Source organism: Loxodonta africana, chromosome 22 (genome assembly GCF_030014295.1).
Source record: "Loxodonta africana isolate mLoxAfr1 chromosome 22, mLoxAfr1.hap2, whole genome shotgun sequence".
Lineage (NCBI taxonomy): Eukaryota > Metazoa > Chordata > Mammalia > Proboscidea > Elephantidae > Loxodonta > Loxodonta africana.
Window position 1 is genome coordinate 29,377,355 of NC_087363.1, and position 144,179 is coordinate 29,521,533.

At 42.1% G+C, this 144,179-nt stretch overlaps 1 protein-coding gene across 7 annotated transcripts; it reads right to left on the bottom strand.

Annotated features, from left to right (window-relative positions):
* Positions 1-4,140: 4,140 nt before the first annotated feature.
* On the bottom strand, positions 4,141-71,756 carry SNRK (SNF related kinase). 7 transcript variants are annotated; one of them, XM_064274710.1, is made up of 9 exons: positions 71,636-71,747; positions 67,302-67,351; positions 55,477-55,538; positions 54,813-54,892; positions 51,722-52,416; positions 20,495-20,636; positions 16,254-16,466; positions 13,257-13,391; positions 4,141-7,948 (listed from the first exon to the last, which is right to left on the bottom strand). In XM_064274710.1, exons 5-9 carry the CDS (start codon positions 52,308-52,310, stop codon positions 6,730-6,732), a joined length of 2,298 nt encoding a protein of 765 aa, XP_064130780.1. In that variant the 5' UTR covers positions 52,311-52,416; positions 54,813-54,892; positions 55,477-55,538; positions 67,302-67,351; positions 71,636-71,747; the 3' UTR covers positions 4,141-6,729. The 7 variants fall into 7 exon arrangements, with proteins under 7 accessions (XP_064130780.1, XP_064130783.1, XP_064130784.1 ...); XM_064274713.1 differs by lacking the exon at positions 67,302-67,351 and having other exon boundaries at positions 71,636-71,756; XM_064274714.1 differs by lacking the exon at positions 54,813-54,892 and having other exon boundaries at positions 51,722-52,373.
* Between the last annotated feature and the right edge of the window lie 72,423 nt (positions 71,757-144,179).

The window sequence follows — 144,179 nt, forward strand, 5'->3', positions numbered from 1 at the left end:
TTAAGATGTTTGATTACAGGGTTCCACTTTACATTGCACTGGAGCTATTATGTAACAAGTGTACATGCATCTTATTGTCTTCCTTATATCTGGAAAATTTCAAATTCCGTAACGTCTGGCCCTAAGAGTTTCAGATAAGGGACAGTGGATCTGTAGAGGTAGCCAGGTGGAGTCGGTTGCCAGAACAACACAGGAGGGGGCACCCCACACAGAATCTGATGTTTTGCTGAGTTGAACAGAGAGTTTCAAGTTCAGAGAAACCAAAGTGGGTAAAGTTTGCAGAGTACGCAGAGAAGAGGGAGCAGCACAGAGACCGAGTGAGCTAGAGAGATGTGCAGAGTCTTTGGTTGAGTATTCATCAGCACATTGTGAGAAAACTACCTGAGGCCAGGGAAAGAACCACTGGAAAGCTGCAGACAATCGTCGGAACTTACACAGGGCTGGGAATAGTTCATGGTCCCACTAGCCAAAGTGAAAAGACTTTGGTAGAGTCTTAGAGAGGTATTGCCTCAGTTGTGGGCCAAATTATCCCTAAAGACTCCTCTGGATCTGCCCTGATACACTTTAAAAGCCAGACCCAAAGGGTTCCAACTAATTCCAAGTAGCTGTATGCCAAAACAAAACCAACATTTTTTAAATGAATACAACAAAACCAGCACCCCAACAATGTAAAATTCAGTGTTCAGCATTACAATAAAAAAAAAAAACTGTCAACCTAGAATTCTATACCCAGCGAAAATATCCTTCAAAACTGAAATTGAAGACAAGACATTTTCAGACAAACAAATGCTGGCAGAACGTATTTCCAGCAGACCTGCATTGTAAGAAATATTACAGGCAGAAGAAAAATGATACCATGTCAAAATGCGGATCTACACAAAGAAATGAAGAGCATTGGAAATGATATATAGGTAAAATAAAAGGCTTTTTTCTCATATTTTAATTTCTTTAAAAGATAATTGACTGTTTAAAACAGAAATAATGACAATGTAGTGAGATTTATACATATGCAAAAGTAAAATGTATGACAACAAAGAACAGGAAGAAGAAAATGGAAGTATACAGATGTAAGGTTCTCACACTACACATAAAATGATATATGGAGGTAGACTGTGATACATTAAAAGATACATATTGTAAACTCTACAGTAACCACTGAAAGTTAAAATGAAGAGGTACAGCCAATAAGCCAATAGTAGAGACAAAATGGAATCATAAAAAGTGCTCAGTTAAACCAAAAAAAAAAAAGAAGGTAGCAAAAGAGGGAAAACAAAAAACAGATGAGACAAACAGGAAGCAACCAGAAGACTGTATTTTTAAACCCAATCATACTGATACCGTATTTTTATGCAAATAATGCACGCTCTCTGCGTGTGTTTGCCAGCCCCGTCCTTCCCCCAGGAGGCACCCTCACAAGCGCCACCATGCCAATCCTCTTCCACACGTTGGTGTAAAAAAAAAAAAAAACTAGCATAGCCCACTTAGGAAAATACCTCACTGGGAGGGAAGCCTGACCAGCAAACAAATGCAGAAGACACGTTATTTGCATAAAATATAGTACTTACACCAAATATAATTAGTCTAAACACTCCAATTAAAAGGTAAAGACTCTCAGATTAGATAAAAAAGCAAGACCCAACTCTATGCTGTTAAAAAGAAACTCACTATAAAGACACAGGTAGGCTAAATGGATAGAAAAAGATACACTCTCACCAGTCAAAAGAAAGCTGGAGTGGTTTCATCAGTATCACAGATTTCAGAACAGAGAACATCACCAGGGATAAACAGGAGCATTTCATAATGATAAAGGGGTTAATTCACCAAGAGGACATAAGTCTTAAATGTGTACGTGCCTAACAACAGAGCTTCAAATTCCATGAACCAAAACTAATAGAGCTAAAAGGAGAACGAGATAAATCTGCAATTATAGCTGAGGATTTCAATTACTCCTCTCAATAACCGATATAGTGAGATAGAGAAATCAGTACCTATATAGAAGATTTGAACATTATCAACCAACCTGAACTAATTGATGTTATAGAACACCTACTAACAACAGCACTTTATAAGTGCTTACAGAATATTCGCCAAATAGGCCACATGGTAGGCTACAAGTTTCAACATGTTTAAAAAGATTCCAATTATACAAAGCACATTCTCCTACCAAAATGGAATTAAACTAGAAATTAGTAACAGAAATGTAGGTAGAAAATCATCAAATATTTGGAAATTAAACCTTTCAAAACATGATTTGACTTAGATTCAAAAGGACGATTCATACTGCTACATGGAAAACAGATGGGAGAAAGGAAAGGGCAAAAGCAGGAAGACCCTTTAAGAGGCTCTTAACAGTTGTTTGGGTGAGTACTAATGGTGGCATGGACCGGAGTGGGAGTGGCCAGTGGCCAGTAAGTTTGCTGATGGATTGTGTGTTGGGGTGACAGAGCAAAAGAATAACACCAAGATTTGTGGCTTGTGTACAACTAAGCTTGAAGTTGCCATTTATTGAGATGGGGACCACAAGGAAGGTATGATTTGAGGGGGATGATTAGGAGTGTGGGGATTGAAAAAACTGAGATGCCTATTAGACACATCCAAGTAGAGAAGTCAAGTGTGTAGTAGGAGTCTGATGTTTCCAGGACAGTTGTGGCCTAAATTTATTTTTGGGGGTTCCTTAGCATATAGATGTTAGACTGAATGAGATCATCGAGAGACTGCATGCAGGGTCCAAAACCTAACCTTGGGGCACTCCGAGTTTAGTGGTCCAGAGAGGAGGAACCAGTAGACTGAAGAGCAGCAAGGTAGGACAAGTGGGATCCTGAAAGGTGGGAAGTTTACAAGGAAGAATGATCAACTCATTAAACATGGGGACTGATCACTGGATTAGTGGCTGCCTAGAGCTGGGGGCAGAAACCCTGGTGGTGTAGTGGTTAAGTGCTTATGGCTGCTAACCAAAGGGTCAGCAGTGTGAATCCCCCAGGCGCTCCTTGGAAACTCTATGGGGCAGTTCTACTCTGTCCTATAGGGTCGCTATGAGTTGGAATCGACTCGATGGCACTGGGTTTGGCTTTTTGGTTTAGAGCTGGGGGCAGGAAAGGAGCCTTGGTGTCACAGTGGTTAGGAGCTCAGCTGCTAACCAAAAGGTTGACAGTTCGAATCCACCAGCCACTCCTTGGAAACCCTATGGGACAGTTCTACTCGGTCCTATAGGGTCACTATGCGTCAGAATGAACTCGAAGTCAACAGGTTTGGTTTGTTTTGTTTTGTTTTAGAGCTGAGGGTGGAGCAGGCGGATGAGGAAAGGGAAATGTCTGCTCATGAGAATGAGGTTTCTTTTTTGGGTGACGAAAATATTCTAAAATTGATTGTGGTAATGGTTGCACAACTCTGTGAATGTACTAAATAGCACTGAATTGTACAATTTAGTGAACTGTATGGCCCCGTGAATTGTTATCTCAATAACACTGTTTTTAAAAACCGTCCACAGGCTTTAGTGCATGGAGGTCATGACTGACCTTGAGAAAAGCAGTTTTGGTGGGGTGACAGTAGCAAAAGCTGATCGGAAGGGTTCCAGAGAGTGAAGGAGAGGGACAGAGAAATGTGGCAACAGCTAGAGAGGGAAGTGGGGACAAAAACATTTTTTTTCTTAAGATGGGGGACTAAAACCCTGTGTTTTGTTTGCTGTTGGGAAGCAAAGACGGATGATGAAGAGCGGCAGAGAATGACTGCAGCCAAGTCCTTGTGGCTGTCAGAGGGATGGGAACTGGGGTGTAAGTGGAGAAGCTGACCCTGGATCACCCTAACAGGAGGAAAGCAGAGCAGGTGGACACACGTGAAGGCAGGAAGCAGAGGTGGGAGCTGGTGGCAGTTCTAATTGCTTCAATTTAGTCAAGTGTTAGGGATTGTGGTGACCACTCGAGTGAGGAAAGCAGGTGAACTGGGGAAATTAAGTATGGTTAATGGGCAGCCCTGAGGCCCACCTGACATTTGTGGTCATGAGTTTAAAGCAAGAACAGTCTCGACTGAATTTTTTTCAGCCACCTACAGCTGCAGGTGCAAAGCATGTGGAAAGCTGGGTCTAACCCTGGCTGGGGTTCTACAAAGCTGCTTTCACGGGAAGAAATACAACAGGCGACACAGTTTATATTGCTGAACACCAATATGCCACTTTATTATTTGGATTTTTTTTTTCTCATTTGTCACATACCTGTCAATGTTTACACAATGAGGAAAATCAACCGGCATTGGAAGCAACTGACCAAATCGGCTGATAATTCTGTACCCTCTTAACACACGTCAATTCTTACTTGGTAGGGATACCTTTAATTCATTTCAGTCTCACCACTATTCTTAAAATCGGTGTCAAGATTGTCACATCTTTAAATACAGATAGAATTGCCAGAAGTACATAATTATATATACACACATACAGAAAAATACAAGACTAACTGCTTTTCCACAATACTTAATTTATACACTACTGTAACTATATGCAACTTTTGAAGACAGGTAAAGGGGTACAAGAAACTGTTTAGAGCAAGTAAGTAGTTTGGTCCAATATTATCTTACTGTAATGGTTATTCGCTCCTTCCCGTTTACGTGACAACATACTATGACATACAACACATGCACAACCATTCACTTATGAACAAATGAATAAGACATCACTCGGACTAACATTTGTGTACCCAGAGGGTCAACCAACCACACACAACTAATAAGGCTATAATACAGCTATGCAGCATAAATGGTCAACACTGCTGAGCCTAAAGTGAGCACCATATATACATCTGAATATAAAAAACCATTGAAAACCAAACACGTAAGGGTTAGTTAAAAGGTGCCATTCCAAGGCTATACATAATCACAGGAAAAGTATTTACATTACTTGGAGAACAGCTGCAACAAAGAATTTATTGCCAATGCCCTTTATAAACTTCTCTCCTACGTTTAATACAGATGTTACGCTCACTATCTGTGTGAACCACACATCTTATTTCTGGCCCTTTGTAAGTTCCCTGCTCAAGAATTTCAAGCAAATATGTTCTATGGCTTCACCCACACATCTGTTCTTAGATAAATATCACAATGAACTAGAGCTGTAGCTTAAAACATATCTAGCCTAGGTCTAGAAAGTAAAGGAAGTGTTTTTAAGTATCATTTTTACTTAGTTTAGTCAGTATACTGTGAAATTCAGAGTTCTGAATAAAATATATTCCTCCTAAAGTTAGCAGAGTCAGCGTGTACTTGAAGGGACCACGGCCGACGTAATGCAGTTCTTTGGTGCTCTGCCCACTCCACAAATCACGTGACCAGGTGCAACTCAGTCTATCACTTCAGAGCCATGACAGGTGAGGGGTGGGAAGGCCCCAGGTCCCAGCCACTGGTGGGGCCTTTGCCCTAGCACCGATGTCACTAAGCATTAAGACCCCCAGGGCACAGCACGAAAAAGTAGCATCTGGCCCCTTGCACAATTAGCAATCTGCAATATAGTGTGTCCTAAGAAGATAAAATGCCACAAAAGATGACTATCTGGTCAAAAGCAGTCTTTGTACAGGAAGAGTTTAAAGAGGTCTTTATTATTTTGGCAGGAAGGCAACATGAAAAACAGCAAAAAAAGAAAAGAAGGACAAAAAAGCAACCTTTGTGTTTTTTTCTTAATGTGTGAATTTTACCCTTTTATGTGTTTTTTTGATTAGCCAACTTCATAGCTGAGTCAAAGGATGTAAAAGAATGGAGATAAAAAACAGACAACTAATTACCAGGCTCATAGATCCCAACAAGTTTTTGTTGTTTTTCATTTATGGGATTTAGACTTTGCCCACGTCTGTGTGCGCCTCTGTGCCCATACCAGGCCCTGTTGTCTCTTCTGTCTACATGGTGTCACAGGCACCCCTGAGTGCACCCACAGGAAGGGCTGACACAGAGCACTGTGCTGTTCTGTGCGACAGACACACACTCTACCAGTAGAGTTAAGACATCAATTCACTTCATCACATTACAAAGTAAGATTGTCTGCTTGTAACTGATGCAACACTACGGGGGAAGCTGCCTTATAAATCTAGGTACTTCATCTCACCTATTACAAAAACAAGAAAATCTTTTTCTCGTTAAATTTTCAGAGCCCAAACTTGTTTCCACGCTAGAGCTTAAGACAAACAGGTGTGGGCCGGCTCGAATCCTGTGCTAAGGTCCCAGTGCAGACACCGGCTGCTCTCAGAGGGCTCCGCACAGGCCGGCGCTGAGCCGCCCTCCCGTGGTGCCCGGGCCGAGCCCATCACAACACTGCTGCCTTGGTTCTGCCGGCCGCGGACACCCCACAGCGTGCCTCAGGGCACGGAGTCTCTGCGTCACAGACGGTCAGGACAGGAACTGAGATTGCTCACAAGCAAACCAAACAAAAGCATTTTCTCTCTCTCTCTAGGGTAAGTGCAGAACATCAGATTCCTAAGTGCTCCACTTATATCAGGTTCCAAATATACATTTTAATTGAATCCGGATCATCCACATTAAAATTATAAAAGTAAAAATTACACAATAGACTTTTCAGCTGGAAAAGAAGTGTCTAGCAGCATGCACGAAGACCATGCATTGTCACATCGTCAGGCGAACAAATGACAATGTAATAAATAACTGCTCCGGGCGCCCACCGCCAAAGGGTACAACAGAAAGGGAACAGTGACATGAGCGGGCTTCACAGCTCTGAGTGGGACGGAGCGCGGGCCCCCCTCAGATGACGTGGCAGCAGCTGGCCTGGCTGGAGGCGCAGAGCAGCCCCTCCTTGGGGCCCCGCTGGATGTTCACAGAGATGGTCTTTTCACACAGAGGTAGCTGTAGCACGTTGTTTTTCAGGTTCTTGCTCTTGATCCGCTCCAGCTCGGCGCCGGGGGCCGACATGTGGTCAGAGAAGAACCTGATGCCGCCCACGGCCGGGGCCTGGCCCGCGCCGCCCGCGGAGCTGATGCACATCTTCCAGGTGGACTTCTCCTGGACCTTCACGCTGGAGAACGACAGGCCGCTCTGGGGGTCGATAATGTACTTGGCGCCGCCGTGGAGCTGCGAGCCGAGGCAGAGGCCCATGAGTTTGAGGCTCTCGACCAGCTCGCCGGCGCCGCGGGAGGCCAGCTGCACGGAGCCCACCGGGCCGGCGCAGCGGCGGGTGCTGCCCGCCGTGCTGCCGGGGGCGCCGCCCGAGCCGCCCGAGGGGCCGCCCCCGCCCGCGCTGCTCTCGCTGGGGCTGGCCCTGTCCGCCCCTCCGCTGCCGTTGCTGGGCTTGCTCTGGCCCCCGCCGTCCCCCTCGCTGCCGGGGGGCCCCTCGCTGCTGTCCCGCCGGTGCCAGGAGTAGGTGAAGCCACTATCTTTGTCCAGCCGCCGGCGGCTTTCGGAATCGTCGTCGCTGGTCTCGGAGCTGCTGCAGCTGGAGCCGCGGCCCTGGCTTTTCCTCCGGTGGTAGCGTTTGTGAACTGTGCCCGGGGAAGCGATGTTCATTTTTAACCGGCTCAGCTTGGGAGGCAGGTTCTCATCCATGTCGAACTCGTCATCAGACTCCCCTTCCTCGAAGATCTGGTTAAGGACGGGAGCACTCTTCCTGGAGGTCAAGCGGTTGGTCACAGACGGCTTCCGGCGCAAAACCACCTGTGTTGAGAGGGACATGGGTTTCTTGTCCTCCTCATCTTCCTCTTCATCTTCTTCCACCCTGAACAGACACTTGCGCCCACTGGCTGTGGGTTTCAAGCTTGCCGGTGGCCCCGCGGAGAGCGCTGCTCCAGTCAGCTCAGGGATGTCCTCTTTCTTAGCCGAGTCACACAGGCCTTTGCTCCGGTGGCCATTGAGGACACTGTCAGTAGCACGAGCGGGAGACTGAGGGACAGTCGCATGGGACAGAGGGGTGGCCGTGAGGTCATCCTCCAGGTCCTGGGGTACATCGATTTTGGTTGGCCATGACTGCCTACGTAAGAGATTGGAAAGAGAAAAACCATGTAATAATATGCACACACTAGTGGATTATGTTAAACTGACTGAGGCAAAATCCACAGACTTTAAAAAAAAAAGGCAGCAGCAGCCACCCTGCAAACCTATTCAACATCCTGTGAACAGCAGCAAGGACACCAGACGGGCAAACGTGGTTTGGAAACTGGTAGAGCCTGGAGCTTACTGGTCAAATGAAAATTTCATCAGAGCTGTCAGAAAAGAAAAAGCGGCAAAGACGTCCTCCACCCTGCCCAGACAAAGGCTTTACACTACAAAGAAAACCATTTCTGAGGGCATACAGGGGTTACCACCACTGCAAAAGCTGACCATCAGGTTCTCGGATCACAATCTTTAAAGGTATATTATTGCTAATAAAATTCACCTGAAATTTGTTCCTCCTGCTTTTACAAGATGGTTTAAGTGCTCTGTGCTTGCAAAAATACATGGACATGCTTTAATGGATGTAAATATGAGAATATGGATAGACAGGTCAATGTATACGGACAGACATAAATCTCTTCTTTCCTAATTAAGAAACGTACTCACTAAGCTAAATATAAACAGATATATGTTTGAAATAGCAAACATCACTATTATTTAAACTGACTGTATTCCTCAGTCTGGAGCCACTCAAGTGATAAGAACATAGCTTGGAAGCCAAGGAAGACTTTTGATAATGAGGTCTCCACCTCTGCTTTGAATAAACACCTTGGAATTCTCAACTGTCCTCTCTGCCCCAGGGGGATAGTCTGCTCCAGGGGAAGAGCACAAACCACAGGCTGCTTTGATGCCAAACCAAAAAAACCAAACCCACTGCCGTCGAGATGATCCTGACTCATAGCGACCCTATAGGACGGAGGAGAACTGCCCGATAGAGTTTCCAAGGAGCGCCTGGCGGATACAAACCGCTGACCATTTGTGTAGCAGCCATAGCACTTAACCACTATGCCACCAGGGTAGAGACATTCAAAACAGCCACTTTTACATTGTGGGCATTTTTACACACACCAATTTTGTCAGCCTGAAAGTAAAATCCAATTAAATCGTTAGCTTTACAAAACTTCAGGACATTTTATCCATGTACCTTTCCCTCAACATGGAGTCTTACGCTCTCTCTCAACGATGGAGTGGGTGCATTTGCTATAGTCATTGCTGGGTTATCTAATAAATATTTTTGAGGTCAATAAGTGTCTCTGGACAAGTAACCTGTCCTCCACCAACAAAATCGCACACACCTGCCATGAGCCTGGTGGCCCCTGGAAAGCTGCACATGACAGGCCTGCACCCAGAGAAAGAATTGTGTGCGTGCGCAGCCACCAAAAGCCCACCCAGCAAACAGAGGAAACCCCCCGTGGAGAGAGGCGAGGTGCTGACGGCTTCTGTGACCTCAATCGGTGTGCGAAGGATAAGGAGGGGCCAGACGTGAGGGAGGCTCCTGTCACCCTCCCCCACTTAAAAGAAAGCCAAAAAAACTCTCAGACCCATCCCCAGAAGCAAAATCCAGGAGCACTGCAGCTGTGGTGGTCACCGTATGGGCAGGCACCCCTGAACCAATGGCTTTTCTTCACAAACAGACCAAATCGTTACAGTTCACGTTTATTGAGCATATATCTGCCGCAACACTGTGTTAGATGAAATACGTCATCCTTGTAGCCACAATGTTGTAAGAAAATCATGTCTTATCTCAACAAAAGAGAAAACTGGTGAAAAGAATTATAAATGCGTCAACAGCACAGTTCACACTGCCTGCTCACTACAGCCAGCCAACTGCTGTGAGAGGCTTACAGGGCTGAGTTCATTTAACCCCACAGCCATTCTGTGAGGCAGGTGCTATTATCATGCCCCTTTAACAGAGGAAGAAATCAAGAGGCAGAAAGGGTAAGTAATCTCCCACGGTCACAGAAGCTTGAGGACAGTGACATCTGATGCAGGCTGGGTACTGTGGTTGCTAAATCCCAAAGGCAGTGTAGCTTCACTCTGTGACCTGATGAAGCCCCCTGAACAATTTCCTGTTGAATCCACGGAGCTGATGTGGCCAGGCCTCAGTGGTAGTTCTCACGGCCTGGTCCCTCTCTGAGACGGTGCTGGGTGCCATGTGACCCATGCTGAGGCCAGCCCCCCTGAGGACTTCACAAGGCCTCGTCTAACAGCAGCCTAACCACGCCATGTTTCCATCTCACACCGGCAGGACCCAAGAGCTCCCAAGGGCCTGCAGTCCCAAAAAACTGGAAAATCACATAGTTTTCATAGTCAATAAAGCAAGAACGAAAGTTTATCAGCAACCACTGTATGGTACTATCTATTACAACTGTTACAAACAAGTTTTCTTAAAATGTTCTGCACAGGTATAAACCTGTTAGAACAAAAATTCATAGCTGAAGCTAAGAAGCGGTACTCCCTGAAGTGGTCCCAACTGACAACTGCTGGCACTGTGTGGCACATCACATTTACGGTAAGGACATCAGCATTTTCATTCCAGAGTTACCTGGCTCCATGTGCCAGATGTCCCAGCCCCCCCACCCCCAGGGTTCCCACGGTGTGTCCTCAGCTCTCCTGGGCAGACTGGAAGATTCTCTGCAGTGTGCAGACAAGCCCCAAAGACGGTTCCCAGAGTTCTAGATCAGGAATAAATCTAAACACCTGTACCATTCTCTCAGATGTCATATCCTGTCACAGAAGGTGTGAGGCAGTGCCACACTGACATTTTTGATCACTGAAGTAAAATTCTAGCATATTCGGAACAGCATCAGTCCCAGAATTTAAGAAACCTTAGGCTACTGAATTTGACACCTCCCAACACCATAGCCCCTCACCAATGCAGGACCCTGCCTGGACAACCACTTTTCCTTTCACCTGAGTCATTTCTAACCCCAACATTCCTCAAGTGAGCATCCGCCACTGCATTCCCCAAGGCAGTTCCCATGTTCCAATGAATTCCAGGCCTAAAACTCTGGCCCGAACCCCAGAACTCACAGGCCAAGTCCCCACATCTCTCTGCCCACTCGCCTGTGTACACAGACAGCAGCAGCCAGGCAGGAGATGTCCGCTTCCTGTAACCACCCTTTCCCAACTGTGCTGTCACCGATTTCCCTGGGCCGTCACCTCCTAACAAGTACCGGTCTGCTCTGGCTGGCACTCCCTGACTTGACCTCCCGCACAACTAACTGCTGGTTGAAACACTAGCCTCCTGACTCAGTCCAGGCCTCCACATCCCAAGCTACTCGGACCCCAAGGCTTATCTAACAATGGAGCCAAGTTAGGTCCAGGGTTTTGTCAACGAAGTAACAGTGACAATAAAGAAAAAGCAAGGAAGCAGACCTCTGCCACCTGCAAGCGGGCCCTGTGTCCCAGGGGAGAAGGGGCTCTCACAGCATCTGCCTTCAGAATCCTCATGAGGGCAAAAGGAGAACTGCCTGGAAGGCTGTTATTTCTTTATGGTGACAGTTTTTTTTTTTTTTTTAATTTCTGTAATAGAGTAAGGTGATCTAATTTATTTACCTATTTGATCAACTTCACATTGAATCCCGACCTGTTTCACTGACCAAAATCAGTTCAAACCCAAATATTCTCTTCTCCAAAAGCCTGGTGGTGGCTCCAGAGCTGACGTAGCTAACACGCGGGGCTGTCTGGTCTTAGGTTGCTCCTTCCTGCTAGAGGAGTGAGGTCAGGACCAGGGGCATCCTTGCCTCCCAGCACCAGTCTCCTGGTTTGTCTGATTCCCAAGAGTCCCCTCACTCTGGGGCCCTGTCCTCTAAAGCTGACACTACACACTGTGCTCAGTTCCCATTGCAGAAGAGCCCACCTGGGGAGGAATGAAGTTACTGACTTCACTAAAGCCCTGGGGTTCCGACTCTTTGGCAACCCAGGACTGTTTTCCTCCATCTTCTCTGCCGCTGGACCCAGGCGACAGGCTACACGCGACAAGTCATTTAAAATCCAGATGGTTTTCTCCTTTCCCCAAATAATAATAATACACACATATTTGTATGTATTTGGATGCACAAATAGAGATTTATTCAGAATCAGGAGTATTCTTCTATTTTTGAATGACTACAATTCCACAGATAACTTTATCCAAATGGACAAAGATAAATAACTTTTTAAATAAATTTCATAGTGATGACCTAAAAAATTAAAACTTTTCCACGCTTTGTGTTTCAGTGGAAGGCTAGTATGGCAGAAGAAAAGTGGGGGAGAGGAGGGGGTGGGGGGGAGATGAAGGAAGAGGGTGAGAAGGGAAGCTATGGGGAAGGAAGGGGGAAGGGAAGGAGGAAGAAGAGGGTGAGAAGGAAGCTACGGGGAAGGAAGTGGGGGGAAATGAAGGAAGAGGGTGAGAAGGAAGCTATGGGGAAGGAAGGGGGAAGGGAAGGAGGAAGAAGAGGGTGAGAAGGAAGCTACGGGGAAGGAAGTGGGGGGAGATGAAGGAAGAGGGTGAGAAGGAAGCTATGGGGAAGGAAGGGGGAAGGGAAGGAGGAAGAAGAGGGTGAGAAGGAAGCTGTGGGGAAGGGAGGGGGAAGGGAAGGAGGAAGAAGAGGGTGAGAAGGAAGCTACGGGGAAGGAAGTGGGGGGAGATGAAGGAAGAGGGTGAGAAGGCAGCTATGGGGAAGGAGGCAGGCGTGGGGGCACACTGACTACTGGAGAAGAGAATGGTGGTGAGACACTGGTAACACTGGCAGCAAACACAAGGGGTCCCGCTCTAAGCACCTCACAGTTTTAATTCATTTATGCCTCACCACAACCCTGTAAGGTAGACAGTGTCATCGCACCCATTTTAGAGATCAGGAAACGGAGTCACGGAGAAGATAAGTGACCCGCCCAAAGTTAAGCAGTTAATAAGTCAACTCGTTCACCTGTCTAATCCCTGAAACCCTGAGATAGCATCATGCTGCGATGGCACAGAAATGCCATATTTTTAAAAATTATTTCAAATAACTAAGGGAAAACTTCAGCCTCATTCCTGAGATGAAAAAATTAGAAAATGGCAGATTACTACACGTCAGATCTGAGAGGGTTTAACGAAAACGGTTAGCAAACTCCAGTTTGAGACCGCTTTTCCTAACATGCTTTCTCAGCCAGGCCACCAGCTGAAGCCCCTCTTTCCACATGGTGACAGAGGACCAACACCCTCCTATGCACACAGGAGACCCATGTGTGAGACTTCTCTCCCATGAGGCCATGATCACTGAACTGTCTCACCCCACAGTTAGGAAGCATTTAAAAAAAAAAAAAAAGTCCACTATTTCAAAACGTTAACTTACTAAAATCAGTGAAGATTTTTTTCTCACCTAAACTGGGCCTTGATATTGCTAGGGCTTGCAGATCTGGTTTGTATTTCTTTCTCTTGCTTTTCTCTCAGAATCCTCTCGGCGAGCAAGAAGTAAGTAGCTGTGATGTGGTTATACCTGTTCATTTCCAGGGCCCTGAGGGAAACAAAGTGACAATGAACACAAGCCACACTGGTAGGATTTGCTTTTTACGAGAAGCAGAGCAGATTTAAAAAAAAAAAAAAAAGCACAAGCAAATGAAATTGAATGACTTGTGATCTTTAAAATTATGCAAAAAAACAAACTGGAAAAAAAAAAAACCTAGTAGTTATTTAGGTCACTCTTGAAATTCTGAAAAACAACTGTATAAAAACATCTGTACTAGATAAGCCCACAATGCTGATGTCAGTTTTTGATATCTAAAAAAAGGTAGGGAAGCTTCCAAGAGTGCACAGGTTATCTGAAATTGCACTTGTACGTCAGTGTTTGTTTCTGTTAAACTCACTGGCCTGCTCCCACTACAAGTACAAAGACAAGGTTGTGTTACGGGAATGTGTGCTGAAACGCCTGTATCAATTGACAAATTAGGAAGTTATTTTTAGACTCTGCATTTACTGACATTTTAGGCACTAAAGAGTTATTAATATAGTTGAGGGCATGTCGTTATTAACCTTTTCTTTGAATAAAATCAAGTATTCGTTCGCCCACTTAACAAGTTATGCTCGCAGAGTCCCTAGTCTGGTCAGGCACTGAGCTAGCAGGGAGTTGGGGCCTGATGCCCACAGGGCACACGCCCCGCCCACTCTCCTGCCATGGGATACACCGGAGAGTGCCACGAGAGAGCTACTGAGGACCCCACATGGCCCAGGAACAAGCTGTTGTTCTTCTGTAGTTAGTGAAAACACTCACACAGAGTACTTCGAAAAGAAACAACAGCGGAGCTCACTTTTTACAAAATATATAGTGGGGGAGGACAGGCCCAGGTTTGAGTCTCCAAAGTAAGAGCCCAAGATGAAGTGGAGGGGTCAGAATTCTCCAGAGTGGTTTCTAGCTGAGTGCCAGATAAAGCAGCTGGCTTGTGTTTGGGGGATGTGTCAAGGGTCTTTAAACACAGGAACCACCCTGAGAACGAGGAGCTGCTCACACCTGTGCGGCAGGCCAGACCTGAGACCACCTGGGGACAGCAAGCTCATCTCTCCCATCTCCTGCTTTGTCTGGGGCACGTGCTCACTAGTGGAGCAGCAGTCACCTGAACCATTTAAAGTGTCCCCCCTTTTGGATTTTAATGGAATGTGCACTAATTAAATAGTTCTAGATGACTCCACTATGCTAAAACATTAAGACAAACAACCCGAGTGTCCATCAACGGATGAACCGGTAAACAAAACGTGGTATGTATATACATACGACAGAGTATTATTCAGTTATGAAGAGAGGTGAGCTCGGATACACAGGGCTGAACCTTGAAAATATTATACTGAGTGAAATATATTGGACACAAAAGAAGAAATACTGTGTGATCCCACTTATGTAAAACCTCAAGAACAGGCAAATGCGCAGACACAGAAAAATCAGCGGTTGGTTACCAGGGGCTGAGGGAGAGGAGAAAGGGAGTTACTGCTTAACGGGTGCAGAGTTTCTGTGCGGGCGATGAAAAACTTCTGGAAATGCTGTGGCTGTGCAGCATGGTGCTTGTGACTGATTTCTGTGAACTGTGCACGTAAGGGTAGTAAACATGGCAAAATCTTTGTCACGTGTTTTACCACCAAAAAACAAACAAGCAGAAAACAACAACAAAAACCATTAAGCCAACTCAGGGAGATACAAACTGCTTTTTATTCTCTCAAAAACGCAAAGCCCTCTCCTCCACACTCCTAGACTGAGTATCCCCGGCAGGGTAGTGTGCCTCCTGCTCCCGTCTACTCACTGGGCCATTTCAGGAGCTGTGAAGGCTCATCATGAAGCACTCAGAAACTTGCAGACGTCTGTCCTTAGACCAAAGTTAATGAGTGGGTTTATGTTTGTAAATCTGCCTTCCCAGTGTATTAAAGGCTCCCTGAAGACACATGTCCGCTCTCAGGGACCAGCCCTTCCCACGAGCTGTCACATGTGACAGCCCCACACGAAGCAGGGTCTACCCTGCAGCCTCCTCACCCCCGGGGGTCAGGAACTGAGTCAGGCCACCCAGCTAGGCCAGAGAAACCCTCCCAAGGGGAGCCCCTCTTTTGCTGCCCAGAGTCCACCCTCTTTCCATCACACTTTTTCATTCAACATGTTAAAGAACTTTGATTTTTTCACTTGTAGAAATCTTTCATCTTTTTCATAGATAGGACCTCTTACAGAAATTAATCAACATTAAAACAAAGCAACTGCATCTTTATGCTCTACTATCCTTGATTTCAAAGTCCTTAGATCATTAAAACCTGGCCTGGGTGTTTAGGATATAATTACTAACTTGTGTAACTTGTGGGTTCCAGACTGTGGCAGCAGGGGCTTTATAGGACCTGACAGCAACTATATGAGGCTTCGTGCCGCCACAGCGCAATGCAGCCCTGGACAACACAGAAACGAAGGGGCATAACTGTAGTCCAATAACTTTACTTACAAAACCATGAGATTGGCCCCATCTGCCAACCCTGATTTAGAGAACTCTAAGCCCGTGCGCTACTGCCCCATTTTCCCCACAGGAACCAGCAGAAGACAGCAATGAGGAGGACACCACTACAGACAAGGCATGTACTGGGATAGAGAACAGGGTATCCCAATCTAGCCCTACAGGAATGGAGAAAGGCCATGGCATTCCCTGACACCACCCAGCCACGGCTCACTTGTCCACTAGTACAAGAAAACCTACCTCCATGCCAGGCACTGGGCCAGGAGCTTTAGAGATAAATAAGACATAACTCCTGCCAAATTGGGACCTCTACCCACTGCACAGTGTACAAAGGCCCTGACAAGTAAAGAGGCCACTCTAAGACCCTAAACCCATGACCCCTGTACTGAGGAGTGTTGACGTACTCTACGATGGCATCGCGATCCGCTATGTCCCCAAGCACCATGCGCTGAATGATGCTGTTGTGCTCCTCTTCCGAGAGGTTTTTGTATGACACGAGGGGGATGTTATACTTTGTGGCCGGTGAAGGGTCCACTCCCTGGAGCCAAGGATGGTTCTCAATCTCTTCTAGAGAGGCCCTGCGCTTGGGATCTCTCTGTAGCATCCGTGTGATCAGGCTAGGAAGGAAAGGAAGCCCATTGTTAAAGCAGGCTGTTGGCAGCATTAGTAACAGTGAATTATTTTATTAATTATTTCCTACACTTACACCATCAATTTAATTAGGTTTACTAATTAGGTATGGGGGCAGATAGAAATAATGAAAATTTAGTGCCATCAGATTCGTAAAATAAAAATCACAATCTCTAGATATACTGATAAGCTTAGCAGACAAACATACTATATTTTTAAGGAAATAACACGTGCCTTCTGCATTTGTTTGCCTGCTGTGCCCTCCCGCCACGAGGCACCCTCACCATGCCAATCCTCTTCCACATATTGTTGTAAAAAAAAAAAATGAGCATAGCATGCTTACATAAATACCTCATGGGAGGAGGATGGGGCCAGCTAACAAACGCAGAAGGTGCGTGTTATCTGCATAAAACTATGGTAGGTTCCTGTAATTAACTCTAATATCAAATTAACATCTGTCTTTGAATTAATTGCTGGCTTAGTGACATTCCAGGACCAGACACAATGATTAGCAATGACATACAGAATAGACCACATAGGCCAAATTCTGTTCGAGGAATGAATGACCCTTCTAATAAAGACAACTAAAATGTTATATATTTTTAGAAACGTATTTTATTTAAAGACATTGTTATGTTGGCAAAAAAAAAAGAAATACTCAGCAGCTAAAAATGGACAAAAGCAGGAACCCTGGGAAATGATCAACAAAGCTGGCCTGATGGTTTCTGCTTCAGTTTTGCAAGTGACATTGGGTGAACGTAACAGAATATGACGTGTAGAGTCTACTGAAGGCGGGAGTTCAACTGGAGTCCTCGAAAGAGCTGGGATCTTAGCTGCAGTGTGAGGGTGAATGACAAAGGAGAACTTAATCCACTGCTCAGAAGAAGCCAAGAGGGAACGGTCTTCACGCAAGTTTTTGGTCCAAATTAATGATATCTGTGTCGCTCACACAGTAAAGAAGTTAATTTAAAGTGCTTACAGGCTGACAGTGCTCCTAGGCAACTTGTAGAAAAGTAAACACAATTTTTTTTGTAGGACTATAACTGAAAACCAGACCTCAAAGAATTTCTCAAATAATATTATAAGGAATACAACCTCACATTCAAAAAACACAAAGGAAACAAGGCACCACTAGCAAGAATTAAAACATAAAAACATATGACAGCAGAATTAGAATGCAAAGCCTTCAGATACTGAAATTTTCAGACATAGAATATAACCTTGTTGATTATGTTTAAGACATGAAGGAGAAACCCAAAAATATGACCGAGGAACAAAACGCTATACTAAATTACTATGTAGTGTTGGTGGAGGGGGCGGGGGGGAGGACTAAATAGGTTTTCTAAAGTGAAAATAATAATTGTGATTAAAAAGAAAAAAAACAATGGACAAATTAAACAACACAGAATTAATGAACTGAAAGAACCAAGGAAATACCCTGCATGAGTAGACTAAGACATAGAAAATATGAGAGGTTAAAAAACAAGAGCAGAGTGAAAACATCTAACATACAACTGACCAGAGTTCCAAGAAGGAATGGAAAATAGGAAGAAGCTTTCTTTGAAAAGACAATGGCTGGGAATTTTCCAAATTCACTGAGGAACACAAATCTTGACCTAACATATCCTGAGCACAATAAATAGAAGCTCTTAAAGCAGCCCGAGAGAAAAGACATCACCTACACAGGCACGACAGGAAGACAAACAGCTGACTCTCAACAGCAACAACGGCTATCAGCAGATAGTGGAGCAGTATTTTCAATGAGCTGAGACAAAATAATTGTCAACCTAGAATTCAATACCCAATGAAACTTTCAAGACCATATGTAAAATAAAGTCATTTTCAAATAAAAACTGGGAGTTATCACCAAAAGATGCTCACCTAAAGAAATTCTAAATGATGTTATTTGCAGAAGAATGGGATCCCAATTGGAAGGTCTGATATGCAAGAAGTGTGGATAAAGATAATTCTTGGCAAGTATCTGGGAAAATCTGAACAATTTTTGACTGTATGAAATAATAAAACTGTCTAATTTGTGGAGTAAAAAAATTACTAAAATACTGACTGGTAATGAAAGCTTTGTAAAGATGACAGGTTATTTAGGAAGAGGATAAAGTTACACAGTAACCACAGAGTTTGTTAAATTAAGTATAAAATATGTATGTGTATGTTAAAATAGACAAGAAGATCACTAAAATAATATAGAATAATAATAACTTCCCAGCTAGCTGAGGGAAAAGAGGTCAATAAGGCAAAAGGTAGTTCTTTGGAAAAAAAAAAACCAAAAACCCACTGTCGTCGAGTTGATTCCAACTTACAGCAACCCTACAGGACAGAGTAGAGTTGCCCCATAGGGTTTCCAAGGAGCACCTGGTGAATTGGAATTGCCGACCTTTTGGTAAGCAGCCATAGTTCCTAACCACTACACCACCAAGCTTAATGAAATTAACAAACTTTTGGCAACACTAATCAAGACCAAAAAAAAGGCAAAGGCACAAGCTGTCATTATTGGAATGAAAAAGAGCAACATTCCCACAGATCCCATGGACCTTAAAAAGATAGTAAGAGGATGTTGTAAATACTTGAGGCCAATAAATTTGAAAATTTTGATGAAATGGGCAGGTTCCTTAAACAATGTAATTCAGCAAAGCTGGCATGGGAAAAAATAGAAAAACTGAACGGTACCGTAATTATTAAAGCTAATCCCTCCGAAGAGGCACCAAGAAAGCTTCTAAGATGATGGTAATTCTTCTTATTTCTTTAGCTGGATGATAAGTACGTAAGGTGCTCATTTTATTATGTATATATATATTTTTACATATTCTTTTAAATGATATATGTCAAAATAAAAATAAGTCAATCTGTTTCAGTTTTTTCGGTATCTGTGGAGATACTCCTTGGATTACAAATATCTAACATGCACACAATCTATACGCACAGACAGTAGCCCTGTTTCCTGAGGTAGAGAATAATAATATTAATGGCATAAAAATCGCCATCATCATCACTGATATTCATATTGAGTGCTTCCTATGTGCAAAAGGACTGAGCTAAGAGCTTTACGTGTATTAAGTCATTTAATTTTCACAATAACCCCATAAGGTAGGTTCTACCACTTTTACATCATTAATAATGAAGAAGCCAGTATTTGAATCCAGACAATCTGACTACCGAAGTTCTTAACCATCTACCACATGGCCTAAGATGGGGCTCCATTTGGAGAAAAGATTCCCCCAGCTATCAGAAATTGGGAGAAATAGATCTTTAATATCCTGATCTGAAACTCAAAACTCTGTTAATACAGCAAAATCCTTAAGTAGTGGCTATAATCTCAGCTGAGCTCATTAAAAAATGCCACTCATAATACATCAATTAAATACTGAACTTCCAACATTCTTCTAATCCATTGTTGTATTTCTTGCTACATATATAACATACTATCAAAGTACTATGAAGGACACTAAATTCCAAATGATCGACTTGAGTAAACACTTAGTTGTTGGTTTCCCATAGTCACATAAGCCAAAACAGGGTTCTTTAGTCAACTGAGGGGGAGGGAAGCGAATAAAACCATGACACATGCTCTGTAAATCCTAAAATGGGGTGTTGGCAGTCTAGTTCAGGGAAGAAAATGCCCTAACTCTTCTCTGGAACTTAAAATAATTCCAGGTGGTCTTGCTTTTCTGCTGATGTGGAGAAAGGCAGTTCCCATGGTAATGTCCTCACTTCACGTGAAGTAGGCGCCGATGAAGCACATGAAGGTCTCTTGAAACGGAGTGATTTAAGAAACAGATGAATTCATTCTGTGCTCTGATACTGAATTTCAAATCATATCCTGGGGTTATCCCCCCAAAATACTCAACAACAGTCGAATCTTAAATTCAAAAATTAAAATGAATTCAGATGCAAGCTTGGATATTAAAATCGCCTCAGATTTTCTTGGCTGATAATGAAATAAAATGTCTGGCTTTAGTATGAGTGCTTAAGGTCTCCACATACTTTGTTTTTTACTTACTCTTTACACTCTTTAGACACGTGGGATGGTACTGTGTATTTGCAATCCATGATCATTGTCAATGTTTCACTGTCATTGGCTTCTTGAAAGGGTGGCTGCCCACACACCAACATGAAAAGGATCACTCCCAGACTCCATATATCTACAAAGCAAAGACATACTGTTAAATAGCGGACCACTTAGAAAACTAAAAACACCAAGGGGAGTAAAAGCAGACTAATGATGTTTATTATTTTATTTTGACTAATCAAAAGCATTTATCCCTCAAAGTAAACATCTAGGAAAGAAAACTTAACCCCCAACAGGACAAAAAATCTATCTGTCTTGTTCACTGTTACTCATATTCACTTAAGGCCTGAGGAAGTACCAGACACATAGTGGCACGTAGTGAATGGTCAATAAATGGTTAATAAAGAGATGAGTTCATTTGTTCATTCCTTAACAGCAAGAACATCAACTGGAAATCACCTATCAAAGCTTCCAAGCCAACGGACAACGCACTGCTGTTTTCCCCATTACAATACGCACCACAAGAGATAAAATTAAGATATTACTCTGAGACTGGAAAGTATTTTGCCTAAGGTCGCAATTATCTCAGTTATCCCCCTCAATCCTAGTGAGTTAATCAGGTTATATAACTCAGATCATTTTTATAGATAAGAAAATTAACGCTCAGAGAAGAGAAAAATACGCCTGTTATGAGAAAAGACTGTTTATCTAATACTTCAGAGGACAGAACGAAGAGCGAAGGTGTTAGTAACCAAGAGGCACCCTGTGGCTTAAAAAAGGAGGAGCTCCCCAGTAGATCCACTGAAGCACCGGAACCAACTGTCTATAAAGATAGTAAGTTTCCCATCACTAAAAGTATTCCAGCAAGGGCTGGACAACCATCTGTCTAATATTCTGCACACAACACTCCTGTACCGATTGTAAGGCTGGACTGGTTGACACCTGAGGACCCTCCTGTTGTTAGGTGCTGTCGAGTTGGTTCGCACTCATGGCAACCCTATGTACAACAGAACGAAATGCTACCCAGTCCTGCGCCATCCTCACAATTATTACTATATTTGAGCCCACGGTTGCAGCCACTGTGTCAATCCACCCTCATTAAGGGTCTTCCTCTTTTTTTGCTGATCTTCTACTAACTCCCAAAATATACACAACCTCCTACTCCTTGCCACTAAATAAGAAACAAACCCATCAATCAGATGCAAAAATGATGCTTTTTCAAATGAAGAAAGAATCTATCTATTTAGGAAGAAATCACAAATTCACTCATTCCAGAAACTAAAGCACAGACGCGATAGTATAAACTAGATACAGGAGATCAATTCAAAAAGCTTTCTAGACCCCAAAAGGCTTACAGACTACACTCAGAAGAGAAGGGAGGGGCAGGCCACGTGGCCACATGACATGTACATCTGTCAGCAGGACACACTCAACTGCTGTTTCCATTTAAGCTTAAAACCAAAATAATGTAAGTTCCATGTTATGTTCCAAGAGAATTAAAACTTAATGACATAGCTTTTCCTTGGTCTGAACCAAACAAAGAGTTCAATGAAAGCAGAAATGCCAGTTACATGCACTGTGATTTCTTATCTGTACGATAAATTTTACTAAGGATGCTCCAGTGAAAATTAGGGAAACAGCTGGGAATACCTACTAAAATTAAAAAGTTTATATAAAAGAACCTAAGGATCATTCGACAGTGCCCTGGTTAAAAAGTGATTAAGAGCTCAGCTACTAACCTAAAGGAAGGCAGTTCAATTCTAACAGCTGTTCCCTGGAAACCCTATGGGCAGTTCTACTCTGTCCTATAGGGTTGCTATGGTTGGAACTGACTCAACAGCAATGGGTTTTTGGTTTGGGTTAAGGATTGTTCCGTTCAAGCCTTTGACTCTGCAGTGTCCCCAAGAGGTCTGCCTGGCACTGCTTGCTGGATGCGTGCATTACCTGACCCACCGCCAAAGGACAGCGAGCTGGCTCAGGAGTTCACTCTGCTCACTGACCCTCATTTCACTGCCTTGATCTTGGAATCCAGAGAGCCATCCCTTTTCAATGCCAAACAATCCTGAGTAGTGGCAGCTGGGCACATCTGTTCTTTAAATACCCAGTAAGAAGAATTTACAGCGCCCATCTTAGTACCTTGCCAAAATTTTTAAAGGAAATTTATATAGTTGACATTTAACTTAAACCCTCTTTGTACAACTTAAGCCTACTAATTCTGATCACTTGCCCCAACTCCTAAGCTGCCACTGTGAACAAGTGGCAAGTGCAATTAAAACCAGTTGCCACTGAGTAGACTTGACTCGTGGTGACCCCATGGGTGTCCGAGTAGAACTGTGCTCCATAAGGCTTTCAATGGCTGCTTTTTTGGAAGTATATCACCAGGCTTTTTTTCCGAGGTGCCTCTGGGTGGACTCAAACCTCCAACCTTTCAGTTAGCAGCCTAACACATTAACCATTCACATCACTCAGGGACTCCAGCAATTGCAATTACCCTCTATGTGTCCCTCATTTTACAAGACATTTATGTTCTAGAAATTAACTGTAAAATAAATCCCACGTTTCTACTGATGTCTATTATACAAACGGGGGGAAATACAGTTTTTGTTTATAATATATACTTGACTATCTCCCTCCAACTCAAAAAAGGGGGAATTTGAAATGACATAATAAAAGTGCATAAACATAAAAATTAGGGTAATTAAAATAAAAACTCTTCCTTCTTCTGATGTTCAAATACTGCCCATGTCTAATGCTACTTCTCTAATCACACCTAACCACTAATGCATATGGATTTGATATGATAAATCCATATCCTTCCACTTAAGTTCTATATAAAGTATTTTATAAAATGAGTTTAGCTACATTATTTCTTCTAACATTTCATACTATAAACATGGATAATCTGTTTTGTTTTTGTTTGTTTTTTTTTTTAACCTTTACACTAACCTAAGAAGCCCTAGCAGCACAATGATTAAGTGTTCGGCTGCTAACCCAAAGGTTGCCAGTTTAAACTTACCGGGAGCTCCACAGGAGAGAAGACCTGGCAATCTGCTCACATACACAGCCTAGGACACCCTGTGGGGCAGTTCTCTGCTGCCCTACAGGTCACTGTGAGTCAGAATTGACACAACAGCACATAGCAACTGCGCTAAACTAGAGATTACATACAGCAGTGCAACTATACAAAGCTTATGTTTTTAAAATGTGAATAACATATACATATATCTCAAAAATAATTACCCAAAATTCTCACTTGGCTAAAGAAAACTTTTTTTCTGTTAAATATTAACTTTGATAACAACAAGGAAGCCCAATTATTTGAAAATGTTCTTTTCAGGATCATTTGCCTGAAACAAACTAACACTCTCTGCTTGCGAGCAGTGATGTGTGGTTAGAAGAGTAAAAACAGAACAGAGAACGCAATACAAACAAGTACTCTGTGTCCACTGTTTCCAGTTAGGCCTGAAATAGTTTCTGGAATATGAAAATGCTTAAAAGTTGAGAAACTTAGAAATCCAATCATATGCCAAGTAGTGTGCGAAGTTAATGACATAATTTAAGGCATTCAAGCCAGAGAAAAACAGCAAAGAACTAAGAATAAGAACTAAGGGGGCAAATTGATAGAAAGACCAAATGACCTTCTCACCAAGACAGTGATTGTTCAACGGGTCATTTATCCCACTTATTTATTCTCTAGGCATTTTAATTTCTCTTTTTACTCTACTTTTTATCTTTGAATGGTTTCACTTTTCCATTCGAAGGGCCAAAGGGAAGAGATAAAAGCTGGTCACTAAGCGAACACAAATGGTGTGACTTTAACCAAATTATTTCAAAAAGTATTCCTCATCTTTAAAGTGAGAATGCTAACAGTAATCTACCTCCTCTTAAAACTGCTGTGGGCATTAAAAGGATTAAGACAGCATTCAGCACAGAGCCCAGCACAGAGAACACTTTCAAAGGCGACTGCTGCTGCCTTGCCCCTGTTCATCTGACCCAGGCACAGCTCCAGGCACAGTAAACAAGATAAACGAGAAGCCCTTGTCCTTAACAGGTTCCCAATTCACTGTGAGAAACAGGCAGGGGGCAACAGAAACAGAGAGCAGGTAAGCTCAAGAGGCACAGAGCCAAGAGGGAGAAGAGAAACTAGGTGATGGAAGGGGGAGGAACAGGAAAGTTCTTACTCAGGGGAAAAAGATGATGATCCAGGAGCTTGGGTCCCCACGACTGGACACAGGAATTACAGGAGTAACAATGCCATCCAGAAGAATTATCTATTACATTCTCCCACAAATGGGAGCTGGAGAGAGGTGGTAATAGTCTTAATAAAAATTCACTTCAGTAGCTATTTCTTATTCTTTTTCCATTAAAAAAAAAACAACTTGCTAATAAAACTACAGACTCTCAAAGAGGATCACAGTTTCCACCTGAGATCACAGAACTGCAAGGGATTCACGAAGACTGTAATTCAGAGAATGGGGACTTGAGTTATTTTCATTTTTTTACAAACGGTCCTGGAATTGTTCAAACACACTTAAAAGGTACACAGGTTGGCATCGACCACCTGAACAATCAAATTCAATGCTAATGCTACCATCTGATGCATATGCTTTTACTCCAGACCCAGCTGTGCGTCCTTGGTTAATAAAAATGGAAAAAGAAATATCACTTCATAAATGGAGTTTGCTTGGTGAAAAAAAACAACTTCTAAGTTGTGCAGCTGTGAGAAGAGGTAGAAAGATAAGGAAGTACAGTATAAAGGATGGAGCCAGCAGTCTCCCTGACTAGCTGGGAATAAGATCAGAAGCTTGAAGACTGAAGTTTCATCTGCTAATACTCACTAAATCAATCTACCATAACTGAATTGTGCTATTTCTAGGATTGGGGTGGAGTTTATATGACAAAGTTCATTTCAGGCAGGCTATGAAAAGATCAAAATGAAAACAGAATAAAAGAATATGCTAAACATTAATCCAAGGAAAAGCAAATGCCGAGGGGGGGAGAGGTTTTCTAAATAATCACGTCTGAAATGATTTATCTAGACAGCAAAAGAAAGAATAAGAATTGGAAAGTAATAAAAATGGGAAGACCAGAAGAAAGGTTTTAGGTAGAAACCTCTATTTTCCCCGGTTCTCTTTTACCAAGATGGCCATGAGTCATGAAAGATGCAACGGGACTAGAATGTTCTAAAACCACTACAGACAGAGTAGGGACCAACACCTTTTATGACACTACTTACAGCTGCCAGACTTTATGCAATCACTTCTCAGTTCCAACTGTGGTCACCAGCAACTGACATTTGACCCAATACTAATGTGCAAGCAACACTTTCTTAGACTACCAAGTACTGTTCCAGAAGTGTTTAGATCCCAGGAGCTTCAAAATAAAACCTAGAACCTGTGTTTCCTTGTACAATATTCAGAAACCTAAGCACCCATGGTCTGAATTCCTGTTTACACAGTAAGGACTAATCATCCGCTTTAAAGTTATCTACAATTCTTGATTACTAAAGATTCTTCCTCGCTCCAAGCCAGACCAGTAGTTGGTTCTAAGGAGCAAGACTAGTAGACACTGTTCTGAAAGCAGAAAACTCTCAGGTCATTTGAACTGACAGTTAAGAGGGAGGCAGAAAAGGAATGAACAGTTTGGACATGTTCATGCTATCGATGCGCTCGTTAGAAGCAAGGCCTTACTATTTAACAGGGAACGATTTCTTCCCTACTTACTTTAAAAAATCTCCCTCTCTTAAATACTAGGCCTGAATTCACTGGAATGCCCCTTGGGGCTTCAAAAATCAATGCAGCCCAGATTTAGCCTCCCATCTTCTCCCCAAACTGCTTCATCCCTGTCTGTGCTCTAGCCTGTTCAACGGCGCCTCTACCCACCCAATCAAAACTTCCAGGCTCCCCACGATTCAGGTGCTCTGACTTCCAGGTCAGAGAGCTCCTGCAAATTCTATCATTTGCTTAAAATCCTCAAAAGCTCCCCATTGCTGACCTTCATCTTCCCCAACCTTCATCACCCTCCAAGCTGGTGACCTAGGCCAGCGGTGATTTTAGAATCATCACAATGGGTTGTGATGACAGATTTCCTCCTGTTTTCATCCGCTACCTGTACCTCCTTGAACACATATGTCCCCTGCACCCAGCTAGTGCCTGCTCAACAGTAGTTTGTTGAATGGAGTGAACCTGTAACTAAAATCATTATTGCCAGCTGCCAATCGAGTTGGCCCCCAACTCATGGCAGCCTCACGCACACCGGGACTCAGTCCCGCACCGTCCCCATGATTGGTTGCAGACCGGACCACTGTGATCCATTAGGTTTCCGCTGGCTGATTTTCAAAGGTAGATCACCAGGCCTCTCTTCCTAGCCTGTCTTAGTCTGGAAGCTCCGCTGAAACCTGGTCAGCATCGTAGCGACCTGCAAGCCTCCCCTGATAGACAGGTGGTGGCCGCGCACGAGGTGCACTGGCCGGGCGTCACAGCTAGCAATCGAGCCCGTGTGTCGCGCACGGAAGGAGAGACCTCTACCACTGAACCACCACCACCTCCACTGTAACTTCAGACAAAGGAGTTATTCTGCGAACTCTCCGGGTGGGGCGCTCACAGAGGGGGCTGCGGCAGAGGCTTTAGAGCACAGGGCAGCACAGTGGTTATTCGTGTCCTTCAAACACAAGATTAGGGAAAGAAGACTAGAAGTGCTCCAAGCAGGGTGTGTGTGGGGGGGGGAGGGGAGATCAATGACAAGCTGCAGTTTGTTTTAGTTAGCTGTTTAAGGCCTTTTGCAAACTTGTTTTTTTCAAGTCAAAAGAAAACAAGAAAAAGTTCAAGAAGTCAAAGGGTTATCAACCACACGCTGTAGGATTGCACCCACTGCCGTCGAGTCGATTCTGACTCATAGCGACCCTACAGGACAGAGTAGAACATGTTCACACAAATACCAGACAGACAAGCAGCAGACACCTTTCTGACTCAGCATTCCTTCACAAATCACTCTACAAACCCAGTTTCCCTACATGTCAGGAAGTGAATTTTACAAATGAAGAGGGAAAGATAAGCCAAGCTAAAATCTCGAGTTGGCTGATTTCTTTCAGCATGATCTAATGAATACAGCCTGCCTGGCTAAAGTTCCAAAGTCCCGAGTTCAAATTCTACCATTAATTCGCTGTGTGATCTTCGTCAAGTGACTCAGTTTCTATGACTCTTCGTTCTCTCTTCTGTAGGATGTGAACACCACTGCCTATCTGGTAATGTCTAAGTGGGTGTGTGGACAAACAGTGCTACATGTATCACTTCAGAGCCTGCAAGGACTGATAACAACCGTTAACTCTGGGTAAAGAAGTCCCGGTGGCACAACGGTTAAGTGCTCAGCTGCTAACCAGAAGGTGAGCTGTTTGAACCATCAGCTGCTCCACAGAAAAAAAGACCTGCCAATCTGCTCCCCTAAAGATTACAGCCAAGAAAACCCTATAGGACAGTTCTACTCTCTTATATAAGGTCACTATGATTTGGAGTCAAGTCAACGGGACACAACAACATCACAGGAATGGAGCTAGGAGGGGAAAGCAAAGTGGGCTTTATGCTTTTTTATTTAATATATTTCTGTATTATTTGAAGTATTTTACAAAAGCATCGTTTATTACTTTTATAAAAAAGTAACAATCTGCTGTGCTTAACAGAATATTACGATCTATACTTAAACTAAATAAGCATAAACCTCTTTAACGGAATGTAAAGGTAACTCTAAAGGCCTAGACATGCTTTCTACTCGCCGAGGACAGTGACTCCCCTCCTGTGGTCTGGGGACCCGGGGTGCTCTGCAAGGTCCCTTGCCTGAATTCAGCAACAGTAAGAATTATTTTAACTTTTACCACAAATAATTTGCTTCAATGTTAAGAAAACTGATATTAGATTTGCTGTTTCATAAAAACCTGTAATAGTCTTACAAAAAGGGATGAAAGGAAAAAGAAAAACAAAAGGCAGGGTTATGGGGCACAGAGAGTCTCTGGATAAATCTCAGTAACTGACAAACTTTTTTATTCCTGGTGGTATCTCAATATGACGGTGTCCAGGGAGTGCATCTTGGTCTCCAAAACTGGGGAAGGGGTCAGGGTAGTGCTGCTGGCAGTATAGTCTGCTAGTTCTCTCTTTCTGCTTCAGGCTGGACCGGAGAATTCTCGAGGCAAAGGTCACACTAGAGCCAGAGCCACCACACAATCACCCACCAAGGGAACATTCCCAGATGAAGTCAGTCTGAAGGCTCTGGCTGTCTCAAAATTTCCACCCAGCCAGAACAGCCCCTGAAGTATTTCTAAATACCCTGGTGACAAAAAACTTAGTTCAAATTCATACCTTTCCAAAATTATTTTTATAAGGCTACCTTGTAAACCCTAAGTACATCCTTTCACAAGCTTAAGGGGAAAATCTCTAGCTTTTGCCCAATTTTCTTATACTAGTAGTCACAAAGTCTAAAATGTTTATATTAGAAATATTTGTAGACCCAAGAGACCATCACCCATGGCAATGTGCATAAGCACACACTCTCCTATTTACGACTTTCAACGAAGATACTCTTCAAAGGTTGGACCTATTGGAGAGCTCCTTTACCATGGATACACAGCGACTTCAAATTTAGTTTTAAGCAGTGATTTCATTTTTCAAATTTCCCACAGGGTTATAACAAATACAAAGGGATTTCACAAGCCTAACTTTGAACTAGGAAGCAGAAATGTTTAGACTTGGTATCAAATCCAAAAATGTCTAATTTTGTTTGTCTGGCCAGAGTCAAGGGCAACCAGACTAGAACACTGTATGTCTAACATTTTATAAAGGTGAAGTCTGTACTAACTTGATGCTTTAGTGCATAGCATAGCTAGTGGAACGTTCTGAGGTTTCATTAATTTAATTTTAAAAGCACTGAGCCTCCTGCGTAAGGTTGAAGTACGTAATGCTAACATAAGACCAATATGTTGTTATTGTTAAGATGCCATCGGAGCAATTCCGACTCACAGTGACCCCATGTGACAGAGATGAACTTCCACATAAGGTTTTCTTGGCTGCACTCTTTTCGGAAGCAGACTGCTGGGTCTTTCCCCCGCAGAGCCACTGGGTGCGTTCAAACTGCCAGCCTTTCAGTTGGCAGCCAAGCACTTTACCACTGCACCACCAGGGCTCCTTAAGACAAATTACAAGCCATTCAAACATCAGGTAATAAAAATTACCTGCATACATGCCAACTCTTGGCTAAGTCTTAAATGGGTTCTCTTTCAAAAGGCACAAAATGTTTAATGCAATAAAGAGCACTGGGGATACAAAGTCAAATGAGGTATATCCTTTCACAGCCTTCATAAACACTCCCAGCAATGTTTAAGCTTATCAAACTTTAACCTCCTCTCCCGAGGATAAAGAGAAATAAATTTTAAAATGGAAAATTTAATATAATCAGATTCAAAATTCAAAATACCAGTTTTTTAAATGTTTGGTTTGTCAGGTCTCCATGCATAACACCTAAACTGGGCATGTGGTTTAAAAAACAGATACAACTTATCTTACACTGAAAACAAACAAACAAAAAGCCACAAAACAACAACATAGTTTATCTTTCAAGGGACTTCAATAAATATACAAGGTTCCAGGTAGAATTATAACTTTAAATTATTCCTTAATATTAAAATATAGCTAGAAAATTCTCACAAACATAACCACATTGATTTCCTGATTTTAAAGTAACACTCTTTTCAGACTATGAAAGTAATACAAGTTTAATTTCACTAAGATTCTATCCATTAGCAACCTCTGGGAAGGCTCCACATACTCACCAACGCCACAGACAATCTTTAATACTTGCCTACTAGATAGGTAAAGATATATCAGATTGGTTTTAATCTGGTTAGATCCCCCCAATTTCTTTTATTAAGGTACAATTTACATACAATAAATTCACCATTTCTAGTGTGTTTCTGCCCATTCTGACAAACTCATATTCTTGTAACCACCACCACAACTGAGATACAGAATAGCTGTATCAATGCTGTATCAACTCCCCCGCCCCAACCACCAAAAAAAAAGTTCCCTTGGGTCACTTTGTAGTCAGCCCCTTCCCCTAGGCCAGCTCCTGGCAACAACAGGTCTGCTTTATTTCCCTACAGTTTCATCTATAAATGGAATCACATAGTATGCAGCCTTTGTAGTCTGGCTTTTTTCACAGCGCATTTGAGGTCCACCGTGTTGTTGCATTCGCCAATAGTTCATTCTTTGCCAAGGAATACTCCATTGCACTGATGGTCCACAGTTCAGGGCAATTATGAATGAAGCCACCATAAACATTTGCATACACATTTTTATATAAACATAAGTTTTGATTTCTCTTGTGTCCTAGTTGGACTGCTGGGTCATCTAGTAAACTGATGTTTAGCTTAATAAGAACCTAATGGTTGTACCATTTTACATTCCCACCAGCAATGTAGGAGAGTTTCAGTTGCTCCACATACTTGTTGGGTCTTGGTACTGTCAGTTTTTTTAATTTTAGTCATTCTAATAGGTGCAGTTTTAAATTTGCATTTCCATAATGAAAAAGGGTGCTGAGCATCTTTTCACCTTCTTATTTGCCATGTGAATATCTTCTTTGGTGAACTGTTTGTTCAAACATCTTGCTCATTTTTAAACTGGGATCACTTTTTCAATTATTATTGAGTTTTGAGAGTTCTTTATATATTCTGGGAAACCCTGGTGGCGTAGTGGTTATGTGCTACGGCTGCTAACCAAAGGGTCGGCAGTTCGAATCTGCCACACGCTCCTTGGAAACTCTACAGGGCAGTTCTACTCTGTCCTATAGGGTCACTAGAAGTCAGAATCAACTTGACGGCACTGGGTTTGGTTTTGGTTTTATATATTCTGAGAACACAGTTTTTATCAACTATGATTTTTAAGTACTTTCTCCTACTCTGTGGCTTAATAGTATCTTTCAAGAAATACGAGTTACTAATTTCGATAAATTTTATCAATTTTGTCTCTTATGGGTCATGCTTTTAGTGTTGTATCTAAAATATCTTTGCTAAGGCAAGCGAAAAAGAGGAAGACCCTCAAGGAGATGGACGCGATTGTGACGATGATGCAGAATCAGGCAGTGTTCCGTTCTGTTATACACAGGGTTGCCATGAGTCAGGACTAACTCAACAGCACCTAACAACAACAAGCCAAGGTTACAAAAATCTCCTGTGTTTTCTTCCAGAAGCTTTACGTTTTACGTTTAGGCCTACGTGACATGTTTTGTTAACTCTGAGCAAGATTCACTTTTTTTGGCATACGGATATCCACTTGTTTCAGCACCATTACTGAAAAGACTGGCCTTTATCCACTGACTTGCTTCAGCACCCTTGCTGAATATTAACCATCCCTGTATGTCCTATTTAGGCGTTCTATTCTATTCCGTTGATCTATATGTCCACCCTATTGCCAATACCAGATAGATTTGATTACTGTAACTTTATTCTAAGTCCTGAATACTCTACTTTTAAGGTCAAACTTTTTTCTTCTTTACTGGCTATTTATATAGCTTTTTAAGGAATTACCTTTTCATTTCTCTAGTGGGGAGTCTGTCTTATTGAATTTTAAGGGCTTCTTCTCATTAAGAATAGTAATATTCATTCTATACTACAAGTATTTTAGCAGTTTGTTTCTATTATAACTTTATTTAAAATGTGTGTACCACATCCATAACTAATTAAATCTACCAAACTTTTCCTTATGATTCCTGCTTAGAAAGGCCAAAATCATATGAATATTCACCTTTTGGTTCTTTTTTTAGCTTAATTCTTCATGTTAAAAACAAAAAAACAAACCCGTTGCCGTCAAGTTGATTCCAACTCATTGCAACCCTATAAGACAGAGTAAAACTACCCGCATGGGGTATTCAAGGAGTGGCTGGTGGATTCGAACTGCTGGGCTTTTGGATAGCAGGCTGAGCTCTTAGCCACTGTGCCACCAGTGGTTGTTTTGCTTATTTTGACATATGACATGGGTAGCAACTTATCATTTCTTCTTCCTCAAATACTTAATTATTAAATAATTATTCCTCTGGAGGAAGACAAAATGATTACAGACTTTTTTTCTTCTCTGTCACTTAGAATCACCTGCTGAAGAACATGCTAAGATACAGAGGAGCCCTGGGGGAGCACGAGCCCCTAAAGGACCACAAAGCAGGTATTCAACATGACTATTTGCCAGGCACCCTGCTAGGTGCTGAGATGTAACAGTAGGGAGACCTCTGAGGTTAACAATGAAGGGAGAACCTCCAGGAGAGACAGCACTGCTGCACTGTGTCCTGGGCCTTGCCACGATTCATCTTTGTTCATTCACTCACACCCAAAGTTAACAACCACTTGGTTAAGAAAAGATGAGTCCATCTTATCTTCCAACTAGGGTTCCCCTTTTAGAGTTGCTTCCACAGGGAGCAGGTACCTCGCCCTACATCTAGAAGTGCCCACAGCACTGCTAAATGGCTGGAATCCAGGCAGCAGAAGCCCACATCATGTTTTTAGAGTTTGAGTATGATTTCATGTTTCTTTCTCATCTGTTGTTATCAGCATGCCTGCCTCTGTTGTTGTTGTTAGATGCCGTCGAGTCATTTCTGACTTACAGCAATCCTATGTACAACAAAACCTCTAGGAGGTCCCTATGTTACGTACCAATTTGCTGCAGGCTGGAAATATGGATTTACTGAACTTGCCATAGTTTTAAGCAAAATTAAGTAAGGATCTGAGTGAAACTGTGAATGATGGCTATGAACAAAATACATGAGCTTTGTACATGGGCTCAGCACAGTCCCTTTCAGCCACTCAGGAGTCTTTATTTGCTTGCTTCCTGGTGCTCTGCCAAGTTCAGGACAACTCAAGAACCAACCTAAAGAAAATGATCAATGAGCAGTTCTGTATTTGATAAGAGTAACTGAAACCTAAAGTTCTAAAGTTTATCTTAAATAAACAATCTTGGAAAGCTGCCTTACCAGATGAAAAACTGACCCCTTAGTCTGACAGCAGATGGACCAGTCAAAGGTTGGAAAGCAGGGAACACTCCCATTCTCTACCTAGTCTATTTCCACTGACTAATAAATTCATTTCTATACTGGTTGACACTAGACAGTAAACTAGACATTTTTATCAAGCTATTTACTGATAACTTGATAATACAACTGCCTTTGTACAGGACAGACAGCAAGATGCCCCACCTATAAATGGATGTTGAGAACAAAAGTAGAACCTAAACCCTATGGGAACTCTCTGCTTCCAGAAAGAAGACAAGAGGTTGCGGCAGGCTAACTACCCCCTCTAACAACTAGAAACAAAGTAACTTGAAGAAATCATGTTTTTCAAGTCTTGGAAACAACAGGACCAGACAAACTAAAATTCCAACTGGGGAGGAGCCCTTTCAGAGCAAAGACAGAATCCAAAAAAGAGCCATAAAGTTTGACTTCAAGTTTCAGGGGATCACAAATGTTCCTAAAAAAGGTTAAACCCAGTCAACTTATATTACACTCTTAACTAAAGAAGATCTCTTGTTAAATGTCTTTTTAAAAACCCCAAAAATAGGTGAAATTTGGAAAAAATAGCTACTCTGACACAAGAATGTAAGTTTGCACAGTTGACTGATAATCCAATTATTTTTCATATATTAATCAAGTAGTATTCTAGTGTAGACATTAGTCTCTTAAGAATCTATTATGACAGTTTTGGTCCTCTGGAAACGAACTGCTACTCAGTATAAAACTAAGAACCAAGCCCTGGAACATGATGACCACCCGAGGGGCTTCCTTGCCATCTACTGACACTTCCAACCCATGTTAAATCCCTTTTAAAATGTAATAGGACCTCCAAATGTCAGTGAGGATTCGATACATATAAAAGTTCAGTTAACAATACAAAATGGGCTTTAAAAAAGCCATATTAAATGTACCAAATACCTGTAAGTCAAGCCTATCCTGATTTTAAAAAATAAGAACGCTGTTTCTCCAATGATGATGCTTCTTTGTGAGCAGCCTGGTCTGTAACCAAGCCTCTGACACTCCCCACAACCTACCTACTCAAGTCACAGCTGGGAAATTCAAGACACAGTAAATGTTATGGACTGAACCGTGTTCCCCATAAATGTGTGTCAACTTGGCTAGGCCATGATTCCCAGCATTGTGATTGTCCGCCATTTTGTCATCTGATGTGATTTTCCTATGTGTTGTAAATCCTGTCTCTGTGATGTTAATGAGGCAGGATTAGAGGCACTTATGTTAATGGGGCAGGACTCAATCTACAAGATTAGGCTGTAGTTTGAGTCAATCTCTTTTAGACGGGATCTCGTGCCACCAAGAATGAAGAACCAGGAGGGGAGTTCGTCCTTTGGACCCGGGATCCCTGTACTCCTAGGCCAGGGGAAGACTGATGGCAAGGACCTTCCCCCAGAGCCAACGAGAGAGAAAGCCTTCTCCTGGAGCACTCTGAATTTAGACTTCTAGCCTCCTAGGCTGTGAGAGGATAAGTTTCTCTTTGTTAAAGCCATCCACTGGTGGTATTTCTGCTATAGCAGCACTAGATGACTAAGATAATAAGGAAAATGAGAGATCTAACATATAAAACAGCAACAAGTTAGAGACAGGTGCTCTTTGACACCAGTGTTTTATGCTATAAAGCGTACTTAAAACTGCTTGTTGCTCATCCTTTCTGTCAGACAGCTGTGGGCCCACTTTTTACTCAGTCCCATAAGCTTCCGAGGCCAAATACAAAAACGGGCTTCACAGTGGTCCATAAATGCTTTTGAAATTGAACCAAAATAGACCTCTGTCTTTGCATCTCTCTGAAAAGAGTTCACAGCTTTCACTGGATCCTGTAATGGAAGGATTAGTCTAGGAGTTACTAAATATACATACAGAGAGGAAGGAAAAGGAGTTATGACATGAGCAAGATGATCAGAAAGGGCAACAGAGAGCAACCGCAATCAAACTTTATAAAGTTTAGATGAATGTAAATTTTCATTTCTTTAATTCATCTGTGTAATGTTGATCCATTTAAACAAACATTAAGAGCTTGTCGTATTTACCAAGCACTGAAGACAGGACAGAGGTAAGATATAAACGAACATATGGTCCCTTCTCTCGAAGACCTTACCATTCAGCAAGATGGACAACCAAGCCACTGGGGGTGAGCTCAGCTTGGCAACTTGATGTCCAATTCCAAAGGAAAAGCCATCAAGGCACATGTCTTTCCCATGTCATTGCCCTCTTTTTTTAGCCACCCACAGGCCCCTCCATTATTCTTATCTGTGCCTGGCAGCATCCTGGGCACCAAGGCTTGGATGTACTTATGAAGAGGGTCTTGGACCACAAGGTTGTTTTCCTAGTCACCAGACAGTGCCACAAATGAGGCCCTACAATTTTTTCCTTGGGTCCCAGAGTTTAAAATAATTCTAAATTAAAATTTAAAGACAGTAACTTAGGCACTGTTTTATATTTGCTGAATGTAATTTTTAATATATCCCTAATAAAGCTAATAAATCATTAATAAAAATCAGGTAAGATAGACCAATGCTTTCAAAGGACAAAAAGGGTTATACAGAAAAGTGGGAACAAGAAATGAAAAAGCAACAAAGGGCACATATTTGGAACCACAGCTTCGATGAAGCAACAGAACAGTCTCTGCTAACGAACTTGGTTCTTAGCTCTGTGGCGTCCTGTTGTACGCCTTTCTTTACCTAAGTCAATGTTAACGTATGGGGATCCCATACTGTGGGCTAAAGTGGCTGTAAAAGCATTTCTCAACCAGCCACTCCTGGAGTCATGACAATCTGAGGGCTGTACACGCAACTTCCTGACATGACGGGGCAGGGTTTCCCGGACACCGAGACCTGTCACTAACTGGTCCTGCCAGGCCTATCTCAGAGCAAGCACGAGCACAGTGGCCACATGTAAACAGACAAACATCTTCTTCAGTAGTTCTTAAAACCCTGAAGATCACTTCACTCAAACCTTCTGAGTTCCATGTCTGTCCAGCAATGTGTACTGTGAATAACAGGACTCCAAGTTTATTGTGTTAAAAAGTTTGTTCTTTGCTGATTTCTTGTTCTGCAACTAGTCTTTCTGCAACAGATTTGTTTCTCCCCACCAAAACAGACTTTAAAAGATACCCAAGTAGATTTGATGTTTTCAGCTTTCTGAAGGTTTCCAATGCTACCACCTAATGTGAATATAAGCATATTGTTTTTTTTTTTTAATTAAAATTCTATATGTGTTCTAGACACCTGGTAGTGCAGTGATTAAAGAGCTCAGCTGCTAACCAAAAAGTCAGTGGTTTGAACCCACCAGCCACACCACTGGAGAAAGATTATGGCAGTTTGCTTCCACAGAGATTTACAGGCTTGGAAACACTACAGGACAGTTCTACGCTGTCCTACAGGGTCACTATCAGTCAGAATCGACTCGGCAGCAGTGAGTTGGCGTTTTTTTCGTCTGTTTTTATACATGTTTTGTATTAAAATAGTTACTGTTTGGGGAGGTTTGGAAAGTTCTTCTGAAGTCCCAAGAACCTAATCAGTTATGAAATAAATACTAGGCCTTTCATTTTTTATCTAATGTTAAAAAAGAAAAATCCCTACTTTAGAAATTAACCTATTCCCTAAATACAAATTACCTAACATCCTGAAGGTTAAACACAACTAAAACCATGTATGAGAAAAACACATGAGCAAAGGTCATGGGCCTGCCCTCCCTCCCCATTTTCCCACGACAGCCAACATTTCAGAAATGCCCCTGAGGACAAATGTCCAAAGGAGCCGAGAACACTTCAGATGCTCTTCCTCCCGCACTGCGCAAGAGGCAGGAAGGAAAATGAGGTCACGACTGTTACAGCCCCTGTCGGCCCCCAGGCACAGCACCATAAAAACCTAAGGCCTCCTGTGATCTCTCCAAAGAGGAAGTGCTGGACAGTCACATCTGATTGACTGAAGGTTGGTTTTGCATCTAGCGTTAGGCTGAGTACTTCACATGTACTCTTACATTCAATCCTCTCAACTATCATAAAGGCAGGAAGTAGTATTACCCTCATTTGACAAATGGAGGAAAGAGAACAGAGAAGTGAAGTGGAGAAAGAGAAAAGGAAGCGCCAGGGACCTACACCTTTAGAGCGGAAGAGGAAAACCTCGCCAAGAGGGTGGCATGTGAGCGAGAGTACCTGGGGTATGAGCGGCCCAGGCAGGGGGAGATGGAAGGGCCCCATGGCAGGACTGGGCCTGGCAGTATGGCTGAGCTGAGTGAGTGGAAAAGCAAGGAGTGGAAAAGTCAGGACGAAACGGGGAAGCCACTCCTGACAGCCTGTAGGCTACTATGAGGATTCTGGTTGATTCTGAATGAGACGGGAAGTCATCAGTGTTCTTCTAAGCAGAGGAGTGACATGATCGGGGTTAATTTTTAAAAGGATCGTATAAACATTGTTTTCCTTATAAGTGTCGGTTACCTGAAGCTGCCATCTCTGTCTGTGGACCCAAGGAATCCCCCTTTCCCTTACAGCTGCTCCTCACTGGAATTACTGACTTACCCTTGTCCGAGGGCCCAGGGCCTCTCACCTGGAGCTCTCAGTATCTGAAAATTGGGGCAGCAGGGAAGACAAGAAAGGAAATGTGGTCCTGAGGCCTCTCCTTTCTCTTGTCTGCTTTCTAAGATACACACTTAGCCAGTCAGCTCCTTTTCTGTCTCCGCAGATGAAATTCCCAAAGACTCAGAGCTTGAACTCTACTTTGAAAAGTAGATGAACAGTAACTTCCAGCTTTTATTCAAATAAGACCCACAGTTTTCAACTGTGCACACCTTTGTATTTCCACAACGGATTCTGGAAGGAAATAAGAGGTACACTAAGGACAGGCTAAAAAAAAATTTAATTAATAGTAGTAACAGTCCTTAGAAAACTGCGAAGGTACTATGAACCTTCTAGGTAAAGAAAGTAACTTGGGGTGAGGCAGTGAGGTCATTTTCTAATTTGCAGGAGGCCAGGGAGGGAAGACCCTGATCAAAAAAGGCTTCGGGAGGCAGCAGCAAGAAGGAAGCAGGCAGGACAGGCTCTGGGCTCCTGAGAGGGGAGGCAAGGACAAGCGATCAGTGCATAAGTGTCCAGTTCCAGGCACTGGTTCTGAGGACACAGTGTTAGAAAAAATTTCCCAAGGATGTGAAATTTGGTTTCCACTTAATTCCTAAATGAACACAGAGTGCAATTAAAAACTGGGGGTGGGGTGAGGGGATCAAATCACCAACATCAAAAAAAAGAAGCAAGCAAAAAAGAAGCATTCTCATTCACTTTTTGAACCTAAAGAAGTTTAAACATTTTTTTTCCTAACACAAACCCTTCGAAGAAGATTAAAATTAAAATGCTGGGCATCTGGTTTTCCACTCATGCCTAAAATCCTTTGGTTCTATCGGTGTAAATCAGTGACAGTCAGGGTTGGACAGGCATCAGAATTCCACAGGAGCCTACGAATGCAGGCCTCACCCACGACCATGTGGCTCAGAATCTGCGGGTGGAGCCCAGCAACGTTATTTTTTTTAAAACTCTCCCCCAGGTGACACCGATGGATGGTCGAGTTCAGAGCCACCAATTTAGAGTCTATCACACCACTGTTACAGCACAGTAAATTATACTTTTCAAAATAGTGTCAACATATATTTCATTTGATCTGAGCCTTACAACACAGTGAGAATAATAAACGCCATTGCTGAAAACGCAATAAGGAACACATATCAAAAACTCATAAATTAGTTCTTATCATACCCTTCAGGCCTCTCAAACACTGAAAAACCAACACCCAAGTTAACATGCAAAACTCACCTATGTGGTCGCTAGAGAGTGTGCCACCCGTAAACAGTTCATGCTCAAGAATCCTTATTACATATATTAAATCCAGTAATAGTTCATTTTTTTTTAATAGTTCATTCACGATACCCAAAAGATTTTACTCAAGGTACAGAAGCTCTGCAATCTGCTTTCCAAATACTTAATTGCACAACATTTTCATAATAAAGTCAGTACCCTGTGAATACAGAACACTGAACCAAAGTGCCTTTATTTACAGAGGGTTCACACCAGATTGTGAAACTTCAAAAAGCTTAGGATTTTCTTTTCCTTTTTTTGTTTTTTACTTTTTTGGTTTTATGTGGCAAGAAATGATGACACTATACCTTTTAAAAGGTATTTTTCAGAGAATATGACATTGCACTTGGCAGCTGAGTTACAGAAGGTGTGTGCTACACATGCGGTACGTTTTTCGGTTCTCAACAGTTTAATGCTACACTCACGACTACACCTGAGCTCTAGCAGCAACGCAGTTCACGTGGGGCACACTTACACAGCGACAGGTCTTACGTCTACTTCTTTAATAAAACTTAACCAAGGTGCTACTTTAAAGCAGACCAAACTTCCCTGGCTACCCACAGAACAGGCACAAATCGCCCTTTTGAAAGGAATAATCTCAAACACCACGTAGGTCCAAGCCCAGTGGCATACAGATTGACATGCAAACCTAAACTTCTAATCTGGAAGCTGTTAAGGCCCATGTGTCCAAACAGTAAATAGTATAAGAGTTGTTGCTTTTGCTGTGTGCCATTGAGTTGCTTCCGTCTCACAGCAACCCCACAGGACAGAGAAGAACTACCCCACAGGGTTTTCAAGGCTGTAAATCTTTATAGAAACACATTGCCACATCTTTCTCCTGCGGCACAGCTGGTGGAATCAAATTGCCAAACTTTCTCTTAGCAGTTGAGCACTTAACCACTTTGCCACCGGGGCTCCTCAGTGTAAGAGTAAGTAATATAAAAGTTAACCAGATTCTGATCCTGGGAAGAGAAAGTCCAAGTCTGAAAACACTGAAACGTTACTAAGACATCTGGCTCTAATAAGTGAAGGCTTTCGGATGGGGAAGGAAACTACATGCCCAGATTTAGTGCAGCTTGGGAGGGACTACAAAGCCATTACATTAACAGCTTCTCTGGAGAGAGCACCTAAACCTGAAATAAAAGCAAGGATTTATCAATTCATGATTTAAACTCTAATCGTAGATTTATACACACTAAAGCAAAAAAATTCTGACTAGTTTATCTCCTTTTGGAATATTTCAAAGCTCTATCACAGAAGGATTACAGCTTAAGGTTTATTATCTGTATAGTGTGATCCTTTTACAATTTTCAGAGAAAATATTTAAATATTTTAACAGACACATAATGCTACAATCACGGCATGTTCTTTTGGTGTCCACTCATTCTCTAAAAGAGTATTATATAGGAAAGAGTACGCTAAGGAGATAGTTCCCCAGGGACCAGAGCAGAGCACGAAATGCCTAGTCACCTTAAGTACATTAAATGTGGCTTCTAATTTAACAACTCTTGGCTTGAATGTGCTAAGATTTCCAAAAATTGGCATAACATACAAATTCTAAGTAACATCTAAATTAATAGCCAAGAATGCCTCAACTTATCATGTTTTATTAATCTCAAGACAATTTTCTTTGGAGAGACCAGAGACAGCCATTTTTAAATTCATACCGGATTCTGAGGTAATCTTCACATGCAGTAAGTTAGGTTAAAGAAGGGAGTAACTAAAGACACAATTCTAAGATTTGGCTATACCCTTCATCAGATTGAAAGGCATTATGAGTAAGAAAAAGTTAATCACTGCTCTAAAATAAATACAAGTACGTATCTTTAGCACGGTGAGGGCTAAATGCATCTCAGCGGAGATACGCTACAGTGTAAGACAGACATTTGATAGCATGCATTTGAACACTGCAAAAATGCAGTGTGTTTCTGTAATATCGACCTTCATACCTAGACCACAGTCAAGCATTATTGGTAAAAATTTAAGTAAACACAACCCTGCACATCTCAGGGACATACATATGGGGATGCTTGCCTTCCACACAATGAATACTACATTTATATCTTATTTTGAAATACTTATATGGATCCACAGGAATTGGGGGAAAAAGCACAGGGAAGTCCTGTGCAACCTTCATCTAGTTTCCTCCAATAGTAACATCTTGCTTAACTATAGTACACTATTAAAACCGGGCAACTGACATTGGTACAGTCCACCAAGCTTATTCAGATTTCACTGGCTTTACATGTGTGTACAGTTCTACACAATGTTACCACATGAGCAGGCTTCTATAACCACCACCAGACGCTGAAGTGTTCCACACCACAATGTTCCTTCATGCTATGCCTTTATAGCAGCACTCACCCACCACCGCCTTTAACCCCTGGCAACCACCAATCTGGTCTCCACCTTTATAATTTTATTATTCCAAATTATGTGGTATGCAAGTATTTTCCTCCATTTGTAGCTTTTCTTTTTTATTCTCTTCAGTCTTTAGCAGAGCAAAAATTTTTAATTTTGATGAGGTTCAATTCATGCTTCTGATGTCAAGTCTAAGAATTTTTTGCCTCTTTCTAAATCCTAAAGATTTTCTCCTGTTTTTTTTCCTAAATGTTTTATAATTTTATGTTTTATGTTTAACTTCATGATCCATTTTGAGTTAATTTCTGTATTGGATGTGAGGTTTAGTTGACCTTCATTTCTTTGTCTCTATATATCCACTGCTCCGGGACCATTTGTTCAAAAGGCTATCTGTTCTTCATTAAACTGCTTTTGTACCTTTGTCAAAATCAGTTGGGCCGTCCTGAAATAAACCCATACATCTACGACTAATTCATTTTCAAGAAGAGTGACAAAGGCGCTCAATGGGGAAAGAATAGTCTCTTCAACAAATAGTGCTGGAACAACTGGACAGCCACAAGCAGAAGAATGGATACTTTCCTCATACCACATACAAAATTTAACACAAATTGGATCAATGACCTAAATATAAGAGCTAAAACCATAAAACTCTTATAAGAACACATAGCGGGTAAATCTTCAGGACTCTAGATCTGGCAAGGGATTCTTAGATACAACACTAAAAGCATGAGCAACAAAAGGAAAAACACATAAACTGAACTTTATCAAAATTAAAAATTTTTGTGCATCAAAGGATAGTATCAAAAAAAGTGAAAACACAACCTACAGAATGGGAAAGAATATTTGGAAATAATACACCTGGTAAAAAGAGTCTAATATTAGAATATATATACATATATATGTATCTCCTAAAACTCAACAACAAAAAGGCAACACAATCAAAAAATAGGCAAAGGACTTGAGACATTTCACCAAAGAAGATACGCAAATGATCAATAAGCACATGAAAATATGCTCAACATCATTAGTCATTAGGGAAACATAAATCAAAGTCACGAGATACCACTTGACATCCACTAGGATGGCTATTACCAAAAAAACAGAAAATAACGTGTTGGTGGGAATGTGAGGAAATCGGAACCCTCATCTACTGCTACTGGGAGTGTAAAGTGGTGTAGCCTGTTTGGAAAGCAGTTTGGCAGTTCCTCAAAACGCTAAACACAATTACCGTATGACCCATTACTATTTTGTAATTTTCAGCATACACAGCCTATACATATATTGTAATATGCATACATAGGTAATTTATTTTCTTTGGTGTGACTGTAAACGGTATCGTGTTTTTAATTTTGGTTTCCACATGTTCACTGTCAGTATATAGAAATGCAACTGATTTTTATGTGCTGATTTTGTATCCTGATACCTTGCTGAATTCACTTATTAATTCTAGCTTTTCTATACATTCCTTACGATTTTGTAGACAATAGACAATCATGTCACCTGCAAAAAGACAGTTTTATTTCTTCCTTTCCAACCTATATGTCTTTGAGTACTATGCTGAATAAGAAAAGTGAGAGTGTACGTCCTTGCCTTATTGTCAGTCCTAGGGAAAAGCGTTCAGTCTTTCACCATTAAGTACGATGTTAGTGGCAGGGTTTTTGTAGGTGCAAGGAAGTTCCCCTCTATTCCTAGTTTACTCAAACCAGGTACAAGATGAACATTTTAATGCATGGCAAAATAGATTTATGAAGAATAAAAACTCTAGTTTTTGCATAATAGTATTTCTGAGAACATTGCTTGTAACACTAGATAACCTCCATTAAATGCTAAGCTGCAAATTTGAGAAATATTATTATACAGCGTGTATATAGGTTTTTTGTTTATATCCCAAGCAGCTACAGACATTGACTCTAAATAAAAACTTTTGCAATCCATTAATCTGGAGTCATGTTTTAAGTAATTAGGCTTTCTACTGAATAATGGATAATAAAAAATTAATGCACAGACACAGTATTTCATTACTGAAGTTGGCCTACAAACTGTTGTTGTTGTTAGGTGCCGTCGAGTCGATTCCGACTTATGGTGACCCTATGCACAACAGAACGAAACACTGCCTGGTCCTGCGCCATCCTTACAATCGTTGTTATGGTTGAGCTCACTGTTGCAGCCACTGCGTCAATCCACCTCATTGAGGGTCTTCCTCTTTTCCGCTGACCCTGTACTCTGCCAAGCATGATGTCCTTCTCCAGGGACTCATCCCTCCTGACAACATGTCCAAAGTATGTAAGACGCAATCTCGCCATCCTTGCCTCTAAGGAGCATTCTGGCCACACTTCTTCCAAGACAGATTTGTTCGTTCTTTTGGTAGTCCATGGTATATTCAATATTCTTCACCAACACCACAATTCAAAGGCGTCAACTCTTCTTCTGTCTTCCTTATTCATTGTCCAGCTTTCACATGCATATGATGTGACTGAAAATACCATGGCTTGGGTCAGGCGTACCTTAGTCTTCAGGGTGACATCTTTGCTCTTCAACACTTTGAAGAGGTCCTTTGCAGCAGATTTACCCAATGCAATGTGTCTTTTGATTTCTTGACTGCTGCTTCCATGGCTGTTGATTGTGGATCCAAGTAAAATGAAATCCTTGACAACTTCAATCTTTTCTCCGTTTATCATGATGTTGCTCATCGGTTCAGTTGTGAGGGTTTTTGTTTTCTTTATGTTGAGGTGTAATCCATACTGAAGGCTGTGGTCTTTGATCTTCATCAGTAAGTGCTTCAAGTCCTCTTCACTTTCAGGAAGCAAGGCTGTGTCATCTGCATAACGCAGGTTATTAATGAGTCTTCCTCCAATCCTGATGCCCCGTTCTTCTTCATATTGTCCAGCTTCTTGGATTATTTGTTCAGTATACAGATTAAATAGGTATGGCGAAAGAATACAACCCTGATGCACACCTTTCCTGACTTTAAACCAATCAGTATCCCCTTGTTCTGTTCGAACAACTGCCCCTTGATCTATGTGAAGTTTCCTCATGAGCACAATTAAATGTTCTGGAATTCCCATTCTTCGCAGTGTTACCCATAGTTTGTTATGATCTACACAGTCCAATGTCTTTGCATGGTCAATAAAACACAGGTAAGCATCCTTCTGGTATTCTCTGCTTTCAGCCAGGATCCATCTGACATCAGCAATGATATCCCTGGTTCCACGTCCTCTTCTGAATCCAGCCTGAATTTCTGGCAGTTCCCTGTCGATATACTGCTGTAGCCCTTTTTTGAATGATGTTCAGCAAAATTTTGCTTGGGTGTGATATTAATGATATTGTCCTATAATTTCCACGTTCGGTTGGATCACCTTTCTTGGGAATAGGCATAAATATAGATCTTTTCCAGTCAGTTGGCCAGGAAGCTGTCTTCCGTATTTCTTGGCATAGACAAGCGAGGACCTCCAGCGCTGCATCTGTTTGTTGAACCATCTCAATTGATATTCCATCAATTCCTGGAGCCTTGTTTTTCGCCAATGCCTTCAGAGCAGCTTAGACTTCTTCCTTCAGTACCATCGGTTCCTGATCATATGCCACCTCTTGAAATGCTTGAATATCGACTAACTCTTTTTGGTATAATGACTCTGTGTATTCCTTCCATCTTCTTTTGATGCTTCCTGCATCGTTTAATATTTTCCCCATGGAATCCTTCACTATTGCAACTCGAGGCTTGAATTTTTTCTTCAGTTCTTTCAGCTTGAGAAACACCGAGCGTGTTCTTCCCTTTTGGTTTTCCATCTCCAGCTCTATGCACATGTCATTATAATACTTTACCTTTGTCTTCTCGAGAGGCCCTTTGAAATCTTCTGTTCAGTTTTTTTACTTCATCAATTCTTCCTTTTGCTTTAGCTCCTAGAGGCTCAAGAGCAAGTTTCAGAGTCTCTCCTGACATCCATCTTGGTCTTTTCTTTCTTTCCTGTCTTTTCAGTGACCTCTTGCTTTCTTCATGGATGATGTCCTTGATGTCATTCCACAACTCGTCTGGTATTCGGTCACTAGTGTTCAATGCGTCAAATCTATTCTTCAGATGGTCTCTAAATTCAGGTGGGATATACTCAAGGTCATATTTTGGCTCTCATGGACTTGCTCTGATTTTCTTCACTTTCAGCTTGAACTTGCACATGAGCAACTGATGGTCTGTTCCACAGTCGGACCCTGGCCTTGTTCTGACTATTGATATTGAGCTTTTCCATTGTCTCTTTCCACAGATGTAGTCAATTTGATTTGTGTGTGTTCCATCTGGCAAGGTCCACGTGTATAGTTGCCGTTTATGTTGGTGAAAGAAGGTATTTGCAATGAAGAAGTCGTTGGTCTTGCAAAATTGTATCATTCGCTCTCCAGCACTGTTTCTATCACCAAGGCCATATTTTCCAACTATTGGTCCTTCTTCTTTGTCTCCAACTTTTGCATTCCAATCGCCAGTAATTATTAATGCATCTTGACTGCATGTTCGATCAATTTCAGACTGCAGCAGCTGATAAAAATCTTCTATTTCTTCATCTTTGGCCCTAGTGGTTGGTGTGTAAATTTGAATAATAGTCGTATTAACTGGTCTTCCTCGTAGGCGTATGGATATATATTATCCTATCACTAACAGCGCTGTACTTCAGGATAGATCTTGAAACATTCTTTTTGATGATGAATGCAACACCATTCCTCTTCGAGTTGTCATTCCCAGCATAGTAGACTATATGATTGCCCGATTCAAAATGGCCAATACCAGTCCATTTCAGCTCACTAATGCCTAGGATATCGACGTTTATGCGTTCCATTTCATTTTTGACAATTTCCAATTTTCCTAGATTCATACTTCATACATTCCAGGTTCTGATTATTAACAGATGTTTGCAGCTGTTTCTTCTCATTTTGAGTCGTGCCACATCAGCCAATGAAGGTCCTGAAAGCTTTACTGCATCCATGTCATTAAGGTCGACTCTACTTTGACGAGGCTGCTCTTCCCCAGTCATCTTTTGAGTGCCTTCCAACCTGGGGGGCTCATCTTCCAGCACTGTATCAGACAATGATATATCAGCCTACGAACTAGGAAGCATCTAATACAGGGTTTTCAGTTCCAGATCTGTAACATCCTACAAAGCCTCCAAATCTCTAGTGAGGTGACAAAGTTCTCAACACCAAATTTAATTCATCCTATGGAGCACAGTTCTACTCTGACACACATGGCATTGCCATGAGCCAGCTCAACGGCAACTGGTTTGGTTTAACCCCTTCCCAATGCTACTTTGGGGGTTAGAACATTTACACAGAAATTCACTTGGCACCTCACTTCAAGCAGACCACCCCACCAGGCAGGCAGCAAGGCCCCCCTCAGTTTCAGCAGAGCTTGTTTTCTCCAGAGCGAAGGCACGAAGTGTGTCAATAACCAACAGGCACAGGCTCACTCCCCTGCCTGCTCAGTCCAGTGAGTTCTTCCATTGGGTAAAATGATGTAACAAGCAGCTATGAGCTCTCTATCTCCTCTGATGCTGCACTGGGATCTCTACCACAGAAATTCCAAGGACTGTGAAGAGAGGCTCCGGGATTTTTCATACGCAGCAATTTTCTTTTCTTTCCTTTCTAACTCAGTAAAGACAACTTAATACATGCTGACATAGCCACCCTTCTCTCTCTCAAATCACTAGATATGACAGAAAAGATGGGATCGAACTGGAAAAGGAAACCAGAGTCCAAACACCCAATTGGGAGGCACTTCTGTGGTGCCCCCTTCTAGAAGACAAACTGGAAACTGGAATGAACTGCACCAAGGCAACCATTAGATTAACTGGGGGCCATCTCCTCTACCCCACAACCCCGAAGAAGCTCCATTCATGCCCAAGTAGACATCTGTTCTAGGCAGAAGGAGTGACTGGGAGCATTAGGGAGAGAGAAAGATGGTGTCCAAGGCGTTCACTGACACTCTGTCAAATAAGATCAGCTACCAGGATGTCCCACTTGGCTGCATACCCTCCTCTCCCACATCCACTGGAGGTAGGCAGCGTATCCACAGACGGGCTATCAAGGAACCTCAAAAACAGATAAACTCAAAACAAGCCCTAAGCACCTAAGAAAAATGAACACCATGAGGAAGAGAAACTAAGTTCATTCAACAGAAAAACTAATACCCTAGAAAACAGGGCACTTTCAGAAGTGTTAAAACGTCAAAAAACCTATTTCTGAGCATCGATGAAATGTAGTCCTACAAATGCTTCACTAGCAGCTTTAGAAGCAAGAAGATGACAGAACGCTACCTTAAAAGCTCAGAGGAAACTGATTTTGAATACATATTTCTATACCCAGTCATATGATTATTCAAATCTGAGGACTTTTTAAGACAGACAGGGACTTGGGGGATATTTCTTTACAAATTCTTTCTGAAAGGATTACAAGCAAAACAAAACAAAAATAATCTGAGGTTTAGGATAGGGAGGTCAAGAATCAATGGTAAACCAAGAAATTTGTAAAATTAAGTGTAAGTAAGTACACACTGTAAACAAAGCAACAGAAGTAAATCAACAATCTATAACTAAAAGGGAAGTAAAAGTAAACTATGATTCTTGTCTGATTTGCAGAGAAGTAATATGAATACTGATTAAATGTGGACATGACAGGCAGACACCAGTACAAAGAGAAACAGTCTGCATGTCTTCAAAACCAGTGGGGAAGGAGAGGCAAAGAAAAGTTGAATAATCCAATAAACTACGGGAAAAAATAATAAGGAAATAATAATGCAAATGAAAAACACAAAATAAGACAGCATAAACATTCCGATAATAATATGAATAAATTCACCTATTAAAGGATAGACTCTCATATTAGACACAAAATACAGCTTTAAGTTTAAAAGAGATAAGCCTGAAACAAAATGACAAAATAGAATTCAAGTCAATAAGCGTCAAATAGGTACAGCTTCATATTGATAAAAGGTACAGCCCACCAAGTAAAATGAATCATAAACTTTTATATATCTAGCATAGCTTGACAATAACATACCTTAAAGCAAATTGTTTAAAATACAAAATGCACGAAATCAGGTAGGAGACCAGCATAATTCTCTAAGAAAATCACAGATCAGAATAAAAACATACATGGATACAAAAGGACAAACTGCAGAATTAACAAGCTTAATTATAAGAATTTTGTACCCACCAAAAATACAAATATTTTAATCACAATAGAATAGTCACCAAAAATTACCATGTATCAGGCCACACCCACACACAAAAAAAAATCTAAAAAAAAAAAAATCCTGACGTAGAAACCAATCAGGCATATTTATTGATTGCAGTGTACTAAAATTAGACATTAAAAACCATACTGCCAAAAGGAAAAATAAATCTATCCACTTGAATTTTAAAAAATAATAACTTTTGGGTTAAACAGGAAACAAAAGAGTAAACATAAACTTTAGCAAGGAACAACAATAATTTCAGAGTGATGCCCCTAGGATGTTATGAGAGCTTGTAGCAGAGGACAACATACAGCCTTAAGTGCATTTGTTAAAAATCAAGACAGTAAAGTAAGCTTTTGATTTAAGACACCAAAAAAGGAAAAGCAAAGAAAACTCAGAAGACCCTAGAAAGAATAAAGATAAAACGGGAAAAAATCATGTAGAAAACAAAGTGTAGCTGATAAGAAAAACCACAGGGATTCTTTGAAAAGAATAATTTGATAATTTCCAAGCTAAGTCTCAATGTGAAGACTATAAATATAAAGCTCTTATTCATAAAACTGAACCAAAGTTGTTTCTTTAGCAACATCTGACAATTTAATAAAAGGACAGATTTCAATCCTGACCACACTCACTTTGCTAAGTATTTGTGAAAACCACTGATGATTTTGACCCTATATACTAATAGTATATTAACAGAAAGATATCTGCCCATTGGTTTTAAAAAAAAAAAATTTTATTTCAATCACACAATTACACAAAATGAATTGGAATACAAATAAAGACAATGAAAAAGGTACCCAGGAACTCCACCCAATCCTATTTCACCAACACAAGGTAATCATTTATCAGATCAGCGTGCATACTTTCAGACAATATTCTTTTCCTTTTTTGTAACCTTTTAAGTTTTACGTTTTATTACGCAATATTAAAGATACACAAAAAAAGTAAAAGCATATTACTATGAACATCTGCGTAGCCACCACCCAACTTAAGAAATAAACCTCACCTTTTATACTTTGAAACTCTAGAAATGGCTGCCTCCGTAGGTAACCCATCTTGATCTCATGCATTCTTCAGCTCAAGCATCCCTAAACAATATACACTATTGCTTTGTAAGTTTTAAACTTTTATCTAAATGACATAATATACGCACACTCCACCAACTTTTTTCCTTAAACAGTTATCTGCAAAATTCAGCCATGACGACATACATAGTTCAAGTTCATTCACTGTCACTAACATATAAACCCCATAATAGGAATACTAAACAATCCCCCGTTGATGAATACTCAACAATGCTGTTAAAAGCACTCTTTGAAAATCTCTTTTGTACATAAGAAGTTCTCCAGGGCACATACATAGTAGAATTGTTGGGTCATGCGATATATGTATCTTTACTACATACTGCCAAATTGTCCTCTAAACAGTATGAGTTCCTGATGTTCTACAGTCTTGTCAACATTTGATTTTGTCTGGCTTTAATTTTAGCCAATGTGAAAAGTATGAAATAGTATTTTACTGTGGTTTTAATCTTCCTTTCCCTGATTATCAATGAGGTTGAACATCTTTTCACGTGCAAACATTTGTGTTTCCTCTTCTGTAAATACCTGGCTTTTCTCATTAGAGATGTTCTACTAATCAAAAATCTCTTGCTCAAATATTCTAAGAATTCAGTGAAGCCTGGTTATCTGTAGTGAGCAGAAATCCTTCATTAATCTTTTCCTTTCCAGAACACACTAATCTAACATGAAAAGCAGTGTCTTGGTGTACTGGATATTCGGCATAACGTCAGCAATCTTCTGTATCCTGCATTTCAACTGATCAGAATGCAAATGGAAGACTCCTCATTTATGATGTTTGACATCATCATATGCATTTAACATTACGGCATATTTTTTTCAGATTAAACTAAAAATGTAAAATCTGACCACACCTTCAAATTAACAAAGCCTTAAAAATTAATTCCTACACTACTTTCAACGGGACAAAGCTGACATAGCTGAAAAGCGATAAACACCTTCGCCACCAGGAGATAACTCGTGACAAGTGAATGAGAGAATAAGTGTGTTGGCAGTAGAGGAGGACAGCAGGCTGGGAATGTCAATGGCCGCCACTATTCTAGAATCTACCATGTTGCAGGCACTAGCATGTCAGTTTCCTATTTTGTACAATGAGATTGGCAATAGCAATCACACAGGTCACTGTGAAAAGTAAACAAGATAATGTAAATACAATACCTGTACCATATTTAATCCTATTTTACTGATGAAGAAATAAAGCCAAGAGAGATCAGGTACCTTTTTCAATGTCATTGTTAATAAATGACTCCAATGTTCAACTTCACACTGCACTATAATAATCATAATACCTCTCCACTATGAGTCTAAAATACTGTTAAAAGGGATTCACAGGAAGGAGATAGCTAGGGCCAACCACTACCAGAAGAATCTAAGAAGACAAGAAAAGTACACAGACCTTAAAAAAATTATAATGTGCAGATAAGAGGTTACCTTCAACGATAACTTACTCATTTTCTTTTGTGGCGACAAACTTGATATTTGCCATCTAAAGGTTGAAACAGACTAACTGCCAGCTTTCGGGATATTACAGCATTCATGAAACCAGTTCTGTTAATTAGAACTCTTAATAATAGAAATTCTTTCGCACGTTATTTTTCGATAAACAACCAATGTGACCACCTAAACTCTAGCTGGTAGAATTCAAGCGGGCAAATAATGGACAGAAGGTTACCTACCTACCGCGGGTGCATCATACTCATCGCCGAGCAGGATTTCCGGAGCAGAATACGCAAGCGATCCACAACTTGTGGTCAGCTTCTTCCCTGGCTGAAATTTGTTGCTGAAACCAAAGTCTGTCAACTTTACAAGACCTTGTTTTTCAAAGAAGACCACATTCTCCGGTTTTAAGTCTCTGTGAACTACATGGAGTTTATGGCAATAAGATATAGCATGAACTATCTGAGCAAAGTATTTCTTGGCCAAGTCTTCATTTAGACCCTCCTCATGTTTCATTATGTAATCAAACATGTCGCCTCCATCCCCAAGTTCCAGAATAAGATATAGTTTGGTCTGGGTGTCAATAACTTCGTAAAGGCGTACAATGTTAGGATGCTGCACGAGTTTCATACATCTCACTTCTTGGAAAAGATGACCAGTGGCTAGTGTGTCCAGCTTTGTCTTGTCAATAACTTTTACTGCCACCTTTTCACCTGTGAAAACATGCCTGGCAAGTTTAACCACTGCAAAATGACCTCGACCCAAGGTTTTATCCAGATCATATAATCCAGCAATCTTCCCATCATATCCTCTCTTGAATCCTGCCATGCTGGTCCAACAGAAGAAGAAATATTTAGACTTTTTGAAATGGATCTTCTCATATAAGAATATCTGGTGAAAATAAAGAATTCATTTTCAATGTCGCCATGGACATCTATAAAATAAGAGGAGAAACAAAATTGTATTTCTCTAACTTTTCCTTTTATAAAAAAAAAAATTATAGCATACTACAAAATGGCTTCATTTTGCTTTTTATTTCCAGAGAAGCGCAGAAGTAAATAAGTTGAGACATAAAATGAGTCAGGGTCATTTATAAGATCTTATTTCCATATTTACGGTTCTTTAGAAAGGTTGAGAATTTTAAATGTCAAAGAAAATTTTGCAGAATAAAAAATTAGTTCAGTCAGAGACACTTTTTTGCTGATGTCAGAAATAAGAAAGCTGGTAAGTTTGATGAGCTATGCTTAAAAAGCAAACATTTTCCAAAAGTAGTATCAATTAGTGGCTTAATAAACAAGGCAAGATTTGACAAGAAGGGGAAAACAAAGAATAAACATTTGGACAGAAATCCAGCAAACTCTTCCTGTTATTACAAGGCTAGCACTATTTCCTGTAAGCGCACATAAGCCCCTTCAGCGAAGCCTTCTCTAACTCTCCCAGCTGGAATTCCCTTCCCTTCTTTAACTTTCCAACATTCTCTAAGACACCTCCATTTTACAGGTATTTATTCTATAGGTATTTGGGTACACCATCTCCATCCTGAGACTGGAAGCTTCTTGAGGACCTTCTCTTACAAGGTTCTATTTGCTCTTCTGTCTTCCACGAATACCTTTACATATGGCAGGTACTTAAGACTGTTTTGTTAAATTTTCGAATTCAGATTTTTAAAAAATTTTACAAGCAATGACTTGCTCTTGTGTTACTAGTGCCTAAAACAATAGCTCTCACATAATGGGTGCTTAATAATAAATATGTGCTGGCTGACTGGTAACTCCCTCTTTCTATTGCCTATCTTTATTACGGTTTTCCAATCCTCCAACATAATCCACTAGGATCTGCTTATATTTTAAGGATAAACAAGCATGCATTCTTGAAGACCATTTAATTTTGGATGTACTCAGAAAAAAAAAAGCAATATATAAAAGCATACAAATCAATATGCTATTTTAAATCCCACAGGCTGAACTCATACCGTTATTTTGTCTGACCAAAAATTAATAAAAATAAGTAACAAAATCCAACAAGGAACACAGCAACCTCCCAAAACTAGCTCTGTTTCCTATTAGCGCATATCTGTGCCTTTGGTGAAAACTTCTGTAATGCTCCCAGTGTAGTTTTACACTTTCAGTTACATATTGTTAAGACCACGACTTATTTACCCCACTTAGTTGGCAATATTTTAAAAAATTAAATTGTATATACAAATAGGTAGGTTTTTTTAAAAGCATTATCATTAAATTCCTTTAAATCTCAATTTTACTTAAAATAGAAGAAAATCTAACATTTTACTAAAAACCTACTATATGTCTGTATTTGTACAAACTGCACCAAACTGGATTGTTTCATTGGATCTTTACAATCCTAGGTACTAATCCCATTTTTAGAGTCAAGGAAACAGGCTCCATTTTGGCTATAAATAACATATTAAATGTTGAAGCTAGAGTTAAAACCTAATTTTTATGTCAAAGCCTATACTCTTATAAACTTTCTGACTATACCAAAGGATGTTACATTTAGGATAATATCTTAAGAGTTAAAAACCAACTATCAAAGAGGCATAAGGTCATTCTCACATGCAAACTGAAATTATCTGAATCACATAACTAGGGCTACCTTAAAATATGTATATACCATTAACTTAAAAACCCAATGTTAATAAATTTACTACTTTTTTTTTTTTTTTTACATTTTAGTAACTATTAGAATAATAAATAGCAACTACCATTCACTGACTATGACATGCCAGTCATGCACCAAAAATGCTTCACATTATCCTCATTTAATCTTTGTACCTGCCCTCAGAGAAAGGGATTTTTAGCCCCATTTTGAGACACTGAAATGTAAAGTAACCTGGCCTAGCCCACAGGGCCAGCCTGTAACAGAGCTGGGATTCAAACCCAGGGCCATCTGACACCAAAGTCTGTGCTTTTAACCAATGTGCTACACCCTGAACCGAAACAAAATTATGAATACTTCTACTAGGATTTTAAAATAAGAAACCAGTACAATTTACAGGTGGTGAAGAAAAAGCAGATTTCCTCTATACTGTGTTATCAGCCCTGTCTCTGAGTTAATATATTATTTCAATGAGAGGATTCAAAGGAAAATCCAAATGGAAAGGAAGGCCTTGCTTTCTTTAGTCAGTAGTTACCCAAAAGAAGCTTTAATTCAGGTACATTTAATTTTCAAAAATAAAATTATAGGCTAACCCCATTGGGCAGAAAGTTATCTTAAATCTTCAGTTTCAATTAATTATCAGGGAAATAACTATTCTTAAAATTCTTCCCAAGTCTATGTTTCTATTGTACAAGCTTGCACAGGCAACATTACCTTTCAAAACAGACTTCAGATCACCTTCAAGTTATATAATCTTTGTTCTTTTCATGCATCATTTTAGTTTAGGTGTGTTCCTGGCAAATGGTATATAAATTAGATTTTCATAAACAAATCAGAGTTTTGGTTTTTATTTAAAACTATTTAATTATAAAAGTAATAAATGAGAAAATCTTTTTCTCAGGGTCTCAGATACCCAGAGATAATCACTTCCCAGACCTGTGCCAGCAAAGGGGCACAATGAAATAATTTCTCATCTACTAGGGAGCTCACAGGGAAGGAACAGCGTCACTTCGTAATCGTAAAGTATCATATAGTAAAAAGATTAATCACTTGTACTATCAAAAAATTTGCTTTTTGTACAGTATCCCTACTTAAAGTCTATGGAACTGTAATTAAATTGAATACCTACGAACAAGCCGTCATGATTAACAGCAAGTTGGGAGGAAAAAAATCCTTGTTATTGAACATCTTTTTAAACACTAGCCCACTGTCTAGTCCTACTATCATGTGCATTTGGTGTTAACATAGGAAATAATTAAATCATTTTTGATACTTGAGGATCTTGCAGTACCTAAAAGTCATTCTGAGTATCGATGTCAACTTTACGATGTGGCTTATGGATTGTTAAGGGTGAATTTGTACTAACTCGAAGACGTACCCTGCAAGCCGCATACTGAATAATCCTTAGTATCGCTATGTTTTCTCGGTTGTGTCTTCCTCCTGCAAGAAAATAAAGAAAAAGATATTAGTTAGTTTAGTTCTGTTTAACTTTGTTTAAAATCATATAGCCTAAAGCTGGATTTAGATAAAAGGATAAAAATGGCAAAAATCTGTTTTTAGTGGCCCCCAAAACCAAAAGCCCACTGCCATCGAATTGATTCCAACTCACAGTGACCCCATAGGGTTTCCAAGGCTCTAAATCCTTATGGTAGCAGACTGCCACATCTTTCTCCCTTGGAGCCGCTGGTGGTTTCGAACCTCCTACCTTTTGGTTAGCAGTCGATCGCTTTAACCACTGCACCACCAGGGCTCCTTTTTAGTGGCCCAGTCACCCCCTATTCTGCTGTTTCCTCTATGAATGACAATCCCTTTAAGGAACTTCAGTAAATAAGAATTTCAGAGTGAACAGGTATAGAGAGATTGTTCCACGTAGACAGCTCAGGAAGTCTGTTCCAATGACTTAGTCAGGGTGGAAGACAAAGAAAATCACAATGAACAGCGTGCTCACCATTTTCTAAATGCCTCCTGCGTAATAGGCACCAAACCAACACTTCACTAAAATCCTCACTATAAGCCTGCAAAGTAGGTACAATGAAGCTAGACTTGCCCGATAAGCAGCAGTGGCGTGGCTCTAATCCTGCTCAGCCTGGCTTCGAAGCTCACCTCATCTCCAGGAACCTCTATGGCTCACGAAACACACACTACAACAGCCAAGGAAGGCCACCTTTCCAACATGCTGTCATCTAGCAGGCTCACAGGAATCAATTATAATGCCAACATCAGCAAACACACAAAACACCTCTGTACTGGAAGCTTTCTATTTGATAGTAAAATAGAAACCATAACTATGAACAAAGAGAATGTGTGCAGGCCACAGCACAGCGAGAATACTGCCTGAAGTAGTGCTGCAGGCCTTTCTGCTACGCTGAAATAGCACACAGATAACCGAAAGGCCTAAACATTCATACTGCCGCTGTTGTTTAGTTGCCATTAAGTCGATTCAAACTCGGCAGCCGCATGTGTGCAGAGTAGAACTGCTCCATAATGTTTTCGAGGCGGTGACCTGTCAGAAGCACCTTCTGAAAGGTGCCTTATTGCCGAGGCACCTCTGCGTGGATCTGAACTGCTGACCTTTAGGTTCCTAGTACAGCACTTAAATATTTGTGCTACCCAGGGACTCCCAAACATTCGTACTTGTTGTTGGTGTTAGGTGCCCTCGACTCGTTTTTGACTGATAGTGATCCCATGTGACAGAACAGAGCTGCCCCATAGGTTTTTCTTGGCTATTATTTTTTTTTTTTTATAATCTTACGGTAGCACATTGCCAGGTCTTTCTCCCACAGGGCCACAGGGTAGTTTCAAACCGCCAACCTTTAGGTTAACAGCTGAGTGCTTAATCTCATGGCAATTTACATTACACATTAAAGATGAGTTGTACTGGGGTAATCATTAAGCCCAAACTCAGGTGAGCTTGGGGGAAAAGGAATTCAAAGAGGTGGGGGAAAGGCAACAAGAAAGGTGATCTCTGGATGTGAAAACAAGTCTACTGCAGGGAAGGAGGGGATGAGGAGAGACGGAGACAGTTCTGCAGCACAAATGGGGCCAGCAAAGCCATGGGCACAGGCCTACGTCTAGTCACACAGCAGCAGGATGCCTACCTGGTCCTTCAGCTCCAAGTGGGATATGGTGGCTCCTCCACTACCCTTGCCTGCTTCTCTTTCCAGCAACCCCCTTTCCATCCACTGTCTCTTAGCAAGGCAGTCTGGTAGGCCAGTGGTTGGACATTGGCTATAAAAGGCAACAGCTGGATACGAATCCCAGCTCCACCAATCACTAGCCACAGAACTTCAGGAAGTTACCTGACCTCTCTGTATGGTTGGTTTTCTCATCAGAAAATGTGAGAAATAAGGATTAAATGAGTTAACACAGGTAAAAAAAATTTAGAATAGGGCCTGGCACAGAGTAGCATTCAGCAAACACTAACTACCAGTACCACCACCATTGCTATAATGATGGTGTGTACTCCCTCTCCCATCCAGCAGATAGTCTCCCAGTTTTCCACTCCACTTTGAAAGAATCAATTTACTTAGCTATCGTCCCTTTTGCTTTCAGAGAAATGCTGTTGTTCAGTTTCCTAAAATGTACCAAATTGAAAATGAGTGCTGTTAAGATAGCAAAAAAAAAAAAAGAAAGAATGTCTCTAGCTGGGCATTAGACATGTATTTGCTTTTAAAATGATATTAAGATGACTTTCTATCAGATCTACCCTTTCAAAAAGAATTAAATGTTCCTTTACATTTTTCTCCCCATCCAAGTGATATAATCTTACAGAAAATTTAGAAAACACAGAACAGGAAGTAGAAAGAAAAAAGGGGCATCCATTGTCCTACCACTGAAGACCAGCCCTATTAAGATTTCAGTGGCCTTTCTGCAAATATTTATATACAGCTTCGTCTTTATTTTGTTTTACGAAGGTATCATCATTCTCTATATAACTTTATGTTTTACATCATTCTATTTTCACTTGACAACCACTTTCCTTTGTTTTACTATTTTTGTTTCAATTATGAAGGTGTTACCTGTTTAGAGCAGGAAAAAATACAATTAGATGTATGGATTGGCAAGGAGAGGAGACTTTAAAAACATCCACTATCCCACCCTCAATGATAACCTCTGTTAGCGTTTTAGTACACAGCCTGCCGAAGTATTTTCTGTTGTTGTTAGGTGCCATCGAGTCAGTTCTGACTCACAGCAAGCCCATGTGCAACAGGACGAAACACTGCCCGGTCCTCAGCCATCCTTAAAATCGTTGTTATGCTTGAGCTCATTGTTGCAGCCACTGTGTCAATCCACCTCATTGAGGGTCTTCCTCTTTTCCGCTGACCCTGTACTCTGCCAAGCATGATGTCCTTCTCCAGGGACTCATCCCTCCTGACAACATGTCCAAAGTATGTAAGATGCAGTCTCGCCATCCTTGCTTCTAAGGAGCATTCTGTATTTTCTATGCATAATATATTCCTAGACACAAATTTTTTATAAAATGGGAAAATACACACACCGTTTTATAACTATTTTCTAAATGCATCTCTCCAAAAGCAAGTTAGAAAATTTGGAAAATGCAGAAAAGCTTAACAGAGAAAATAAAGATCATGTGTGATCTTATCCAGAATGATCTCTATTCAAGTTTGAACATGTATCCTTTATATCCCCTTTCCTTACAAAGCTACGATACTGTAAGTTCCATAACTACTTTTTCCTCTGCTTTTTTTTTTTAATATGACGAACATTTTTCTATGCACTAAAAAGTTATTCTACATCGGTATTTTTAATGACTTCATTACTAAAATGACATTTTTTTAAACAGCAAAACCACTAAAATAGGCCATTTTAAAGTAGCCTTCTTATTTAGTATATGCTCACATATACATATATCTAGGCTGGGCCTAACTGAAACAGGCCAACTAGCCAAGAGTGTTCATGAAATGGAAATTCATGTTTGAGAAACAAGTGCTGGTATGTGTTGCAAGAATATGCTGATGTTCTCCTAGCTCAAGAGAGCAGAAGCAACTGAAGCATGCGGGTGTGGCTGGAAAAGAGGAAGGAAGTGTGGGTGGCCCTACACACATTCTGCAAGCTGCTGAAAACAGTTGTAGAACCAGCCTCTCTCAAACCTACTGTCAATTTGGAATGCACTCTGTTACTCTTGTCAAAACCCACTTTCAGCTTTTCATTGCCATCATCCCCAGTACAGTCTGGTCTGTAGATCAAACAAAAACAAATGTCTCCTACTCACACCTCTCCCAGAAGTAAGTACAAAACAGCACACTGAAGAACGACGGCTCTGCCTGGATGCCACCGTGGAACAATCCATGGCGTGAGGAAGCACAGGAACCAGACAAAAAAGGGCAGGCAAATTAGGCTACTTCGACAGTCTTTCTAGATTTTGTCTGGAATATTATAAATTCTCCTCCAAAATCAAACCACCAATATTCAAATATACAAGATCTTTCCAAAAGATAAAAAAAAAGTAATAAAATGGATGTTTTAAAATCAGCCACAATACTCTCCCACTAATGCCGATAACTAAAAGTTGAGTTTTTGCAAAGTTGTGTTAAAACTATATTTAAGCTTCTTACACACAGAAATTATCTGGTATCTTTTACAACTAAGAAATGAAAGCTTTAATTCTAACTCATGGGAAATATCAGGCTAAACTGTACATCTATAGAAAAGCCAACTTACACTCTCTCAATGAATATTAAAACAAAAAAAACAAATCTGTTGCCAACGAGTTGATTCCAACTCATAGCAACCCTAGAAGACAGAATACAAATGCCCTGCAGGGTTTCCTTGGAAACCCTATGGGGCGGTCCTACTCTGTCCTACAGGGTCACTATGAGTCAGAATCGACTCGACGGCAATGGGTTTGGTTTGGTTTGGTTTTGGTAATCTTACTCCTAAAATTAACGAATATGCCACCAGGGTTTCCAAAATGGCAAAGATAACAATTAACAAAAATGGTATAGGCTGAAAAGAAGACCGTGAACTAAATCCTCAAGGAATATCAATACCCTCCAAGTCAAAGGAAACAAGCACAACCTTACCATGCAGTCGCCACTGCTGTTCTTTCTCCAAAGTAAACAATATTCCACATTTCTAGAATGGCACTACTCCTCGTGGGAGTTATCAATATAAGCTATAAATCAAAGACAAAGAAACCAGTAACAGGTTCACAGGTCCAAGGCTACAGCAGAGTCCACAGTTTTTCACTAGACTGGCTGAACATCACTATGGTCATCACGCAGGATCAGTCTGCAGCCACTAGACGACTCAAAATGGGAACTATAAATTCAAAGAGTAAGTCAGTTATTTACTATCGGAAATGTTCTAATAGGCAAAATTGTACTCCTGAATCTCTAAGAAAGTATTTTTCAAGGGAAGGCAACTACCTACTAAAGTATGTTCTAAAAGTTTTCTTCGAAGTAGCCAATTTTAATGGACTTGGGGCCTTTGAGGGGATGAGGAATGCCAAGTTGAGAAGCCTGCTCCAGACTCTCAAGGCACTGGTTGGGCTGCCAACACAGAAGACTGCCCTGAAGTGCTGGTTTCGGTGGTCTTTATTCCCTCTGAGTAAAGCGCACTTTTAACCCAGGATATACCAAGAAGCCCAAATGTATTCAGAGTCCAGGTGAATCATTAACTGAGGCAGAGTGGTAATATTATTTGTAGAGAGATAGGGGTTAACATCTGAGCCCCAAAACTTGGACCAGCAACGCAGCTAATAAGCTCAAATTCCCCAAAAAGACCTGTTTCTCGTTTAAAGTGATGAAAAATGCTCAGCTTGTCACCATTTCCACCTAAGGCAAAGTGAGACTTAAAAATTAGTATGGTAACGATCCTGGCATGAAGTGCACACATAATAAATAATGACTTAAACAAAAGCTGGTGTGTAGAAATGACTCCAAAATAACTGAAGCCAACCCACAATTACTCACTCTTGCCAGGAAAACAAAATTTAAGTTGGACATTATGGAAAATTTAAAAACTTAACCTAAATCTCCTCTCCTTCTAAGTTTTTATTAACACCGTAAAAAACTCACTTTAACTCCCTGTCACCTTCTTTTTTCCCTACTGATATTGCAAAGAAGATGGTCATTCAAAGATGCTCAAAAAAGAATGCTGGAACAGAAAAAATAAACTAATCCATAAACAAAAATTTTGGCACCTGACATTTAATCCATTTGGAGTTAAGAGACAGGATCACTGGGGATGGCCTTACACTGGTGAGATTGCAAACTATCTTTCTGAAAAGCAGTTTGGCACTATGTATACCAAGAGCTTTCAAATAATTAATATTCTTAATAATATCACAACTAAATTTGTATCTTGAAGAAATGAAGATGTAGACAAATATCTACATTCAACAAAGCACAGTGATAATTATACATGCAAAAAACCCAGAAATACCACACAGGTCAACAGTAAGGAAGAAGTTAAATCACATCCACGTTAACACTAGGCTCCTGTATTTGGAGGCTATTTAATCTCATGGGAAAATTCTCACAATACAAAGTAAAAAAATTCAAATACAAAATTTCATAGTGTATGATCCCAATTTTTAAACAAGCGTATAATTTCTGTGCATACATAGAAGACACACCAATATGATAAACTAGTAAGATCACAGACTGTTTTTCTTTTTATGCTTTTCTGTTCTTTTCAAATTTTGGCAGTGAGTATGCACTGCTTTTATAAAACAGGAAAGGCAGAGGCTATTAAAATTTTGACTTTCTGTATATAATTATGCAATTTACTTTTCCAATGAGAAATCTAAGGAATAAACCATTTTCCCTGAAAAACCCTGGTGCAAACCCTGGTGCTACGGCTGCTAACCAGAGTCAGCAGTTCGAATCCGCCAGGTGCTCCTTGGAAACTCTGTGGAGGCAGTTTTACTCTGTCCTATAGGGTCGCTATGAGTTGGAATCAACTTGATGGCACTGGGTGTGGTTTTTGTTTTTTTTGTTACAGCCTGTTAATGTAATTTTAATAAATAAGAATACTCAATGAAATATTTTGCTTCTTTCCCCTATGCAAGAAGGTATGCAATTTCTTCAGCCTGAAGAGGAAACAGAAGCTCTGAGCCTATTTTCATTAACATATATTTGAGCCCTAATTGTCTCAAGCATAGCACAGTCCCTGTCCTCTAGAACCTTACAAATGAGTTAACAGGGTCTACAGATAAAAAAAAAAAAAACAGATAAAAGAGAGAAATAATTATGCAAGTTAGCGGAGGTGAGGTACGTCAGAGGAAGAGTATTGCTACATGCTATAAAGTCAACTCTGACTCAGTAATCCTATAGGACAGAGCAGGACTGCCCCACAGGGACTCATATGCTTTAACCTTTAGGGGAGCAGGTCGCCAGGTCTCTTCTCCCACAGAGCGGCTGGTGGGTACAAACTGCAGACCTTTCGGTTAACAGCCCAGTACATAACCACTGTCCCATCAGGGAGCTTCCAAAGGAAGAGTACAGGACACTAAAGAAGGGTAGGATCACCAAGGACAGGAACAGCCTACAGACCACCCTTCCACTGGAAGCAGTGGAACATCATTCCCGAGGAAAGGGTAAACGAAGGCAGGCCGGCTGGCTTAGGAAAGGAGACTACCAGTTTGGGTGAAGTTATGACGCGGTAAGGTAAGGAAAGAGCTGCTTCTGAAGACTCTCTAATGCTTCGTGAACTCTTTCCTTCTCAAAATTAAAACCTGAAATACTAAATAATTCACCACATGCCTCTCTTTGAGTTATACTTAAGTTTAATTAAAATATCATTAAAGGGTTGAAAATGGCCCAGGAGAAGCCCATTTTCTTCTCATCACAGAGCTGATGGGAAGCCTCAACTAAAGACAACAATCCTTTAGGTATTAATATGAAAGCAACATAGAAATAAGGCCATTAGAGAATTTGAATCCATTTAAAAAGCTGACTGCACACTTCAGAGTTCCATAAAACACCAATTTTGGTTTTGACTTACTGAATCTGCCTCATTGGTCATATATATACACACACACACACACACACACACACACACACACATTCTTTCCTAAAAAATCTACTACAGAAATGAGTCTTTACACCAAAATCACAGTTGACTTTTCTTCTTTCAATTTTTAAAAACTTCTTTGACTGCCACAATTGCCCATTTTAGAATTCTAGCTTTGTTTTAACGCATGTCTCAAACAAGGAAAAAGAATGTAATTACTGGGAATCTACGTACACACTAGGCTACATTCGTCATATCATTTAATTCCTTACAACCAGCAATATAATAGAGGCATCATATCCATATACTGATGAGAAAGCAGGGCCCAAGAGGTTAAAGACTTACTTTGCTCCAATCTACATTCAGGTAAGAGCTGCCTGGGTTGGTCTCCAAGTCCAACTGACTTCTTGGCCCTGCATTTCTTCCTGAAACAATACAATGCCTCCTTTCACCTACTCCTTTCTAATTCCCAAGGAAACAACTGCACTAAAATACATCTGCCTTGACATTTCGGTGTTCCTCCAATTCTGATAAGCCATGCAAGGTACTTGCCCCAGCAATCAGTTAAATGGAGGAAACTCCCTAGTGCTACTAAAGACTCACCTTATACACACTATTAACAAATAATTCCATTACAAACTTTTTTGAAATATGTTGAGAAATGAGGTTACAGCCAAACAACCATTCAAAAGACAGACCGGTAGAACGGATGGTCATGTAAAAATGGAACGGCAGCTTGAAAACAACTTCACCTTAAAGTAGGCACACAATTTTGTGATGCCAAGGGCCCTCCCCTATGGCACAGAACAGTCAACGCCAAGTAAGTAATTCAGGTAAAATTTTAACAGGATCTATTTTCTCCTTAAAAACTATACCCTCCCCAAAACTTCAATTTTGATGTGTTTTGCAAATTACATCCTCTCCATATGTTTCTGAAAGGCATTTTCCTCCACAAGATGATTAGCAAATACTCATAAAACTGAAGAGTGAAGGGCAAAATACAGCTCTGGATCATACAGAGGATATTCTCATCCCAAGTGTCTTTAGTACACTCATAATACTTTGTCAATAAAAAGGTAGGTAACCCTTAATCTGCAGAAAATGAGGTAAAACAGGACGCTAAACTTTACCATAAACTTCAATCGCTATGCTTTAGTCCACTGCTAAATAAAAAAGGCTGTTCAATATTACGGCTATTTTAAAAGGAAATTCATGAATACAGTACATTCTAGCTTCATCAGTTGTCCATAAATATTTGTAACAAATCCTTTGTTCTAAATCTAAAACGAACTTTATCTAAATAAGCCATATTATAAAGGTAAAAGTTCCATCAAAATATCTAAAATATAATCCTTCTAACCAGAAGAACCAACATGGCTGAATATTAAACCAAGTTCAATACCAAAAACAACCTGCTACCGTCAAGTCGATTCCAACTCAGGGCAACCCTATAGGACAGACAACTGCCCCATAGGGTTTCTAAGGAGCAGCTGGTGGATTTAAACTGCCAGTCTTTTTGGTTAGTAGGCAAGCTCTTAATCACTGCACCACCAGGGCTCCAAGTTTAATGTACTTCAAGTATTTTTTCCTAGCTACATGGATCACAACAGTCCCATCTGCAACCTGTGATGGGGATGGCATATGACCAGGCAGCGTTTCATTCAGTTGTGCATGGGGTAGCCATGAGTCAGGGGCTGACTCAACAGCGGCTAACAACATGCAACATAAAGTAAAAGCCAATATCATAACCACAGGGGTGTGTGTGTATGTGTGAACGCATATGGGAAGAGAGAATATTAGAGAAGGAACTGGGGCAAGAGTCCTAAAATTCAGCAAAGTATCACACAGTCAACTTTTCTTATTATCTTCACCATGGAGGGATGCTTTAAAAATAATCAAAATTTATTTATTCAGCAAATATGCAGAGCAGCATCTTAGTGCAGTGGAAAGACTACCACAGGATTTAGCAGTGGACAAGTTACACAAATTCTACCTATAAAACAAAGATAATCACCGCCCTGTAGAGTTATTATGGAAGCTAAATGGGATAATACATGTTAACAGGTTGGAAGTGGGACCAACATCACCTGAAGATTTTTTTTCCCACTTTTCAAAACTGGCCTCCCCCAAGAGATTTTGATACATGAGAGGGGTTCCCCATCTTATTTTGATATCAATACCCTCATCCCCAAATGGTCCAACAAACTGGTCCCTAAAAGCCTCTACCAGACATACAACGAAGGTCCCTGCCTCAAGTTGTTTACAGTTTCTTACAGGGATAGGCAGGTGGGCACAAAGAGATGTTCCTTCCCCTAAATCTGCCTTGGAGAGTTCAAGGGAGGCATCCCAGAGAAATTCACTTTTTTGTGTTATGACTTGAAATTAATGATGGCGGGACGATGCTTTCCAGGAAGGAGTCCTGAGAAAGTTCAGTGTGACTGGGCCAATAATACAAGAGCGTGTAGCAGACAAGGTCAGACAGGTAGGCAACGACCACATATCCACAAAAAAAAAAAAAAAACCCATTGCTGTCGAGTCTATTCCGACTCATAGCGACCCGATAGGACAGAGTAGAACTGCCCCATAGAGTTTCCAAGGAGCAAGTGCCTGGTGGATTTGAACTGCTGACCTTCTGGTTCGCAGTCGTAGCGCTTAACCACTACGCCACCAGGGTTTCCCCACATACCCACAGAGCCTTGTATTTCATGCAAACGAGTTTATATTCCTCAGATTGGGGTATCCGTGCTTTAGGAATCAGCTTAAAGGTCACCATCCTGGCATCCCCTCACCCTCCCCACACTCCTGACACACCAGCCTCCGTATCCACTCTCACGGCACCATGTCCTCTTCCAGTATGGCCTTTATCACAATTGTGGTTGCATATTATTTGTGTGATCATGTGATTAATAATCTGTGCCCCCCCCCACCCCCCCAGACTAAATAAGTACTGTATAAGGCCATGTCCAGCTGTATTCACCTCGTAGCCCAGGGCCAACTGAGTACAGCATCTGCTCAAAATACACAGACACATTTTATTAAATAAAGAAATGAAGGCAGGCATTAAGAAGACAAAGAATCCTGAGCAGGGGAGCAGCAATCAGAGATGACAGTTAAATCACTCTGGTAGCAAAGTAAAGGTCAGGCTGGAAGGGCAAGACCAGAAGCTGGGAGACAGGTGAAGAGACTACTGAAAACAACTTCAGGTAAAATGATTATTTAAAGACTTAAAAATGAGGTGCAGGATAAGGGTGACAGCTGAACAACATGGCGAACATAATTAACGAGAAGACTGCTGAAATGGCAAATGTTTTCTTTGATGTGTATATACATGCGTGTGTATAAAAAGTAGTATCACAATTTTTAAAAACCTGAATTAAAAAAAAAAATGAAGAGGGCAGTGGTGACGAGGATGTAACTGAGGAGATACGTTCTGCAAGCAGAATCGAAGAACTTTAATGCAGAGGAAGCAGGGCAAAGGGAAACCTAGGGTGACTCTAGATAGGTGGTGGGGCCATTCACTCAGACCAGGAACACAGGACAGGAACAAACACCTCCTGAGCATCTACTATGTGCCAGTATATATGGGAAGATTTGCTTCCACTTCTACAATTCTATCACTGAAAAGTACTTTAAATCCAACCCAGCTGTATTAAAATATGTATGGTTTCTATTAATAGGCTGATGAATCTACAAACTATAGATTTTTAAAGTTTCTTTATCAAGGCACTTCTTGGGAACACTGACTGTGCGCCATGTATTACTCTGAACTGGGGATATAGAGACCGAAGACATAGTCCCTGCCTTCAATGAGGTGACATTCTTTTGAGTGTGAGAAAGATAACTGCATGTCAACAACTGAGAAACTGAGGCCCAGTGGTCTGTGATCTTACCAGTTACAGGTCCTGCTGCCCACGCGTCTGGAGTGCTGACTTGATAACCTACCTTAAATGATCCAGGTAAATACGTTGGTGAGGTGGCATGTGTTTAGATATACAGACAGATCCAACCTAGGGTCACCATGAGTCAGAACTGACTTGACAGCAACGGGTTTGGTATTTGCTTTGGGTAGAGATGCTCCAGAACTTAAAACATCACATGGGACTGGCAGACGGTGCCCTCCAACTTTGAAGTAACTGCTGAGTAGCCACATAGCAACAGGCTGAGTGGCACAACACGACAAGTAAGGAGGGGAAAAGAGGCCTGATTTTTCATTGAAGAGCCTACCTGAGCAGAGGCCAGATGCTGGAGGTGCCAAAGCAGAATCTCGGAAGGCTCTGGAAGTGACAGCAGAGAATAAATGTTCAGGGAGGGCAGAGAAGGAATCCCCTTTAGACAGGGTCCTCCCCTTAAGGCAAGAAATGGTTTCCCACGGACACAGGGCCACAACCAGAAGGAGACGTGCAGAAAAGCAGACGACGAGGAAATGACCCACAGCGTGAATAACGCAGCTCCGGACCATCCACAGCAACAACACAGTCCCGGTGCCCATACACACACACAAAACCAAACCCACTGCCGCCGGGTCGATTCCGAATCATAGCGACCCTACAGAACAGAGTAGAACTGCCCCACAGGGTCTCCAAGGAGTTCCTGCCAGATTCGAACTGCTGATCTTTTGGTTAGCAGCCACAGCAATTAACCACTACGCCACCAGGGTTTCCTCCAGTGCCCACAGTCACTCAAAGTGCCATTAAGCCCAGGCAATTTTATACCAGCTCTTCCCAACGAAAAATACCCAAAACCCTTCCTCTCCCACCCCCTTAAGCTACTACCCCCACTTCTCCCCCTTCCTTTTTAAACTCTTTGAAAAACAGCAGCGGCACTGTCTCTCCCTCAAGTCCCTTTCACCCACTTGGATCTAAGTTCTTTCCCCACCACTTGGCCTTATCTTCAGATCCTTCCTGAACGCTCTGAGCCCTTTCCCCTTTTCTCAGCCTGGGAACTCCACCAGTCCTTCAAGCCAGCTCATCTACTACCACCTCTGTCAACCATTCCCAAATCAGGTTATTCATTGCCCCCATCTCTGTGTCTCTCCTCCGGGATTTGCCTATGCCTCACCACAGCACTCATCTGATCACACTGTTACTGTTCACCCAGGTTATCTACCAATAAACTCCCCCCCTCCCACACACACACACACAATGGCCCATAAGCTCCTTAAGGCAGAGCTGGTTTTTATTCACTTTTCTATTACTACTACCCTCTAACCCAAAAAAAAACCATTGCTGTAGAGTGGGTTCCGACTCATAACAACCCTAGAGGACAGAGTAGAACTGCCCCATAGTGTTTCCAAAGCTGTAATCTCCATGGAAGCAGCGAGGAGCTGGTGGGTTTGAACCACTGATCTTTTGGTTAGCAGCCGAGCTTTTAACCACTGCACCACCAGGGCTCTTTACCCTCTAACCCAAGCCAGAAGCCAAACCCACTGCCCTCTAGTAGATTACAACAGGGTTTCCAAGGCTGTAAATCTTTATGGAAGCAGGATGTCACGTCTTTATCCCTCAGAGGGGCCAGTGAGTTCAAACCTCTGACCATTCGGTTAGAGCCGAGTGCTTTAACTACCGTGCTACCAGGGCTCCCTCTCTAACTCCCAAACCCTACAGGACAGAGTAGGACTGCCTCATAGGGTTTCCAAGGCTGTAATCTTTACAGAAGCAGACTGCCACATCTTTCTCTGGCAGAGTAGCTGGTGGGCTCGAAGCACTGACCTTTCAGTTACCAGCTGAGTGCTTAACTACCGGTGCCATCAAGGCTCCTCCTTCTAACCCAGGGCCCCAAAAACAGACACACAAAGGTTCCATGAATAAAAAATCAAAGGTTACATTTGTCTTTAAAACTTCTACGATCTATGCAACTTTTCCACCTAAACTGCGCTAAGACTTTACCTACACATACACGCACACCAAAAAGTACCTAAATTCTGAATAACAGTTTTTCAACAAAAGCATCTTGGCTAAAACCTCTGTCTTTTAGTTGATAAGCAAACAGCGGGGAGGCAGTTAAACCAAGGCTTTACAGTTTCTCAGTTATGTTTTTAATTCCTAAAATTCTGGCCACATGTTAAGTTTGCTTGCACCCTTTTCTTTCTGGGCAATACAACAAGCTCTTAGGTTCAGACAAGCTGCTACAGGGAGGAAATCATGCCTTATTTATACCAGGGCTTAGAGCCATGGCTGCTCAATATCTCCAAAAATAAACAACTTTTTTCTATTTAGTTTCACTTTCTATATGAGGGAAACACCCATAGTATTTCCTGTGACTACTAAAAATATGAAAGCCCTTCAATTTTAATAAAAGCCAAAACATTAAACTCGTTGCCGTTCAGTCGATTTCGACTCATAGTGACCGTATAGGACAGAGTAGAGCTGCCCCATAGGGCTTCCAAGGAACGGCCGGTGGATTCAAACTGCCGACCTTTTGGTTAGCAGCTGAGCTCTTAACCGCTGGGCCACCAGGGCTCTAATTTTAATAAAACCAAAACCAAACTCGTTGCCAGCGAGTTAATTTCAACTCATAGCGACCCTATAGGACAGAACAGAACTGCCTCATAGGGTTTCCAAGGCTGTACTCTTTACAGAAGCAGACTGACATCTTCCTCTGGCAGAGCGGCTGGTGGGTTCGAACCACCAACCTTCCCATGTATAGCCAAGCCCTTAACCACTGACCCACCATGGCTCCTCTCAATTTTATTAAGTACATTTAATAAGCCTTCCTTTTAGGATTATGAGACTAAATTTGAACCATAAAGGCCCCATGTATATTTCTGATTGAGAAAAATAAAAACAACTCCTGACTTCCAGTGTGTTTTAAACTAATGGATCTTACTGCAATAATAATGAGAAAAATTTACCCAGAATCACAAAGAATTAATAGAGTTAGCGTAATTTTTGTATACAAACACAACCATAAAAACTGATTATGCAGAATTTTAAAAGATAGAAAGGTGGCACTCAAAGCCAAAGGCTGAAAGAGTCCATGTCCAGAAAGCCTTGAAGATAAGAGTATTTAAGAAAACAAGCATTGTGAACCTGACTGCCAATTCCTACACGGCTTCATGTGACCTTGGGAATGTCATGTAATTTCTCTCATTTCTAGTTCTGCAAAATGGGAATGCCACCTCTTTTCCTCACAGGGACAATTATACAGACATTTGGATAAAACAGTCAATTTTTTGTTTTTTGTTTTGTTTTGTTTTAAAGAAGATAGTCTGATTAGTGATTGTCAATCATCACTTGTACAGTATATTCCTCTTCAGGAATCCAATTCCCAGAGAAATATTTAAGCAGACGCTGAAGACAGATTTCCTTAAGGGAATGATTTTATAAATCTGGGAAGCAATGTATCAAGATTGTAAATTAACAAATTGATTACATAAGCCCTGACAATCCCCAGGCTTTAAAGTACATCCTGATAAATTACAGACAACCGTCTCATTGCGGACACAGCTTCACAAGCCCATACAAGAATCCCAAACGGAGGCATTCAATGTTTGACAGAAATTTGGTGCAAATTCACCAGGATGCCCAACATTTGCAGCTCCATTGCTTGCAAGCCTTTAAACTTCATAAAATGCGAAACCCGTTAAAGTCAGCTTTTGAGAATACACTCAATTAAAAGAAAGGGGGGAAAAAAAGTAATTTGACAGTTTGAAAAGTCCTGTATCTTCGGAAGTCTACAGATTCAAGAAGTCTACGGCTAAATTTCCCACAAATCCCCAACTGGAACCGAACTCCCTCTGAAGCTACTGGGTTGTATTTGATCCAACTGTTAGGAATAGCAGAGGTCCAGAACACCCAGGACGAAAGCCTGCCACTTTCCTGGATCCCAAGTCCAAGTAAAAGGCAGGAAGGTCTTTGTAAAATGGTCCAGAAAGAAATCAACAGGCGATGACTACAAAAAGGAACGGAGGTTTCCCAAAATCAAAAAAAAATCCTAGCTCTCCCTCGGGGACGGTACTGCTCCTCCTTCCTACCCCGTTGCCCTTTCCCTACCGACAACAACATCCCCGATCTATTGTAAGGCTGCATTTTATCGAGGAACCCCCTGGCTGCGGCCAGATCTTCAGATTCCTTTGAAAAAGGAAAACAAATTGAGAGGACAGAACACACCCTGCTGAGGGAACCTGAGCGCGGGGAGCCGGACAGGGCGCCGCGGCCCCGCGGGCGCCGCACTCGGCCCGCTCCGGGGCGGGGCGCGGGGATGCGGGCGCCTCCCGAGGTGCCGCAATCCCGCCGCGGCCGCAAGGGCAGGGCCTCCGGGCACCCGCGGCCGGCCGCCGCAGTGACGGCTCCCGCCCGGGCCCCGCCGCCGCCCAGCCGCCAGGCCGCGCCACCGCCGCGCAGGGTCGGGGCCGCCGCAGCCCGGGCCCCGGGTCCTCCCGGGCCGCGCGCTGAGGCCGGCTCCGGGCGCGGGGAGCGCGCAACTTACTTTCCGCCCGCGGCGGCCGCCCGGCCCGCGCTCCCAGCCCGGGAGCCGCGGGGACTGCCGAGGCGCCGAGGCCGGCCCCGCGCCCCCGCCCACGGCCGCCGCGCCCCGCCGCGCTCAGCGCCGGCCCCTACCTCAGCCAGCAGACGGCCGTCGGTCCGCAGCGGCCGCGGCGCTGAAGACTCCCTCCCAGCCGCCCGGTGCCCGCAGCCAGCGCTAATCATAATACCGAGCGGGCGGCCGGCCGCGGTGGGGGTGAGGGCCGAGCTGCGCCTGCGCGGGCGGCGCGTCACTGTGACGCGAGCGACGGGGCGGGGCCGAGGGCGGGGCGGGGCCGAGGGCGGGGCGGGGCGGTGCGCACCTGCGGGCCCCGGGGCGCGGGCTGCTGGAGGGCGTGCTGGCAGGGACCCGACCGGAGCGGATCTGGACTGCGGCTGGCGGGAGGAAGCGGGCGAAGTGCCCGGGGAGGATGGGGGACTGTGGAGGAGGAAGCACCAGGGACACCGGACAATGGCCGGAAAAAGTAGCGCGAGCTGTCGGGGGAAATCGGAGCGAAGGAACCGCGCTCGCACTTGACTCTGCTTCTGAGGCGGGGGGCGGAGGGAGGCCAGAGAGCGGGGTTCACCCGATCTCCCGCCCAGGTCGAAGAAAGGCGGAAAAAATTTATACGCATATATGTGTGTGTGTGTGACTACGTCTCACATGCTTCGGACACGTTATCAGGAGGAATCAGTCGCTGGAGAAGGACATCATGCTTGGTGAAGTAGAGGGTCAGCGAAAAAGAGGAGGACCCTCAACGAGATGGATTGACACAGTGGCTGCTACAAGGGGCTCATGCATAGCAACAATTGTGAGGATGGCGCAGGACCGGGCGGTGTTTCGATCCCTTGTGTGTATGGTCGCTATGAGATGGAACCTATTCCGCAGCACCTAACAACAACATGTATGTGGGTGTGTGTATATGTATACATATGTAAAACCAAACCCGTTGCGGTCGAGTGGATTCCAACTCATAGTGACCCTATAGGACAGAGAAGAACTGCCCCACAGGGTTTCCAAGGAGCGCCTGGTGGATTGGAACTGCTGACCTTTGGGTTAGCAGCCGTAGCTGTTAACCACTAGCCACTAGGGTTTCAATAAATAAATATATATATGTATATATACATTTTGTTGTTAGGTGCCCTGGAGTCAGTTGGACTTATAGCCGACCCTATAGAACAGAGTAGAGCTGCCCCATAGGGTTTATATATACTTGCATGTATGTGTATTTACACATATGTTCATTCTCTGCAGTTAATTCCTTATGGGAATCTGATTTGAAAGACTTTTGTTGATCCTGTTGTTATTTAAACAAAGGAGAGAAGCCCAGCATCTAAATGCAGTGCTGGTTTTAAAGGTCAGCAGAGACACTGGCTCAACCAGACTGTCTCCTCTGGAAACAGCATGGAAAGGTAAAAGGTAGTGTAAAGTATTAAAATACATGAAGTCTGGGCTGAAAAACACACCAGGCATTAGTCGTGGCACTGGATGGTTCCGTGGATCATGGGTCAGGTGCCTGGGAAGGAAGTTTAGAGCAGGCTGGAGGGGTCGGGGTGGGGGTGGGAGGAAGGCAGGTCCTGGTTCCCACCCCTGAACCTTTGGCACATGGACATTGGCTCTCCAGGGTTCCTGGAAGGGAGCCCCAACAAACTGGATACCAGGTTCCTCCAACCCACTTTTCCCCCTTTCTGCCCTCACCCAAGAAAGAACCCCTGACAAAGAAGGACATAACACCAAAAAAAAAAAAAAGCTTCCTAGATGCACCAAGTTTGGTTAGATTGACAGGATTGAGAAATTTAGATGGCCTTAGCAAACCTCTGCAAACCTGCAAATGTCAGAAGCCTTTTCTTGCAGCCTTTCTCCACAGCACCCACTTTGCATGTCTCGAGATGATTGGGAGGCAGGAATGGATTGTTAGAAGGTGCAAACCCTTTGAGTCTCAGGCTTAAAAGGTAAGGTTTTCTGTTAAAGGGGGACTCCCAGTTACCCTTATGCCTTGGCATTGAGTGATGGAGTCTGTGCCCAGGAAAGCCTCAGGCTGGGCCTTTGCCTCTCAGGGCTGAGTCAAGACCCCATCTCTGGGATTTCTCTGACTAGGAAAAACCATACAAGAATAATCTCGTTTTCACGTTGCCATTCTAACTAGCAGCATGTTAAGCAAGAGCTCCTAATTTGGATTCATAGAATTCGTTCCTTTGTGGCTAGAAAGCTGGGAAGGCCATGCACCTTCTCCCTCAGGGAGGTATCATTTCTCAGGGAACCCTGTAGCCAACTAAAGGGAAAAAAATACCGCTCTAATGGTCTCCCAAGGGAATTCCAGTGGTTAAAGGCCTCCACCCACAAGTCTCTAGTCCCAGAGATGTAACAGTACCACACACACAGTGGTCATAATAAATAAGCCCTTGAAAAATAGAGCATTTATAATATCATTGCTCTGTAACTGAGGTTTTGAATAAATTTTGTAAGAATAACGAGGGCATACAACTCTTCAGACGTGGATTGGACTGGACAATGAAGGTTGGAGAGGGATGCTGGTGAGGAGTGAGCTTCTTGGATCAGGTGGACACTTGAGACTACGTTGGCATCTTCTGCCTGGAGGGGAGATGAGAGGGTGGAGGGGGTTAGAAGCTGGCGAAATGGACACCAAAAGAGAGAGTGGAGGGAGAGAGCAGACTGTCTCATTAGGGGGAGAGTAATTGGAAGTATGTAGCAAGGTGTATATGGGTTTTTGTGTGAGAGACTGACTTGTAAACTTTCACTTAAAGCACAATAAAAATTATAAAAAATAAAGAATAACGAGGGCAGAGGAATAGCAAAACAATGAATTAAAAGGAACATAACAATAAAGTGATTTAAGTAAAGTCGGCTCCAACTCTCCGCCAGCGAGAGGGAATGCAGTACTGGCCATGTGTTAAATCATTTATTCATCTCCAGCGTTTCTTGGGAAGCTGGAGTGCTGCTAGCAAGAATGTGACCCATTTTCAGTTCTACACCATAAATGTGGTAACATGATCTGATTATGCTTGGGTAATATTTTAAAATTTCAAGTACAAATTAAAATATTATTCCGTAACTTCGAATTTAAGCAAATGTGCTTCTTGTTAATGAAGAAACCCCTTCTCTAGTCTGCCCTGGGGCTTTCTCTAACATGCGCTGCTTCTTTAATGTTAGGTCTTTTTATGGACCTGTAAGAAGCTTTAATTAGATATACAGCACTCTACAGAACGACAAGATGGGACATGCAGGCTTGTATGCAGGCTTGTGATTCAGATCTCAAAAATAACATAATGCCACCGATTTAAGGAAGAAGTTGTTTATTGGAACGAAAACCAGGGAGATGCTACAAATTAGATCAAGATGTGAAAAGCTCGCAGATTCATGAAAGAATTGCTGTTTTCATCTCGGGCCCCCCAGAAGGAGCGTGTGTGCCAAGGTTATTTTCTCTAGATGCTGTTAGTTTTCAGAATTTACAAAAAATTAAAAATAAGTATATTTAAAGCCACATACTGAGTATGCATGCACAATTCATTCTTGAGTTGTGACTTGTAACTTAATGTGGTTTCCTTTTACACATTTAATCAGTCGTTTTGTACGTTGATAATTTGTGCTTTCCTAAATCCTGGCTTCGTCCGAGTAGGATCAAAATAAAACTTTATTGGAAAGGCCTAAGAGTTTTTCAAAGACTTTCTCTCCAACCCCCTGCCATCAGTTAACATTTCTAACTCTTATCTCAGATGTCGTTATGGCCCAGTGGGTATAATTTATATTTATATACATCCATATGAATATATTATAGATAGATATATATGTGATCGATATATGATAGTTGCAGACAAGGATTGAAAATGTCGTCCTTTAAATATGCTCGTTCACCACCTTTGAACTAGGAGACAGGGCTGACATTAAATCCTAGCTCTATCACTAAGAGGTGTAGGGCCTTAGGCAAGTTGCTTAACCTTGTACCTGTTTCCTCATCTGTAAAATGGGAATGATAGTAATGATAACAGCACCTTCCTTAAAAGGTTTATGTGAAGTGGTGGTTCTCACAATTCGTTCCCTGGGCCAGCAGCATCAGCATAAATTCTTGACCCCCACCTCGGGCCTACTAAATCAGAGACTCTGGAATGTCTGCTTCAAGATGTCCAGGAGATTCTGATGCAGGCAAGATTTTGAGAACCAGTGTTGACTGGATTAAGTGAGTTTACATAAAGCATTAAAACAATGCCTGGTACAGTATATAAATGAATGTTTTTAAATGAGTTCAGTGATGTTGACAAAATATGCAAATTTAAGTTAGGCCAAAGGAGCATGTCTGAGCTGTGCAACCAACAAATAGCAAAACCAAACCAGTTGCCATGGATTCTCCTCTGACTCACGGTGACCCCATTCTGTGTCAGAGTAGAACTGTGCTGCATAGGATTTTCAATGGCCAATATTTTAGAAGCAGATTAGCACATCGTTCTTCTGAGGCACCTTTCAGTAGACTTGAACCGCCATCCTTTCAATTAGCAACCCATCACATTAACCTTTTACACCACACAGGGACTCCCCTCCAACAAATAAATCCTGCTTAACCCCTTGTTTAAAGGTTTTAAAGTAGCCTGCCATGTCCTTCATGATCTGGCCCCTGCCTTGCTTTCCGGCTCTTCTTAGCGTTCACGTGCGCCATGTCTCCCACCCTCCCAGTTCTCTGAATGAAAATTACTTTCTCGAGGAGGGGTAGGGAGGAGAAGTCATTAACTAGATGGTGGACAAGTGTCAACTTTGGTGAAGAGAAAGACAACGCACAGCATAGGCATACCTCATTTTATTGCACTTTGCTTTATTGTGCTTCACAGATAACTATGGTATTTACAAATTGAAGGTTTGTGGCAATCCTGTGCGGAGCAAGTCTATCGGCGCCATTTTTCCAACAGCATGTGCTCACTTCTTGTCTCTGTGTCACATTTTGGTACTTCTCACAATATTTCAAACTTTTTCACTATTATTATATCTGTTATGGTGATCTGTGATCTGTGATCTTTGATGTTACTGTTGTAATTGGGGGCGCTATGAGCCACACCCATATAAGACAGCAAAATTAATAAATGTGTGTGTTCTCACTGCTCCACCAACTGGCCATTCCCCCATCTCTTTTCCTCTCCTAAGGCCTCCCTATTCCCTGAGACATGACAATATTGAAATTAGGCCAATTAATAACCCTATAATAGCCTCTGAGTATTCAAGTGAAAGGAAGAGTTGCGCATCTCTCACTTTAAATCAAAAGCTAGAAATGATTAAGCTTAGTGAGGAAGGCATGTCAAAGCTGAGATAGGCCAAAAGCTAGGCCTCTTGCACCAAACAGCCAATTTGTGAATGCCAAGGAAAAGTTCTTGAAGGAAATTAAAAGTGAACACAAATGATAAGAAAGCCAAACAGCCTTACTGCTGATATGGAGAAAGTTTTAGTGGTCTGGATAGATCAAACCAGCCACAACATTCCCTTAAGCCAACGCCTAATCCAGAGCAAAGCCCAAACTCTCTTCAATTCTGTGAAGGCTGAGAGAAGTGAGGAAGCTGCAAAAGAAAAGTTTGATGCTAGCAGAGTTTGGTTCGTGAGGTTTAAGGAATGAAGCCATCTCAATACATAAAAGTGCAAGGGGAAGCAGTAAGCGCTGATGTAGAAGCTACAGCATGTTATCCAGAAGATCTAGCTGGGATGAACGATGAAGGTGGCTACACTAAACGGCTTTGCAGAAAATCCGTAGGCGAAACAGCTTTATATTGGAAGCAGATGCCGTCTAGGACTTTGATAGCTAGAGAGCAGTCAATGTCTGGCTTTAAAGCCTCGAAGGACAGACTGACTCTCTTGTTAGGAGCTAATGCACCTGGTGATTTTAAGTTGAAGCCAGTGCTCGTTTACCATTCCAGAAACGGTAGAGCTGTTAAGAATTATGCTACGTCTACTCTGCCTATGCTCTGTAAATGGAACAACAAAGCCTGGATGACAGCACATCTGCTTACAACATGGTTTACTGAGTATTTTAAGCCTGCTGTTGAGACCTATAGGTCACTATGAATTGGAATCAACTCAACAGCAACAGGCTTTTTTTTTTATTATTATTTTTAAATATGGTTGAGACCTACTGCTCAGAAAAAAGACTCCTCTCAAAATATTACACTTATTGACAAGGCACCTTGCCACCCAAGAGCTCTCATGGAGATGTACAAGGAGATTAATGTTGTTTTCAAGCCTGCTAACACAACATCCATTCTGCAGGCCATGGATTAAGGAGTAATTTTGACTTTCAAGTCTTACTATTTAAGAAATACATTTTGTAAAGCTATAGCTGCCGTAGATAGTGATTCATCTGATGAATCTTGGCAAAGTAAATCGAAAAACTTCTGGAAAGGATTCATCATTCTAGTTGCCATTAAGAACATTCATGATTCATGGGAGGAGGTGAATATATCAACATTAACAGGACTTTGGAAGAAGTTGATACCAGCCCTTGTGGATGACCTTGAGGGATTCAAGACTTCAACGGAGGAAGTAAATGCAGAAGTGGTGGAAATAGCAGAAGAACTGGAATTAGAAATGGAGCCTGAAGATGTGACTGAATTGCTGCAATCTCATGATAAAACTTTTAACAGATGAGGAGTTGCTTCTTATGGATGGGCAAAGAAAGTGGTTTCTTGAGATGGAATCTACTCCTGGTGAAGATGCTGTGAACATTGTTGAAATGATAACAAAGGATTTAGAATATTACATACACTTAGTTAATAAAGCAGTGGCAGGGTTTGAAAGGATTGATTCCATTTTTAAAGAAGTTCTGCTGTGGGTAAAAGGCTATCAAACAGCAACACATACTACAGAGAAATGATTTGTGAAAGGAAGAGTCAATCGATGAGGCAAACTTCATTGTCAGTCTTTAAGAAATTGCCACAACCACCCCAACCTTCAGCAACCACCATCCTGATCAGTCAGCAGCCATCAACAATGAGGCAAGACCCTCCACCAGCAAAGATTATGAATCCTGAAGGCTCAGATGATGGTTATCATCTTTTCGCAATAAAGTGTGTTTTAATTAAGCTATGTACATTGTTTTTTAAGATATAATGCTCTTCCACACTTAATAGACTGCAATATACTGCAAACATAACTTTTATATTTAGTGGGAAGCCAAAAAATTCATGTAACTCATTTTATTGCAATATTCGCTTTATTGCGATGATCTGGAATGGAAACTGCAATATCTCCAAGGTAGACCTATGTAGGAAACGTCAGCACAGCTTGACGAAGGTGAAGTCATAAAAGTTTCCTAGACGCACCCAAACACCTTGAGGGACCAAGTTGCTGGGACTGAGGGCTCGGGACCATTGTCTTGGGAGACATCTAGGTCAATTGGCATAACATAGTTCATAAAGAAAGTGTTCTACACCCTACTTTGGTTGAGTAGCGTCTGGGGTCTTAAAAGCTTGTAAACGGCCATCTAGGATACATCTGTTGGTTCCACCCAGTCCAAAGCAAAGAAGAATGAAGAAAAGCAAAGCCACAAGGAAAATATTAGTTCGAAGGACTAAAGGACTACATGAGCCACAGCCTCCACCAGCCTGAGGCCAGAACTACATGGTGCCCAGCTATCATCACCAACCGCTCTGACAGGGATCACAACAAAAGGTCACAGACAGAGCTGGAGAAAAATGTAGAACAAAATTCAGATTACAAAAAAAGACTAGACCTACTGGTCTGAGAGAGACTGGAGAAACTCCCAAAACTATAGCCCGTAGACCCCCCGCTAACTCAAAACTGAAGTCACTCCTGAAGCCCACTTTTCAGCCAAAGATTAGACAGTCCTATAAAACAAGCAGTAACACACATGAGGAACATGCTTCTTAGTTCAGTCAAGTATATGAGACCAAATGGGCAACTCCTGCCCAAAGGCAACATGAGAAGGCAGGAAGGGACAGGAAAACTGGACAAATGGACACAGGGAACCCAGGGTAGAAAGGGAAAGGGCGAGAGTGCTGACACATTGGAGGGATTGCAACCAATGACACAATACAATTAGTGTATAAATTTTTGAATGAGAAACTAATTTGCACTGTAAACTTTCACCTAAAATGCAATAAATTTTTTTAAAAAAGAAAATTTTTTCTCACACCTCCAAGTCTTTGCTCATTCTATTCCCTTTGCCTGGCAATGTCATGCCGACTTCTCCACTTTCTGCACCTGCAATCTTCTGAATCCCCACTTATCCTTCAAAACCCATCTCCTCTATGGCACCTCCACCCCTGCCCTGTCAGAGCTAGGAGTTCTCTGGAACCCCATACCTCCCTGTGTGCACCACCACAGTACTTATCATAAGGTTTTACAACTGTTTACAGTTCCATTTTCTCCCTTCGGGTCTTAACTCCCGGAGGACAAGGATTTTGTTTTATTAAAATTCCTGTCCCTGCAGCCCTGGTGGCACAGTGGTTAAGAGCTTGGCTGCTAACCAAAAGGTCGGCAGTTTCGGATCCACCAGTCGCTCCTTAGAAACCCTATGGGGCAATTCTGCTTTGCCCTATAGGGTCGCTGTAAGTTGAAATAGACTCCACGGCACCAGGTTTGGTTTTTCGTTTGGTCCCTACACCCTAGCACTGAGGTTGCAAATTGGCAGCCCAATGTCTTTTGCCTGGAGCCTTGGTATATTTTTTTTCTCACCCAGGTTCTTTAAGAATTTGAATTAACTGTGAACATTTTAAAATGGGGAATTTTTGTTTGTTTTGTTTAATAGTTTATTAAGGTATAATTTGCATATCATAAAATTTACCTGTGGACAATTGAATGATTTTTAATAAATGCATAAAGCTGTACAACTCACACCACAATTCACTTTCAGAATATTTCTGTCATCCCCAAAACTTCTCTTGTGTGCATTTGCGGCCAATCCCACGCCAACCTCCAGGCTCTGGCAACCAACGATCTGCTTTCTGTCTCTATAGATTTGCCTTTTCTAGAAATGTCACATAAATGGAATCATACGATGTCTAGTCTTTTGTGTCTGGCTCCTTTGGCTTAGCATAATGTTTATCCATGATACATGTGGTATTAACAGTTGTTCATTCCTTTTTATTGCTGAATAGTATTCCAATATATACATATATCAGATTTTCTTTATCCATTCACCAAGAGGACACTTCATTTATTTACAGATTTTGGCTATTATGAATAATGCTGCTATGAATATTCACATAAACTCTTTTTTATTGTAAAAATGTATATAACACAACATTTGCTGATTCACCATTCTTCAGGTGTAGAATTTAGTGATAGACTGTTAACATAAACTCTTAGTGGGAATATATTTTATTTTCTCTTTGATATATATACCTAGGAGTGGAATTACTGGGTCATATGATAACTCTATGTTTAACATTTTCAGTTGCTGATAAACTTTTCCAAAGTGATTGTACCATTTTACATTCCTACCAGTAATGTATGAGGGTTTTAATTTCTCTACACCCTCACCAGCACTATGTATTGTTAGACTTTTGGATTATTGCTTTTCTAATGAACATGTACTGGTTTTTAGTTTGCATTTCCTAATGATTAATGATGGGATACCTTTTCATGTGATTGTTAGCCATTCATATATCTTCTTTGGTGAAAGGTCTATTAAAATCTTTTGCCCATTTTTCATTGAGTTGTTTGTCTTATTGAGCTGTAAAACTTTTTTTTTTTTTACATATTTCAGATATGTCCTTAGCTAGATATGTAATTTGTAAATATTTTTCTCCATGCTGTGGCTTGTCTTCATGATCTCTTCATGATGTTTTTTCATGATGTCTTTGGAAGTGTAAAAGTTTTGAATTTTGATGAATTCCAATTTATCAGTTTTTTCCTTTTATGAATTGTGCTTTGGATATCCTAAGCCAAGGTCACAAAGATTTTCTCCTGTTTCCTTCAGATTTTGTAGTTTTGGGTTTTAATTTAAGTCTATGTCCTTTTTGAGTTAATTTTTATGTATGATGTGAGGTAAGAGTCTAAGGGTTCTTTTTTTTTTATTATTGTTTTTACATATGGATATCCAATTGGCCATTTATTGAGAAGAGTACCCTTTCCCAGTTGAATTGCCTTGGCACCTTTGTAGGAAATCAGGTGACCTAAATGTAAGGGTTTTCTGGACTTCCTATTCTGTTGCACGCAGCTATATGTCTAGTGTTGCACCATTATCATACAGTCTTGACTACTGTTATTTTATAAGTTTTGAAAACAGGTAAATTCTCCAGTTACGTTCTTCCTCTTTCGAAATTGTTTGCTATTTAGATACCTTGTATTTTCATGTAAATTTGAGGATCCCAAAACCTACCTAGTGCCTTCCAGGCAATTCCGACTCATAGCAACCCTGGCGGTGCAATGGCTAAGTGCTACAGCTGCCCACCAAAGGGTTGGCAGTTCGAATCCGCCAGGCGCTCCTTGGAAACTCTATGGGGCAGTTCTACTCTGTCCTATAGGGTCACTATGAGTAATTTGAGGATCAGCTTGTAAAATTGTACCAAAAATGCCTAGAAGGATTTTTTATTAGGATTGTGTTGTATCTATAGATCAATTTGGGGAAAATTGCCATCTTAACAATTTTGAATCTTTCAGTTCATGAACATGGTATATTTCTCCATTTATTTTGATCTTTTTCAATTTCTCTTAGCAATGTTTTGTACTTTTCTGATCTTACACTTTTTGTTACATTTATTTCTCAGTATTTTATTCTTTTTGATGCTGTTGTAAATTGCATCATTTGCTTTATTTTTGGATTATTCATTAGCATTATATAGAAATACAGATGATATTTGTGTATTGATTTTTGTATGACATTGAAAAACTCACTTAATAGCTCTAATTGTGTTTTTAGATTCACTAGAATTTTTCAGATACAGGATCATACTATTTACAAATGCAGTTTTATTCCTTCTTTTCCAATCTGGATGTCTGTAATTTTTTTTTCTTGCCTTATTGACTGGCTAGAACTTCCAATATAATAGTGAATGGAAGTGGTGCGAGTAGACAGCCTTGCATTGTTCCCAAACTTAGGGGAATGCCTTTAATCTTTCACTGTTAAGTATGATGTTTGCTGTACGTTTTCATACAGCCTTTTATTGGTTGAGGAAGTTCCTCTACATTGCTATTTGTTGAGAGTTTCATCATGAATGGGTGTTGGATTTTGTCAAATGCTTTTTCGGCATGTATTGACATGATCACGTGGGTTTTGTCCTTTATTCTATTAATATCATATATTGCATTAATTAATTTTTGGATGCTACACCAACCTTGCATCCTAGGATAAATCCCACTTGATCGTTGTCTTAGTTATCTAGTGCTGCTATAACAGAAATACAACAAATGGATGGCTTTTACAAGCAGAAATTTATTTTCTCACAGTTTAGGAGGCTAAGAGTCTAAATTCAGAGCTCTGGCTCTAGGGGAAGGCTCTCTCTCTCTCTGTCAGCTCTGGGGGAAGGCCTGTCTCTTCAGCTTCTGCCTCTTGGTTCCTTGGAGATCTCCACGTGTCTTGCTAGCTTGAGTTTTTTTCTCGTTTCTATCTCAAAAGATCTTGACTCAAGATAGACCATACACTAATCCTGTCTCATTAACATAACAAAGACAACCCATTCCCAAATGGAATTATAACCACAGGCACAGAGGTTAGGATTTATAGCATATATTTGGGGGAAAAAAATTATTATTTTTTTTTATTTTGGGGGGACATAATTCAATCCATAACAGTCATGGTGTATAATCCTTTTTATGTTTCTGGGTTTGGTTTAGTAATACTTTTTGAAAGGATTTTTTTGTCTACTTTCATGAGCAATATTGTGATGCCTTTGTATGGCCTCATAGAATGAGTAGGGATGTGTTCCTCCCTCCTCTATTTTCTGGAAAATTTTGTGAATGTTTATTATTATTTATTGTTTAAATATTTGATAGAATTCACCAGTAAAGCCAGTTGAGCCTAGACTTTCCTTTATGTATATTACTAAATCAATTTCGTTACTTGTTACAGGTCCATTTAGATTTTCTATGCCTTGAATTAGATTTGCTGTTTTGTCCATTTTATCTAAGTTGTTTCTATAAAGTTGTTGACAACGTTGCCCTACAATCCTTTTAAGTTCTGTTGGATTGGTAGTGATGTTCCTTCTTTCATTCCTAACCTCGGTAGTTTATGCTTTCCCTGTATCTTGGTCAACCTAACTAAAAGTTTATGAATTTTACTGATCTTCTCAAAGACTCAACTTTTGGGTTCATTGATTTTTCTCTATTTGTTTCTTCTGTTTTTATTGATGTGTGCTCTGATCTTTATTTTTTCTTACCTTCTGATTGCTTTGGATTTAATTTGCTCTTCTTTTGAGATTCTTCTTTTCTGAGCCAAACATTAAAAGCTATAAATTTCTGTCTAATGTCTACTTACTGCATCCCATAAGTTTGATATGTTGTTTTTATTTTTATTCATTTCAAAATATTTTTTAATTTCCTGTGCGAGTTAAGAAATTAAGAAATCTGTTGTTTAATTTCCAAATATTTGGGAATTCCACAAAGCTATTTCTGTTAATTTCTTATTTAATTCTGTTGTTTTCAGAGAACACATTGAGAATAATTTCAATCATTTAAAAAATTGGGACTTGTTTTATGGTCTATCCTGAAGAATGTTCCATGTATACTCTAAAAGAGTATGTATTCTGCTGTTATTGGGTGCCAAACCAAAAACCAAACTTCTTGTTGTCGAGTCAATTCCAACCCATGGAGACCCAAATGTGTTGTATAAATATCAGTTAGATATAGTTGGTTAATGGTATTGTTCAACTTATCTATAATCTTGATGATTTTCTTGATAGTTGCTCCATTGATTACCGAGAGTGGGGTATTGGTGTCTCCAACTAGAATTGTTGAAATACCTACTTCTTTCAGTTTTGTCAGCTTTTACTGCATGTACATTGAAATTCTGTTGTTAGATATGTATTCATTTATAATTGTTATATCTCTCTGATATAGTGACATTTTATCATCATAAAATGTCCTTCTTTTGCTCTACTAACATTTCTTGTGTTATGATGTATTTTCCCTGATTTTCATAGAGCCACTCCAGCTGTCTTATGGCTGCTGTTTGCAGGGTTTATCTTTCACCATCCTTTTACTTTCAACCTATTTTTATCTTTGAATCTAAAGTGTGTATTATAGACATCATGTAAATTGATCCTGCTTCTTTTCAATTCTTATGGTTAGAATATTTGGCCCATTCACATATTTTTAACTACATATGTTAAATTTTTTTCTTAGTCATTGCCCTAGGGATTACAATCTAAGTCTTAACTTGTCACAATCTACTTCAGGCTGATACTGACTTAATTCTGGTGAAAGGTAGCAACTTTTCTTCAATATATCTCCGTTCTCCCCTTCTTTGTGCTATTAGTATCTTACACATTTTATTTATATGTTATAAAGCCAGCAATACAATATTAGTTATTACTTCATAAGTTATAAAGAAATTAAAAGAAAAGAAAAAATGTATTTATATAGTTTTTTATATTTACCCACATATTAACATTTCTTTTGCTTTTCCTTTATTCCTCTGGATTTGAGTCTCATCTCCTTTCAGCATGGAAGACTTCATTAGTATTTCTTTAAAGTAAGTGTTCTAGCAACAAACTCAGTGTTACCTGGGAATGTTCTTATTTCACCTTTATTTTTAAAGATAGTCTCGATATATAGAGATAGCTTTTGGTTTATAGTTTTCTTTTAATCCTTTGAATATGTCATTCTACTGCCCCTGGCCTCCAGTGTTTATGATGAGAACTTAGCTGTTAACCGTATCATTGTTCCTTTGTAAATGATGAGACATTTTCTCTTGCTGTTTTCAAGGTTTTCTCTTTGTCTTTCAACAGTTGGACTACAGTGAGTCTAGGTGTGGATTTCTTCATGTTTATTCTACTTGAGATTCATTGAGGTTCTTGAATCTGTATATTAATGTTTTTCATAAAATTTGGGAAATCTTCAGTCATTATTTCTTCAAGTAATTTTTGTTTTTGTTTTTGTTTTTTTTTGCTTGCCTGTTCTTTCTCACCTCTCCTACTGGGACTACCATTACATGTATGTTGGTATTCTTCATGCTGTCCCGCAGGTCTTTAAGACTTTGTTTTTCTTCAATCTTTTTTTCTCTCTCTTCTCCACCTCAGATCATTTCTATTGGTCTCTCTTCATGTTCACTTATTCTTTCTTCTTCCATCTCATATTTGGTGTCAAGCCCATCTAGTACATTTTTCATTTTGATTATTGTATTTTCCAATTCTAGATTTCTACTTTGTTCTTTTTTATACATTCTATCCTTCTTTTGAGATTTTCTTTTCTTTTTTTTTTTAATCATTGGCATCATTTTTCCTTTAATCCTTTAAACATAATTTCTTTTAAGTTTTTGAACGTATTTGTCATAGCTCTTTGAAGTTTTATCTTTGATAAATCCTACATCTAAGTACACTCAGCGAGCCATGGTGTCACAGTGTTTAAAGTGATTGACCACTAACTGAAAGGTTGGTGGTTTGAAACCACCAGTGGCTCTGTGGGAGAAAGGTGTGGCAGTCTGCTTCCGTAGAGATTTACAGCCTCAGAAACTCTATGTGGTCTGAGTCCGAATTGACTTAATGGCAGAGGGTAAGCACACTTATAATCAATTTCTAATAACTGCTTTTTTTTTCTTTGCTTCTGTGTCACACTTTCTGTTTATTCATATCTTGTAATATTTCCTTGAAAATTGTACATTTTAAATAATATAGTGTAGAAACCCTGGATTCTGGTTTTTCCAGAGCTTAATATGCAGAATCTGTCTCCCTCACGATGTGCAGCCTTCAATGTTTCTGCTCAGTCTTTTTTTGTTTTGTTTTTTTTTGTCTGTTTCTTTGTTAGTCTTATTTTTTAGTCTGGTTCCCTTAGGGTTGTCCCTGTAGTTGCATATCTTAATGGTCATCCAATAATTGGCAGACATTGTGCTCAAACCCATAAGGCCTGCATCCTCTGCCAGTGGATCTGTGTGTGAATTGGAAAGCTATAGAAAGTTCATGTAATTTCAAGTCTAGTTCAGCTTTCACTTTCCATCAAATCCCTTCAGATGTGTGGAAAGCGTTTCTAGTCTTCCTATGGCCCTCTCATTTCTAGGATCTTCCCTTTAAAGTTCACCTGGTCCATTGCTTACCCCAACAAGGACTGCAACCTCAGATTAGCAGAGCTGTGTGTGTTTCCACCTATGTTTACTACCAAGTGTACTGCTTTTGTTGACAATGCTGCAAGCATGGTTTTTTGCATTCCACTCCAAATCCAGGTAGCTTCCTTTGGTAGCAATGCATCTGGTTTTCATAGCCAGTCCTGCCCTGGTAAGCACTGTCCCACCAAATGAGCTGGAGGTTGAGATGGAGATTGACTACGTACTCCCATTATTGTTACTCAAAGCTTTAGAAGTTTTTCATGAATAAAACTTTTTGGTTTCTTTGATCTATTTCTAGAGCCCTGAAATCAATGTTTTTGACAACTATGATTGGTAGAAATTCTAACAATAACCCCCAATGACCCTCGTCCTTTTATAACCCCCTTCCTTTCGAATGTGGGTGAAAGCTATGAGTATAATGAGATATCACTCCCACAATGATGTAATATTACATGGCAAAAGGGAAATTATCTGGTGAGCCTAATCTAATCACACGATCCTTTTAGAAGCAGATAATTTTTTTCTGGCTTGTAAGGGGAGGGGAAAATCAGAGAGATTTAAAACATGAGAAGGATTCAACACATCATTTCTGGCTTTGAAGTTGGAGGGGCCACAGAAAAAAGGATCTGAGCGCACCCTCTAGGATCTGAAGGTAACCCTCTGGCCAACAGCCAGGAAATGGGCTCGTCAATCCTGTAGCTGCAGGGACTGAATTCTAAACAACCTGCATGAGCTGGAAAGTGGATTCTTTCCCACAGCCTCCAGATAGGAGCCCAGTCTAGCTGACACCTTGATTTCAGCCTTTTGAGACTCTAAGCAGAGAACCCAGTCAAGTCCACCTGGATTTCTGACCTGCAGAACTGTGAGATAATAAATGTGTGTTATTTGTGGTAATTTGTTATACAGCAATAGAAAATTATTATAACAGTGTTGTTCAGTTTTGCGCTGCCTCCTGGAGATTTCATTTTTTAAAAATGAAATCAGTATTTCTGGCTCCTTTTGAAAAACTGGAAAGTTTTATGACTTGGAATTTCAATTTCCCGTATGTGAAACCTATCTGCTCGGGCTAAGCAGTGACTCCTCCCACATCCCCTATTAGTCAAGGTCTGGGTCCTCCAGTATATCTGCTCTGGTCCTTTGCCTGGGCCTACATCTCCAATGACAGGTCTGGCCCTGGGGCATGTGAGTCTGTAACACCTCATTAGCACATGCCCAACTGGTAGTAAGTATTTGTTGAATGAATGAGTGAATCAAACCACAGAATGGAAACATGCTGGGGATTATCACACATGAGCATATGAATGAACATTTGGGATGACTAAGGCTAATTGCGATTCATCCTTCAGTATATTTAGGGAGGTGTGAAGGGTATGACTGGCAGAGCCTGTCCACCCTGAAGGAGATTTCCCAGAAATCCCATCAACAACTTCTACTTACATCTCGTTGGCCTAGTTCCAAAGGAGGATTGGAAGCATAGTTTTCAGTTTGTCACATGCCACCCCAATCCACAACAAGGAAATCGAGGTTCTGATAGAAAGGAGGAAGAGGAATATTGGGTCAGTGACCAGCAGTCTGAGCGCTTAGACCACGAAAACAGCATAACCTGCATCCCAGAAGCCCTCTCGTGTTCCAGCCCCCAGTTAGTGTCCCTCCCAAGGGTAACCACTACCTGACTTCTTATCACATAAATTAGTGTTGCCTCTTCTTCATCTTCATATAAATGGAGTCATACACTATACTCCTCTGCGTCTGGCTTCTTTCACTTACAGCATGAATATTAAAGAAAAACAGTAGTATCAAAGCAGCTCAAATGTTCTAACAAGTGACTTAGCAATTAGCCTTGAAGAAACCAAGACTACCAGAAATGGAATTAACCACACCCATTCTTTGAGGAAGGAGCCCTGGTGGTGCAGTGGCTAAACACTCAGCTGCTAATCAAAAGGTTGATGGTTCAAACCCAGCAGCTGCTTTGTGGAAGAAAGATGTGGCAGCCTGCTTCCATAGAGATTACAGCCTTGGAAACCCTATAGGGCAGTTTCCATTAGTCCGGTTTTCTTGTCCCTCCCTGTCTTCTCGTCTCTGGTTTTAGGCAAATGTTGTCCTTTTGGTCACATATAGCTGATTGTTCTAAGGAGCATATTCTTCACGGATGTTATTGTTGATTTTATAGCCCTATTATTTGGCTTAAAAATTGTCTATAGTTTCAACTTAGCAAGAGTCTTGGGGATTCCTCCAGTCCTTTTCAGACCAGTAAGTTTGGTCTTTTTTTTTTTTTTCTCCTGTCTTTGATTTGAATTTTATTCTACAGTTTTACCTATTCTACCTTGGAACTTCTGTTGTGATTCCGGTCAGCATGGTCGGTAATGGTAGCTGGGTACCATCTAGTTCGTCTGGTCACAGGTTAGCGGAGGCTGTGTTTCACGTGGGCCATTAATCCATTAATCCTTTGGGTTAAAAGCCCAATGTGAAAGCTGGGCTTCCTCTGGTGGAAATGTGACCACAAGGTATACTGGCTTCATGAAGACACCTTACAGCTCAATCAAGGTGTCTGTCATAATGAAGATGAGGCTCATCTGTCCTGTTACGGACATGAGGAGACAGGACACTTGGGAGTGCAGACCCTGCAGTTGGAGTTGGCATCTGGTAACTGAACAGATCCATGCTGAGCCACCAGGGCAATTATGTCAAAACAGCTGAAGCTTATTTCTTTAGGAAGGTCTTTCTTTTTAAGGATTTACTCACTTCCAGCTCACAATGCTTTTTGACTTTCCCATCCTGCTGCAAAATCAGGAGTCTTAATGCGTTAAATAAAAATAACAAATAGAAATAATAGCAGGATAGAGAAAGTTGATTCAGGACTCACCATTACCCTTCCAGAAATAGTTCACCTAGTACTTGCTCCCAACCTCCCCTCTCTCACCTGTGTGCACTATAGAAACCAGCAAAACTGATTGCTCACTTTCCCAGACTCCCTTGCAAGTAGGTGTGGCCATGGGACCCAGTTCTGGCCAATGAGATCTAGGTGGAACCCTGCTGTGGGAGTTGGAGGGGGTTTGAGGAAAGCTTTTGCTTTTTTGATAAAAAGGGACAGCTGCAGCTACCTCTGGCCTTCCCCTTTCTTTCTGCCCTGCCTGTGGACATGATGCCAAAAACAGGAGCTACCATCTTGCAGCTATGAAGAAGAGGCCAAGAGAATCACAGCCATGCTGGTTCTGGACTTCGTGAGCGGCTGAACAAATGCTAACAGCTGCCTGCTGCAAACTTTTTGTTTTGTGAAAAAAAGTGGATAACTCTGCTCATTGTGCTTATTTACAGCTGACAGCACTCCTAACTAACGGATACAACTAGTATAAACTGTTGCTTGTCATAGATAGGCAAAAGGAGGGTTGAGGAGTTTGCAAGGCTAGTTAATACATAAGAAAGAAGCTTGTTATTCCAAAACCAAGGGAGCTGTCAAAGACTATGAGTAAGGTCAAAAGGAGTCAACTTGAAGGGACTTCCACTGGCCAAGGATGGGACAATTTTAGCATTGAAAATAACAATGACTGCAATGGATCAAAATGTATCCAAAATGGACAAATAAAGGGAAAGAACCAAGCACTTATCCTGACTTTCTTGTATGTATTATATTTCAGAGTAACCAGAGATGATGAGTTTTTTTTTTTTAATTGTTGCACTTTAGGTGAAAGTTTACAAATCAAGTCAGTTTCTTATACAAAAACTTATACATACCATGCTATGTAACCCTAGCTGCTTTCCCCTGAATGTGACAGCACGCTCCTCCTCTCTACTCTGTATTCCCCCTGTCCATTCAACCAACTCCTGTCCCCCTCTGCCTTCTCATCTCGCCTCCAGACAGGAGCTGCCCACATAATCTCATGTGTACTTGAGCTAAGAAGCTCACTCCTCACCAGTTATCATTTTCTGTCTTATAGTCAATCCCTGTCTGAAGTGTTGGCTTCGGGAATGGTTCTAGTCTTGGGCTAGCAGAGGGTGCAGGAGCCCTGATTTCTGGGGTCCCTCCAGTGTCCATCAGACCGTTAAGTCAGGTCTTTTTATGAGAATTTGAGGTGTGCATCCCACTGTTTGTCTATTCCATCAGAGATTCTCTGTCGAGTTCCCTTGTCAGAGCAGTCATCGGTGGTAGCTGGGCACCATCTAGTTCTTCGGGTCTCAGACTGATGTAGTTTCCGGATTATGTGGCCCTTTCTGTCTCTTGGGCTTATATTTACCTTGTGTCTTTGGTGTTCTTCATTTCCCTTTGCTCCAGGTAGGTTGAGACCAACTGATGCATCTTAGATGGCCGCTTGCTAGCGTTTAAGACCCCAGAAGCCACTCACCAAAGTGGGATGTGGAATGCTTTCTTAGTACATTTTGTTATGCCAACTGACCTAGATGTCCCCTGAAACCATGGTCCCTAGACCCCTGTCCTTGCTACTCTGGCCTTTGAAGAATTTGGTTGTGTTCAGGAAACTTCTTAGCTTTTGGTTTGGTCCAGTTGTGCTGACCTCCCCTGTATTGTGTGTTGGCTTTCCCTTCACCTAAAATAGTCCTTGTCTACTATCTAATTAGTGAATACACCTCTCCCGCCCTCCCCACCCTTGTAACCATCAAAGAATATTTTCTTCTGTGTGTAAACTTTTTTGGGTCTTTATAATAGTGGTCTCGTACAATATTTGTCCTTTTGTAACTGACTAATTTCACTCAGCATAATGCCTTCCAGATCCCTCCATGTTATGTTTCATGGGTTCATCATTGTTCTTTATTGTTGCATAGTATTCCATTGTGTGAATATACCATAATTTGTTTATCCATCCATCCACTGATAGGTACCTTGGTTGCTCCCATCTTTTTGCTATTGTAAACAGTGCTGCAGTGCACATGAGTGTGCATATATCTATTTGTGTGAAGGCTCTGATTTCTCTAGGATATATTCCAAGGAGTGGGATTGCTGGATCATATGGTAGTTCTATTTCCAGCTTTTTAAGGAAGCGCCAAATTGCTTTCCAAAGTGGTTGTACCATTTTACATTCCCACCAACAGTATATAAGTGTTCCAGACATCACCAACATTTATTATTTTGTGTTTTTTGGATTAATGCCAGACTTGCTGGGGTAAGATGGTATCTCATTGTAGTTTTGATTTGCATTTCTCTAATGGCTAATGATGGTGAGCATTTCCTCATGTATCTGTTAGCCGCCTAAATGTCTTCTTTGGTGAAGTGCCTGTTCATATCCTTTGCCCATTTTTTTAATTGGGCTATTTGTCTTTTTGTAGTTGAGTTTTTGTAGTACCATGTAGATTTTAGAGATCTGACACTGATCAGAATGGTCAAAGCCAAAAGCTTTTTCCCATTCTGTAGGTTGTCTTTTTACTCTTTTCATAAAGTCTTTGGAGGAGCATAAGTGATTTTTAGGACCTCCCAGTTATCTAGTTTCTCCTCTGGTGTTTTGTACATTGTTAGTAATGTTTTGTGTATTGTTTACATCATGTATTGGGGCTCCTAGCATTGTCCCTATTTTTTCTTCCACGATCTTTACTGTTTTAGATTTTATATTTAGGTCTTTGATCCATTTTGAGTTACTTTTTGTGCATGGTGTGAGGTATGAGCCTGGTTTCATTTATTTTTTGTAGATGGTTATCTAGTTATGCCAGCACCGTTTGTTAAAGAGACTGTCTTTTCCCTATTTAACAGACTTTGGGCCTTTGTCAAATATCAACTGCTCATATGTGGATGGATTTATGTCTGGATTCTCAATTCTGTTCCACTGGTCTATGTATCTGTTGTTGTACTAGTACCAGGCTGTTTTGACTACTGTGGTGGTATAATAGGTTCTAAAATCAGGTAGAGGCCTCCCACTTTGTCCTTCTTTTTTATCACTGCTTTACTTATCTGGGGAAACCCTGGTGGTGTAGTAGTTAAATGCTATGGCTGCTAACCAAAGGATTGGCAGTTCGAATCTGCCAGGCGCTCCTTGGAAACTCTATGGGGAAGTTCTACTGTGTCCTGTAGGGCCACTATGAGTCGGAATCAACTCGATGGCACTAGGTTTGGTTTTTTTTGTTTGTTTGTTTTACTTATCCGGGGCCTCTTCCCCATCCATATAAAGTTGGTGATTTGTTTCTCCGTTTCCTTAAAAAAAAAAATGCCATTGCAATTTGGGAGATCACGAGTTCTTTATAGAGGAATTCCAGGTGATAAAGACAGAGGAATGAAAGGATCATCCAAAATCACTACGTTGCAACATCTGATGAAATAGTGAAGGTAGGCAACAGCCATCGATAACCTTTAGGGGAAAGGTTGACAGGAAACTATGATGGATAGATCAGGCTGGCAACACCTGAACCCATGGATTAGTTTTTACATCTCTAGAAGTGGGGCTTATGGTGACCCTATGTGTTACAGAGTAGAACTGCTTCATAGGCTGTAATCTTTAAGGAAGCAGATCGCCAGGCCTTTCTTCCACATTGCCACTGACTGGGTTCAAACTGCCGATCTTTAAGGGAGTAGTCAAGCACAAACTGCACCAACCAGATACCTCCATGAGTAGGAATTGGCTCAACAGCAATGAAAAAAAAAAAAAGTGGGACGACTGACTTTATATGTCCCATGATGTGATACAACAGAAAGTACACAGTACCTCCTGTGAAGTTTTCTAACCAAAAATATTTTAATAGGAAGCTGATCCACACCCTGAGGGATGGAGTTACAGGGGCTGAGGGTTGGGGACCATGGTCATGGGGGACATCTAGGTCAACTGGCATAACATAGTTCATAAAGAAATGTTCTACATCCAACTTTGGTGATAGTGTCTGGGGTCTTAAGAGCTTGTGAGTGGCCATCTAAAGTACATCTGCTGGTCCCATCCCATCCAGAGCAAAGGAAAATTAAGAAAACCAGGGACACAAGGAAAATGTTAGTCCAAAGGATCACAAGTACCACAGCCTCCACCAAACTGAGCTCAGAACAACTGGCTGTTTTGTTAGGGATCACAATAGAGCATCCCAGACAGAACAGGAGAAAAATGAACAAAATTCAAATTCACACACACACGCACAAAGACCAGACTTACTGGTCTGACAGAGACTGGAGAAATCCCTGAGACTATGGCCCTTGGACACCCTATTAACTCAACTAGAGCCACTCCCGAAGTTTACCCTTCAGTCAAAGATTAGACAGGTCTATAAAACAAACAATAATACACGTGAGAAACGTGCTCTTAGTTCCATCACATGTACGAGACCAAATGGACAACACCTGCCCAAAAGCAATGACGAGAAGGCAAGAAGGGACAAGAAAAACGGACTGATAGAAATGGGGAACCTGGGGTGGGGAAGGGGAGAGTGTTGACACATTGCAGGGGTTGCAATGTCACAAAACAATTCGTGTGTACAAATTGTTGAGTGAGAAACTAATTTGCTCTGTAAACATTCACCTAAAGCACAATTAAAAAAAAAAAAAGCTGATCCAGTTTACAGGAAATAGACGAACAGGATAAATAATACCAGAAAGAATCAACCAAATCCAGTATATGGAATAATCTACAGGACAAATGACTGATTTCTCTTTGTCCCTGAATGAACAGCATAAAAAAGGGCTTGGGGGAGAACTATTATAGAATAAAAAAGACCTAAGAGTCTTTTCAGAAACGTGGTGACATAATGGTTAAGAGCTATGGCTGCTAACCAAAAGGTTGGCCGTACAAATCCACCAGGTGCTCCTTGGAAACACTATGAAGCAGTTCTACTCTGTCCTATAGGGTCACTATGAGTTGGAATTGACTCGATGGCAGTGGGTTTGGTTTTTTTGGTTTGAAGAGTTTTCCAATCAAATACCATGTGTAAATCCTGCTTGGATCTTGACTGGAAAAAAAAATTACAAAAAATTATTTGAGCTCATTAGGAAAATTTGAATATGCTTTGGGTATTATATCACATGATAATGGCATTATGGTTATGTTAATAAAATGTTCATTTCTCATAGAGATACTTACTGAAGTATTTATAGATGATAGGAAATGATGCCTGGAATTTACTTCAAATATTCAAAGCAAAACAAGTATTGGGTATAGAGGAGACGAGATTAGGTGATAGGTAAATCAGTTTGTTATATTTTCTTCCCACTTTTATGCGTGGTTGAACACTTTGCCTAAAAAGTTTTTAAAAAATGTTTATTTTAATTTGATTTTCCTGCCATGCTAGATGCCAACGGCAACAAAAATAAGAAATCCATTAAAAAAAAAACAAAAAAAACCTGTCAAAACCTCCAGATTCTATTCCTTTCTTTCATACTCTTACTTTCATAAAAACTAAAACGAGCTGTACATCACAAAACAAGGATAGTAAGCAACATAATATATCTGTACTTTATAGGATTTTAGGAGTACTTTAGAGATACTGAGCCCTGGTGGCACAGTGGTGGCACAGTGGTGGCACAGTGGTGAATAGCTCAGTTGCTAACCAAAAGGTCAGCAGTTCGAACCCAGCAGCCCCTCCTTGGAAACCCTGTGGGACAGTTCTGCTCTGTCCTACAGGGTCGCTGTGAGTCAGAATGGACTTGATGGCAATAGGTTTGGCTTTTGGTTTTAGAGATACTAGTCCTTTGGCCCAGCACACCTTCCATGTTCTTGTCCACCCATGGGACTCTCCAGGATGCTTCTCCCCTCTGTTTTCACTTGTTCCCCAGAGTATTTTGCTCTTCCCGTTGGCTTCCAATAACTTGTCTTCCCTCTTCCACCAGGCTAGGAGCTTCGCCTCCATGCCCCACACAACCAAGGACCAAAGGTCAATTCTTACTATTCTCTGGATTCCCTGTACCTAGAATGGCATTGACAAATAGTAGTCATTTGCCATTGATTCAATTCCAATGCATGGTGACCCCATATATGTCAGAGTAGAACTGTGCTCCATAGGGTTTTCAATGGCCCATGTTTTGGTAATAGATCACCAGGCCTTTCTTCCAAGATGCCTCTGGGTAGATTGGACCCTCCAAGCTTTCGGTTAGCAGCTGAGGGCATTAACCGTTTACACCACCCAGGGGCTCCATAGTAGGTGTTCAGTAAATATTTGGGAATTGTATAAACAAAACCTAATCCACTATGTACTATCCTTTTAGAGTTCTGAACCCCTAGGGTTGAAGTTTCTGGGCTGGGACCACAGTTCTTTAGAATCAGAACCATTCCTAAGAACATAGGTCCCTAATTCAGTGCTGCTTCTGAATCTCATTTTCTGATTTCAGAGGTTTTCCTCCTTATGGGAGAGTCCCTCCTCTGCCAGTGCCAAGTGTGCCGCTTCCAATCTACCCCAAACCCCAATTCTCAAGCAAACTTGCAGCGTTCTCCACCGTGATACCTTTGGGTCTTTCTAGAAGACATCACTCAAATTGTTTTCAACAGAGAAGCTGATAAGTAATTACACAACACACACACACACACACACACAAATATAGCACTATTTCTAACAATAATAGTAAGTGAAATCCTTAGCAATCATCCCTTCGGAACTAAATCTTCTTTTAGCTCTGTTCTAGCATCTAATTTGCTGAGTCAGAAAAGTACACCAGGAAATGTCTTCAATGTTTCTTGAGTTTTGGCTCCAAAGACATGGGCATACACCATGGTGTACATGGCAATCCACTCCTGATTGAAAATAACCTTGGTTTTCTCTCAGCCTTATTGACCACTCTGAGCCAGTCTTTGGCCAGAGGTCATACTCAGCTACTCCACCCAGTCCACCCAGGATTTAGGAAAGATCTTTTTTCTGGTACTCCCCAAAGCTGCTGACCACAGTGATGGGAAGCCAATCTGTACACCCATCTCTCACCCTCATGGCTTATTTCTACGCCCGTCAGTTCTTAGCTTAGATGTCACACCCTCTGACCTCTCCTCTGGATTGGGTGGGTGACCTCCTTTGTGTTCCCACAACATGTCATAAGTCACCTGGCATGGCTTTTCTGAGACACTACTTCAACTATCTCTTAACTTCCCTCTAGGCTACAAGCTTCTCCAAGGTAGGGACTGTCTGTCTTTCACCATCACATCCCCAGGTACCTTGCTCATGGCAGCTAATCAATAAACACTTGTTTAATTAATATATGAGTCATTGGAATAATAAGATGCCTTGGTGGTACAGTGGTTAAAGAGCTTGGCTGCTAACCGGAAGGTCAGCTATTCGAACCCATAAGCCGCTCCATGGGAGAAAAATGTGGCAATCTGCTTCCGTAAAGATTACAGCCTTGGAAGCCCTATGAGGCAGTTCTACTCTGTCATGTAGGGTCACTATGAGTCAGAATCAACTTGGCAGCAATGGTTTTAGTTGGAATAATGAAATAATGAATTCGTTTCAGGATTCAAAAGTCCAGTAATTGAGAATCAGATCATTCTACTTGTTAAAGATATTAAAGAAATATCATCTGTCCTCAAGACAGGCTTCCAAGAAAGATATTGAAAGAGGAGGAATCTCATAGTCTTCAGAAAGTGACTGAATTGGGTAGGCGAAGTGGGATGAGTCATACAGGCACCCTCTTTCTGCTTCCCTCCCTCCCTCCCACCCTCCCTCCCTCCCTCCTTCCCTCCCTCCCTCCATCCTTACCTCCTTACTTCCTTCCTCCCTTTTTCTTCTTTCTTTTACTAAGAAACCACCTCTGGAATAGCTTGCCTGGGGTTCTACTTGTCTTCCTCATCTAATCCTTTGTTCTGCCTCTTTGCATAGAGGACAATGGAGGTGTAGATGATGGCTAAAGGAAACGAGACTGCTGGGAAGAGCTGAGTGTCTTCTTCCACACTTCCATACTACCTTATACTGCACAGGGCCTTCACTCACTCTAAGGATGACTGAACTCTGAGCTCCCGTCAGTACTTGGAACCCTTCCCAGCTAGAGCCCTTTTGCCTGGGCCTCATGCTAATCAGCAGATCTCAATCTCCAGTAAGGAGGATGGCCATGGGTTATTCACGGGGATCCTCATACTTCCTAAATAGTAAACTCTCAGTTACTCAAGGCAGTGGAGTATTTATAGGAGCTCAGAGCCATGAGAAGGGCCAGAAAATACCCAAATCTGAACTGGGAATAAAAACAGAATGGTTTCTTTCACAGCCAATGAGCTGCATGTAACCTTACACTAAATGCAATCAGCCAAAAGGCATAATTCAGCTTTTGCAGGTTGCTCAACCTGTTCATATACTAGGGGAAAAAATCAGAGTATAGTTGGACTAAACCAATTGAGGTTTAATGTACATAGAATATACTGTCCCCAAACCTCTACAAACTAAGGTCTGAACGGTTCAAATCATTAATTTTAAAAAATTAGTATTTTTAACAGATTCATCCATTGTTAGCTCTAGTAGGAAAACATCAGTTTTGTTATCATGGTCGTTGTTATACTCAACAACCACAATAACCTGCCCTACTGAAAGACCATATGGGAAAGGAGAGAGCATAGGGAATTTTAGACCAAAGGCCACGTTCAGGGCTCAGAGCGAACTACCCCATTGTCCTGAGCTTTGGGGATGTGAAAACTCTAAGGCCATGTCTTGCCCTCGAAGAGGTTACAGCTCATTTGCTGCCAAGGTGTCATGGAGTAGGTGCCAGTACACAGTGTAGATACGGAAGAACGTTGAGTTCAGAGACAGAGGAAAGAAAACATTTCTATAAGCAGATATGTGTATTGCATTTGACTGGTACAAAGTTTCTGCTTCTGCAATGCTTTCACATCTACCAGAATTGAAATTCCACGAGGGCAGGAACCTCATGTATTTTGTTCAGCACTGTAGTGCCAGCACTTCTCACTGGTTCAAGGCACAGAGTAAGAACTCAACAAATATTCGTCAAATGAATGAACCAGTGGGCATACTGTGTCATGTATATTTTGGGAAAGAAAACCGAGAAGCAGAGAAGTGAACTGATTTATTTGAGGTGGTGGTCACCAGCCAAGCATTTGGCCTGTATAACTCATTGCAGTCAGTTGCTCATAAAACATAGCTGAACTCCTCTTCCTATGTTCCTTTAATGTTTTCTAGAAGGTAGGAAAATATAGCAACATGTGATTAAATGACATGTACCTGCAGAACTAAAGATAAGACAAAGTTCTAAAAAGCTTTAACTACTATTCACAAAATTATAGACAAAAAGAACATTTTTTTAGGAGGAATAGAAGCAGGTGGTAGAGCGTAGATTTAGGATGCTGGAAGACAAGCCACCAGTATTTCAAATGCCAGTAGGGTCACCCTTGGTGGACAAGTTTCAGCAGAGCTTCTAGAGTAAGACTAGGAAGAAAAGCCTGGCAATCTACACCTGAAATTTAGCCAACGAAAGCCCTGTGGATCACAACAGAATACTGTCCAGTATAGTGCTGGAAGATGAGCCCCCTAGGTTGGAAGACACTCAAAACACACCGTGGCTGCAAAAACGGACTCGAGCACACCAGTGATCCCGAGGATGGCAAAGAACCGGGCAACATTTTGTTCTGTCCTACGTGGGGTTACCATGAGTTGGAGCTATTCAATGGCAACTAACAGCAACAACAAACTATTCAAAAATTATAGACATGAAAGAACATTTCTCAGAAGGAGTAGAAGCAGAGGATGAAAGGACAATCTCAAAGCCCCTTTCCGTTATACCACGCTGTGTCCTAGCTTTGTAGCCATCATGTATGTCAGTAAATTGTCTTGTATTCGTAGAGGACATAACAAGGAATTTATATGGGTCAGAGAATGGTTTAAAATTCCGAACAGAAGAGCTGTTAATGAATTTAGTTTGGGGTGTCTTGCTGCCAGAAAAATGATAGACCTTTTCTAAACACCTTTGGCTGTTTGTTCATCAAGAAAAGTCACACATTTTCTCTCAGTAAAAAGTGTCAAAGAAAAAAAAAAAAACAGGTTGAGTTTAGTTGCACTCCCAATGCACTGAGAACTGGGAACTGTTTTTAAATTCAATTACATTGTGATAGCCCTAGAAAACCACGAGAAGGCACATGAGGTCAGTGCCTTTCTGCCCAGTGTCAGGGTGACTTGGTGGGTGCAGATTGAAATGCTGAGGCACATCCTCCCCACGAGATAAAAAAAAAAGTTTGCCTCCATTTTGTTTTGCTTTTAATAGTGCTTAGAACTTCCAGGAGGCCTGGTGGCATAATGGTTAAGCACTCGGCTGCTAATTGAAAGGTCAGCGGTTCAAACCCACCAGCCACTCCTGGGGAGAAAGATGTAGCAGTCTGCTTCTATAAAGATTATAGTCTTGGAAACCCTATGGGGCAGTTCTACTCTGTCCTATAGGATCACTCAGAGTCAAAATTGACTGGACAGCCACAGGTTTGGTTTGGTTTTTTGGTGAGGCTTTCCTTGGGTAGCACAAACGATTAAGTGCTGGGGTGCTAATTGAAAAGGCCGGTGGTTCAAACCTACCCAGAGGCCCCTTGGAAGACAGGCCTGGCTATCTCTTTCCGAAAGGTCACAGCCATGAAAACCCTGTGGTCTGCTCTGAAATAAGTGGGATCACCACGAGTCAGACTTAATGGCAACTGGTTTGCTTTTCGTTTTTTTTAATGAGGACTTCCCAGGAATTTCTTCTGCAGCAGCTCCTACTAGGACTTTCACAAGCCTCTGGATGAAGCTTCAGATTTATCCTTGTATCCTATAATTGGCTGGTCTGCATTGCAAATCCTAAGGATTTTTCTATGTGGGGTGATTTCCTGATGAATTCCTGAGACAAATCCATTAGGAATATGGAAGTTTGAAAAAAAAAAAAAAAAAAGGTTTCCTGGCGTTGACCCCATGTAAGTCAGAGTAGAACTGTACTCCACAGGGTTTTTAATAACTGATATTTTGAAAGTAGATCACCAGGCCTTTCTTCCAAGGCTCCTCTGGATGGAGTTGAACCACCAACCTTTTCATTAGCAGCCGAGTGTGTTAACTGTTTTCACCACCCAGGGACTCCATGTAGGTTTAAAACAACCTTTAAAGAAGCCTCAGTTCAATTAAACAAACAAACAAACTAAACCAAACCCTTTGCCATCAAGACGATTCTGACTCATAGCGACCCTACAGGACAGAGTAGAACTGTCCCCTAGCATTTCCAAGGAGCACCTGGGGGATTTAAACTGCCGATTTTTTGGTTAGCAGCTGAGCTCCTTGTTGTTCCCTTCTTCGCTGTATTAGTTTGCTGAAGCTGCTGTAACAAAATGCTACAAAACAAGGTGGCTTATAAAGACAGAAGTTCATCGTATCACAGTTCTTGAGGCTAGGAATCTGAATCCAGGGCTTTGGCGGGGCTGTGTTCTGTCTGTCCCCTCTAGGTGCTTGGTGGGGGCTACTTCATTGCCCTGGAAGCCTGACCAGGCCTCAGTCTGGTATCTATATTATTGGGATAGTGAAGTGATAATACCTACCCCAAAAGGTTGTTAAGGTGAAGATTAATGAATGAGGTCATGAAAAGGACTTGGAAACCATCAGTAAATCTCAGCTCTACTGGTACTAGGCAGTAAGTTCTAGCATCATGAGAGCAGGATGCCCAAACATAATGTTGAATTTCAGACTTAATGTGAAATCAATTCCAAAATAAAAGAATTAAACTTGAAGGTACAAAGAATCGTGGAGCTGCAGCTAACCGGCCATAGCTATTAACATTCAAAATGTCCTTCTCTCCGTAATAGGTAACTCCACTTCCCAGCATGTCACCATTTCTACCCTAAAGAAACCTACCCTCCCTGGCACAAGCAGGTACATCCATGCATATTCACTGAGTGTGACTTGTACAAGCGGAAGATTGTAAATAACCTAAACATCCATGGTTGAATATACCATGGACTGCCGGAGGAACGAACAAATCTGTCTTGAAAGAAGTACAGCCAGAATACCCTTTAAAAGGAAAGATGGCAAGACTTTGTCTCACGTACTTTCGTCATGTTATCAGGAAGACATCATGCTTAGTAGAGACTCAACGAGATGGACTGACATAGTGGCTGCAACCATGTGGTCAAACACAGCAGCAATTGTGAGGATGGCGCAGGACCGGGCAGTGTTTTGTTCTGTTGTGCGTAGGATCGTCACAAGTTGGAACCGACTGTACGGCACCTAACAACAATAACGACAATCTTTATAGAAGCCGATCACCAGGCCTTTCTCCTGCGGAACCACTGGGGGGGTTTGAACTGTCAGTCTTTAGGGAAGCAGCTGAGCACTTTACTGTTGCACTACCGGGGCTCCTAAACATCCACTAATGGCTTTATAAAGTGTATATCCATACGATGGAGCACCATGCAGCTAAAAATGATGAGGTAGCCCTCTGTCTTCTAACCTAGAAAGGTCCTCAGAACAAATTGTTGAGTGAGAAAAAGGAAATTGTAGAATGACACAAAAGTACCATTTTTGTAAAACCCAAAACACACCACAAGTACATATGAGTTCTCTAGAAACATACATGTGTGTATAAATAAAAGGAAGAAGCTCGGGAACGTGACAGTTCCAGGGTATGGCAGCCAAATGAGATGTCAACCTTCTTGATAACATTCCAATTTTTTTATAATGGATTTCACATAGGAAGTAAAAATCACCACATATAGTAACAAATAAGTTATGCATTTATGTGTAACATCTAATTTCTGTAGTAATGTATAATAATTTTTAATTAATATGCTAAACATTTTATTGAAATAAATTTTTTTATGCTAAACTTTTTACTGAAATAATTTATTATAGTAATTTATGATGCTTATTTTATATAATTTACATATAAAATGAATAAGAATTACTTGGGGGTATCTGTTAAATATGCAGATTCCTGAGTTACCCTCAGATATAATATCTATATGTTTAGGGTATGACCCAGGAGCCTGCATTTTTAGCAAGGAGCTTCTGCTGCTGATGACCGAGGTCTACACTTTGGAAAACATCTCATTTTAAAAGTTTCCCCTCCCACTGTGCGGTACACATGAATCACTCAGGAATCTTGATAAAGTGTGATTCTGAAAGAGCTGGTCTGGGGTGGGGCCCAGGAATCTGTACCTCCAACAAGCTGGTGTCCTTGGGTTGTGCAAACAGTTAACACGCTTGCTGCTAACAAAAAGGTTGGAGATTCAAGTCCATGTAGAGGCATCTCAGAAGAAAGGCCTGGAGATCTACTTCCAAAAAATCAGCCACTGAAAACCCTATGGAGCACAGTTTTACTCTGACACACGTGGGGTCGCCATGAGTCAGAATTGACTAAACAGCAACCAGTTAACGAGCTGGTGCTGCTGGTCCTCGGACCCTAATGTGAAGGCTAACTTCTGTCAGGCTTTGAAAATGGGTAGAAATTCAGTGGATGTGGGGAGGATCTCAGAAGAGGAAGGGCAGGTATGACAAGAGCAGCAAGGAGGCTAGTCTGACTGTAGGGGCAGCAAGAGAACCTGGAGGGCCCCTTAATTCCAGGCCAAGGGCCTGATGTTTAGCCCATCAGTAGCTGCCGGCGTTTTAGGTGGGAGCCCAGAGCCCCAGTTGCAATGGGAGGAGAGGATAAGCATGGGGTGGGAGCTGGGCAGTGCCCAAGGAGCAGCCAGCGACCCAGGACTGGGCCTTGATCCAAAGGCAGGACTGCAAGGCAAACCAGGCCCCTATCATCCAGCAGAGAGAGAGCCAGGGCTAGATTACCCAATAAGCAAAGTACACATAGGCCCAGTTGTGCCTTCCCACCAATCTGCAATGCACAATTTCACCTGTCCCCCACCACATAGGCGATGTGTTGAAACTCATGTAAAATTGCTTATCACAGATTAACAAGTAAATACAACAAAGGAAGCCTGCGCATACCTTGCGCAGTGCCAGCCGATGGCTACCGCGCTTACTGGTTAATCCGCCCCTGGACAGAGAGCCATTCTGGTTTCCTCTCTAGGGGCAGAGAGATGTGGCCCCAACTGAGAGAGAGGCTCTAGAGCTGCTTATATTCTACAGTGGACAAAGGGGCTCTTTCCACATTTATGGGATAAGTGAGTGTCTCCAGATAGAACAAAGCCAGTGATATACTTGTGTGAAATGGCACCATTTCCAACTTGGTAGAAGAAGAAAGCTTTAATTAAAAAGGATTCGAACTGCCTTACACATCTTTTGAGAGGCCTTCAAGAAAAAGTTGGTGGTGAAGGTCGAAAATATAGGATGAGGTAAGGCAAAGACAGAGCACTGTAAAACCCTAGTGTTTCTGGGTGGTGGTTGACTCTCAAGGAGGCACTTTGAACAGTTAACCCTCTGCTTCACTTTGCAGGAGAAGGAACCACCCATTTTGTTCAAAACTCCTATCTAGGGTGACGTCAGAACAGCAGGGTCCAGTTAGCACCCATTTCTCAGTCCCAGATCCCAAAGGCTCCCGGGAAGCTTCTCTCACTCAGGGCTCCCTCCACCCCTCAGCAGGCATCTGAAGTATAGAGTGGTGTCACAAGGGTGTGCCCTGGGACATGGTGACAGGGGAGGCATGGCCCTCCTAGTGCCCTGTCTGACCCCTGAGGGATGAGTGGGAGGTCTCAAAGTGGCCAAGAGGCAACAGTGCCACACTGCAGAGCTCTGAATGCTGGCTTAGTATTTGCAGCCACACGTTTTGAGCACTTGTCGTTTAGAGATTACCTACAATCTATTTTAACCGTATTCAAAGGAAACACAAGCAGGCACCTGCCTTAAAACTTGACAACCCAGCTCCCCTTGCATCTTAGTGGAATTACGTCTGCATGTGAACCGTTACAGGCAAAACTGAGAATCTGGTTCTGTTGGGGCTGTAAGATGATGGGTTGTTATAATGAGATCTTTTACATTTTGATCTTAATGGTATCACAGTCTTTTCAATTAAAAACAAAACTAATCATATATACTTGAACATATTCTAAACCAAGTTATTTAGTCATTTTTAATAAGTTTTGTAATTAGAAAAGCAGTGCCCGCTACTGTGGAAAATAGGGAACGTATAACAACAACAAAAAAAATCACCCAGAATCTCTCCACCTAGACAATTACATTTTGAATACTTTAAAGAAGAAACTGGATGACCCTTTTTTTTAATAAAATTTTTATTTCGTTGTACTCTTAGAAAGTCACAAAGAGTACAAGGAGTTCCCATGTACCCTTCACCCAGGTTCCCTAATATTAACATCTTGCATGACTACGGCATGTTTATCAAAACTAAGAAACTAACATTGGTACAATGCTTTAAACTACAGAGTCTATTTGGATTTCATCAGTTTCTACTAATGTTCTTTTTCTCGTCCAGGATCTCATCCTGGGTATGACAGTGAATGGACTTAGTGCTCAATTTTCATAAGTTTCTGTTCTCCCCAATGCAGCCAGAATGCTCCTTAGAAAGGAGGATGGTGAGACTTCATCTCACATACTTTGGACATGTTATCAGGAGGGACAAGTCCCTGGAGAAGGACACTGTCTTAGTTGTCTAGTGCTGCAATAACAGAAATACCACAAGTGGATGGCTTTAACAAAGAGAAATTTATTCTATCACAGCCTAGTAGGCTAGAAGTCCCAATTCAGGGCACCAGCTCCAGGGGAAGGCTTTCTCTCTCAGTTGCCTTTGGAGGAAGTTCCTTGTCATCAATCTTCCCCTGGCCTAGGAGCTTCTCAGTGCAGGAACCTCGGGTCCAGAGGACGCACTCTGCTCCCGGCACTTCTTTCTTGGTGATATGAAGTCCCTCTCTCTCTGCTTGCTTCTCTCCTTTATATCTCAAGAGAGATTTAGCTTAAAACATAATCCAACCTTGTTGATTGAGTCCTGCCTCATTAACATAACTGCCACTAATCCCACGTATTGACATCACAGAGGTAGGATTTACAACACATAGGAAAATCACATCAAATAACATAGTGGTGGACAATATCACATGATACTGGGAATCATGGCTTAGCCTAATTGATACACATTTTTGGAGGACACAATTCAGTCTATAACAGACATCATGCTTGGTAAAGTAGAAGATCAGCCAAAAAGAGGAAGACCCTCAACAAGATGGATTGACACAGTGGCTACAACAGTGTGCCCAAACATAGCAACGATTGTGACAATGGCATAGGACTGGGCATGTTTTGTTCTGTTGTACATAGGGTCGCTATGAGTTGGAACCAACCTGACAGCACCTAACAACAACATAACAACATTCTCCCCAGTGTGTTCAGCTGTTAACCAAAAAGCTGGAGGTTTGAGTCCACCCAGAATTGCCTTGGAAGAAAGGCCTAGCTAGCAATCTACTTCCCAAAAAAAAAGAAAAAAAAAAACCTCAGCCATTGAAAACCCTATGGGGCACAGTTGTACTCTGGCACACACGGGGTCGCCATGAATTGGAATTGACTTGAAAGCAACTGATGGTGGTGGTAGTATTCACCCCAAGTACAATGTGCGAAATATGAATAAGAGAATGTTGTGTTTATTTTACTTAAAAAAATTTCGAGCTGCAGAATAAATCACTGGATAGCTACAACCCTTGTGTCAGAAGTGTGGGATGGTAGAGAGTTTATTTTCTGTTGTCTTCGTTCAGAACCGTGGAGGCTACACCTGACTGATGATCAGGTGTGAAGTTTTGGAGGATGGTTAAGATGCAGCAGTGGTACCCTGCTTGGCAGGAATGCAAGATACCAAGACCCCAAGTGTATGGCCCACAGAGGTCATTTATTGTTTTCTCTTTTAAGGGCAAAGAGCATAAGTAGGGATGAATACTACGTTGTGGATACCAGAGGGCAAGGAGGGGGTGCTGCAACCCTCCCTTCCTTCCCTCTTCCTTCTTTCCCTCTTCCTTCCTTCTGTCCATCTCTCCCTCTCAGTCTCTCAGCCTCTCTTCCTCGCATTCACTCAACAAATATTGCTGGGGTGTCAAGCACTGGGCTGTGAGGTGCTGGATACTTCTGGGAACAAGACAAACACTGTCCCTGCCCTCACAGAGCCTGCCACCTAGCAAGGAAGACAGACTTTCTTCAAATGATCCCACCAACAGCTATATAATTATAGCTCTGATAAGTGTTATGAGGTGGGGCCAGAGGCCAGGAGACCTAGTTGGGGTATTTAGAAGAGTTTTCATGGGGACGTGACATTTACACTGAATCTGAGTGATGTGTGGGAGCTGTTCACACAAGGCAAAAAGAGCAATCCAGGGAGAGGACACAGCTTGGGCAAAGGCCCTGAGGTGGGAAAGAGTGCTGGCACGGTCCCTAATGCAAAGGAAGAGGCCCTTATGAACTGTTGAGCAGATGAATGAAACTCTTGGTTCACAGTGTATGTGAAGGGATGATTACTTAAGAGAATAGAAGACCAACCAATAATACTTGCCAATGGCACCCCAATGCCCCACAGTCTCCCAATCCCTATCAAAACCATCTCTTGGGATCATTTAAAGACTCCAGGGTAACCTGCCTCCTCTCCCTCAGCCCATGGGTTAGCTCCAACACATAGTACCCAGCTACTCAGGTCACTGTGGTTGGTGTGGATGGTGGTCTGCCCTCCTGACATGGGCCAAAGCTCCTGGAATTGTCAGTTGCATCTCCCTCCAGGCCAGGTTACTCCTCCCCAGCTGCCTGAGGGTCTTCTGCTCTGGCTTCAGCCTCAGCTTTGCCCATTATAACAGCTCAGCTCTGTCATCCATTGGGTCTCCTCACAGAAGGACACACCCTCCCTCCTACATAGCTCTGTAGATCTGGAAGCTTATCTGCTTGACTGCTGCTAAGAGTCACTTTGTAGCTGGCTACCAAGAGAGAGGTGACTCAGGGGATTTCTGGGAGGCTATCAGGGCTTCATCCCTGGTGGCGTAGTGGTTAAGTGCTATGGCTGCTAACCAAAGGGTCGGCAGTTTGAATCTGCCAGGAAATCCTTGGAAACTCTTTGGGGCAGTTCTACCCTGTCCTATAGGGTTGCTATGAGTCAGAATCCACTAGACAGCACTGGGTTTGGTTTTTCGGTTTGGATCAGGGGTTCATATGTTTGACAGGAGGACATAGAGCCAACCTCGGAGCTCTGGTGGGCTGGGCAGCAGAAATGGTATGGCTCCTTATTGTTGCTACATTGAAAGTGACCTCCAGCTGCCCCAGGATTACAGCATCCTTCATGCTGTCATCAGTCTCTGGAAGGATGGACAAGGCAGTGAAAGGATCTGTTACTTTGGCTTCCTCTAACTCCCAAGATCAAGGCCCCTAGGTGGTACAGTTCTTGCTTGACTGTTAACCTAAATGTTGGAAGTTCAAACCCACCCAGCTGTGCCATGGAAGAAAGGCTGGCAATGTGCTTCTGTTAAGATTACAGGAAGGAAAACTCATGGAGTGGTTCCACTCTGCAACACATGAGATCACCATGAGTCCTCATCAACTCAATGCCAACCAACAACTCTCAAAGAGATGTCCCAAGGAGTAACGGGGGTGAAAGAGGACAGGAAGTTGGATGCTAGATAACCCAAATTTTGATATCTGTCCACTCCAATAATTTTTCTTATTCCTTCAGCCACCATCTAATGATTGCCTGCTATGACCAAGCCTGGTGCAAGGCATTGGAGGCCCAAAGGTGAGTAAGACACAGAGCTTTCTCTCCTGGAGTCTGCCTTTACCCGCAGAAGGAAGCAGATGGGAAATGCATCAGTGCAGTACACGTTGGAAGGGCCTCAAGGCATGTCTGGGCTGGATGCACAAAGGATGGGGTGGTTGACTCTGCCTGGGGCGGGCAGGGGGTGGCTGGTAAAGCTTGATAGTAGAAGCAACACTGGAGCTGAGTCACGAAGGAGGGTTGTTTGGCCGGCAGGCAGCTTGCCCGGCGTGTTTGGGCAGGAGATGAGAACATTCCAGACAGAAAGAACGGCAGATGTAAATGCATGGAGGTGTGAAGTAGGCTCAGTGTTTAGGGAGCTGTAAGACGATTTGCTATGGCTGGAATTCCCAGTTTGAATGAATTCTGGCAAAAACATAAGGCTGATCAAATAATCAGGGCGAGGCCAGGCCCAGGTCTTGGAATTTCATTCTCCAGACCTGCGCTGTCTAATGAGGTAGCCACTAGCCATTTGTGGCTATTTAAATTAATTAAAATAAAATACAATTAGGAATTCTATTCCTCAGACACACTACCCACATTTCAAGTGTTCAATAGCCATAGTCACTGGGGTTGTCATATTGGACAGCACAGATATAGAACATTGCCACCATTTCAAAAACTTCTGAACAGCACTGGTCTAGACCATGCGGAACCACAGGAGGATTTTAAGCAAGGGGATGACACTGTCATATTTGTATTTCACAGAGCCCTCCCTTGTAGCTACTTGAGGATGGATCAGAATGGGGCACAAAAGAAGGCTAGAGACCTATTAGAAGACTATTGCAACAGTCTACCGAAAAGCTGCTGTCACAACAAGGAATTGTCCCCTTTGGCCTGGAACTTGTTCTCACGCAAAGTTCAGTGGAGAATTACTCAGGGTGACGAATGTTTCACCTCAGTCCTAATGTTCTCGCAGTCCAGCGTGGGAGATGGGAGTCCCCAAAGGATCATAAACTAGCAAATCTGGGCAGCCAACCCAGCAGGAGGGGATCTCATTTCATCTCCAGTAGCTCCTGAGGTTTGTTATGTATATCTAGGGTGTGTCCAGAAGACAGAGTACGCCCAACCTTTAGGGGTCACAGACCCAAGACCCGCTTCATTGACACCGAATAGCTAGAGATGACTTAAAATGCCTAAGCCTTACTTCCACCACCCGTCTGTCAGTTTGTCCTACTGTGGTGGCTTGTGTGGGGCTGTGATGCTAGATGCTGTGTCACCAGTATTTCAAATACCAACAGGGTCACCACTGGTGGGTAGGTTTCGGTGGAGCTTCCAGACTAAGATAGACTGGGAAGAAGGACCTGGCTATCTACTTCCGAAAAAAAAAAAAAAAAATTAGTAGGTGAAAACCTTACGATGACTAGGTCTTAAAAGGGCATAATGCTGAAGGCCCAGGACCAGGCAGTGTTTCGTTCTGTTGTGCATAGGGTCACCATGAATCAGAACCGACCCTGTGGCACCTAAAAACAAGGTAAACTTCTGTTTGATTTTAAGAAGACTTCAGGGGACATTTTTGATTTAAGTTTAAAGGCTTCGTAGGGTTTTTAACGGCTAATGTTTCAGAAGTGAATCTCCTGGACTTTCTCCCAAGGCATGCCTGGGTAGACTTGAACCACCAACCCTCCAGTTAGCAGCAAGTGCATTGATGTTTGCATCACCCAGGGGCTCCTCTTGGGAGGCTAACAAGGCAGGAGTATCACATGAACAAAAACACAGTGAGCTGCTTTCTGTTCAGCTTCCCCGCCGTTTGCAGTCACAGATGTGGGGTATGGGAATGTCGACACTGCCTCGCTGAGTATAGTTAATGACAGCGCGCCCAGCTTGCCATTGACTCACAGGGAGCACCTGACAGAGGTTCTGTTTCAGATTTCTGAGTTCTGAGGGTGTGGATGTGCCCACTTGAACCACACTCGAGTGTGTGTGAACATCACTCTCGTGTTCCTGGCTGAGTCATGAAAGCAGACCTGGGAACCACAGACCTGGTTCAAGTCCTGGCCTTGCCAGTCAGCGCAAAGCAAGCTTGTTACTAATACTTCTCCCACACACCAACAGCCCTCACTACAAGCCAGGCCCTGTCCTAAGCCCTGAGACGTAGTAATTCATTTAATCCTCACAACAACCTAGGAAGGAAGCTGATGCTGTTATTATCCCCACTTTACAGATGAGGAAACTGAGACACGCAGATGAAGCCACTTGCTCATGCTGACTTAGCTACCAGCGTTCAAACCTAGCCATCCTGGCTTCAAAGCCTGCGCGCTGTGCGGTGCCGAGAAGCATATAAAGGCTGTGGAAGAAAGCCCTGTGGAAACCCTCCGTCACCAGCTCAGTGTCAGCTGCTTTTGCTGTTAGTACTCTTATCACTATGATGATGGGAACCCTGATGGGGGAACACAGCACAAGCACCCCAAGCACACACCAGTCCCGTGCCCTTTATTATCACACCAGAGTGACTTTGTTGCCCTCATAGCTAAATGTGGCCATGACGAGAATCTTTTTCTGATGCCTCCTATTTCTTTGGGGCTGCATCACCAGCCTCCATCGCACCTTGTGCAGAGAAACACCTCTTTGAGAGGCATTTCTCGCGTGTGGAGGGGCCCTGGTGGTGCAGGGGTTAAAGCACTCAGCTGCTAACCTAAGGGTCATCAGTTTGAACCCACCAGCTGCTCCACGGAAGAAAGATGTGACAGTCTGCTTCCGTAAAGATTTATAGCCTTGGAAACCCTACGGGCAGTTCTACCCTGTCCTATACAGTTGCTATGAGTCAACATCAACACGACAGCAGCAGGTTTTCGGTTGGTCCTAGGTTTGGAGAGATGGCCACGCACACCTGCAAGCTTTTCCAGTGTTGGGGCAAGTGTCGCCTGCCTGAGTGTCCTCCCTCACAGCTCCCACTGCTGCCCATCTGGGCTGGCCCCCCATTTCCTCCCTGCCAGCTCTAGTGGGCCAGCACGGACATGTCTGAGACCGACTTTGGTTACCTGAACACACTGCGTGGAGAAGCAATTGCTGCAGAAGACGGAGTCCACTAGAAAGACATCGCCAGCCAATCCTGGGGTCAGGTAATGAAGATTTGAGAGTTCAGCATTTGCAGAGCTTGCCTGTTCCTGTTGGTTTGTTTGGTAATCCCAGCAGGCTGTATAGGAATTTACGTGGGATGGAAAAGTCAAAGGGTAGCTAACTTCAGGTCTAGCTTGATCCAGGAACTAAATCACGACTTGTTTTTTCTTGGTCTCTCAGTTCTGCCATCCATCTGTGACTCTATTCTTGAGCTCCATGTTATGGCTCCCTCCATACTGAAGGCTAAGTGGGCTACAGAATGAGCCACTTCAGGGTTGAGTTCCATGAGAAAGAGTAAACAACTCTTTCAGTGACTTCCATGAAAACCCCCAAGATTCACTACAATTGGACTCGCTTACATAATTCCCCATCCCTAAACTCATCATTGTTAACATGGGGGATGAGCTCTACTCCTGGAGAATGAAGACAGGGCAAATACCCAAACAAAAATCAGAGGTCTTACTTGGACAAAGGGGAACAGGTGCCGAGTAGTCAAATGACAAGTGTCCAGTACAATTAGGTGAGGAAATTATCACCAGTGAGGCCTAGACAGGGAAAGTGACATGTACAAGGCCATGCAGTGAGAAAGTGCCACAGACAAGCTTCAAATCCACTCCTCCCGTTTTAAGACTCATTCTACGTGTGACCTGACCTAACCCTGGGTATCCCATCTGTGGATAAAATGTTTATTGGAAACCTGGAGACGTTCCAATGTTGTGGACATGCAGAGACTATCCTTGGGGATCCCTTTATTTTTGCAGCAAAGCCTGCTGTGGCCTCTCTGTTCACTGTCCCTCCCCCTTTAGCTCCTGCCATGTTTCCACTAACTGTAGCAACAGTCTGCTGACTCTCACCCTGCTTCTAGCTGACTCTCACCCTGCTTCTAGCTGACTCTCACCCTGCTTCTAGATGTCTCTCTCCAATCCTTCTGTCCACTGCCCTACCACTTCCTACTCCCGCCCCTGCACTTTAACACAGCACACCGTTCAAGAGTGCCCCCTTGCTGGTCTCTTCAGGCCTTCTTCCTGCCACACCCAGCTCCCGCTCTGCATTCAGCCCAGTGAGATGCCAGTTTCCTCCATTCCATTCCTGAGGTTGCACCATCAACTGAACTATTCCTTTAAGAATTGTTGTTATTTGCTGTCAACGTGGCCTCCAACTCACAGCAACCTTATATTAGCAGAACAAAACATTGCCCGGTCCTGTGCCATCTTCATGATCATTGGTATACTCAAGTCCATTGTTGCAGCCACTGTGTATTTTGAGTGCCTTCCAACTTATGGGGCTTGTCTTCCAGCACTATATCAGACAATATTCTGTTGTGAGCCTTAGATTTTCCATTGGCTAATTTTTGGAAGTAGATTGCCAGGCCTTTCTTCCTAGTCTGTCTTAGTCTGGAAGCTCCACTGAAACCTGTTCACCATGGGTGACCCTACTAGTATTTCAAATATAGGTGGCATGGCTTCCAGCATCATAGCAACACACAGGCCACCACAGTACAGCAAACTGACAGATGGGTGGGAAATGATGGTGCTTACCATTTCTAAAACTTCCCCAGGCTCTACAGCACCTGACCATTGGCAGTGACCTCTACCTAGAGCACTCCTCAACTGCCCACTCCCCTCTGTTCGTCTGAATCTTACTGATTCTTTTTCTATTAGACCCTTCCTGTGGTTCCTGCTTCTTAGCTAAGCGGCTGTTTCCAAGCTGATTCTTGTAGTTCTGTGGCTCATTATTCTCCCAGTAAACTCACTTTTGCTGCTGTTAGGCAAAATCTGTTTCTGTTGCTTGCAATCAAAGGCCCTTGACTGATACACTCCATTTCTCCCCCATTGCTTTCCACTGTGTCCTCAACATTGTCACAGTGCCTGGCACAGAAGACAAGGCCTCAAACAGCTGTTGCATGAACGCCTTATGAACTGACCCCCATGGTCCATATCCCTTTCTCCTCAGCTTCCATCAGCTGGCATCCTTACCTCACACCACAGCGAGGCCAGAGAGGCCACAGGGCAACTCACCGGCCCCTCGCCATTGTACAGTGTGGACCTTGCCTTCCTCCCAAACGGCACTTTGACCATTCACCCTTTCTTTTGGATCAGCCCCAGTGGGGCCAGTGCCTTTCAGGGTTTCTGCTCAGTAAAGTATTCTGTTCCTCAAGCTCTTCTTTCTCATCATTTAATTTAAAAGCACATTGGGTGCTATCAGCATTGGGTAGCTTTAAAATAATCTTAATGGCCTTTCATTTAGGAACCATTAGTTGAGGCCCCCCTCCTTTTTTCCCTCTCTGTCCTAATTTGAGATTTGGTTACTTTTCAACAAACAGCCAAATTCCAGAAGAAAATGATATGAACATTTTATCTACCTACAGATAAGCTTGCCTGGAGTATAGATTTCATTCCAGGACCGAAAAAACTTTTGGTTTTTTTTAGAATGACTTTCCAAAATGAAATCCAGATGACCACTAGATGCATGACCATCACTTCCCTCTGTGCTATGAAGAAAAGTCTCATTGCATATTTGGAGGTGGGGTGGGATGTTTAATTTTAATTTTTAAATTTAAAATATTGTAATCATAGTAATACAAGCACGGGTAAGGAATTAAAGAGAACAAAGAAGCTTATGATGAAAGCAACAGTCTCCTACGCCAATTCTACTCCCTCAAGGAAATCTCTCTTTCCAACAACTGCTTGGTATTCCTTTGATTATCTTCATGAACGTTTTCATGAGTATAACTTTTCCCTGTGTCTTAAGCCAGGTTCCCTAAGAGTAGAGCCTGATAGGATTAAAATCCACTTGATTTCTTGAGGGCGGGTCTCAGGAGAACAGGAGGGAGGGAAATATAATTGGTCAGGGGAAGGAGCTAAGCAAAGATGGTGTCCCAGCTGGAATCTCCTTCAGCCTGATCACATGAGAAACTGGATACAAATTGCACCACAAGGTTGTTCCACCTTGAGAGGCAAAGGGGACAGACTTTTTTACCCTGTGCCAGTCAGTTAGGGGCTGTGGGCTGTCCTGGGTGATGTCCAGAGACTCCCCAGCAAGTCAACTCTGGAGAAGCAGTCAGCTGTAAGTTGTTTGCAGCAACACTCACAGCAGGCGGGGATGCATATAACTCTTAAAGCATATTTCATGGTACAGGAAATGTAGGCATTAGCCCAGTCAAGCATGACAGCTGGCCAAGAGGCCCCTCAGTTGATGGATTGGAACATGGTGGGTAAGTTTGGGTAGGGTAAGAGAGCTATCTCCCAGGTGTGGCAAGCCAATTTAACCTGACCCTGTGCATGCCAATAAATTTCCATTAGTCCTTAAACTAGCCCTAGCCAGACTTGGCCCACCCCGCATGCACAGAAGGGCCAGCTACGACCACTAATTGACGTCAACAGAGAACGAACCAACAGGTGGAATGAACCAGAAGGTAAATCATCACCTGGACCCTATTCTGAAGCTAGAGGTCTGACAAGAACTACATCACCTCCTGTTTCCTGGCCACCTTCTAGAATTTTCACTCCCTAGTTTGTTTGTTTTTTAGTTTTTAGTACACCTCCGTGGCCACCATCTTGCTGCCTAAATCACATATAAGCCCTGCTTTTTTTCCCCATAGCTCAGGGAGCTGGGTCTGAGGAACTTCTTCCTAGCTCCTCGCTCTGCCCATTGCAATAAAGCTACTTTTTCTTTCTGAAAGGTCGGTGTCCAGATAATTGGCAAGTCTGAGCACGCTGGACAAGGACCCACCTTCCCGGGTTTGGCAGAGATGGGAGCGGAAAGTAGGGAAATAGATAATGAGGGTAGAGGCTGTTGGTGGGATGAAGGTATTGGGTGCCTGGCTGGGGGTAGAGCATGTGACATTGAATGCATAGGTGAGAGCCTGGTAAATACCTTCATGTTTGCTTCCAAAAAACCAACCCCATTGCCTGTGAGTTGATTCCAACCGATAGCGACCCTATAGGACAGAGTAGAACTTCCCCGTAGGGTTTCCAAGGCTGTAATCATTAGGGAAGCAGACTGCCACATCTTTCTCCCTCAGGGCAGCTGGTGGGTTTGAACCACCGACGTTTAGTTAGCAGCCGAGTGCTTAACCACTGCACCACAAGGGCTCTTCCTAAGAAACCAATATTGTACCTATACTTTGTTCTTGTTTTACATTTATCATACCCTTCATCATAAAATTTTTCAAACAATTCTATAATACAGAAAGACAACCTCCCCATCCCACAATCCCAACAGCTCCGCCCCACCCCTACTGCCACCGTTAAGCCCATCTGCCCATGGTAAACATTTTTAATAGTTTGGTGATAATAATTGCCAGTATTGTTTGTTTTGTTGTTTTTCTAGAAAGGTAGATGGTTCCTTCTCCTCTCAGCTTACAGGTGTTTTCAGCTTCCAGACTCCATAGACGGCAAACAATAAAGAATGAAGCAAAGCTTTCCTACTAAGCAACGGGGTCCCTTAAGGCTGGTGCTCCAGCCTCAGGCGAGATACTCAGTCCTTCTCATGGGACCTGGTGGCTTGGGCTCCTGTTCAGCTTCTTTGCCTCCTATATTCCCCCTCCACACCCATGTCCCTTTCCAGAGCAAAGAGGCAGGTTTGCGAGGGGTTCTCAACGACTTCTTTCTCTGCCACAGTTTATCAAAAATGCACCAAGATGGCCTTTCCAGTTTCCATTTCTCAAAATGCAAATGTCAGATGTTGCTCTGTTTTCATTCAATCTGAGATAATATACCGAGTTGTTTAACCCTGGAGAGCCAGAAAGGAAACTCCTGTTTACCCCAAATCCAAATATTAAGGAAGCTCAAAGAACCAGGTGATATTCTGCACATCGCTTCTATGAGAAAGAGACGGATACAGTGGAAACAGTTTGAGTTGGGAATTTAGTCCCCAGAGCAACTCCCAGAGCAAGCTGCTGTCTTGCTCCTAGTGCCTAATGCTCTGACATCTACAGAACTGGGTGAAATAATCAAACGTTCCTAAGAAGAAAAACTCTCAAGCATGTTCATGCTTTGGCCCAATAGGTCCATGATACTTTTTTTTACATGCAGGCAGAGTTTGGTAAATGTTATCTGCTATCAAGTTGATTCTGACTCATAAAAACCCCATGTAACAGAGGAGAACTGCCCCATAGCCCTGGTGATGCAACGGTTAAGCCCCTGGCTGCAAACCGAAAGTTGGTGGTTTGAACCCACCCACGTTACCATGGGAGAAAGACCTGGTGATCTGCTCCCATAAAGATTACAGCCTAGAAAACCTGTGGGACAGTTCTGCTCTGTCACATGGGGTTGCTGTGAGTCTAAATCAGCTTGACAGCAACTAATAACAAAAACAATCTTTACTGAAGCAGATCTCCAGGTCTTTCTCCGGCAGAGCTGCTGGGTAGGTTCAAACTGCCAACCCATTGGTTAGCAACTGAGCACTTAACAGTTTTGCCACCAGGGCTCCTTTTGGTAAGTAGACCTATCCGTTGACTGAATTCACTGAACACCTACCATGTGCCTGGCAGAGTGCTCAACACTCTGGGGGATCCCACATAAATAAAACAGTGCAGCTATTTGGTTTTGAGGACGGACTACATGTGCAAATCGGAGCACAATTAATCATTGTGCAGAGCAGTGTAGATGCAAAGAACTAGAGGAGAAGTTCAAAGAGTTGGAGGAGTTAGACATAGTTGTGACAGCTTCTACATGTGTTGCATGGAGGGCTTCTTGGAAGAAGAGACATTTGCACTGAACTCTAAGGATAGGTGATAGCTTGGCAGGTGGATGTGAGGCCTGAGTGGGATAGAGGTGGAGAGACATTTTGATGGGAAAAGTCAGAGGAGTCAAGAGCAAAGGTGATATTAAGTGCTGTGGAGTCAATTTTGACTCATACTGACCTCATGTGACTAAGGAGAACTGCCCCATAGGGTTTTCTAGGCTATAATCTTTATGGGAGCAGATCTCCAGGTCTTTCTCCCATGGAGCCACTGGGTGGGTTTGAACCACCAAGGTTTGGGTTAACATCTGAGTGCTTAAATTTTGCACTACTGGGGCTCCTCAAGAGCAAAGGTGCATGGCCCTAAATGATAGCTAAGTGCAACATGGCCGAATTTCACACACGCAACCTGAGTGAAAGAAGCCAGTCACTGAAGGGCACCTATTACAGGGTTCCATTTATATAAACTAAAAAAAAAAGACAAGCCTAGGGACTCACATTTAGTGGTGAGATGATAAAGAAGGGCACAGAGTCTGTATCACAAAGACCAGGAGAGTAGTTCTTCTCAGGAGCATTATGAAATATCTCTTGACCTGGTGGTGACTATACAGGTGTTTAGTCTCCAATTATCCTTAAGCTCTGCAGGTATGGTCTATGCACTCTTAGATTTTTATGCTACATTTTATGGCAGCCTACAGCAGCCATTCTTTCCATACTCTGCCAGAGAGGAGACATTTCGTGTGTCCCATCTCTCCACGAAGGGGCTTGTCACACTTTGAATTTAGCTCACCTGGTTTCCGTGTGTCTTAGTTATCCAGTGCTGCTATAACAGAAATACCACAAGTGGATGGCTTCAACAGACAAGTTTATCCTCTCACATTCTAATAGGCTCGAAGTCCAAATTCAGGGCATCAGCTCCAGGGGAAGGCTTTCTCTCTCTCTGTTGACTCTGGAGGAAGGTCCTTGTCCTCAATCTTCCCTTGGAACAGGAGCATTTCAGTGCAGGGACCCTGGGTCCAAAGAACATGCCCTGCTCCAGGCACTGCGTTCTTGGTGATATGAGGTCCCCCTGACTCTCTGCTCACTTCTCTTGTGTCTCAAAAGAGATTGACTCAAGATACAACCTAAACGAGGAGATTGAGGCGTCACTCAGTGTCTTAGGCTGGATTCTCTAGAGAAGTAAAACCAGTAAAGCATATAAATAAATATATAGAGAGAGATTTATATCAAGGAAATGGCTCACACAGTTGTAGAGGCTGGAACATCGCAAGTCCGTAGGTCAGGATAGAGGATTCTCCTGATCCATGCAGCCACAGGGCCTAGTGAACCCAAGATCAGCAGGTCAGAGAGCAGAGCTCTTGCTCACAGGCTGTGAAGATTGATGAATTCCAAGATTGGCAGGCAAGACCACAGGCAAGTTGTCAGCCCAAGTACAAAGAACCAGAGGTCAGATGAACAGGAGCCAGAGTGAGCAAAAGCCCATGAGCCTTACCAGAATGTCCACTTACATTCGATGCAGGCCACAGGCCCAAGGAAACTCCCTTTCAACTGATTGCTATTCAGAGCAGATCCTATCATGGAGGTGATCATATTATAACAAATCTCATCATGAAAGTGATCACAACATTATACAACTGCTGAACTACATCATAACTGCCAAACCACTGAGAATCCTAACCCAGCCAAATTGACATGTGACCTTAATGATCACATTCATTAACATAACTGCCTCTAATCCTGCCTCATTGACATCATAGAGGTAGGATTTACAACACATAGGAAAATCATGTCAGATGACAAAATGGTGGACAGCCACACAATACTGGGAATCATGGCCTAGCCAAATTGATATACATTTTGGGGGGACACAATTCAATCCATAACATCGGATGACCTCAACTCCATATAATTTTGTAGATTACCTGACTTTTCCATGTTGCTAGGGTGAGAGTGATTTTTTTTGTGTGGTTTCTACATTCTTAAGTTGAATCTTTATGTTACAGCTCATAATTTTTAAAAAATGGTGTTTAAAAAAAAAAGGAGACTAAAAGCAGCATTGGTCAGAAGTTATAAGGCTAGATAAGGGGGTGCATGGAGGATTGTCAGGGAAGTGAGGTTGTAGGGATGGGCTGGAACGAAGAGGCCTGGAATGGCAGGCTGGGGAGTATGGTTTAGCTTAGAAGGCAACGGAGAGCAGCTGTATGTTTATTAGCAGGAGAGGAGAGAACCACCAGTTCAGGGGCCAGGGCAAGTGTCCAGCTAAGCTGTCACAAAGGCCTGACCAGTGGAGGGCAAGAGAAAGGGGAAAGCAGGAGATGGATGTGAGAGGCATTTGTAAGGGCTTCAAGGGTCAGAGTCTAAGACAGTCCTGGGCAGGGGTAGGGTGAGAGCGTAGCAAGATATTGTCAGTCCAGAGGTGAGGGGTGTGTCACACCGACACCATATTCAGCACCATCAGCAGACATCTACAGACAGCTTTAAATGGGGGAAATGTAAGAACTCCCTCCCAGAGCTGTGGAGTATTAATGAAGTAAGCGTGGAAGGGGCTTGGTAACGCAGAACAGGCAACATTCTGCCTGGAAGGTGAGAAGCCCGTGATGTAACACAGGCTTGTGTGTAATTAGGCATTCATATTTAATGTCCTGCCTTCTACTTTGCAACCAACTGGCATCATTGAGTTGACTCTCACACCCACTGTCTGTTGGTAACTCCCTTTCCTGTCATTCATCATCCCTTTATGGCCCTCCTAGAAACCATGAATTTGGGGGCATAGAACCCCAGGGATGCTTTGCTTGGTGTTGAGTCATTGACACCCATTGCTCTCAAGTCAGTTCTGACTCATAGTGACCCCATGTGTTACACAGTAGAACTGAGCTCCATAGGGTTTTCTTGGCTGAATCTTTACACAAGATTAGCTCACAGGTCTTCCTTCTGTGGTGCCACTAGGTGGGTTTGAACTGGCAACCTTTGGGTCAATAGTCGAGTGCAAACTGTTTGCACTATCTAGGGACGGACCTCAAGTCATCGATACATAATGTATTATTCTGCTAAACAATGACATTTCTCCACTCTCTAGCATTTATCCTTTATGTTTTAAGTTCAACTGTGGGAACTGAAAGAACAGCCCTGCAGTATTGTAACAAATAGCATGGTTGATTCTGTGGTTTTTGGTGATTCTCTGCCCCAATTTCTAACCCTAACTCTGACTGTTTATGTTTGATTTCTTTCAATATTTAATACTCTAAAGCATGTCAAAACTCAGGTAAAACACTGGGGAAAGCTCCTGCTTGTTCCTAGAACTACATTGAGTTATGTTCATATATATTTTATATATTTCTCAGTTTGTTGGTGGGTAGAGTTCCTTGTTTTCTGGTAATTGGGTGTAATTTGCATAATGTGCCCCCAGGGTCCCATGGGAGAGAACTGGAGAACATTCCTTGTTGTGGGTTTCAGGGAGGCCTCAACAGAGTCAGTTATATTTTAAGATGAAATGGACCACCACAGAGAGGTATGTCACTAGGGTAGAGGTATGGAGGAAAAAAGCATGGTGTCTGTATGGGTTTGTTAGTAAAGTTTTGATATCTAGAGTCAATGGTGTCCTGTTCCGTGCCTTTCCCTGCCCCATGCAGTAGGACTAGGCCCAAGGAGCTCTGGACACACAACTGCCCTGAATATTTTCTTTCAATCTTTCTTTTTGGCACAGTGATTATGGTCTTTGCATAAAATGAAGGAGACATTTCTAAGTCTGCCATGGCATTTCAAGTGAACAGTCAATGAGAAGTTCTTATTTCTGACATCGCCTATGCAAACTGGTGGTACTTATTTTATTTTTTTTGTGCCCTTTGTTTTTCCTTCACTAAGTCCTAATAGTGTTCATTTTTCAATATTCAGAAGGTTGAGCAAAGTAAAGGTTTTAAAATTTCTTGATGGATAACATGTATACAGAAAACAGTATAAAGTATACTCATCTTAAATATTCAACTCAGTGAGTTTTTACCATGTGGGGAAATAAATGAAGACCACCAAATTAGAACAAGCAGAGGCTACTATTCAGAGCATGTCATAGCAAGGCAGTCAGTCACCATCACTTGCCTTCAGAAGGCTCGAAGGCAGGCAGGGCAGTGGGAAAGCTTTACAAGTAAAAAAAAAGGGAAGGCTTAGGTATCCTCTGATAGGAGATGGTTTGCTTGGGGAAGCTGGAGGTGGGCTAACTAGAAGGTGAACGTCTTATGTGATTGGTTTGAGGAATATATTGTGCTCTCTCTGGTTGGCCCTGAGTTGGAAGGAGGGTAAAAACTAGAGAAGCTTGCAGTCATTGACTAAGTCCTGACTAGTTCTGAGGCCAATTGCTGTAAAAGTTGTGGTTTGGCTTCCTGGGCTGGTTGCTTGAGAGGTTGTGGTTTGACTTCTAGGGCAGCCTATGTGAGTCAGGCTTCTATTGTCAGAGATGGTCTGGCCATTGTCCATTTGTATACTCATTTCCTCACATGTGTATATATCCATATCAACCCCACCCAGAGCAAAGTGAATCTTGATTGGTGCGTTTGAAATTATTTCTTATTTCTGCACATATAGTACAGGAAATTTCAGAACCACTTCAATTCAAAGAAGGCCCTGCTATACTAGGGAGGTGGTTGTTTGAAGTGATCAGATAATTTTGGGGTTTATATACAATTAACTTTACCCAAAGAATTCAGAATTTGTTCTGGGTTCTTGAGAGAGAACCTCTAAAGGCTTGGAATTCCCTAGTGATTGAAGTGTCTCTGATGAGGACTGCAGATCACACCTACCTTACAGGTTATGCTAAAGATGAGACTCTTGGGTGGGGGTTAGCCAGGCCAGAAAGACCCAACATGTTATATCAGCTGAACTTCAGGCAAGGAGTGCTGATTCAATCAACCATGCCTAAGTAATAAGGCCTCAGTAAAGGCTTTGGACACAGAAGCTCCATGGGCTTCCTGGTTAATGATAGACATAAGCACACATGGGAGGGTAACGAGTCCTTCGGGAAACAGAAGTCCTCTTTGAGAACCCTCCTAGACTTTGCCTTACGTGTCTATTCATTTGTATCATATAGTGCTTCCTTGAGTTCTGTGAGTTGTCCTAGTGAAGCGTTGAACCCGGAGGGATAGTGGGAGCCAGCAGATCAGAAAAGTGGGGGACTCTAGAGACTCCCAAGCTTATAGCTAGCATCCTGAGGGGTAGCGGGAAACTCTGAGTTTATAGTCAGCAGTTCAGAAGCAAGAGGGGTCCTGGCATATGAAGTTTTGGGTAGACTTGGTAGCCTGAAGCCCTTTTACTTGTGAGGTCTGACCTAGTTCCTGGCAGTTAGGATCAGAGGAAGAAGCAGAGTAAAACCTGTGAAAGCCAGGACCTGTGTAAGGTGGAAACCTGCCGGAGAAGGAAAACTCAAATAGTTTCCACTAAATAGAGAATGATAGAAAAGTGGTAACTGCACCCTGTCAAAGGCGGAAAGCTTGCGAGACCCAGAAAAACAAGGCAGTCCTGGCTCTCACAGTTTCAGTGTACATACTGCATCTGCAGTTGGAGTAGGAATTGAAGTGGAATTGCATTGCATTGTTATTTTTACTCTAATAATTCAAGGAGTTACAGCCAGGAAAATTTGCTTCTCAGATGTTTATGCAAGATGCAACTTTTTATTTCCTTATTTTCAAGTTTCTTTAATCTGAGAGAAGAGAATGTGAAAAGAGGAGAAACAGGAGATGGTGCTGAGTGGAGCCATGGAACATGGGTGAAAGAGCTTGCAACAAAGAGAAGGTCTGAAGGTGCTGTGTGGGGCACAAAGGGAGCATTGAGGGTTAAAGGGAGGGAGAGGAAGAGCAATTGATGAAGGAATGTGGGGTGGAAGAGTTCAAAGAAGACAAAGACTTAGCTGCCACCACATACTACTTCTTTAGGTTACCTCCCTCCAGCTTCCATAAAAATGTAATTCTTAGTCGGGCACACAGCTATCCAGAAAAAAAAAAAAAAAACTAGATTTCCCAGCCTCCCTTGCAGTTAGGTGTGGTCATATGATTATAACCTGACCAATGGGATGTGAATGGAAGTGATGTGTGGAACTTCTAGGTTGTTCTCTTAGAGCATAGGGGAGTACCCTCCCCTTTTCCTTTCCTGCTGAAATGTGGACATGGTGACTAGTCATCTTGGACCACTTGGATGAGGACAACACCCTAGGGCTAGTAGAGAAACAAGATTGAAGGAGCCTGGGTCCTTCCATAAAAGAGCCATCATACCTGCCTTGGACTGCTCTGTCCAAATTGTTACATGAGAGAGGAATAACTTCTATTTTGTTTAAGCCACTGTTATTTTGGGTCTCTCTTACACTATGTCACCTCTACCTATGAGACTTCCCTTCTCCATTCGTTCATTTGTCTGCTGTGCCGTATGTAATAGAGTTTGGTACTTTGCCTCCCAATATTCCCCTTGGAATGTGCCAGGAGACAATCTGCTGGTCTTCTCCCCAAAAGGGGGAAGTGGCCTAAGAAGGAAAGGAAAACAATAGTGCCACGTGTACCTTTTGGCTCTGGCTTCATAGCATTCACAGCAAGCCAAGATGTTACCACACTTGTACCCAGACTTGACCACACTGGGATCTAGACTCGCTGGAGGCTTATGGTTCAAGAATGGCACTAGGCTGGTTTTGAAGTTTCCTTGCCATCCTTTCTTGTACACAGCTTGACAGCTTTGTGGTTCAGAACAAATTTTGGGTCCTAAATGGAAGCATCTGTGCTAAGTATCATGGTTCTGCTCCAAATCCTGTTTCTGCTCACCAATGTGTTGATAATAGCATTGGTTTATTTCTTTTCTTTTTGTCTCACAGCATCAGGCTCTAGAATCCACTCACCCCAGGACGCTTGGTGAGCCTCAAGGAGGCCCAGCTGCCACCTTGCCTAGAAACCCACTGCCGTTGAGTCGATTGCAACTCAGCTACCTTGCCTAGTGTTTGTAAAACAAGGACCACTTACCTTCCTGACATGTTGCACAATTGAATTAACATTCATAAAACTTCCTGAGATGTTCCAGGCATAAGCCATTACTCACAATACAGCTTTGCTGCCTTCCAGTGGGTCACTTCTATTGCTAATTGCTAGAGTTTCCCTTGCCCTGATCGGTACAGAGGGTGGCCCAACAGTGGTCTCTTTGCTGTTTTCTCTTGTCTGGTTAATTGTTGCCAGACTTTCTGTTCTCAAGACTAGAAATCATGCCAGCTGAGCCAGCTTTTTGTTCAGGGCATTTGCCTTAAATGATGCCAAATCCATTCTTGACCCTAATTATATGAAAAATGCTTCAATAATTTTCCACTAGGGAATTGAAATAATGCCAGGACTGTTGCTTGAACCTCTCCTCTTCACTATAACTTGATTAGGAAGCATTCAAGGATCTTGAAACATATCATGTATTTCTTCCCATGCTTTTATATTCAAGGTCCCTCAACAAGCTGCCAGGACTGGAGTCTAGTGCCAGGACTCTACTGAAAGGGACTGAGATGGATTGTGGGCTGCATTTTAAACCTAGAGCATTTCCAACAACAGAATCTGGGCTTCTCCCCTCCCCTCCCCTCCCCTCCCCTCCCCTCCCCTCCCCTCCCCTCCCCTCCCCTCCCCTCCCCTCCCCTCCCCTCCCCTCCCCTCCTCTCTCTCATACATACGCTTAGTCTTGCTCCCTACTTAATTCCCATACAACTCACCCCCTCATATTCACCCTTTTATATCTGTTCTTCAGCAAAGTTTCGCTAAGGAACTGCTCCATTTGAAAGAGCACTGGTGTTCCAGCACTCCAGCCAGCAGTTGTTTTCTTTGAATGCATTCCAGATGGATGCTTCCTGCCTCCTTGTTGACCAGGGGACACACACGCAGGCTCTTGTTTCCCCTCATTCTTCTTTGGGCACCAAGTTTCTCTGTGTTTCAGTGGCCAAGGAAATCTCTCCTCTAAACACATCCTGTCAAACACAAAGACCAAAAATGCCCCAAACTGGAAGCCTGCCTTGGGGTTGTTATGCTTTTTTCTTACTGCCCCAGTTAATCAGATTTTAAACATTCTAGCAGTGTGTGTCCTGTTAGCCAAAGCGGGGTGGGGTGGGTATAATACACTGTCATTTGGATAAAAATGTCCTTATTGTACTTCATGTCTCTGAATGGATGCCAAAGTGTGATGAATGTCTAGTTCTTTAAGATGCCCAGTGAGTATATGGAAAGCTGATCCAGTTGCTGAGATGACAACTGGCTTGACAATGATGTTCCTTCATCTCTACATTTGTTTCAGCTCTTTTGCCAAAGCCTCATTTTCATTTAACTTCTCTGCAAAAATGTGGTATACTCCACTCTTTTATTCTGCTCTGTAATGAGTTTTGGGTCAGCTGATGAAGGATATCTCCTCAGGAGGGTATTATTTTTTTGCTTCTAGGACAGCCTCAAGAGTCTGTTCATTCAAAGAGGGCCCAGGGACCCCTAAACTGGCCACCACACTCCTAGTCCAGGAAAGGGGCAGAATATTTCTCTCTTCCCCTCTCAAGATGGTTCTATTTCTAGATTCTTGCACAGATATGTCCTCTCCAGATGACTTGGTTTGGTCCTGGGTTCCAGGCTATATATCCTCCATGAAATTTGCCTGGCCTGCCCCCAACCTCTGTAGTGTCCTCTGAAATGCCATGGCTAGAACCTCAACTGTTGCAGCACAGGGACCATTCCCCACTGGGCACTCTTCTGGACAAATAGTGTTATTCCGCTGAGACCCACTCCCACCCTGCACTAATCCTCAACTCCACTCAGCACACAAATATTGAATGCCTATTTTTTTTTTTTTTTTTTACTCTATACCAGGCAAAGTGAACAACATGTTCTTAACAAATTTTGGGTCATTCACCTCCTTGAAAATCCCATGCCAGCTGTGGACTCTCTTTCTAGAAAAACATATGTACGTATAAATTTTTCTAGGCAATCCCCTCAAGCCAACTGAAAGATGCTAGGCTAAGAACCCTCTAAGTGAAAGGAAAATGCTTAGGACTCAGATACAAGTGGGACTGAGACATAACTCTCATTTACAAATGGTAGGACCTTGAGGAGCTCCCTCCAAATCTCTGAACTTCAGTTTCTTCAACCATAAAATGGGGCTGGTAATACTTGCCTTACCTATCTCATGGGACTGTAGCGAAAGAATGGATATAAACATAGAAAACATAATACCTGAATATTCCTCACACATGTGAGCCAACAAGGAACTCAAAATCTCATTTTTTGGAAAGCAGGAGGTAAGAATTAGTGGTTGCTAATGTTTTACAGATGAAAATTCCAAGATGGATTAAATGACAGGCTTTGCTGAATCAAATGTAAGTCTCATTATAACTCTCAGGAACAAGCAGATGATCAAATATTAGGAACTACAGAGTTTTCCAGATCTATTAATGCTCTGCTCTTGCCTTAGTGAGCTCCTCATTTGCCAACAAGTTGAAGAGCTATCTTGGCCCTCACGCTGGAATGTTCCTGTTGGTTGATGTCTCTCTGAGGACTGTGGCGATTACCATAGAGTCGTAATTCACTTGGCCTAGAACTAAACTGAAAGGAGGGCTTTTTGGGAGGTATTAAAATGCATCCTTCTCATCTTCAGTGTTTTAATAATAGTTCCCCAGAGTTTTTGCCCCTATTTCTGCTTTCCCAGCATGATTTTAGGTTAAGAGTTTACTGGCACCACCAGAAACGTAATTGACTCAGAATATCTGAACCCACATTCTGCTGTGGGAGGGTTTTTGGTGAATGGTCCAAGTCTCTGCTTCCATTTGCTTTTGATAGTTTGGTTGACACTTGAACCTGGAGCTGGAACTCTGCTAGTAGGTGGAGAAGTAGGAAGAACTGGAAATTTTCTTTTCAAAATCTGGACAGATCTGGACAAAATCTGCTCCTGTGATATTTCTAGAAGCTCTTTAGAACAACATTTGGTTGTGTTTACTTGCAAAAGTAGAGCATGACAGCTTGGTGTACAAAAGATATGTCAAAGGTTTGAACGTCACAAAAGCTTGGGAAGCCAGGGAGGAAGGAAGGAAGGAAACGACAAAGGCTAACAGAAAATCAAAGCCAATGAAATTTCAATGTCAGCAGTTCCAAAGTGAATAGAAACTAGATCTGTAGTTAGTGACCAGAGCAGGAACTTGATCTAGGAACCATATGTCTGTGTAGGCTTGAGCATCCTCTTCACAGGGGTATTCCACAGGATGTATTTGAGTACATAACTCCTCTCCCCTCTGATTTTAAATTGTTCTAGGTAGAAAAATGTTGCATTACCCCCTTTTCAGATGAGAAAACAAATAACAACCTTGGCTGTTCGAAGATTCAGTAAAAATACCATGTAACATCAAAAATTAAGTTATGTAGAAATAGACAAGAACAAGAAACATTTGTATTGGGCTTTACAGCAAACCTCAGACTGGGATAGACTTTCATTCTTTTGATCCTCACGATAGCTCTGCAAGGCACATAAGACAGACAGCTTTCATTAGTCTCATCATGGAAAGACACTAAGGCTCCATGTGGCGTCCCAGGCCGTAGAGGGTTCTATCTCAGCCTTGTGGTTCTTCTAAAGTTATGAGAAGAAGGAAGAAGCTCAGAATCAATAGCTGATCAAGGGAAAGAGGACAGGTGTTGGGAATATTGGCTCCTGTGAGGTCCCACATCAAAGGCCAGAAACACCAGGCACTATTCAGGATTCCACAGGCCTTATGGCCCAAAGGGCAAGTACAAAATGAGGGTAGACAGGGAGAGTTGAAGTGCCAAGGAGGTAGCCAAGCTGATTTTCAGGGATTTCAGAGGAATTTGGGAGGCCCGTATCCTGTCAGGGGAAGGTTTTCGTGAAGGGTCCACAGCTCTGCTTCCATTTGTCTTTGGTAGTTTTGTTTACACTTGAATCTGGGGCTGGTGCTTCACTAGTTGGTGAGGAAAGCCTCAAACCCAGGTTTGTCTGATTCTTTAGTGTAGGTTCTTTCCACTTTTTCCGTAAATGGCTTGTGCAGGAAAACTGGAAATACGTTTGCCTTGTAACAACTCATCTCTAGCAGCAAAATGAAAGCCATGAATCAGCTAGAGTCTGCATCCTGTGCCTGAGCCACCTCGAACAGAGAGTGTCTAGTTGGGAGATACTTGTTCCTTCTGTGAAAAGATAAGTGAAGACAACCTCCCCTGTCTGCTGAAGCCAAAACACAGCTTCCTATGGGTGAGCCCAGCAATCTTCTTCTATTGAGCAAAGTTTCCAAGTGTGTTCCAGGAGACACGAGTTCCTTAAGTTATTAACAGGGATCATTCAAAGGACTAAATATGGTGCTGGGTTGGACAAAGATTCAACAGGTTTGTCACTGCAGACCTCTCAGAGCCTCTAGTAGGCCAGTGTGCACTGTGAATCTGGAGGGGACATTCAGGATGCAAGTTTTCACAGATTTATTTGGCCACATAACTCTTCCTATGTGAGCATCTTTGGAGAAGAATGTTCTGTAGAGCAAACTTTGGCTGTAGCGTGGTTCAGATCTCCTCACATTACATTCAGATGAACAAAGAAAACATAGTTTCTTCAATTTTCTGAAACCGTTCTAATCTTTCTCATGAAATCCCACTCTGCTGAGCAACAGGGAAATCCCTGGGTGGTACAAATGGTTAACAGGCTCAGCTGCTAACTGAAAGGTTGGAGGTTTGAGTTCACCCAGAGGTACCTCAGAAGGAAGGTCTGACAATGTACTTCTGAAAAATCAACCATTGAAAACCCTATGGAGAAGTTCTACTCCAACACACATGGGGTTGCCATAAGTCAGAATTGACTGGAATGCAACTGGTTGGTTAACAGGGGTGGGAGGTGGGAGCAACCATATTTACTTTGGAGCAATGCATTTGGTTAGATCCAGTCATTTAAACAGTACTTCTAGATTTGGAGGGAAAATGTCCCACTCCCACCTGTGGTCTTTCAAGGTAACACCTAAGTATAAGGGAGATGGCTGTGTTTTGTGTCACCCCGTGATGTTGAAGGTAGAGTGGGGTCATTGGATGGGTGTGACATCTGTTGGTTCTTTGACAGTCTGCCAGGGAACAGCTGGCTGGGGTTGCTCCATGGACGATGACTGCTGGATTTAGGTGTCCTCCTGGGGTCTCTGCTGTCTTCTGCTGCTGAAGTATGTAACTCACAGACAGGCCTCTCTCAGGCTAATGTGGGCCCACCATTGCTTCTACTGGCACCACAGACGCCTTTCTCCTCTGCTCTGTCCCAATCTCCTGTGCTTGGGGGCCACCTCCCCTCTCCCCAAGGGCCCCTGGGAGCTCCAGTGCCTCTCGATGCAGCTTCCTTGTTCGCTAAGAGGGTCAACGGGGACTGTGGTGTGCCTCCTTCAATATCACATACCAAACTTCTTCCACCAGATCATGCCACGTTCTGAGTTTACTCTGCAGTGTCTGCACATCTAATGCTGGTTTGGGCAATTTACAAGGTAATCTCCTTCCAGGGTTCCAAAGGAGAAAAGGGGCAGAAACACTGTCCCCAGTGTCTCCGCATGCACCTGACACATTGTCCTAGCCCACAGGCAGAGACTGGGACCACTGCCTGACTGCCAGCTTACTCTTTCTTGGCCCCCTTACCACAGTCTATCAGAGCTGAAAGGAGTGGATTTCCCTTCATCTTCTTGACTAGATGGGGCCTCTATGACCTAAAAGGTGGGGATTCTCCCTAACAGGGAGGGATAGAGGCACTTACAAAATCCTTTCCATAAAGATAAAGCCTGCAATTCAAGACAGTTTTTTTTGTTTCAAAACCTAATTTGACTGCTGAGAGCTAAAAGTCAATGCCTCTATTTCTTTGCTTTTGTAAGATCTCTAAAATTCCCCAGAGCAAAAGTGTTCTCCTTGAAGAAAAAGGTAGAGACATCACTACAAGGAAAAATATGCTAAAATATTTTAAAATGTTATTTTGATTACATGGGATTTGCTGCTCAGAGAATAGTACAGCCCTACCAAATGCAGAAAGTGGGGTCTGGAACATTTCACTGCACAAAATGTGGGGTTGACCTGTGAGAGTTACGACCTATGAACATCTTCATTCAGTCTGTACTGTTTTCTAAAAAGCATGAGAGTAAAGATAATGAAATGGACGCTGCACTCAGCTGCCTCCAGTGGAACTGAGAAAGCACGGAATAGCCACTAGGCAGTCACTTCCTCACCCCGCCCACCACAGATGTTGACACGGGCTGGCAGAGTGCTGGGCCAACTGCCAAGTGTACAGTATCCGAATTTGTTATCACAGACGTTTTCTATAACAACCTGATGTTGTTGTTGTATGCCATCCTGTCGATTTTGACTCATAGCAACACCGTGTGGAAGGGTAGAACTGCCCCATACAGGTTTCCTGGCTGTAATCTCTATGGAAGAAGATCACTAGGTCTTTCTCCCTTAAAGTCACTGAATTGGTTTGAACCACCTACCTTTCGGTTATCAGCCGAGCGCTTAACCATGCACCACTGGGATTCCTTAACAAACCAATAGGCTTACAAATTTAAAGTAATATGGGGCTAGATTTTAAGGGACCAATGTGAACCATTCTGTTTAAGATTGCCCAAATTTATAGCTTCTATAACACCATTCGTCTGTTAGTTGGCCACACCACAGTGGCTTGCGTGTTACTGTGATGCTGGAAGTTATGCCATAGGTATTTCAAATACTATCAGGGTCACCCATGGTAGACAGGTTTCAGTGAAGCTTCTGGACTAAGACAGACTAAGAAAAAGGACCTAGCAGTCTATTTCTGGAAGAAACTGGCCAGTGAAAACCTTATGAATAGCAGTGGAACATTGTCTGACATAGTGCCAGAAGATGAGCCTGTCAGGTTGGGAGGCACTCAAAACATGGCTGGAAAGAGCTGCTTCCTCAAAGTTGAGTCAACTTTAATGATGTGGATGGAGTCAAACTTTTGAGATCTTCATTTGCTAATGTGGCATGACTCAAAATGAGAACAGCTGCAAACACCCATTAATAACTGGAACACGGAATGTACAAAGTATGAATCTAATTGGAAGTCACCAAAAATGAAGTGGAACACATAAAGACCAATATCCTAGGCATTAGTGACCTGAAATGGACTGGTATTGGCCATTTTCAATCAGGCACTCATATGGCTACTATGCCAGGGATGACAAATTGAAGGGCAATGGCCTCACAGTCATTGTCAAAAAGAACATTTAAAGATCTATCCTGAAGTACAACACTCTCAGTGATAGGATAATATCCACACACCTACAAGGAAGGCTAGTTAATACTACTATTATTCATATTTATGCACCAACCACTAAGGCCAAAGATGAAAAAAATTGAAGATTTTTATCAACTTCTGCAGTCTGAAATTGATCAAACATGCAATCAAGATGCACTGATAGTTACTGCTGTTTGGAATGCAAAATTTGGAAACCAAGAAGAAGGATCAGTAGTTGGAAAACATGGCTTTGGTAATAGAATTGATTCTAGAGATCACATGATAGAATTTTGCAAGACCAATGACTTCTTCATTGCAAATACTTTTTTTCAACAGCATAAATGGCACCTGTACACATGGACTTCACCAGGTGGAATACACAGGCATCAAATCGACTACATCTGTAGAAAGAGACAATGGAGAAACTCAATATCATCAGATAGAACATGGCCAGGGGCTGACTGCGGAAAGGACCATCAATTGCACATAAGCCAAGATCAAGTTGAAGCTGAAGAAAAATTACAGCAAGTTCACAAGAGCTAAAATACGACCTTAAGTACACCCCACCTGCATTTGGAGACCATCTCAAGAATAGATTTGACACATTGAACACTAATGACCGAAGGCAAGATGAGCTGTGAGATGACATCAAGGACATCGTACATGAAGAAAGCAGAAGATCATTAAGAAGACAGAAAAGAAGGAAAAGCCCAAAATAGATGTCAGAAGAGACTCTGAAACTTGCTCCTGAATATCGGGTAGCTAAAGTGAACAGAAGCTATGATGAAGTAAAAGAGCTGAACAGAAGATTTCACAGGGCTGCTGGAGAGGACAAAGTAAAGTATTATAATGATATGTGCTAATACCTGGAGTTAGAAAACCAAAAGGGAAGAACAGGCATGGCATTTCTCAAGCTGAAAGAACTGAAGAAAAAATTCAAGCCTCAAGTTGCAGTAGTGAAGGACTCTACCAAGAAAATGTTGAAAGACTCAGGAAGCATCAAAAGAAGATAGGAGGAATACACAGTCACTATACCAAAAAGAATCATTTGACGTTCAACCATTTCAAGAAGTAGCATAACGATCAAGAACTGATGGTACAGAAGGAAGAAGTCCAAGCTATACCAACGGCACTGGCAAAAAACAAGGCTCCAGGAATCGACAGAATACCAACTGAGGCGTTTCAACAAACAGATGCAATGCTGAAAGTGCTCACTTGTCTATGCCAAGAAATTTGAAGACAGCTACCTGGCCAACTGACTGGAAGAGATTCATATTTGTGCCCATTCCAAAGAAAGGTGATCCAACAGAATGTGGAAATTATCACACAATATCATTGTCTTAGCCATCTAGTGCTGCCATAACAGATATACCACAAGTGGATGGCTTTAACAAGGAGAAATTTATTTTCTCACAGTCTAGTAGGTTGCACGTCCAAATTCAGAGTGTTGGCTCCAGGGAAAGGCTGTCTCTCTCTGTTGGCTCTGGAGGAAGGTTCTTGTCCTCAATCTTCCCTTGGTCGAGGAGCTTCTCAGGTGCAGGAACCCCGTGTCCAAAAGACATGCTCTGCTCCTGGTGCTGCTTTCTTGGTGGTATGAGGTCCCCAACAGTCTGCTTGTTTCCATTTCCTTTTATCTCTTGAGAGATAAAAGGTGGTGCAGGCCACACCCCAGGGAAACTCCCTTTACATTGGATCAAGAAGGTGACTTAATTAAGGTTGGTGTTACAATACCACCATAATCCTCTTTAGCATAAAATTGCAATCACAAAATGGAGGACAACCACACAAGACTGGGAATCATGGCCTAACTAAGTTGACACATATTTTTGGGGGGACACAATTCAATCCACGACAATCATTCATATCACACAAGTAAAATTTTGCTGAAGATCATTCAAAAGCAGTTGCAGCAGTACATTGACAGGCAACTGCCAGTTCAAGGCAGATTCAAAAAAGGATGTGTAACAAGGGATATCATTACTGATGTCAGGTGGATCTTACTGAAAACAGAGAATACCAGAAAGATGTTTGCCTGTGTTTTATTGACTATGCAAAGACATTCAACTGTGTGGACCATGACAAATTACTGACGTATTTCGAAGAATGGGCATTCCAGAACACTTAATTGCGCTTATGAGGAACCAAGAGGCAGTTTAAACTGTTTGGTTTAAAGTGAGGAAAGGTGTACATCAGGGTTGAATCCTTTCACCATGCTTATTCAATCTGTACGCTCAGCAAACCATCCAACAAGGCGGACTATATAAAGAAGGATGGGGCATCGGGATTGGAGGAAGACTCATTAACAACCTGCAATACACAGATGACACGACCTTGCTTGTTGAAAGTGAAGAGGACTCGAAGCACTTACTGATGTAGACCAAGACCACAGCCTTCAGTATGGATCACACCTCAACAAAAAGAAAACAAAAATCTGCACAACTGGATCAATAAGCCACGTCCTGATAAATGGAGAAAAGATAGAAGTTGTCAAGGGTTTCATTTTACTTGGATCCACAATCAACACCCATGCAAGCAGCAGTCAAGAGATCAAAGAATGTATTGCTTTGGACAAATCTGCTGCAAAAGACCTCTTTAAAGTGTTAAAAATGGAAGATGTCACTTTGAAGACTAAGGTGCGCCTGACTAAAGCTGTGGTATTTTCAATTGCCTCATATGCATGTGAAAGCTGGAAAATGAATAAGGAAGATCAAAGAAGAATTGATGCCTTTGAATTATGGTATTGGTGAATAATACTGAACATACCATGGACTGCCAGGAGAATGAACAAACCTGTTTTGGATGAAGAATGCCCCTTAGAAGCAAGGATGGTGAGACTTAGTCTCACATACTTTGGACATCTTATCAGGAGGGGCCAGTCCCTGGAGAAGGACATCATGCTTGGTAAAGGAGAGGGTCAGGGAAAAAGAGGAAGGCCCTCAACCGGATGGACTGACACAGTGGCTCAAACAATGGACTCAACCATAACAACAATTGTGAAGATGATGTAGGACTGGGCAGTGTTTCACCTAACAGCAACAACAATATGGCTAGAAGTGCTTTTTAAAATCATTACTATAAAAAATTTCAAACCTACAGAAAGGAAGAGAGAATAGTAGAATGAACCTCCATTTTGCTTAACAGTTGTTAACATTCTTTCATAACTGCTTCATTTTTCTTCTGAGGTATTTTTAAAGTAAATTACAGACAAGATGGCATTTCATTTAGTATGCATACTAAAAGCTTCACTATGCACCTTTAAGCTATAGAAGCAGTTTCCTGCATAACCATACTGCCATTTTTACATCTAACAAAATTTACAGCAGCTCTTTAACATCATCTACACTTACAGGTTTTCAGATTTCTCCAAGTGTCTTTTACCATTGAGATTGTTGAAACCAGAATGAAATCAAATTTGTCTGCAAGTCTGTATTAAAATGTGTCTTTTCACTTATTAAAGAGTGTCAAAATTAATAAGTGCCCAAAAGGCACGGGTGAAATAAATGCCTTTTTATAGTTTGGTTTGTTCAAACCAATATCCTGTCAAAGTTGGCTTGCAATTCTTTATTTTTTTAATTATTATTGTCTTAGAAGGCAGTAAAATTACTTACATTGGCTGTCGTAATACTGTGTGACATCAGAGTCAACTCGATGGCAATTGGTTTTTATCTCCCATATATTTCCTAGATGCCATCAAGTCGATTAGTGACCCCATGAGTGTCAGAGTAGAAATGTGCTCCATGGGGTTTTCAATGGTTGATTTTTCAGAAGTAGATCGCCAAGCCTTTCTTCTAAAGTACCTCTGGGTAGACTCAAACCTCCAACCTTTCAATTAGCAACCAAGTGCATTGACCATTTGTCCCACCCAGGGACTCCAACATATATTAGTGAGCATTTAACCTTTTTTATAAACAGTTCTATTGAGATATAACTCACATACCATAAAATTCATTCTTTTATACAATTCAGTGGGTTTTAGTATATTCATAGAGTAGTTCGACCACCACCACTATCTAATCTCAGAACGTTTTTTCATTCCAAAAAGAAAACTTGTACCCATTAGCAGTGACTCCCTGTCTCCTCTTTCCTCAGCCCTTGACAACCACTAATCTACTTTCTCTCTATGAATTTTCATATTTCAGACTTTCTTATAAATAAACCAAAACCAAACTCGTTGCCCTAAAGTTGATTCCAACTCATAGCGACCCTATAGGACAGAGTAGAACTGCCCCATATGGTTTCCAATGAGTGCCTGGTAGATTTGAACTGCTGACCGTTTTTTTTTTGTTTGTTTGTTTAGCAGCCGTAGCTCTTAACCACTATGCCACCAGGGTTTCCTTCTTATAAATGGAACCGTATAATATGTGGTCTTTGTATCTGGCTTCTTTCACTTAGCATATTTTCAAGATTCATCCATGTAGTAGCATGTATCGGTACTTTATTCCTTTTTATGGCTGAAAAATACTCCATGGTATGGATATACCACATTTTGTTTATTCATTCATCAGTTGGTGGACATTTGGGTTGTTTCTACTTTTTGGCTATTATGAATAATGCTGTTATAAATATTTGTGAACAAGTTTTTATGTGGTCATATATTTTCAATTCTTGTGGGTACATACCTAGGAATAGAATTGCTGGGTCATATGGTAACTCTATGATGGCACCATTTTGTAATTCTTTATGAAATAAGTATTAACGCCTGTATAACAGGCAATGATTGGTTCCTCTGCTCTCTAAATATTTGATAGCCTTGCCAATATGACTGAAATTACCCCAGTTTTACCCCTTGAAACAAAGATATTGAAAGCCCTATGTTAAAAATATGTTAATATACTAGAATAAAACATGGAGTCATTTTCAATGAGACTGTGTTTATCACATTGGCATAGGCTAATAGAACATTGGTCAGCTAAATTTTGATAGGGGAGATAGTCAGGAAAGCTCCAGGTGGATCAGCCTTGCTCGGGGGCAGCTGGCTTGGGTACGGCTCAGAGTCGTGAAGGAGGGGAGTGAGGGGGGCCAACCTGGAGAAGACTGTTCTGTAGAAAACTGTGTAGGGGGGCCCACGGCACACATGACAATTTTGCCCGGAATTAGTACTCTCCTTTTGTAATTCTAGGGCTGAGAGTAGAGTTAACCATTTATTAAAATAAAATGAATCCTAATTTGATTTAATGTTTGAAAAAGGAAATATCAAGTGGAAGGAGCCCTAAGTGGTGCAAGAGTTAAGTGCTTGGCTGCTAACCACAAGGTTGGCAATTCAAACTTACCCAGTAGCTCCTTGGGAGAAAGACCTGATGATCTGCTCCTGAAAAGATTACAGCCTAGAAAACCCTATGTGGAAGTTCTACTCTGTCACATGGAGTCGCTGTGTGTTAGAATCGACTGGATGGTACCCAACAACAATAGTCAAATCCAGTGGTGAGGTGGTAAAAGTTTAACAACCATCTCTCTGCGGGGAAAAGCTCTATTTGTAGTATTTGATGTTGTCTGTGTCGTAAATACTCTTACCATGCCCATTTCAAGCTACTAACATTATGTTGGAGCCCTGGTGGCACAGTGATTAAGAGCTCGGCTGCTAACCAAAAAGGTCAGTGGTTCAAATCCACCAGCTGCTCCTTGGAAACCCTGCAGGACAGTTCTACTCTGTCCTATAGGGTCGTGATGAGTTGGAATTGACTCCATGGCAATGAATTTGGCTTTTTGGTTTGGGAAGAAGAAAAGGGGGAGTGTTGATTAATGATCATCTTTTAAATACGTTTCTTCTTGCCCAAGGGTCTAGGTTTTATCTGGCCCTCCAAACTCCACTGGTGATTGAATCTTATTTCTGCCAGGAATTTTCTGATGGTCACTGGTAAGATAGATGACTTCCTTTATGAAATCAAAGCTTTACCTGCAGCAGGGTCTATAGGAAGCCAACACAGGCAGTAGAAAATAAGAAATTCAGTTACTCAACCAGGGAGGGACAAACAGAGAACCACAGGATGTCCAATAACCAGGCTGATAGGTTTTTCACAAGATCGTAGGGTGTTTTGGCAGAATTGTCCTGAGTGACTGGTTGCTTAGGCGATGTGCAAACACAGCTTTCTTTAACTCACTGGGATTGTTGATTATCTTTTTCTTTACCTGCTAGACCCTAAGGGAAATAAATTTGTATACTTTAACAAGAGGTATCTATTTCCTTTGTAAGTGAAATGAAACCAAGGGGGTAATTTTAACGAGTGATGAGTGCTCACTTACCCTGATGAGGGAAAAAAGAAAGGAAGGTTGATTCGCCTAGCAGAGCAGTCTCTCAATCTATCCATCTATTAAAGAATAATCGAACCAGCAACAATCACTTCCATGAAGTATCTACTACTTCCGCTGCTCTATAAACAGTGTCTGCATTCAGACGTGCCAATTGCTAAAAATGGACTATTGCATCACCAAGGGTGCCTTTAGAATTTTAATTACTCCCAGATTCATAACATCTAACCCTGAAAAATGAGGGCTGATGTTTTCTTTTCCCTTCCTGACAATGCCCCTAATCTCATTTAATCTATTCTGAAACCTGTGTTTTCCTCCGTATTCAAGCCTTTTGTCTTCTTCTGTATTATAAATCTCATAAGGTATCCCAAAATACACCATTTCCCTTGAATGAGTCACACGTTCTTTATCTTATTCAACAAACTCTAATACAGCTGACAGAAAAGTCATCAAAAACTAGGCCTGATATAGTTCATTGGGGCCCCCTTGTCTTATTTTTCAAAAGAGGGAGTTGGATTAGGTATCAATTAGGATTAGGTTCAACTGTGAATGGCAGAGCTCAAAATGTTGTTGTTAGCTGCCATTGAGGTGGCCCCTGACTTGTGGCGACCCCACACACAACAGGATCTGACTGTTGCGACCAGGGTTTTCACTGACCATTTTTCAGAAGTAGATCACCAGGCCTTTCTTCCTGATCTGTCTTAGTCTAGAAGCTCTTCTGAAATGTGCTCAACAACACAGCAACATGCAAGCCTCCACTGACAGGTGGGTGGTGGCTGTACATAGGGTGTATTGGCCTGGAATCAAGCCTGAGTCTCCTGCATGGAAGGTGAAAATTCTGCCACTGAACCGCCAATGTCTTCAGAGACCAAAATAACAGTGGTTTAAATTAAACATAGGGTTATTTCTCTCTCACACAAGTGAAAACTGTAGGTAAATAAGTGCAGGGTTTATAGAGCAGCTCCATCATCTTCAAGGATCCAGAGTCCTTCTATCTTGTTGCCTTACCATCCTCCAAATATGACTTCTGTCTCATGGTCTGAGATGGCTTCTCTAGCTCCATCCATCATGTCCACATTCTGCCAGCCATAAAAAAAAGGCATGTCGCCTCTCTGAAATGACGCCGCCAGAAGTTACACTCAACACTTCCACTTATAAGTCATTGGCTAGATGCAAGAGAGACTGGAAAGTGAGGTATTTATTCTGAGAAGCCTTTGACCAGGTAAAACTTAGGGATTCTTTACCACGGAGGAAAGGGAAAACACAGCTGTCTCTGCCACAGACTGGGTTGCTGATTTTTAAATTGTGTCCTCAGAGCTCTAGGGTTTTGGTGGGTGACACAGGGGCTGCTGTGGGATTGGGATGAAGAGAGGTGGGCAAATTTGCAAAGGATCCCAGAAAACATCTCAGAATCAGGACATCAGATCCCCCTTTCTGAAGTGCAATTGTGTTAGAACCTTTCTGATATGTGGCAGTGTCTGGACTGAGAGCTACCGGCAGCAGGAGCCCAGACACCCAAGGGACAGGGTGCTTCCCAGGTGCTCTGAGCTGGTCAAGGGGACATCTGATTCTGGAACAAGGTGCCAGTCCTGGACAAGGACACATGCAGCTGGCCATAGGCCAGTTCTCAACGTCAAAATCGTATGGCACTGACGGAGACAACAGCAGGTGACAACCGGGCCCTGAAACTGGACTAATAAGATTCTCTGTTCTCTCTGACAGGATTGTGATCCAAGTGATGGTTAGAATAGGGTTTGTCAACCTGGGCAGTATCGACATTTTGGGCCTGATGATTCTTTGTTGGTGGGAATTCTACTATATTAGGATGTGTAGCAGCCTCCCCCAGTAGATGCCAGTAGGACTCCCCCATTGTGACAACTGAAAAGGTCTCTGGGCATTGCCAAGTGTCCTCTGGGGGCAAAATCACTCCCGGATGAGAACCACTGGGCTGGTGCACAATTTAGTCCTTGCTAATGAATGTTCTCATGGGTGGTACCAATCCTTTCATAAATTAGATGAACTACACATCAAAGCCACCACTGATCTATCGATTCGCTGTGCTGTGGTGGCTTACATGTTACTATGATGCCAAAAGCTATGCCACCAGTATTTCAAATACCAGCAGGATCGCCCATGGTGGACAGGTTTCAATGGAGCTTTCACATTAAGGCAGACTAGGAAGAAAGATGTGGCAATCCACCCTCAAAAATTAGCCAGTGAGATTCTCATGGATCACAACAGAATATTGTTTGATATAGCGCTGGAAGACGGCGCAGGACCGGGCAACATTTCATCTGGTAATACATTAAGGTGCCATGAGTCAGAGCTGACCCGACAGTAACTAGCAAGAGCAAACAATAACATATCAAAGGCCATAATATGTTCATGGCCTTGACTCCACAATCTCACTTCTTAGGCTCTGCCCTGAAAAGACAGTTTGTAAGATTTCTGCCCAAAGATGTACTGTATAGTATTGTTTTCATTACAGAAAATTGGAAACAGTAAAAAAATGTTAAACAGTAGGGAAACAGCTAACTAACTTATGATAGATCCATAAAAATACACACGCTTAAATGTATTTATGAGTTTATAATAATATGGGAAAATACAATAAGTGAGCAAGAAAAAACTATGCAGAGAAAAAAGACCAGAGGGAAATTCACTAAAATAGTAGACTCTGTGGAGTGGGATTAAGAGTGATTTTTCTTCCTTCCTGTTTTTCTATAGTTTCTAAACTTTCTTAGCTCAATATGGATGACTTTATACCAAACTACAAAACAAAAATCATTAAAAAAAAATATTCTGGGGCTCAAAAGAGAATAATGTCTGTTCTGGGGGATCCAAGAGAGCCTGTGAACATTCCTTTGAATGGCATGCCATTAGGAGCAAGGTAGACACAGAATTTCCACCCTACAGAGTTGTCACACTTTATGCCAAGTGACGCTGCCATCCTGGCCACAATCCATTGTACAAAGGATCCCTATTGAAAGCAAAGGCCCAATAAGTTGGATATAAGGAAGCCCAGTCACCAATGCCTCACCATGGTGGTTCGGTGGTAGAATTCTCACCTTTCACACGAAAGACCTGGGTTCAATTCCCAGCCAGTGCACATCATGAGCAGTCACCACCGAGCTGTCAGTGGAGGCTTGCGGGCTGCTATGATGCTGAACAGGTTTCAGCAGAGCTGAAGACAAACTAAGAAGAAAGGCTTGGTGATCTACGTCTGAAAAATGGATCACAACAGTGTTTTCTTCCTTTGTGTGTGGGGTCCCATGACTGGGACCTACTTTATGGCAGCTAACAATAGCCACCACTTATGAGAAGGCTTGACTCAAGGTACTGCCAAAATAGATGTCCTGGGTATTGGATGGTGACAAACAGGAATGTGTGTTTAACAAAACTCCTAGAGAAACCATCTCTGCCCACCTCTGAAAGGACAAGGACAATCAGGCCATTAAGCAACAGTGAATCTCGAACAATGAGAGCCATTATTCGGGCTCTCGTTGAGGCTGCAGAAATGGCTTTTCCTGTCCTTCACTTTCTTACAAGGAGCTTCTGCCACACACAGAGATCTTGGCAGAGTGTGACCCAGTGTCTAAACAAACCTTGTCTCTCCTTGGGTATGTGTAATTGACTACACCGACAGCTGGAACCCTCCTCCCCCATCCTAATGGCTCCAAAGACCACTCCACAGAAGAGTGGCATGAGAAACTTGTCAAAAATCCAGATTCCTGGCTCCTCCCACAGATAATCTCACTTAATAGGCTTGAGGGTTGGAGTACTCAGGAATTCGTATTCTAAAAGGGTTCCTAGGTAGTTAAATAACAGATTGGCTCATAAAATAAATATCACCCGTGAGCACTGTGCTCTTTTTAAAAAACCATCTATATGAGACCAAATGGTCAACAATTACTTTAAAACAAAGATGAGAAGGTAAGGGAGCAGGGAAACTAGGTTACTGGAAACAGAACAACCAAAATGGAAATAATGAGAATGTTGAAGCATTGTGAAGAATGTAACCCATGTCACTGCACAATTTGTGTAGAAATTATTAAATGGAAAACTAATCTGCTGTGTAGACTTTCACTGAAAACACAATAAAATATTATTTAAAAAAAAAGAGTTCCAGAGTTCCAGGTACCATGGTTTTACCACTGCTCAGTTGTTGGAAATTCGGGTGTTAAGGATTACTCTAGAATTAGCGTAGGAGGGTACAGTTATTCCAGGGATGTCCAATTTATCAATACCTACCAAAAGCACAAATGGAAAAATCCACAAGTTGGGGGCAAATTATAGACTGGAGCTAATTGGCTGGGCCCTGTCTCTTTGGTTTGCCTGTTGGTGCCACTTTACCTATGGGGGTCCTACCTCCATGGCAACTGTCCATACAGGAAGGGGGTTTACTCCTATGACTTGATTCCTACCGTGCCTCCTGCCACTGCCCTTCCTTCTACTTCTCTGCTTGCTTCCACTGCCTGCCTGCAGCAGCTGGGCTTCATGAGGTATGTTGTTGTTGGGTGCTGTCAAGTCAATTCTGTGACTCCGTGTGACAGAGTAGAACGGCCCCGTAGGGTTTGCTTGACTGTAATCTTTACAGAAACAGATCACCAGGTGTTTCTCCTATGGTGCTGCTTGGTGAGTTTGAGCAACCAACCTTTCTAGTCCCAGCCATCTCTGGTATTCTCACGCTTACACTCCTTCCTTGGAAGCGTTGGCTGTTCTGTATCCTATCTGAATGATCAAGGGTTGCATGAGAAGAGTCCCTGCTTCCTGCTGGAGAGGGAGGGCACCCTAGAAAGTGTTGCATTCCCCCCTTCTTGCCTGCAGCAATCTCCTCTTGAGGAAATCAGCAAGGTCTCCCTCACGCGCCCCCTCCCCAACAAGTAGTAGTATTTGTGGCATTCAGCATGGGACCTGCACAGCAGAGGTCAACACTAAGATAAACACACTAAAAAAAAAAAAAAAATCACAAAACCCCAACACTAAGATAAACACACTAAAAAAAAAATCACAAAACCCAACGACCAAGCGCCGTCAACAACTACCAAAACAAACGATGAGATTTCTTCTAGCAAGGACATGAGCCACCTCAAAGAAACCATATCCAAGAAAATGACCTTTCTTTCTTTTTTTTTTTTTGCACAAAACACTATCAGAGACAAAAATCTTTAGAAAAGAAAATTTGTAGAAAACAAGCTTCTTTTATCATATCGGGGTCCCTCATCAGAAGATAAACAAGGACAAAGAAACAGGAAATGGGAGACTAAAATAAATCTTCTATCTAAAGAAAGATCATTCTTGAAAGCTTTTAGAAGGTCTCTCTGAAATGTTAGGGGGGTTAAAGCTTTTTAAATACCATGCCTTCACCCCACACTCCCTGAGGCATACGCTTACTTCCTCTCTTATAAACATAATCTTTCTTTGATGTTCAAATGGACTCTGTGACTCTGGGATTTCCTTATGGTGGGTATCCCATAAGAGAGCCAGCCTTGTTTCTTGAATCAGCTGGGAACCTCTTCAGGGTGGTGGTGACTTGCTGTAGACAACATGCGGACAATTGGGGGTGGGGAGGGCAGCGTGATATGAAATGTTGTGAGTGGGGGTAGAGATTTATTAGGTGATTTCAGAAATGTGAATGGCTACTATTAGGATGTGAGGTGGTGGTGACTGCGTGGTAGAATTCTCACCCCCCCCCCATGCAGGTTCAATTCTCTGCCAACACATGTCATGCAAAACCACCCCCCCATCTGTCAGTGGTAGCTTGTGTGTTGCTATGATGCTGAACAGGTTTTAGCGGAACTTCTAGACTAAGACAGGCTAGGAAGAAAGGCCTGGCGATCTCCTTCTGAAAATCAGCCGGTGAAAACCCTGTGATGCACAATGGAACATTGTCCCATCTGCAGCAGATCATGAGGCTGGTGCACGACTGGGCCAGCGTTTTGTTCCGTGGTGCATAGGGTCTCTATGTGACTCCATGACAGCTAACAACACTGTCAGGATGGTAAGCTCTTAGTCTTTGTTTTCACAAGACAAAAACTCAGCTTTAAGTATATAGCATGAGGAATGTTTGAGTGAGGACTAGGTCTGTCTGCATATCGGTGAAAATCCAAAACAATAGTGACGTAGCAACACGGAATTTATCTTGCCCTGGTGTAAAAGAATTCAGAGGTGGGGCATCTGAGACCAGTGGGGTGACTTTTTGAAGTTGTTAAAGACCCAGGCTCCTTCTGTTTTTTGCTCTGCCATCCTCAGCAAGTAGCCCAATATGACTATTCAAGCCTCAGCTGTCAAGTGTACGTGCTGGCCTGGGGGTAGGGGTGGCAAGGCTCACACTTTCCAATAACAGAAGTTTTACATGGTACTCCCATTTAGATCCCACTGGCTAGAATAGAGGAGGCTCCCTGGTGGTGCAGTGATTAAGCACTTAGCTGCTAACCAAAAAGTCGGCAGTTCGAAACCACCAGTCGCTCTGCAGAAGAAAGATGCAGTAGTCTGTTTCCGTAAAGATTTTACAGCCTTGGAAATCCTATGGGGCATCTCTACTCTGTCCTGTAGGGTCGCCATGAGTCAGAATTTGACTCAACGGCAGTAGGTTTGGTTGGCTAGAATAGAAGGTTCCTGAGTGACATAAATGGTTTGCACTTATCTACTGAAAGGTTGGCTGCTCAAACCCATCTAGAAACACTGCAGGAGAAAGGCCTGG

Coding starts and splice junctions, on each gene's coding strand:
- SNRK (XM_064274715.1), bottom strand. CDS start 52,310: ATGGCAGGATTCAAGAGAGGATATGATGGGAAGATTGCTGGATTATAT. Junction 13,392..16,253: donor GATCGCGATGCCATCGTAGA/GTACGTCAACAC, acceptor TGTTTCCCTCAG/GGCCCTGGAAATGAACAGGT. Junction 7,949..13,256: donor AATATCAAGGCCCAGTTTAG/GTGAGAAAAAAA, acceptor TCTCTTACGTAG/GCAGTCATGGCCAACCAAAA.